Source organism: Balaenoptera acutorostrata, chromosome 2 (genome assembly GCF_949987535.1).
Source record: "Balaenoptera acutorostrata chromosome 2, mBalAcu1.1, whole genome shotgun sequence".
Lineage (NCBI taxonomy): Eukaryota > Metazoa > Chordata > Mammalia > Artiodactyla > Balaenopteridae > Balaenoptera > Balaenoptera acutorostrata.
In genome coordinates, this window is record NC_080065.1 from 37,185,873 (window position 1) to 37,330,051 (window position 144,179).

At 39.9% G+C, this 144,179-nt stretch overlaps 2 protein-coding genes across 2 annotated transcripts in view; both read right to left on the reverse strand.

The window, feature by feature from the left end:
• Nucleotides 1-3,789: 3,789 nt before the first annotated feature.
• Nucleotides 3,790-64,615, reverse strand: MROH2B (maestro heat like repeat family member 2B). Its single transcript, XM_007192267.2, has 42 exons — nt 64,588-64,615; nt 63,374-63,435; nt 61,707-61,817; nt 60,215-60,374; nt 59,477-59,575; nt 56,649-56,803; nt 53,516-53,656; nt 53,037-53,129; nt 52,878-52,947; nt 51,103-51,216; nt 50,041-50,114; nt 48,312-48,434; nt 47,455-47,568; nt 45,148-45,304; nt 44,961-45,001; nt 44,193-44,334; nt 43,584-43,627; nt 39,657-39,764; nt 36,353-36,469; nt 33,637-33,744; nt 32,933-33,085; nt 30,596-30,622; nt 29,752-29,871; nt 29,462-29,541; nt 24,000-24,135; nt 23,809-23,904; nt 23,478-23,567; nt 23,035-23,155; nt 20,883-20,980; nt 17,968-18,120; nt 15,657-15,814; nt 15,002-15,128; nt 14,340-14,527; nt 13,139-13,279; nt 12,623-12,737; nt 11,842-11,988; nt 11,408-11,590; nt 6,892-7,047; nt 6,420-6,554; nt 5,639-5,741; nt 4,536-4,601; nt 3,790-4,076 (listed from the first exon to the last, which is right to left on the reverse strand). The coding sequence occupies exons 1-42, from the start codon at nt 64,613-64,615 to the stop codon at nt 3,970-3,972; spliced, it is 4,761 nt and encodes a 1,586-aa protein (XP_007192329.2). The 3' UTR covers nt 3,790-3,969.
• Nucleotides 64,616-110,012: 45,397 nt separating this feature from the next.
• C6 (complement C6) overlaps nt 110,013-144,179 on the reverse strand; it is a 97,831-nt gene continuing 63,664 nt past the window's right edge. The window contains exons 16-18 of the mRNA XM_057540347.1: nt 136,029-136,119; nt 126,840-127,081; nt 110,013-110,460 (exon numbers count right to left, since the gene is read on the reverse strand). Coding sequence (XP_057396330.1) covers nt 110,285-110,460; nt 126,840-127,081; nt 136,029-136,119 — 509 coding nt within the window. The 3' untranslated portion in view covers nt 110,013-110,284. The remainder of the gene's footprint in view (nt 110,461-126,839; nt 127,082-136,028; nt 136,120-144,179) is intronic.

The window sequence follows — 144,179 nt, forward strand, 5'->3', positions numbered from 1 at the left end:
TCTTGCATCTTCTCAATCTTTGCCTCCATTCTTATTCCGAGGTCCTGGATCATCTTCACTATCATTATTCTGAATTCTTTTTCTGGAAGGTTGCCTATCTCCACTTCATTTAGTTGTTTTTCTGGGGTTTTTTCTTGTTCCTTCATGTGGTACATAGCCCTCTGCCTTTTCATCTTCTCTGTCTTTCTGTAACTGTGGTTTTTTCTTCTTCACGAGTTCTTGAACATAATTTTTCTCTAGAACTCTCCTTCCCTAAAACCCTCAGTAACTCTCTGCCCCAGGTAACATGGCTGTGTTTGAACCATAGAGATGAACCACGGAGGCCAGTGGAGGACTGACGGAAAGAGAGGCATCAAGGGGGGCGGGGGCAACTCTTTGAGAGCGGATGGTAGTGGTTGGGAGGGATTACGAGAAATAATTGTTGGGGAGAGCAAATAGGTCTAAATTTCCCCTGTCACACAGCCTGACTGTGGCTTATTCTGTATGATAAGACAGCAAATAAGAAGGCTGCGATGGGGAATTGCAGTCAGTAAGAGGCTGCCAGAGCAGCTGAGCTGGGATCCTCTGACTAGAGCGGCCGTCTTGTCTACATCCTCTCCAGAAGGGCAGCAACGTTCGCCGAGCCAGGAACGTGGCCACGTGGGGTAGGATAATCAGCTGGCTTTATATGCCAGTTGCTGAGTTTATGTTAAAATTTGTGATTCTAATAATAAATTTGTTACTCTATTAATATTTACATTGTATAGTTAACATTTGCATAAAAATGATTCTGTGTGAGGTTTCTAAGTGCTTTACATGCACATTAATACATTTAATCGTCACAATAGCACCTTGAGGTAGATAATTATGATCCCAGTTTACCGATGTGGAAATTGAAGTACAGAGAGGTAAAATGATTTTCCCAAGTCACACAGCTAGTAAGGGGTGAAGCTGGAATATGATAAAAAGAGTCTTGGAAATTCTTGTCAGGGTGAATCCTTCTAAGATTAGGGTTTAGACAAAGATTTAGCTGTGATGCGCATTTTGTGGGGCCATTCTACCTAATTTCCACCAATCAATGATAAGAAAGGCTCTGCTGGTTGCTAGGATGGGTGGAGAGTAATAGTGGGGATGGATATATAAAGAAGTATCAGACAAGGTCTTGTGTCAGTGAATTTATACTTCTTGAGAACGTCTTATAGTTCTGGGTGGTTCAGCCCAAATTCTGTTATGACTCTTTGCCCCATGTTCTGATATCGTCTTGTGCAATACTATAGCTACTAGCTACATATGGCTACTTAAACTTAAAATTAAAAGCTTAATTCCTCCGATGGACTAGCCACATTTCAAGTGTTCAGTTGCCACACGTGGCTAGTGGCCACCATATTGGCCAGTGCAGATCTAGAACATTTCCGTCATTGCAGAAAGTTCTATTGGAAATGTCATTTGACTTAACCCGCCAAAGAGGTCAACTAAACCCGCGTCTCTTGCCTTCTTTTTCTTGCTCTGTTTCATGTATATTATGCTTGGGAATAGCTTCTGACTCCATTAAGAATTTAATCAAAGCCATTACCCGGAAAATACACCTATGCAATTATGCACAGAAATTTGCATACGACTTTGAGTGGAATCACAGACCTTCTGTGTAATAGTTATCCACTGGTGTGTAGCAAATTACCTTAAAGCTTAGTGCCTTAAGACAACATGGATTTATTATCTCATACAGTTTTGTGGTTCAGGAATTTCAGGAGTGGTTTAGCTTAGTCATTCCGGCTCAGGACTCCCGTTAGATTGCACTGGGGTTGCTTGATTTAGCAAATAAAAATATAAGATGCTCAGTTAAAATTGAATTTTAGAAAAATGATAAATAATTCTTTAGTAGAAGTGTGTCCCATGCAATAATCAGGACATACTGTTACTAAAAAAATTACTCATTGTTCACCTGAAATTCAAATTTAATTGGGCAGTCTGTCTTTTATCCCATAGTCCAGTCAGTGTGTCAACTGAGGCTTCAATCATCTGAAGGCTTTACCCGGGGCTCATGGATCCATTTCCAAGATGGCTCATTAACGAGCCTAGTAAGTTAGCTCTGGTTGTTTGCAGGAAGCATCAATTCTTGGCCACATGGACCTCTTTTTGGGCTGCTTGAGTGTCCTTATGTTGGCAGCTGGCTTCCCCCAGAGTGAGTGATTCAAGAGAGTGCAATACGATTTATGACCTTGGCTTGGAAGTCACACTCTGTTATTTCTGAACTATTGTATTGATTGCACAGGGCATTTCTGTTCACTGTGGGAGGGGGGTGCATAACCATCAGGAGGAAGGAATCAGGGAGCCATCTTGGAGGCTGGCTCCATCCTCTGGAATTTCTACACAGATGTCATAGAGTATAAGCTCCATGAGGGTAGAATTTTTCTAATTTTTTCCTCACGGTTGTAGCCCCAGTGGCTGTAACAGTGCCTTGTAAATTACAGGCAGTCAACAAATATTTGTTAAGTGAATGAATAAATGGGACTCTGACCTAAAATCTCTGACCTAAAAGATTCCTTTGGTTCTTAAAATGTTTTGTAGAAACAAAAGATGCTTTCCCAAAGAGCTTGGGGATGAAGGGGTTAGAATACAGGTGATAGGGATTTATAAAGAGGAACATCAGTTTAATAAGTTGCCACTGTTTGAGTAAAGCATCCTAGAACTTGTTTGGAAAACTGGGGATCTTTGAAGAATGCACTAACCATTCTGTCTCTAGACTGCTGTTCTAATCTACGGATCCTGGACTTGAGCTGCAACATTTCCAGCCTCCAGCCAACCCTGCTTACTTCAGACTGGCCTCCACAATCCCAACTGGCCAGAGCCAATTCCTTAATATCCTGTTACTGTTTGTCCTGAATTCAGTGGTTTTTGTACACTGACAGACTCCTGGTTTTTCTCAAGTCTGAAGTTAAGGGGAGATTCTGTCAGCAGCCAAGGACCTCTCTGTTTGGTCCTGAACAGGTTTTTTCCTCCAATTGCGTGGCTTGTCCCTATACTTGTGCTACTAAATGTATAAAGGTATATAGTTATGCCACCCCTTAGATTTGCTCTAATTATTTAATGTGCAATGTTAAATACATTGCACCCTTAAAGCTGTCTGTCTATTTATCTTTATTTCAAAAATCTGAACAAAGGGCCAGTATATACTTGAGTTCAGTGTTTGAAATTTAAATGTCAATAAGATAAAAATAATAGCAAAAAAATAATGTTGCTCATGAATGATCCTGAGAGCGGTGGTGTTAAATGAGTCCCAGGCTCTGTGTTAGAAACTTCTTTGTCTGTACATGATTTCCTGTATGTAACCTTTCAGGTGTGCATTGTGAAAAAAGAGTGAAGAGTTATTATTCAGATGCTACGAAGGTCAACACATGCGCCCCTGCATACACACAGTTCAAAGGGATCAATGTTCTAGGATAAAAATGGAAAGGAAACTATGAGATTTAGTAGAATGTCAGAAAGGGGCTTTTGTAGAAAAGTACCTGGCACAGTCTCGACACATAAATTACAACTTAAGAACAGACAGGTTAAAGTTTGTCGTAAGACTGTTTTTTAGAGAGGAAAGAGTGTGAGTAGTAAGCCAAAGCTGGCAAAGATATGAGACAAAAGGGCTCCGTGTGGAAAATAGCAGTGGTTCTCTTCTTAATGGTGACAGAACTGTTTCATGTTCTGTCATTTTTTGATATCTGCTGGGATGTAAGCTTCCCAAGATAGAGGGCTGTCCTGTGCAAAGCCATGGGGCTGTCACCACTCAAATCACAAGTTATTCCTCAAGTGAATTGGTGGGCGTGGTTTTTGCTAACAGAAGCCACCAGGGAGAGCCTGGCGGGTAAGGAAGATACCACCACTTCAACATCCCCACACTAGGTGCCATCTCTTTCCTCAAGATGTTGCAAGTTTGTGAGTTATGAGGATGAAGACAGGAGTCAGTTATAGAAAAGGCCTAGTGGTTTATTTCCTGATGGTTTACGGATGGATGCTCATCTCTTTGCACCTTCTCAAGAGGGTCTGCAAGGCAGCTTCGGCTGCTCTCTGGACACTGATGCAGGGGTCTTGTCGAAGTGCTTGGAGCCCTGAAATGGAGAGAATAGCAATGTCCAGTGAATGAAGAAAGCCAAGGCCCAAGCTGTGCAGCACAGGAGGGCTACCGCTGAGGGTCCGTGCTGGGCGGGGCTCAGGCCCCCATGCTCACGTTTTACCCTGAGAGGCAGGATTTGGATCCACAAGTTGAGCATCTATCTTAACACTGAAATAAGGGAAGAGAGGATCCTGACCTTGTGAGCAGTAGGTTTATAAACAATTGGAAAATCGAAGTCTGTTGGGAATGATGCCTGCAGTGGGATGGCGCTGGGGGTCACCTTACACTCTGGAGAAATTCCAGTACCTGGGGAGCATCAGAGACGATTGATAATGGGGTGCACTACGATTTTACACTACGATTTTACGGCTGACGTGGGACTTGGAGCAGCATTAGTTTCTCTTTCTCTAAGAATATAACAGTGCTCTGGGCAGAAACTAGGGTTGGTACTCACGTGTGGTCAGCTGTTCTCTGTCTATTAACTCCATATATTGGTAGGTCAAATTGATAACAATGGCATCTAAAATCAACAGGAGAGAAAGTTAACTGATTTCACTGTAGAGGAACAGGCCACGGAAAGCAGGTCGGGGCACAGTCTGCACCTGGTAAGAAGTTAAGTGATCTAGCTAGTGAATGCACAATCTATAGACTCTCTTTGCACCCCCAGGATGATGTGAGGGTGATGTCTATGAGGTCTTGAGTGCCACGTCTGGAAGTGGTCACTCACCCACCATGTATTTGGGAAAACTCACACCGTGTCCTCCAGGGGGCGCCAGTTTTCAGGGTTTCAAACGTGAGTAAGCTATGGTCCCTGTCTTCCAAAAAGTTACAGTGTAGTTAGGGGGATCCTCTGCATGATCCAATAAGGAATCCTTAGGTTTTAACTCAATCTTAAATGTGGCCAACCAAGTGGGCCTATTTGCTGGGGGCTGGATTAGTTGGAACGGGTTTCGTGATAAGACTTAGAGTTTCCTAATAGAAGGATCCTCAGAGATTCACTTACTTTCCTCTTTTATTTTATAGATCAGGCAAAGAGGCAACACAGAGAAATTAAGTGACTTGTCCAGAATCACACAGCAGAGCCAAGGTCTGCTGGTCCGCATGCCCACACACTTTCCACTAGTATCACATCGCTGCTAAAGCCCTCAGCTCGAACTGAGCTTAGAAGGTTGACTATGGTTTATATTAAGGGATGATGCAAAGGAAAACACTTAGGCAGGGGCAGCAGGCTTGGATCAAAGACTTGGGGAAAAGAAGGAGCAATGACTTGGAACCAGAAGAAGCATGAAGGACCCAGTGGGGAGAATGGTCTGATGGAAAGAAAGTGAGTGTTGGCAATTCAGAAGCTGTTACTGTAAGTCTGCAAAGAGAACAGGTTCTTTTGAGGGAAGATGTTGTAAGACGTAAAATGAATTCTTTCTGGCTTTCTTGTTTTTCTTTTTTTTCTTTTTGGTCTTCCCAGTCTTATCGGCATTCACGCTGGGGTAGCTTCCAGGCAAAGCAAAACTGGCTGGCAAAGAGCAGACCTGTGAGTGGAGAGCGTGGACGTGCCCTCACCTGTGAGTTTGGTGGCCGCACTCCTGATCATCTCCCAGCTGCTGCTGAAGAAGGTGAGTGAGTGTGTGTGGAGGATCCACAGGATTTCTTGGTTTTTCTTTGCCTGGAAGAGATGTGTGTTACACAGATCGCAACTGAAAGGGGGAGGGGGGTAGGGGAGGGAAGGACTGGAAGTTTGGGGTAGCTGATGCAAACTATTATATATAGGATGGATAAACAACAAGGTCCTACTGTATAGCACAGAGAACTATATCCAATATCTTGTGATAAACCATAATAGAAAAGAATATGAAAAGAATATATATGTGTATAATTGAGTCACTTTGCTGTACAGCAGAAATTAACACAATATTGTAAAATATAGTTGTATACTTTAATAAAATTAAAAAAAAAAAAAAAGAGGGCAACTGAGAAGCGACACTTTACGAAATTCAGCATCCTATAGGCCCTAAGAAGGGAAATCTAAAGGAGTGAGCACGCATACAGCCATTAATTGTTCTGTTGGAAGGTGTGTTACGGCTAGTTCATTCTAAATTTAATCAGGGTGGCACTGGGGCTTATAGGGCTAATCAACAGATGAGTTTCAGGAATCGAGAACAGATCCCAGTTGGGACTTGGGGACAGAGCAGACGGTGATGTGACAGGATACCCAGAATCACTGCTGTCCTTCCCAGATGGTTCTGGCTCTGGCTGGGATTCCTTGCTATGCTGTTTGCCTTCTGGGATTTGCCTGGACTCTTGGCCTGCATTTTTTTGGAAGCAGCACCTCCTGCACACTCACCAGCTTCGCACAGAATTGCCTGTAGAAATCCCTGGCCCTTGGGAGATCCTGACCATCAAGGAGATGATCTAATACCCCACAGAGTTCCTGGAGGCCCAGAAAAGGAATGCAGATGATCAGGACATCACGGCAAGCCTGAAAAACAGAGTTTCCTGCATCACAGTCCGTAATGCTGGCTCCCCTTCCAGAAGGGAAGACACACTGACTGGTTGTGTGTGGGGAAGGGAGCAGTAAAAGTCAGTGATGTGAGGGCCTTACAGTCAGTGCTGCCACCTTCCCAGTTTTAAAGATGGAAGCGCAAGCTTGGGAAGCGATGGCAAAAAAGCACCCAGGATGGGAAAATTGGTTTTTAGGTTCATTTGAGAGTGGTGCCTTCAGACCTGGCTTCCGGTCCGGCTAGACCAGGCTTCCCGGCACCCTCTCGGCCGTGGGGAGAGGAGGAGGTGCAGGTGTCTGTGCAAGGGCCACTTACAGTTCTAATCTTGGGATTGGGATCCCAGAGGTGGAGAAGGAATGAAATCATGCTCTTTTTAATTTCTTCAGCAAAAAAAATCTTCCACCTTCTTCCTGTTAGGGATGCCAGATTCTCAAATAAGAGGACGGCCGTCAGCCTCACATCATCCTGCTCCTGTGGTGACAGATGCGTGTTGTGGGTGAGTCCTCCACGCAGGCCATTCCCAGCTGGTATCCCTACCCCACCCGCCCTTTCCCACTTCCGTAAAGGCAGGCTGGAGCCCTGGCGCACCTTTGGCATAGCCCCTGGGTGTCCCAAGGATGCCTTTCGTTTCCCAGCAGCTCTCTACCCACACGGCATGAACTTAGAGCTGGAGACTTGGTTTCTGACCCTGAGGAGCTAATGGGGAAATGTGACCACAGGAATAATAAACAGCGAGTGCTGGCAGCAGAAGGCCAGGGAGGATTCTTGTTTATTCTGTATTTTGTACAAATTAGCCTGATTGCGTCATTAGCCTGGAGTTATGGGGCCTCTGATCTAAATTGCCCAAGGCCTAGGACTCCTCTCCAAGATCCCAAATACTTTGCAGAGGGATTACAGGAAGCTCAGAAATTTGGGCCTTGTGTCTCAGAGAGAGAAGATAAACAAACAAGTGCTTAGCCCTACTCTTGTATGTGAAGTCATGGAACTGCCTTGCTTGTCGTCCAGGAGGGTGGGCAGTGCTTTTTAGTAAAAGATGAAGGATGTATGCGATCTGAAGAGAAACCAGAGTATGGCAGTGCTTTTTAGAGCCAAAGGGTAAGGTGGTGGAGAAAGATGGCCTTCTATTATCTCAGACACTTTATAGGTATGGTTCAGAGTTCTGGTGAATTTTCTGGAAGTGTTCTTTTTTTGGGGGGCGTATCTAGAAAACTCGTTTAAAATACCCATAGAAAGGCAGAGGGATGAGGGGAAAAGCCATTCTGAGTAGCAGAATATTATTTCTTTTATTTATGTATTTAAAAAATTAAAAAAAAAATTTTTGGCTGTGCCTCACGTCATGCAGGATCTTAGTTCTCTGACCAGGGATCGAACCCATGCCCACTGCAGTGGAAGCACAGAGCCCTAACCACTGGACCACCAAGGAATTCCCCAGAATATTATTTAGGTTAGCAACAAACAAGGGCCAATAAAAAAGCACTCCTATGAATATGAGGGGGAGAAGATACAGGAGTTTATTTTGATGGCAAAATAAAATGTGTGAGAAGTGGGCACATACACAAAAATGCCATGAAAAAGGAAGTTAACAAAGATCTTCCATAAAAAAATCAAGATGGCTTGTTAGGAAAAGGCTAGAAAAGTTAATTGAATAACATGAGAGGTGACCTCATAGAAGGGAAATGTAAGTAGAAATGTTCTTTAAACGTACTAGGAGTAAGGTCAAGGTATATTTTTAAAAGATCTCTTTTTCGAAAAAGAAAGCAAACCAGTAACAAAGTATCTAAAAGGTAGAGAGGTATTTACTTAAAAGAGTCCTCTGAATTTTCTAAAATCAAAGACCTAATGATAGGTCAAGCGAGAATCAACCAGTTGGGATGATGAAAAAACAGAAAAGAGAAGGGGTAAAGTGTTTTGGGTGCTGGGAGAGATGTTAAAGTTTTACTCAGGTGCCAGTGTGGGAAATAGCAGTGAGCAGGTCCTGGAGCATGGGACAGCAGCCATATTTTCTGTTCTACCGCTTTTTCAAAGTGTAGCCATATTTTTAGATTTTCAAGAAAGTACTTAGGGCTTCCCTGGTGGCGCAGTGGTTGAGAATCTGCCTGCTAATGCAGGGGACACGGGTTCGAGCCCTGGTCTGGGAAGATCCCACATGCCACGGAGCAGCTGGGCCCGTGAGCCACAATTGCTGAGCCTGCGCGTCTGGAGCCTGTGCCCCGCAACGGGAGGGGCCGCGATAGAGAAAGGCCCGCGCACCGCGATGAAGAGCGGTCCCCGCACCGCGATGAAGAGTGGCCCCCGCTTGCCGCAACTGGAGAAAGCCCTCGCACGAACCGAAGACCCAACACAGCCAAAAATAAATAAATAAATAAATAAATAAATAAATAAATAAAAAGAAAAATCCTTTCATTGCCTTTCCAGGCTTGCAATTTAAAAAAAAAAAAAAAAAAAGAAAGTACTTAAATATTGAAGCGAAGAAAGGGAAAACTTAGAGATTACAGAATTGTATGCTTAATCTACAGAAAAATATAGGGGCAAAGTATCATAGTTGAATATATTTGCAGAAAGAGAGCGTTATAGGACTGTAAATAGCATGTCATGACTAAGACTCAATTTTTGTCAAACTTTGCGTTTATGCAAATGTGATGAAATTGATACCTATTAGGAATGCGAAAGGTCTAACCTAACAACCAGATAGACTTTAGCTTTTTTTTTTTTTCTTATGCATTAAAACTGAGAAATATTCTCTTGACCACAAAACTCGTAGATGGACTTGTGATTATTGGAGGCTCGGATCCAAGAGAGTTACTATCATTGGATCAACAACAGTCCAGGGAAACCTAACAAGTGGGGCTCTGTAGGGCTGACTTTAGCCCTTTGTTGTTAAAGATTGTCATCAGTTATCTGTGTAATGAAAAAAAGAACATCTTCATTAGTTTACAGAAGATACTAAATTGAGTGAGAGCCCAGTAAGTATTTTTGGGGACAAGATGAGAATTAAAAGTAAATATTGGTACACTGGAGAAAATAGTTGGAAACCAGCAGAAAGCTGCTCTCAAAGGCCAGGTTTAGGCTAGTACACAAACAAGAGAAACTGAAAAATACAACACTGGAGGACGATTGACTGAGGGCATGTGTTGCAGGCTGCAGTCTGGAGGTTGGTGTGGTTAATAAATTGCTAAAGAGTCAGGAAGAAAGGGCAAGATTAAAAAAATTTGGAGTGAATAAATAGGAAAAGATTGGATTTGAGAGGCAATTTTTCTTTAGATTCTATTCAGTACTTCTCAGGTCTCATTTAGGGATACAACACAGTCACTGGCTTGTAAAATATTTAAGGAGCTGAAAAATTAGGTTTATGGTAAATAATGAAGGAAATAAGGACTTTTCAGTCTGGAGACTATCAGGTGAAAAGGTAATTTAATAAAGCCTTAATGTTTAAGAAGGATGCATTGGAGGAGGCAGCCAGAAATTTCCATCTCCTCTGACCACATAACAGGAGCAGGCAGGTTTAGATCACAACAAATCGGTTTAAGTTAGACATGAAATAGATTTTTACATTGATGTCAGTGAATAAACCAAAATGAAATAATAAAATCTGGTTTCCCAGAAGGTATAAAGAAAAATGACCTTCCTTTGCCTAGGGCTGTTGTTGACTGATCTTTTTTGAAATGAGGGCTATAAACCATGTCAGGGGTTGACAAAATTTTTCCGTAAAAGGCCAAACAGTGAATAATTTAGACTTTGCGGGCCACACGGTTTCTGTAACAACTAATCAGCTCTGCGGGATGAAGGTGAAAGCTGCCATAGATAATATGTAACCAATGAGCATGGCTGTGTGCCAATAACACTTCATTTACAAAAACATGCTCCGGATCGAATTTGGGATGAGCCATGGGGCAGTTTACTGACTCCTGGATGAAATGAACCGCGCAAGCATTTTGAGTCTTTGAAATCTTGCACGTGGAAAAGGTATTGTTGGAGGCAATAACATCTAGCCCTGTAGGGAGTACTGTCGTAAGCTGTGTGCCCCCAACAGCAGACTTTGTTTTTCTTTTTTTTTGAATTTTTGAACTTTATTTATTTTTTATATAGCAGCTTCTTATTAGTTCTCTATTTTATACATATTAGTGTATATATGTCCATCCCAATCTCCCGGTTCATCCCTCCCACCCCCTGTTTCCCCCCTTGGTGTCCATACGTTTGTTCTCTACATCTGTGTCTCTATTTGTACCCTGCAAACCAGTTCCTCCCAACAGCAGACTTTGAGATGAGGATTTAGGTGTAAGTCACTTATCTGGGAGGTGGGCCCAGGAAGCATGATAGGCAAGAGAGGAAAGCTACGAAAGGGAACATTAGTGAGTGTGGTACCCTTATGGGCAAGTGGAGCACCGTCCTTCTGAGGGGTGAGGAAGCCAGGGAGTTTATCTACAAACTCTCTTTTCTTGTTGTTTGAGGGTCCTTTCCCAACACATTCGGCCCACCTTGCTCAAACCAATCATGATTCCTGGGCCAGAGAATACCCTCAGGCAGACACACAGGAAGCCAACAGGCTGCACAGGAATCGAACAGGTGACTTCTGGGGCAGGTGATCTCCAGGGCAGGTGATCTCTAGGGCAGGTGATCTCTAGGGCAGGTGACCTCTGGGGCAGGTGACCTCTGGGGCAGGTGATCTGTGGGACAGGTGATCCCTGGGACAGGTGACCTCTGGGGCAGGTGCTCTCTAGGGCAGGCCAAGGCATGCAAATGGACACCAAACTGGTCTGCTACAAGCACTACCTGAACCTCTTTCTGTTCACTCACTTCTGGGGAGGGAAGATTCCTGAACAGGCTCACTTACGTCTTCAAAGAAGGTTCTTGTTTGCAGCACTATTTCGTTGAAGTAGAAGCTTACATCTCGGTCTGTGAGCAGCTCCAGGATCTTTTTTAGAGCCTTCAAGCTTTCACAGACGACCTCGGTGCGGGCCAGGTGATAGAGGCCTCTGACGATAGATTCTAACATTATCTGCTTGTGCTTCTTTACCTATTTTGAAATAAGGTCTCTTAATCTCGAAAATTGTTCTATGTGTATCTGGAATAGGGTAGGAGACTCCAGACAAGGGGATCGACATTCTCTTAGGGTCACGTGTCCTTCAACCCAAGAGCCACCACTTCAGCAACTTATTTGGATTTTCACTTAATTTCTATGCAACCACAGGGTGTGGGTTAGTAAATAATTATTTTAAAACTCTACTTAGATGAACTATTTTGTGTCCCCCCCCAAACTCCTTTTACCTTGTGAGGGGCTCCAGAAGCGGTATTGCCGAGCCCTTGGATGGCCATTTGCCTCAGAATGGCGTTGGAGTCCCAGGCACTCTGACCCATCAAGATCAGCACATGCCGTAGATTCCCGTGCTTCCAAAGGAGTGGCTCCTTCATGAGCTGAAAATGAAACACTCCTCCCCTTTAGTTCAGGGAAGGGCCTCCCTTCAGGAGAGTTCCAAAGGCATTACAACCGTGATTAAAGAGTAGGGCCTCAGCTGCTTGTGGGGCAGAGGAGGGAGCCCTCAGGTGAATTCAAATGTCTGGCAGGAACTAAGCTCTAGAAGTGAGCGCCCCACAGGTCAAGGTTATGTGGTGATGAGAACCAAAATACCTAGTTAAGAAGGTATTTCTAATCTAAATGGAAACATGGAGCAGGGAAAACAGGAGTTACTGACAATTTCCTTCTTTGCATTGGCTGGGTCAGCCTTTATCCCAGAGTTTGAAAGGACCATCATATATTTGTTGGTTGCATTTTGTTTTGTCCCTTCCAGGTTGATTCTCTACCCTTCTCTGTCTTGGGAGTTGATGTCTGCAGACCAGAGGGCAGGAAGAGGATGAGGCTGGGTTCTTTTTCCTCTCTCTTTCTCCCTCTCTCTGCTCAGGTACTGTGTCTCTGGCAATAGCTGGATCTCTCCATTTCCAGAGATCCCAGAGAGGGTCCCTCTTCCATGGCTCAAATTCCCACTGAACTCCTGAGAGAAATACCCCACTGGGACCCAACGAGCCTGCTGGGATGGCTGTGTTCCCTTGCCTCAGAGAAGAAAGCTGCGCCCGTTATCCGGTAGTTCTCCGAGGAGGAGGTCAGGGATGGGAAGAGTTGTTCCGTGATGTCCAGTATGACTCTGTGTTGCCACACTGCCATGCTCCTAGAAAACCAAGGCTCCCATTGTAGCAGAGACTTTTTTCTTTCTAAACAGTGGAAGACACTTTAGTCTATTTCTCTATCAGGAAAATAAATTATCCAAAAAGGAATGTTAAAAAGGAAAGAGCACCAAGGCTTAACTTTAGAATAGCCTATCCAAGTGCCCGACTGAAGTGTAGTTTGCCTAAAACTGTTCATTGTATCACTATTTTTTGCGGGGTTGGTGAGTTTGGGGCTGATCCTACTGTCTCTTCCCAACCCCTTTGCTCTTTCTTCCCTGTTTTTTTCTCCTGGACTATAAGTCCTTACTGAATCAGTTGCTGTCAGTGAAGTTGCCTGCATTGCATTTTTACTTTGTTTTCAGTTTTTTCCTTCGTATCCAGTTCTGGAATATCTGCACATTACCTGGCCAGTGCACAGACTCCTATGTGGTGCCTACTGGGACTGCTGAGGAGGGTCCACATGTTGTCCCCCTCGTCAAATTCTTTGGCCAGCCCTTCTTTCATGGCCTGGGCCTGCACACACTTCAGAGTTGTAGTCGAGAGCCTGAAGGAGAGAGTTGGCATCACAAAAGTAAGTCAATGCCATGCAAGGAATTGTGAATCCCCAAGTCCTTAATAAAGATCATCAAGCTGTCTGTATTCTGTATTTTCACTTATTATATCTTGGGGCTCTATATTGATATGTGTGGATCTGGTTACTTGTAACCACTGTATTCTACAGAATAAATATAGCACATTGTGTTTCTTTTTAAAAAAAATGTTCCCTACAATGCTCCCTCACTCCTGGATGAATGGAGGTTGTTTCACTTGTTCTAAAACAAAACAGCACCTTGGAAATCAGGATGCCTCTCGCAGTGGATAGTGCGTTGCAATTGTTGGCCAGACAGTAGTTGCGATGCAGTTGCTATTGCCTGTGTATACAGTGCGTGTACGTGCATGGATTTAGGTATGGTTCTTTGAGCTGTGGGCATTTTAGTAAAGTTACATGTATTATTGGAACTACGTGTGCTGAGCCTAACTGCTACTTCAAATATCTTTAAAAAGGTTGATTTGACATCGGAACAAAAAGTTAATGCAAAAGAACAGGAAAGCAGAGCAGTGTGATAAAGGATAAAAATCTATACCTAATAATCTTCAAAGAGGTTTTTGGATCAATATAACATGCAAATTTAATAGTATAAGAAAGCACTGATTCATGACTTAATTGGGACTCTTTTTTTTTTTTTTCCCTTTCTCAATGTTACGCGAAATAATGTTGCTTCCTTCAACTGGAGAAGTCTTAGATTTGAGGAAATGTGGTATTTATTTTTATTTTATATTCTTTCCTTGGTGGCCTTGAAAGTCACAGAATTCCAACTCTCCTTGAAAGGTCTCAGTGAAAGAAAACAAAGGAAGTGGATTGGGCCCTCTAGGGAAGAGGACATAACTGCTTATTCGTTATATGACCATTCTGGGCAACTATGCCGGGTACCCAGGGAAGAAGAGCTACGAGGCTCAAGGATGGAGGGGCCTTGTCTCTTCACGGGTAGCTGAAGCCATGCCGGCCCCTCCTGGAGTCTGGGGTCAGGACTGCTCTGGAAGTCCCTCTCCGCCTGGCTGTTCACCTGCAGGGGTCTGCGATCTGCTGCCGTTCCCCCTGCTGCATCACCCGCCGGCGGCGGTTTAGGGTCGAAGGGGGCATCTTCTGGCCCAGTGTGCAGCTGACCAGCTTCAGGAAAAGGGCGAACAGCTTTGGGTACAGGCCTGCGACAGGGGTGCCTGTCGACACCACTTCATAAATTGCACAGGCCACCTGAGGGGAGAAAGGACCCTGTGGTCAGGCAGGGCTGATCTTCCAGTTTGTTTTCTCTACAAAGGATTGCTTTCCAGGTTGACCACACTTGTGGTAAAAGCACATAGAAAAGGGAGGGTTTATTTGTCTGGAAACTTCTTAACTCCTGCTGTGTTTCTCTCTCAGGGCTGCCATGTGGGGTGACTCCAAACTCCAGGGGGCACCAGTATTGGGGTCGTTCAATAACAAGTGGATATCTTGAAGACTAATTTGGAAATATAGAGACACAGATTTTTCTTTGGGCTGATGAGAAATTTGCTTCTAAACATGATCAGCTGCAGACAAAATCACTGCCATATTTATCCAATATAAACTGGAATTGATTTAAAACCAGGGTATGAGAGGGGAAGAAGTGTGATTAATGCTACATCACCCAGTGCCAGGTGGGATGGAGTGGGACAGCATCCCGGGCGGGTGGCAGGTTGTCCAACTCACGGAGATCGCCTCTGTCCCCGCGAGGTCATCTTCTAACTCATTCTCCAGTTTGTCTATTAAGGCTCGCAAGAGTTTGCCACTGGAGGCTGGGTTCTCAGCCAGGGCCTTCCACAGTGTCTTTGTGTCCCTAGGGAAGCACGGCAGGAAGCCAATAAGGCTTTACTCCTTGGGATGTGAGCTTTTTCATCTGATCCACTCTAAAACCACATTATGACTAATCACAGTTGCAAGGATGGATGGACATGCCAACATGCCTGGGGATAATAAGGATGTTTTGTTTAACAATCTAGCATTCTGGCCTTGGGTTGCTGAGGTTTGTTAATGTCCATCAAGACAGAAACCTCTCATATAGATTCATTTTAGGCAACCAGAAAGGGGAGAAATACTCACTTTCTAATACTCACTTATTCCTATTAAATAAACACACGCACATACACACACACACACATCTAAAACTCTCATCCTCCAATGAGGACATATATTTGAAAAATACTTGGAAAGCCATTACCTGTGATTCAAACACCATTTTTGAAATTATTCAGGTGAGGTGTTTTCAACTTTTGTTTGCTATCTTTCTCTCAAAGCACAGATTCTTCCCCAATACCTTACAGAGTGGCCTTCCCTAGGAAAAGGGACCAGCTCAGTTAGAATCTACCTGTCAAAGGGCAGAGGCTTCTGTAAAAGGTTGGCAACAACTCCATCCATGTGAAAGCTGGCTATTTGGGAGATGGCTTCCAGCATAAACTGAAAACTTTCCTCCTTTTGTCTGAGGACCGGCATGTGATGGTAAATTATGCCCAAGATCTCCAACAGCTAAAAAGAAAAAGCCAAATCAAACACTGAGTTGCCATTTTTCCTCTACATGGATGACTTAGGTCATGTACGGTCAGCGTATTGTGGGTGGTGGTTGATGAATTAGAAATAATATTAAAAAAGTAATTGATTCTACACATGGCCTATCTCTTGCTCAGGACGATTATTGATAAATTGGGCATTTATTCTTAAATCAGTTTAGCAAACATTTAGCGAAAGGCTGCATTATGCCAGGTGCTGTGTTGGGCACTGTGGGGCATTTACCAGGGATGAATAAGATGTAGCCCTTTCTCAAAAGGAATGGGTGGTCTCATAAAGGACATCAGCCATATACCCAAGGGCTGTGCACAAGGCTATGTATGGCAAATGGTGTACAAGAGGTGTACAGGACTGATAGGGGAATCCAGAAGTAACTGAGGTCACTGTGGAGGGACATCTGGTCTGGGTCTCAAAGGATATATAGCAATTCCAAAAGGCAAGGTGGAGATGGTGGGGAAGGTCATCCTCATCAGAAGGAAGAGCACAGGTAAAGATGTAAAATCAGACACCATGAGAATAGAACACAGAGGGTTTAGAGAGCAGTGAAACTAATCTGTATGATACTACAGTGGTGAACACGTGTCATTATACATTTGTCAACACCAAGACTAAACCCTAATGTAAACTAAGGCTTTTGGGTGATTATATGATATGTCAATGTGCGTTCATCGATTGTAGCAAATGTACCACTGTGATGTGGGATGTGGGTAGCGTGGAGACAGGAGGTATATGGGAACTCTGTACCTTCAGCTCCATTTTGCTGTGAACATGATGGCTGTAAAAACACAAAATCTATATAGAAAAATGGCATGAGAGCATGATAGAGGCAAATGTGGAAAAGGTTTATGGAATAGGAGAATGGTCCAGTTTGGAGCAAAGAAAGAATGAAGGTGATAAAAGGAAGATAACTTGATAGGAAAGATGAAACCAGATGCTAAAGGGCATTGAGGGCCACCTTTCTGAGTTTGGGTGTTAATCTGTGTGCAGTAGGGAATGATATTACACATCTGGCTTTTGACATGGATAAGGGCATGTCTCCATGCTAAAGAACCTTTGCTTCCAGTGGAAATTTTTCCCGCTTACTTTGGATAGACACTTTTAGGTAAATATAATATTTTCTCAGAATTATAATTCCTTAATCATAAATATCCTGCAAACATGGATACCACACAGTCCCATTTCAATGATTCTTGGAGAGGATTTAGGTCCCTATTGTAAGCCTTTACTTAGTGTGTGAACAACTTCCCCTTTTATGCTAAACACACAAATACATGGACATTCCAAATTTATTAACCTTTGATTCTCTCATGACTGGCCCAGGGCCTGCCACATAGTATGTACTCAATGAATGATTTTGAAAAAAGCTGATTGGACAGTAATTAGCACAGAGGTCATTTCTAAAAGTCATGCTTTGGAAAAATCTTAAATTTAGGGTGGTTGATTCTGGGCTATGGGAACCATAACTTCCTCCTCCTGGTCCCCTTGGAAAGCCTTTATTGAGTTAAAGATTCTTTTCCTCCTCAGTCTCTGAATTGCTGGTATTCTGTTTCTGACTTTAAGAGAGAGAGTAGAGTATCTCCATTTGGAGCTCTTAACCAGGCTTCCTGAATTTAAATCCTGTTCTCTCTGCTTAACTTTCCAGTTGGGAGGAAGGACTGAGACTTTTCTTTCAGTCAATTCCCCAATGACAGCCTTCTTTACCAGAAAATACCTGAGGGGTGTTCAAGAGCAGCTCGCAGAGTGGCAGTGGGATTAGAAAACTCTCTTGGCCCTCAGTGGCCGTCTTACAGGCATTCGTTCACAAGGTCACGCTCATCTTGCAGACCTCACAACCCAGTTTTCCATGACCCACATGCCTCTGACCAGAGAGTGGCAGTCTGTAAAGTTCTTATCATCACAGACTAGAGAAGCAATTGAGTCAGGCTAGACAGGCACTCAGTGTGGGCCTGGCTGTCCACACGCAGCTTGGGTCTCTGTTGAGGCCTCTCGAGGCCGTGCGCACTCCCGCCTGTGGCCCATCAGAGGACCAGCTGCGAAGTGGTGACCTACTTCTGGTATTGGCATTTCAGAAGTGTTAGAATTCTGCTCAGTTGTCAGATTGGCTCTTGGTTCACCTGATCTTCTAAAGCAGCTCCCTGCTCCTTCAGGGCAGCGATCATCCAGACGCCACATGCCTTTGTACACGTGGGGTTGAGGCTCTCCAGACCATCCAGGGTTTCCCCCAGGAACATGAGCATTTCTTCACTTGGGATGAGTCTACTGACGATCTGAGAACGAACCCGGAAAGACTCATGTCATCAGCCACCTCACTTCGTATCTGGACACCTATTCTTTGTTTTAGGATATTAGAAACCACTGGGCTTTCCAAAAAGTTAGCATATGACTGGGGCCATAGAAACCAGAGAGAATACTAAAATAGGACATAGACATGACCTGTCAACTTTAAGTAAACTTTCCTTGAAGTTATCTCTTGATCATTTCATTATTTATTAAATTCCAGGCCTGCCAAGGCAATTTCCTCTCCAAACCTGAAGTTACATCATACCCCATAAAGGAAAAATAATGCATACTGTTTATATGCCATTTTATATGTTGTAAAGTACTTTCACATACATTTCATGTGTCATAGAAATAAGTCTTGTGTCTGCCAAAGAATAGCTAGGCTTGAAAATTCAGGAAATCTATCACCGTGTACTAAGTGCTGTGCTAAATACTCGGTGCCTCACAGTATCTATACAGAGGGTGAATTATTATTATTTTTTTAACATCTTTATTGGAGTATAATTGCTTTACAATGCTGTGTTTCTGCTGTATAACAAAGTGAATCAGCAGCTATACATATACATATATCCCCATATCTCCTCCCTCTTGTGTCTCCCTCCCACCCTCCCTATCGCACCCCTCTAGGTGGTCACAAATCACTGAGCTGATCTCCCTGTGCTATGCAGCTGCTTCCCACTAGCTATTTTACATTTGGTAGTGTGTATATGTCCATGCCACTCTCTTACTTCATCCGAGCTTACCGTTCCCCCTCCCCGTGTCCTCAAGTCCGTTCTCTACGTCTGTGTCTTTATTCCTGACCTGCCCCTAGGTTCTTCAGAACCATTTTTTTTTTTTAGATTCCATATATATGTGTTAGCATATGGTATTTATTTTTCTCTTTCTGACTTACTTCACACAGAGGGTAAATTATTATGAACGCTGTCTTTTGCTTTTGCATGTTTCAAGATCAAGAGTAGTCAATAAAAAGTGAAGAAAATAAAAACTTTGCAATTTTGGTCTCTAAACAAGAACTATACACAATGTTTGGTTGTATATGTCTCTCCGTGTGTATGAGTGAAAAGGCAGGCAGGGGAGGTGAAAAGTTAGAAGTCTGAATAAAGTCCAGGAGGATTATCTGGGGCTTTAGCCAAGCAAGATGGTCATGATTATGAGTTTGTGGGTATGAAAACATTCCTATTCACAACCGACTTCCTCCTGGAAATGAGTTCCTTTTCACGAGTAGTTGCATATCCCAGCCGGTTTCTGAGTTACCATGGCTCCAAGATCAAGGCCTAGACTCGTGCCTCTGTTCTGTATAACACAAAATGCCTACCTGGGTCCAAGCTCAACAGTTATGTGTTTTGTTTTGTTTTTTTCATATTGGGATGGATATTGGTTTAGGAAGAAAGGAAGAAAGGGAATTCATGTTTTCGAGCACCTCTCATGCCTCAGACACTTTCTTAGGCATTTGACATATGTTCCCTCCCTGTCCCCCGCGGGCTTGTCTCCTATGTTCTCATCACCTTCTCATCCCCGCTGCTGCCTCCTTAGTCCAGGCCACCTAATCTCATATGTAGGTTCTTACAGTTTCCTTCAAACTAACCTCACTAGTTTCACTCTTGCCAGCCTATAGTCTAGTCTCAACATGGCAGCCCGATGACCCTTCAGAAAATATAAGTCCAATCACGTTCCTCCTCGCAGAACCACCACTAGCCCATAAGGAGCTTTTGCAAATTAGGAAAAGTGCCCTGTTCTCAAGAGAGTTCTCTGTTATTGTCACAGTGACTGAGCTTGTTGGACCCTTTACTGCCCTCTGTGGATAACTGCCATAATACACATATAAACCTATAATGTCCACATTAGGAATGATGCTGCCTCACACAAGGGTGCCCTTGTACATTTCACAACTGCCACATTGTACCTAGTGGTCTTGACTCTTCTGTTCAAAACCCTCTGCTGGCTTTTGATTTCAATTGGAATAAAAGCCAAGATCCTTAACGAGTCCTGGAAGGCACTTCAATCAGCTCTGGGCTATCTCTTAGATCTCATGACCCACTTCTTTCTCCACCTCAGGGCCTTTGCACATGCTGTTTCCACTCTGCCTGGAATGTTCTTTTCTAGATGTCTCCATGGTTCTCCCTTTCAGAGGGGTCTTCCTAGGGGATCACCCCTCCCATACTCTTTATTCCCTTCCTTGATTTTATTTTTCTCAATTGTCACTACCTGACATCATATTTATCTGGCTGCTCCGTCTATAGGATGCAAGCTCAATGAGGGCAGGCGTTTCTATCCTTAGAGCCTAGAAAAAAGTGTGGCATGTGGTAGGTGCACAGGGCATATTAGGCGAATGAATAAATGAATGACTTGATCGACCAGGCCTCACAACAGCTCCGAGAGGGAGGTTATGCATTTTTTTTTTTTTTAAGATGAGGAGACTGATCACCCAGCACACACAGTTCAAGCAGTGCACACAGAGTGCGTCTGATCGACCCCAAAGTCCTGTTCCTTCCATTTCACCCCACTGCCTCCCTCACCCTGGAGAGGGCCACTTGCTTCCCCAGGTTTCCCAGAGTGTGAAATGATGAGTAGCAGGTGTTGCCTGTGCACATGGACCCGGAGTTAATAAGTGAGTGGACAAAGGTCTTTCATTCAGCTAGAATGGCTTGGCTGTTGCCCTCCTGGGTAGCGGGGTGTACACAGCTGACTCATTTGGAAATCAACCCGGAATCATCCTTACATCCCTTGGCCAGTCCTCCATATCTGTTACCTTTGCTATTTTTGAGGAAATCTTGATCTGGACCTGCACATCATCACATTGCAGCCCTTCCTGCAAACCCTGTAGTCTTTCCACTTCCAGGCGAATGCCTACAATCAACAAAGGGCAACATAGGAGTTCAAAGAGCTGATAGGGGTTGAAGAGGCTGTCTGTATTTTGATGTGACACTAATTCAGCTGTTGGATGCCTTTAACAAACCCACTAAAGCCTGTCTGATTAGATGGTGAGCATAAGAGCAAACACTGATTGAGCAGTTTCTGCATGCCAGCAGCATGCTAAATACTCCGCACGTAATGATCTCATTGCTCCTAAAAATGATCTGAGGTTATTTGCAGTTGAGAAAGCTGAGGCAGAGAGGTGTAAAGCCATTTGGCCAGATCACGCAGTTAGTAAAGATAGGAGAGCTGGAACCTGAACCCTGGTCTGACACCAATGCCCAGGCTCTCACTCCTCTGCTATACTGCTGTCTCTGTTGGAGTTCCGTTCTGCACTGAGCCACTTTGGAGGAAATGGTAAGGCAACCATTGTAATAGGAACATCAGCAACTGTGTAAGTGACTGTTGGTATCAATTTGTAAATGCAGACCTAAACGCTAGTGATATTCTGATTGTTGTTTGAATGGAGTATAGTAATTGTGGAAACTCACACCTGAACCACTCTGGAAGGCAGCCTAGCCAATGGGAAGACGACCTGGGCTCAAAGTCCAGCTCCACTGCTTTCAATTGTCCAAGCAACTGGTACATTTCTTAACCTCACATCCCTCATCTGCTTTAACAACTGACTGAACAACATCCATGAGTATTAAATGGGTATTTAATTTAGTATCACACTAGTTACTTGTATCTAGTAAAAAAATAATCATCGTTTTTCTCTCTCTCTACCATATTTATTTGGTCAACCAAGAAAAATAGTTAACGTGAATAATGAAGTATGGGATTTCTTGTTAACAAAGAATATTTAAGGACCTGAACTTTGCATGTTTCAGGAAAATAAAGGACACTAAAGGGAGAATAGGTAGAACAATAATAGAATTCTAATTCCTTTCTTCCTATGAGGTCCCTCTCTGGCACATTTCTTCTCTTATTAAAATGCTCCTTTAGTTCTCACTTCCTTAATTCATTTTTTCCCCCCAGGCTTTGGTAAAAGCATATACCCTTCATGAATTATCTTCCCATATCCCAAGGGACTGTCCTTTGACTGTCCCATATCCCAAGAGACCTATTTGGGCTCTGTTGAATAGTTTGTCCTTTTTGACTGACTCTACCCTCTGCCCCCAACCAAATCCCACCTTTTGGCTCAAAAGCTTTTGCACAGCAAATCTCACATACTTTTCTTATGCGAATCTTAGAATTATAATATCTCTGTGCTTCCAGCATCAGAACAGTGCCTGACACATGAAAAGTCACTCAAGAAATGTTCACCGAGTACCTAAGAGAATGAAGAGCCGAGCGTGGGCATGAGCTGCAGTCAACCTGGCTGAGTGTTCCTGGCTGCACCTGGTCTGCAGAGAACTGTGCATACGATGCAGGGCCCACCTCGGCGAAACACCTGCTGATTTCATCTGGATTTAATCAGGAAGCCCTGAGTGTTGGTTTCAGCCTGAGACTGATGTTTTAAAATTCCTTATATTTCCTGACATTGACAGTTATTCACATGTCCTGGCAGAGCAGACAGAGGTCCTGCTATGCAAGCTGGAAAAACCTCCACAAAGTTATCTCTCTTAGAAAACTCTGAAAGGCACTTTAGCACCATAATAATAGTGCAATTTCGTCTGGAAGAAAGCTGTGTGATAGAGAAAGCTTTGCTAATATGCCCAGTTGCTGTGTGATTTAAATCGGACTCTCTCGAAACATTTCACCTGCTTTAATGACTCTTTATCATGCTCTGGTGTTATTATCTTTATTTAAAAAAACCAGAAGGCAGAGCCACTGAGGAAAAAGGATCTAAAAGAGAGACAAATTGTGTGACATAATTATGGTAACAGAACTCAGAGATGGCTGAACTGGGGGAGGAGAACGAGAAAGAGAGAAAGAGAGAGCGAGAGGAGGAAGGAGAGAGATATAGATGGATGAGGAGAAAAGCTGAGAACAAAAAAAAACCACGTATCTTCTCTGCATCTGTGGGTTTCAGATCCTTCCCTCACCTTTTATGCAGAACAGACCAATAGCCGAGCTTGCAGCCGCCTGGCGGATGGAGGGCAGGGTGTCACAGGAGTGAGGAGCCAGGAGGCCGAGGAGTGAGCCGATTTTAAAGTTCTCTGGTGCCTGCAGGACAAAGGGGGACCCCAAGGTGATGGGGTGGCTAGACGATGTCCCAGGATAGTCCCAACACTGGATATTAAGTCCCTTGTTCCTTCCATGCAGGCCCTTGGAATAAAATGGAATCTCGGACTTTAAGGGCGTTGGTCAAGTAAGCGAGCAAGCGAGCAAAGACGCTCTGGGTTAGGACAGACCTTGCTGGTGGTTCTCCGGAAAGACTCCACCTGGGACTGGAGATCCATCCCGCACGAGTTTTGGATTCCAGCGGCCTCAGGGGTCCCCGCTGTTAGCAAGCAGTGCCATCCATCCATTTTAGGGGCTTCCTTACCTCAATATCATTTGTCAGCACTTTCGCGGTGATCTGGAAGGCTCTTTCCCTTTCCCACTCTTTTTGTGAAACAAGCCACATTCGGAGAAGCTGTTGGTCAAAAAGTAGAAGTCCTTTCCTTAGTATCCTCGTATTCATTCGCTCTCGTTCTCTCGCTCTGCCTCCTCTGGAACAGGGTGCTGGCATCCCCACAAACCCTTTTTAAGTGGGCTGGCCCTACGTGGGTCGGGCTGGAGGAGTCCCTGAGATGAGGATGAGGCAGAGTTTGGAGGGTGCCTTGGAGCACCGATTAGGGACCATGGGAGTCAGTTTGAGCAGCGGCCCTACTCACGTTGAACATTTCTTGACAGTCCTCTGCTTTCGCGTTTTCCCACATCATGGCCCTCAGCAGCTTCCCCAGAGCATCCATGGATCGCTCGTAGAGAAACTGAAATCAGAGTGAGTGCGAGGGTCAGGCCGAGGGGAGCAAGTTCATTCATTCTACTCTACGCTTCACTCCCCTCGGGCCTCGCCCCCTCATACATGAATGTGCTCCTTGTCCTTGTCTGTCTCGCCCTCATTTTTGAGTTTTTCCAGAGGTGGAAGGGGCAGCAGCTTCCGAATGTTCTCCTCGAGAATATTAAGATGGTCATTCAGTGAGAGCTGAGGTTTCAGTTTACTGAAACGAGAACCACGTAGAGGAGTGGATATTAAGTTGACAGACAAAACATAAGCCAGTAGAATTCCCAAGAACTGCCAGTCTGAAGGGGTCAGGTACATTTCTGATGGGTTGGGATGTTGAGGGAGGTGGTGATGGAAGTAGAGAGAGACTGGGGACATAGAACCAGACTGTAGCGATGGGCATAGTCCACAGGCTTCAGGTCTAATTTATTAGAGTGATAAACAAACCATCACTTGCTTTGTATTACTTTACCCTTTATTATATGATCTAACATTAATCTACTTATTTTCTTCAGCACTCGATTGTGTGTGCGTGGGTGTGTGTGTGATAGAGGGAGAGAGAGAGAGAGAGAGAGAGAGAGAGAGAGAGAGAGAGAGAGAGAGAGATTCTAAGTTTGGAGCAGTGAGTTTTATAAATTTCATATGTCCTCTCATGTTATATGTAGTGTCACACATACTATAGGTTCTTATAAATGCACAAGTGAATAAATGATAATGGAATCTTCCTTCTTTTTTTCCTTTCTTTCCTTCCTCTCTCTCTCTCTTTCTTTCTGACGTATACTATAGACATTATGAGGATATAAACAAACCTGGACATAACTTGGAAAAATGCAAATGTTCAATAAACATGAAAAACTCCATTTGTTATTAAATAAGTGTAAATTAAGACAATACAATACCACTTGTCAGCAACCAAATTAACAAAGAAGTTAAAAATGATGACACTGTCAGAGAAAGGTGAAATTGGTTCTCTCACTGGAGAGTAAAAGTCAGTAACAGCTGGGACAGCTCTATTGAAAGTGTTAAATGTGTTGATAGATGCTGAACAATCTTCTCATCCTTACCGTCTGGCTGGCTGTTTAAAAAACTCAACTTATTGAGCTATAATTTACGCACAACCAGCTGCATCCATTAAAGTGTGCAATCAAATGAGTTTCATACTCATGGAACCACCACTATAATCAATATAGAACATTGCTATCATCCCCCAATTTTTCCTCATGCTTCTTTGCAGTTCGTCTCTTCCTCTACCCTGGCCCAAGGCAACCATTGATTTGCTTTCTGCCATTAGAGATTAGTTTGTAAGTTCTACAGGTGTCCTGTCCATGTGAGGATAGCCATTAGCAACATGTGGCTATTGAACACTTGAGTTGTGGCTGGTTTGATTTAAAATATGCTGTAATTGTAAAACACACTGGATTTTGAAGATTTAGTATGAAAATCATGTAAATTATCTTATTACTTCTTTATTTTAAATACTTGAAATAATATACTGAATATATTAGATTAAAATTAATTATTAAAATTAATTTAACTTGTTTCTTTTTACACGTTTAAAAGTGGCTACTAGAAAATTTTAAATGACATATGTAACTTGTATTATACTTTATTTCTACTTGACAATACTGTTCTGGAGGCTGGTTAATTCTTAATTTATTTTCAAGATTTATTTGCACTTTCTTTAAACTTCCCTCATCTTTGTAAACATGGCAACTTGTGCCTTCCCTTATTTTGCTTCTTATCGAGTTTTAGAGAAATTATGTGAATGTGTTTCGCATTTATTTCCCCTAGTTGACTAAAACTCCTTCAGAGCAAGGCCGTATTTTGTTCAACATTGTCCTTTTAAAACCTAGCTCAGTGTCTGATACATGGATGCAGCTCAATAATATTTGTTGAAACAAATTGTCAACTTTTATAATTAGAAGTTCAGAGAACACTTTTTGCACAAGGGTGTTCACCAAAGTATTACTTATAGTTTTTAAAAACAGTAAATAATTAAATGTAGCAATAGGAGGTTGATTAATAATTAAATGTAACAATATGAGGCATATCTATGCACCAAGATATTAGGCAGCCATTAAAAATGATGTTTGTTACCTCAACATAATAAATGCCACATGTGAAAAGCCTACAGCTAACATCATGCACAATGGTGAAAGACTGAAAACTGTTCCTCTAAGATCAGGAACAAGACAAAGACGCCACTTCTATTTAACATAATACTGGAAGTTCCAGCCAGAGCAATTAAATAAGAAAAATAAATAAAAGGCATCCAGATTGGAAAGGTGAAGTAAATTATCTCTGTTTGCAGATGACATGATCTTATACATAGACAATCCTAAAGAATCTACAAAAAATATTAAAACTAATAAGCAAATTCATCAGAGTTGCCGAATACAGGGACTTCCCTGGTGGCTCAGTGGTTAAGAATCCGCCTGCCAATGCAGGGGACACGGGTTCAAGCCCAGGTCCGGGAAGATCCCACATGCCGTGGAGCAACTAAGCCTGTGTGCCACAACTACTGAGCCTGTGCTTTAGGGCCTGAGCGCCATAACTACTGAGCCCACGTGCTGCAACTATTGAAGCCTACGTGCCTAGAGCCCATTCTCCGCAACAAGAGAAGCCACCGCAGTGAGAAACCCATACAATGCAACGAAGAATAGCCGCCGCTTGCTGCAACTAGAGAAAGCCCACGCACAGCAACAAAGACCCAACACAGCCACAAAAAAAAAAAAAAAAAAAAAATTGCAGAATACAAAATCAACACACAAAAATCAGTTGCATTTTTATACACTTAAACAATGAACCATCAAAAAAAGAAATTAACAATTCCATTTACAATAGCATCAGAAAGAATAAAATACTTAGAAATAACCAAGAAGGTGAAAGACTTGTACTCTGAAAACCACAAAATGTTGCTGAAGGAAATTAAAGAAGACACAAATAAAGAGAAAGACATTCCATGTCTTTGGATTTGAGTATTTATTATTGTTAAGATGTCCATACAAAGCAGTCTACAGATTTAATGGAATTCCTATCAGAATCCCAATGACACTTTTTGAAGAAGTAGAAAAATCCATCCTAAAACTCACATGGAATCTCAAGTGACCCCAAGTAGCCAAAACAATCTTGAAAAAGAACAAAGTTGGAGATCTCACACTTCCTGGTTTCAAAACTTATTACACAACCACAGCAATCAAACCAGTATAGTACTGGCATAAATAAACAGACATACAGACCAATGGAATACAATAGAGAGCCCAGAAATAAACTCTAGTGTATATGGTTAGATGATTTCCAACAAGGGTTCCAAGACCATTCAGAGGGGAATGATATTGGATTTGGCAATGATTTCTTGGATATGACATTAAAAGCACAGATGATGAAAGTACAAATAGACAAATGGACCTACATCAAAATTAAAAACTTCTGTGCATCAAGAACACAATTTAGAGTAAAAGACAACCTATGGAATGAGAGAAAATATTTGCAAATCATATATCTAATAAGGGGTTAATAACCTTATAGAGAATAGACAGAATATAAAATATATAAAGAACTTCTACAACTCAACAACAACAAAAAGAACCAAAAAAAAAAAAAAAAGGGAGGGCTTCCCTGGTGGCGCAGTGGTTGAGAGTCTGCCTGCTAATGCAGGGGACACGGGTTTGAGCCCTGGTCTGGGAAGATCCCACATGCCACGGAGCAGCTGGGCCCGTGAGCCACAATTGCTGAGCCTGCGCGTCTGGAGCCTGTGCCCCGCGATGGGAGGGGCCGCGATGGAGAAAGGCCCGCGCACCGCGATGAAGAGCGGTCCCCGCACCGCGATGAAGAGTGGCCCCCGCTTGCCGCAACTGGAGAAAGCCCTCGCACGAACCGAAGACCCAACACAGCCAAAAATAAATAAATAAATAAATAAAATAAATAAATAAATAAGAAAATCCTTTAAAAAAATAAAATAAAATAAAACCTGCACAATTCTTTAAAAAAAAAAAAAAAAAAAAAAAAGGGACAAAGGATTGAACAGACATTTTTCCAAAGAAGATATACAAAGAGGCAATAAGGCTATGAAAAGATGCTCAAAGTCATTAATCATTAGGGAAATGCAACTCAAAGTCACAATGAGATACCACCTCACACCCATTAGGATGGCTACTGTAAAAACAAACAGAAAATAACAAAGTGATGGCAAGGATACAGAAAAATTAGAACCCTTGTGCACTGCTGGTGGGAATGTAAAATAGTGTCACTGCCGGAGAAAACAGTATGGTGGTTCCTCTAAAGATAAAAATAGGCTTGCCATATGATCCAACAGGCCTACTTATGGGTATATACCCAAAATAATTAAAAGCAGGGTCTGGAAGAAATATCTGTGCACCCATGTTCATAGCAGCATTATTTACAATAGCCAAAATGTGAAAAACACCCATCAGATGAATGTCCAACAGATGAATGGATTAACAAAATACGGTATACACATAGAATGGAATATTGTTCAGCCTTAAAAAAGGAATGAAATTCTGATTCATGCTACAACATGGATGGACCTTGAAGACATTGTTCTAAGGGAAATAAGCCAGGTATCAAAAGATAAATACTGTATGATGCCACTTACATGAGTTACCTAAAGTATAAAATTCACAGAGACAGAAAGTAGAATGGTAGTTGCCAGGGCTGGTGGAAGGAGGGAATGAAGAGTTGTTTAACGGGTACAGAGCTTCAGTTTTGCAAGATGAAAAGAGTTCTGGAGATTGCTTTGCACAACAATGTAAAAGTACTTAACACACTGAACTGTACACTTAAAAATGGCTCAGATGATAAACATGTATATTTTACCACAATCAAAAATTAAAAAATTTAATAAAAAATGACTGATGTCTGTGAAGAGTTGGTAATAACATGGGAATATGTAAGATGAAGTGAGAAAAAAAAAACAGGATAAAAAATCATATGCAGAGTAGAATCTCAACTCTGTAACCAACATGGAAGACTAGAAATAAAGACCTGGAAATATACCAAAATGTGGATAATAAGGGGGAGGGGAAGACTGGGATGATTTTTATTATTTTTAAAAACTTTCTATAGTTTCCAAGTTTTAACATTGAACTTCTATTTCTTTTACTGCAGGGTAAAAATATTATTTTAAAAACGTGCTTAAAATTATTATCTTCTTCAGGCTTATTGCTGCTAACCAAACTAGGGTGTGATTAAGGGTTTCATATATTTCTAATGGGAAGATTAAAATTTGCCTACAGGCCAAGATAAATTATTTTTGCACAGAAATTTCAGTCCTCATATATCAATAAGTCTGACTCTTATAAGCAGCTCCGCTAGTCCCTGTGAGTCAACAAATGATCAGGCTGTCAGTCAATTCTGTCACTCTGGAAAGAGAAAAAGCCCCCATTTGAAATAACCTATTGATGAACTGTGTTCATGTTTGATCGGTGCACTAGAGTCTGCACCGATCGATAAGTCAGTTGATCAGAATGAGGAGATGGGGGAGGAAATATTTTTTCAAGGAGAACAAACAAAAAATTCTCTACCTGAGGTATCTGATGGCGATTAAGGCTTTCCACCTAACAGGGCTAGCCAAGGAATCCAGGGGCTCATCCCTGATGAAGTCCTGCAACACAGACAAGGAGGTGAGCTGTCTCAGGAAGGACCAGGGGAGTTTCTAGATGCAAAGAGGTGGAAACCTCATTGGACCGTTGGGCACCCTCAGGCAGAAATATGGCCAAGGTCTGTTCTTCGGGACTGGCGAGTTTTACCCATTACCTACACTCTCGGTAATGAACTTCTCAGGGTCTTGCCCATGTCCTCCCTGCACACTCACCAGCATGTAACCCAGCAGCACCTCCTTGTAGGAAAACTTGAACTTCTCATCCTCAGCATCTTGGACAGCAATGGCAATTTCCGTGATACTTCTTATAAAACTCATCTGCAGATCCATGTCCTAAAGCAAAATGACTCACAGTGCAAGCCAGGGTCTTAGGCACCACACCCGGTTCTACAAATAGGGTTGAAATATGTGCCCAGACAGGAGTGAAACTGCTCCTTTTGCCATCTCCACCTTAGTCTCGGATCCAAGTTGCAGGGAAGTTGAGAAACTAAGGTCAATCTCCAACCCCTCCAGCTCCCACCTAAATTGAGGTTTCTCTAGAGCAGTGGCTTTCAAACATTTTTGATCAGAAATCAAAATAGGGAACAGTTTACAATTCTACCCAGTACTTACATGCGCAATATAGTGAATATATATATATAAAATACATAACTGAAATAAAAGTTTTATGATATTTATTATTGCTATATGCATTATACTCTTCTATTTCTCTTTTATTTCATTACAAACATTTTGCTGTTTTTGATCTATTAGATATATTAAATTGATTTCATGATCTACCGGTGGTTTACAACCTACAGTTCTAAGAACACTGTTCTAGTTTACAGTCTAACTTCCAAACCACCTAGAAGCAAATACAGCTCCTTGTTCTGTCTTAACTTAGACTCAGGGTTCCTGGCTTCAGAACTGGATTAATTAGTTATATTTTGGGATCCTTTCCTGTGGAATCAAATCAAGAGAACATTTATGCTTACTGTACTTCCAGGGAGCATGATTTGTATTCAAATATATTTATACTCAAACACAGGTATTCAAATATATCACATATGCTGCATACCTTGTTCATCACAGCCATGCCCAGAACCTGAAAAAAATCAAAGGCAGAAGCAGACACTAGAGCAGCAGTTAGAGTTCCCTCATCCCAACAAAAAGACCTACCCATCAACCTGAAGGACAACAGTGAAGCAGGATGCCGAGTCTTTCCAGCTGGTGGGAGCTGTTGCCTCCCTCCCCCAGTTTCAAAGGGAGACCTTGTACACTGGTAGATTCTTTGCCCTGGGTGAATCATGACTAAACTACAGAAAGCAGCATAAAGGTGTCAAGCCTTTGGGCTTCAGGCTTCTCATTTTAAAGAGGCTCTATCAGACTTTGGCAAGAAAAAGGGTATTAAGGCTCTTGGCAGAAAGAGCAGTGAAAAGTTATAAAATGAAAGTTAATAGGGCAGCTGACTTTGGAATTGAGATATAGTTAGTTCTGCGACAACACCTTTGTTGAAAATGCAAATTTGTTCCAACGAAACTGATACATGAGGGAATACTTTTAGCATATTCTGAATTTTGAGTTTCCTTATGCACAGTTTTTTCCGTGAGAGCAAAAAGGTGCAACAGTTGAACTGAGCCGCATAGGAAGACTTGTGCACATACCTTGAATATCTGTCAGCTGCCTTTGTTTACTGTGTGTGGTGAGCTGCTGTCATTCAAATCTGGCATTACAGCTGTTTGTCAGATTTCAGATAACCCTCTTTCCCACCACCATTTCATAGCAGCTCATAAATTGCACAGCTGACTCCAGGTGTTTTTCAAGGAAACGTGCCGTCATTTCTTGGTAGTATTTATATATTTCCTAAATGTTTTTAAAATTACTTTTGAAAATTTAATTCTGGTTTTTTTTTAACGTGTCATTGATGGGGTTTTTTGAATGTTGTTCCCCTCACCCCATTTCTGCCATAATCCCTGTGGTTTTTCTGGTACTGTCTTGTGCAAATGTTGCCTTATAGCAGAACTAACCTCAAAGTGTCCAGTGATCTTTATCTGAAACATCTTTGTCTCTTTCCTTTTTTATTTTTATAATAATTTTCCTCCATGATGGACTAAATATTAATGTAACATAAAACGTCTTTGAAAATTGTGTTTTCAGTTCTCATCATTGCTTATCAAATTTTGGGTATGTCAGAATCACTTTTTGAGGAAGGTGTTAAAATTACAGATTCAGTGATCCATCCTTGAAGACTGATTCATTAGGGATCTCTATTTTTAACAGGCTTTCCAGGTAATTCTCATGCAGCTGAGGTGTGGGGATCACTGCCCTACATCCTTCCACTAGCAGGTACCTATATCTACAATACCGTGAGCTCCCTATGAGTCCATTCTTCTCACATACACACATGAATAAATGTCAAGGGCACAGATTTATCAAACAGGTGGTTTGTGGAGGACACAGAAGATAAGATAAAGGAACATAAAATACAGTCCCTAACATCAAGGTGCTGTCAATCTAATGGGAGAAGCAGATGTGCAGGTAATCAGCAAAAACCCCTAAACCTGGCTGTGAATAAGAATCATTCATAAACCTTTAAAAAATACAAATGGCAGACCCCACCCCAGACTTACTGAGGCAACCTCCCTGGATAATGAATCTGGGAAGCCATATTTTAAACTTGATTGCTAGGTGGGTCTTAGGTGGCTAACTTGGTACTAATCCGCAAAATGGCTGAACTGACAACATGTAGAAAGCATTTTATTAAAGACACAAAAAGTGCTATGGGGGACAGAAACGATTGGATGAATTCCAACTCGGTTCTGTGGTTCTGAGGCAGAAGCATCCTTGGCATGTTTGAGGGGCGTCAAGGATGGTCAGCGTGGCTGGGATGAAGGTGGAGGGGGAAATTAGTACAACTTGATGTAGATTGAGTAGATTGACAAGTGATGCATTTTACTCACTTAAAAATACATAAATGGCTCTTACTATTTGTGAGGTACTCTTTTAGATGGCTTATAAGTATTACCCTATAAAAGGTTAAACAGCTACCATTAGCAACACATCAGAGACTATTACAGGGAAGTAATAAGCCAGCTGCCCTAAAGTACTACAGGAGTCATTGCTTTAAGTTTAAACGAGGGTGAGATCATGGTGGGTACAACTGGTCTAGGAAGGCAACACGGGAGTGGTGGGATGTGAACTGCCCAAGGTCTTAAGAAAGAAACAAATTGCTCAACTCTGTTTCATAATAAAATGTTCTCTTTCCATAGGTTCTCATCCTCCAAACATACTATACCATACCCTATCTTTCCTTTGGTCTGTATCCTTTGAGCATGAAGATTTCCAAGAGCTGAGTCCCTCCAAGTTTTGGGAGCCCCAGCCTTGGAAATTGAGGTGGCCCTGTGTTGGTCGTTACCTGAGAGCACTGGCCATAAAGAAACAGGACTTGGGACACAATGTCTTGATCAAGCCTGGGGAGGAGCTGCCTCTTGGGAGCATGAAGGGCCACGGCTCCATAGATTAGCATGATGTCAGTCTTGGTCAGGCTTTTTTTCCCAGAGAAAATACCCTGAAGAGGAGGAAAGAGAGACATAAAAAATATGACTGAAGGAGTTTCTTTTTCTCTCATATTTTTTCCTAATTCTATGGGCCACTATGGGGGTTAAGAAATGGGACTGAGATTATTACAATTAGTCTAAAGCTGATACTCTTGCCGATATAAATTTAAACACACAGGACGGTGTTGTGGATTTATCAGGCGTTAAGAGAGGTACCTGTGAGAAGGCTTTCATTACTTTTTACTCATTAAATCCTTCTCCTTTAGGGGAAGCAGAGTGTACACAATGGAAACTGTCCATGAGGCCTGAGCAGCTGGGACAAACCTAGGCACACACGGAGCTCCTTAGGGCCTCCCAGGTCAGCATTAGTGACAGAAAGTGGAGGAGACTTGGTACCTAGCTGGTCATTCTTCAGGGCTTGGGTTCGGACAGTTCTGACCTGGAATAAAGACCTGGGGATGGGAGCAAGTATAATACAGAGAAAGGATATTCACTGAAGGAGTCAGTGTCATTTGCCTTTGCAATGACCAAGGGCTTTGGAGGAAAAGATTCTTCTTTTTACCTTGCATCGATTCATGAAAAACTTTTCCCGATCTTGGAATGTTTTAAGAACTTTTAAAACAATTTCAAAGTGGTTCTCGGCACAGTATCCTAAGATAGATGTTATTCCCTAAAATCGGAAAAGATAGGACATTTTGAGTTTATTCATCTATTCAACAAATATTTATTGAGCACTTATTATGTGTCAGGAACTGTTCTAGGTGCAGGGGATACAGGACTGAACAAAACACATCAAACTCCCCATCCTTTTGAGTGTACAACCAGGGGAAGTCTTGGGGAAGTGACAGAGAAGTGACATAAAGTGAACACATGAATTTGATAAGCATGTAAATGTAAATGTATAGTATGTCAGAAGGTGATAAGTGCTATGGAGATAAGAAAAGCAAAAAAAAAAAAAAAAAAAAAGGGTAGAAGCTGCACATTGGGGGGAGTTGGCAATATAAATAGGGTGCCCAGAGAAGGCCTCAATACAGGGTGACATGGAGAAGAGTCCTGAAATAAGCAAGAGACTGAGCCATTGGACTACCTGGGAAGCAGAGTTCTAAACAGATGGAGTAAGTGCAAAGGCCCTGAGGTCTATCGAGGAGGGCAGAAGGAACAATCAAGGGGAAGTGCAGGATGAGGTGAGAGAGGAAGTGGGGGTTGGTCTGAGTAGGGCCTTTCAGGCCACAGCCAGTAATTTGGATTTCTAATCTTAGACTAGTGGGAAGCCAGTGGAGGTTTTTTTGAGCTAGAGTTGACTGTCGTTTCTATAGAATCCCTCTCCTGCTGAACCCTTACTGTATCTCAAGTGGCTAAAATGTTGAAAGCTGGTAGCTCCTGTTTCACGCTCTATGGTCATATTTCCCCCCTTGCCTACATTCTTCCCACCTGTCTTGCTTGAGGCTCACTTCACTACTGTACCTTCATGGCAGTTTGTTTATGAGTCCTGTTATATTTCATCTGATTGCACAACCCTGCTAGAACCACCATGACCACTGTCACCAAGGTCTCAACCAGCACTGTTCTTAGTCCTCAGATACTAGGCCACATACTCTCCATTATCAGAAGATGCCTGGAAGAGATCTTTAAAGGCTTGTGGCCTGATGTCTCTGTGTTCCTTGGTCATGGCCTAAGATATAAACCTCTCTGTGTCTTTCAGCCTCTGGGTCCTGTGTCTTTCAGCCTCTGGGTCACCCCACAGTGCTCTGTGTTTCTCCTCTCCCAACCCATCTACCTAACATCTTAACTCCTTCCCCTACTTTTCCACCTATGTCCCACTGTCTTTCTATCATGTAAGTCTGGCAAAACCCAAGCCCTGGATAAATCTGACTCCCCATCTTGACGATCACCTATCCCTACACCTCATCTGCAGGAGGCTACTGGAAAAAAAAAGTGACCCCACTGAGAAAATAGGTGGCAGTAGAAGATGATTTCAACCCCCAGCGGGGCCCTCAAATCTGCACAGATGTCCTACATCTTTCCCTGAGTCCATTTTCTCTCTCCAGTTCCTCACAGTTGCAACCTCAGCTCTTTTCTCCTGAAACTGTTCACTAAGCACTATCCATGAATAAGAACTTTGAGAAGGGTTCTGTTTTCCCTTATTTTACTTGGAAGAACCTGAGGGATGTAGGTAGCATGTTGTAGAGGCAAGATTTGAATCCAGCTAGTCTGACATCAGAATCAGAGCTCAGGTGTCACCTGAGGGAGAGAGTCATGCTCAGGAGATGGGCGGCCAGCAGGCTCAGTGAGACTAAGAAAGTTACGTGCTAACACCTTACTCGTCCAGAGGTCATTCACTAAGTGACTTGAGTGTGTGGGACACACTCAAGAACTTGAAGTAAAGTTAAGTAAAAGAGGAATTTGAGAAGCTCAAATGGATGTCACAAAGTTCATCTTTTAAAGTTTGTGAACCCCTCAGACCTTGAATGACGGCCATATTGTATGCTTATATCTGAAATAAACTGACATTGTTTCCTAGCCCAGAGCAGAACTAAAAGGGCAATTAGGATGGGAAAAATGGTGCTAGGAATAATGCCAATGAGAAATGTGAAGACTGAATATCTGAGAAGGAAAAAAGAACTAAAATAGCAATATAAAAACAGTTTCAAAAGTTCAGTAAGTCTAGTGGTTTCTAGCCATTTACGATGGGGAAAGGACCCTAAACATCTGAGAATTTCTGAGAAGAGTATATAACAAGACAGACTATGAAAATTTATTTTTTACTAGCTGGTCTTTATTAGCCTTGGAGAGTTTTTTTTTTTTTAAACAGACATCCTCTTTTTTCTCCCACATTCACATATGCTCTCCAGCTTAGGCTAGGGTAGGGAAGAGGCAAAAACACTCTGCAAAAGCTCTCCAGGTTATACCTATATTTTCTCTAGGTGGAAAACCAATGGTATATAAGCTTACTTTCAGCTTACAAGTTTAATGATTTTGATACTTACAATCATACTCTTAAGTTATAAAGCCAAGGTCAAAATATATTTAAAATACTCTCGTTAAGTAAGAGTGATTAAAATTCATTTTTCAATATTTTCACAAATCTGGTTAGATAATGAAGCATTGATATTTAAATAAGGAAGTTTCATTTTTCTGAAAAATTCTGTTGGACTCTCTTGAATGTATGCATGGATAATTCTGAATAAGTAAGACATTAACATAAGGACTGTCAGAGGTTTTCCAGAGGGAATTCATTATCGTTGTCATGAGAGGAAATTGAGAGAAAGGGGTCCCACCTGGCGTTGATCTCCCAGGTGGTTGGGAGCAACCAGAGATTCCTTAATCTGTGAGCTTACAAAGTCTGTGTCTTGGCAGGACGCTAAGGTGGTTCCCAAGGCTTTCCAAAGAAATTTCTGGAAAACAAAGGACAAGCAACACAGTTAAAGGTTGGAAAGCAAGACTGATGAAAAATGGAAAGAGTTAAAACAGTCATTTGAAGAAAAGACATTGAGGTAACTTACGACTGCTTACTAACCATGCACTTTCCTATATTATCTCTTCTTCAAAGCGTTCCCCACCCCCCCACCCCCCCCCCCCCGCCAAGGCTCTGTCCTCTACCTGTGTTCTTCTGTCCTCCTCTATGCCATGTGCTCCACCATCATAATACATTTCACTCTCTACTGTAATTTTTAATTTTCTTATTTGTCGCTGTGCTCAGAATTTCAGTTCTTGGCTGCAGAGGGTCTTATTGATTATTTCCAGTGGGCAGTTACTGGTAGCTAATAAGTGCTCGTTGCATTAACACACTCAATAAAATTGGGTTATTTTGAAGATAATGTCATCAGATATTCTCAAACTCCACAGTATATTGACTTAGTTTATAGTTTAGGAGATTTAGCGTACAGTAATTTTGAAAATAATACTTTGTATGCTCTACTATTATCTCTCTCCCAGGAGTAGAGTGAGTTGTCCAGAAGTGCTGCCAGAATGGTATTAGGAGTGAAGAAGAAAACTCACATAAGAACTTTTACATATGCATTGTGTCTTTAGTAAGGAACTCTAAACTGGGGAGGGAAAGCACCCCATGGAGGAACACTGGAGGCGGAGCATGTGGGGAATCATTCTGTGGCTTCCACTTCCCTTACAGGTGGTGAGAATGTTGGATTCATCATGCCAGCCCTACCCTGGTTACTTCTGCAGTGTCGGGATGGAGAAAAGGCAAGTAGGTAAGTCGTGTCTTCCTGTTATCTTCTGTTAGAGGCCACGTATGATGTAGAGCTATGCCTCGAGGTGTGGGGCAGCCCCTCAGTGGCTTGTGTTTGAACAGTATAGCACACGCCTGGATGTAAATAGGTATATGAACATGTGTGTATATACAGCTATATAATACCAGATTGGCATCTCTTTATTTAGACTGTCCATCTTGTTACACACAGGAGAGTAAAGTGGCAAGTTGGAAGTCCACTCTAAGGACCCTGCAGAGTTCCAAGGATTGTAGCTATGGAGTGGTCATTATTGATCAGAAAGGATGTATGGCACAGGAGGAAAGGAAAATCTAGATTAGTAACAAATGAAGTTAAATTAGTACATTCAGGAGAAATTGTACGCATTAGTCTGACTTGGGATGAGAAGGGGACCTAAGGTGATAAAACAGGTGGAAGAACTACCAGAGTAAGAGTAAAATCAGAGTAAGAATCTGACAAGGTAGCAGCCACTTCACTCTTGGTTGTCCAGGCAAAAGACCCCCATGATCATGGAATCATAATGAGGAAAACTGTTTACAGCACTGGAGTAAATATTAATTAGGGTCAAAGCTGCTAGAGTCTATTTAACTCCATCTTGGGAGAAGGATAGGAAAGAGTCTGGAAAAGTCTTGTGCTGAGAAAAAATTGATTTGATCAGGGGGAAATAAGACTTACATGTGAAGGGCTAGCTAGCCTCAGTGGTCCCCAGTACTGCTGATCTGTTGTTTCTCTGCTGAATTTGGTCAGAGTCAATGTATAGTGCATTCTTACTTGGGGACTTGGCTAGGAATCCCAGAAATCAGAAACCCAGAATTGGGGAAAAAAATGTCATTGATTGCAAAAATAGCCATAACCTTTCTATCCCACGTCTATCCACGTCTCCCTGCTATGGGAGTTTGCAGCTCTTATCAAGACGAGTCTATTTCTCCATTCCTTGCATCTGGGCTGGTCTTGTGACTTGTTTTTGTCAATGGAATTGGTAGAAGCAATAGTATGCCCCTTCTGAGCTTAGACCTCAGGAGACATTGCATACTTCATCACCCCCACCATGAGAGCAAGCCTGGGCTAGCCTGCTGGAGGATGAGGGACTGCAAGGGGCAGAAAAAAGCTGTCCTAGTTAAGATCATCCCAGACCAGCCAACCCCCAGTACACTGCAGTAAAGCTAGTTGAGATCAGAAGACTGCCCAGTTGAGCCTGACTCAAACTGTCAACTTGCAAAATTGTAAGCTTACTAGGTGCCTGTTATTTTAAGCCACCAAGGGTAGTTTGTTATGCTTCTAAAGCTAGTTAGTACAGTTACTTTTCTGGTGTTAAGTGTAAAGGTTGAGAGCTATCTAAGCAGCTCATTGCTTGAATTGCTCTGCCTACTCATACAACCATCATCTTGGACTAATCTTGTGGGTTTGGAAGCTGTTGGATGAATGGTACTACATGAGATGCACAAGGCTAGTTCGTGTATAAGAAGATGAGTCATTGCTCACCAAATCTTCCTGATGGGTGTGTCTGCAGGCTGGATAGACCAATTTGGAGAATCAGTATTCTGTACCAAATTAGAGAGTCAATCAGTGAGGGGAGTTTTGAAAATTACATAGAAGAGTTGGAGGTTGCTAATAAAGAATTTGTGGGAAGAGACACTTAATACTGGGAACACTTAATGACTTAGGAAATGTTTTTTCAGGAAAAAAAGAATTTAGGAATAATATAACCACAATGATAACCACCATCTACTTTTTATTGAACACACGCCACATGCCAGGCACTTCACTTGGGACTTTATATACTTTATCTCATTGAACCCTCGTAACACTACAATCCTCAGAGGTAGATAAAATTTCCATTTTGTTGATGAGTATACTGAGGCTCCAAATTTACCTAAAGCTACATAAGCAGTAAGTAGCAGAAGCTGGATTCAAACCCCATTTGGAATGGATGGTTACAATGTGGAGGGTTTGGTAGAGGTCATGTGGAGAGAGAGGAATGAAAGAAGTGGTCTTTGAGCATTCTTTTTTTTCAAGTTTTTAAAAAATTGTAGTAGATTGTTTCTCGTAGCCAGCCTCACAAGACTGGCCCAATGGAAACCAAGGCATAAGCTGCATTAAACTAGTGCTATGGTAGGGGCTGCTATTTGCCTTCCAGTATCCATTTTTCTTCCTTCTCTAGAACAGAACCCCCGAATTTTAGTTAGGCATGTATTTACCTTGAAGACACTATACTCGGCAGTTTTCCTTGCAGATAGATGTGGCCCTGTAACTTTTGGTCAAATGTAAGGTGAAGAGAATGGAGCATTTTTCTAACCATTTCTCCCTCCTTTTGGTCATAAAGTGGAAGCTAAGGTCTCTGAGCTGAAAAACCAACCTTCTCAACAGAGGTGTTGCCATAACTGTCCATTTGCTGGTTGAAATCCCGACTCAGTTGAATGGTCCAGGCTACGTCATTGATCTTCCATAACGACTCTTTGAGCAACTGTTGTTGTAGGAGGTGAAAGTCAGATACTAATGTGACGGTTTAATGTGCTTTCTTGGTGCTTTTTTGTTATAATGTATTCTAAAAGTATAAAGTATATATTACATGGGATTATTCCTCTTCCCATAACAACCTGTTCCGAATTCCCATTAAGAATTAGATGCGCAGGAAGGGCAAGTAACTCCGTGTAAGTGCCTTCCTTTTTCCTTTTAAGTAAAAATTGCCGAAAAACTTAAAATAGAAACTCATCCAATCTGAAACTTAAAATTGAACTTAACATCTTTCAAGGTTTGGGTAGATTTGGAAAAAACTCCATTTGTCAAAGTTAGTTTGCTTTACACCATACTAAGAAAAAGGGACATTTTTGGAATAGTGAATTAAATGCCTTGAAGAACCAATTAAATATACAAGCACAAGTTGCCAACTTCAACTCGAGTAATGAAATATTCCTAATTTCATCAATTATTTTGAGTCAGGGCCACAATCAGTTGTCTGAACCCATGTCCCTCTTCACTGAACAATACATAAAAAGGTGTTTTTGTCTTTTTGGAGGACAAAATCCATTTGCAATTTCTAAAATCTACAATTTCTCCTGTGTTTTCTCTACCTTAAGCTTAGAAAGAACACAATGTCAAAACCAATGAAAAGATTTGTATTCATTTTCTTAATAAGAACTCGTTCAGTGGATCCTTTGAAGAGAAAAAATTGTACAACCTTGGCAGTATAAGGGAAGAAAGCAAATGCAGACAGTTTGGAAAAAGAAGCCAAGAAGTATACTCAAGATTGGAAGAAGGAAAAGAACTGTTCTCAAGGCTTCTCGAGAAAGAACCTTCCTTCCTAGTAAGAACAGTTATTTTAAAATGGTAGCAGGGGGCTTCCCTGGTGGCTCAGTGGTTAAGAATCCGCCTGCCAATGCAGGGGACATGGGTTCAAGCCCTGGTCAGGGAAGATCCCACATGCCACGGAGCAACTAAGCCCGTGTGCCACAACTACTGAGCCTGTGCTCTAGAGCCTGTGGGCCACAACTACTGAGGCCATGTGCCACAATTACTGAAACCCGTGAGCCTAAAGCCAATGCTCCACAACAAGAGAAGCCACTGCAATAAGCCCGTGCACCGCAACAAAGACTAGCCCCTGCTCGCCACAACTAGAGAAAGCCCATGCCCAGCAACAAAGACCCAATGCAGCTAAAAATAAAAAAAAAGAAAAAAGAAAAGAAAAGAAAAAAAAAAGGTAGCAGGGGAAAATAAGATAAAAACTTTGAGAGAGGGAGGGGAAGATAAAAGAAGCCTGAATATAGGAGGAGAGGTGGATCCCAGAGTTAAGGACCAGGAAGCATAGAGCCATTGCTTTCAAACCTCATATGGGATAAGATTCACTGTGGGTATCATTAAGACCTGTGAGCTCGCAGGTACCCCACTTAGAGATTCTGATTCTGGAAGGGGGGTGTTGGGGGTGGGGTGCTGTGGAGAGGTCACTGAAATCTGATATTTTAAAGAAGCCATAGTTCACATGAAAAGATGCTCAACACTGCTAATTATTAGAGAAATACAAATCAACCCTAAATGTCCATCAACAGAGAAATGGATAAAGAAGATGTGGTACATATATACAATGGAATATTACTCAGCCATACAAAAGAATGAAATAATGCCATTGGCAGCAACATGGATGGACCTAGAGATGATCAAACTAAGTGAAGTAAGTCAGACAGAGAAAGACAAATATCATACAATATCACTCATATGTGGAATCTAATTTTAAAAAAAGGTACAAATGAACTTATTTACAAAACAGAAGCAGACTTATAGATATCAAAAACAAACTTATGGTTACCAAAGGATTTGGGGGGGAGGGGGAGGGATAAATCGGGAACTTGGGATGAACACACGCACACTACTATATTTAAGATAGATGACCAACACGGACCTACTGTATAGCACAGGGAACTCTTCCCAATATTCTGTGATAACCTATATGAGAAAAGAATCTAAAAAAAGAATGAATATATGTATACGTATAATTGAATCACTTTGCAGTACACCTGAAACTAGCACAACATTGTAAATTAGCTATAATCCAATAAAATTAAAATATTTTAAAAATCTAGCAAATTTTATAATCAAATTCTTCAAAAACATTTGACAGGTATTTTTTAAAATATAAATTTAAAAACCATTAAAAATACCCTGAGCTTTCTCTAAAAAAAACAGTTACCTATTCTATAATAAATAGTAATAAATACAAAAAAACCCCACAAAAAAACAAAAACAAACTACAATGAGGTACCACCTCACACTGGTCAGAATGGCCATCACTCAAAAGTCTACAAATAACAAATGCCAGAGAGTGTGTGGAGAAAAGGGAACCTTCCTACACTGTTGGTGGGAATGTAAGTTGGTGCAGCCCCTATGGAAAACAGTATGGAGGTTCCTCAGAAAACAAAAAATAGAATTACCGTATGATCCAGCAATCCCACTCCTGGGCATATATCCAGACAAAACTATAATTCAAAAAGATACATGCACCCCTATGTTCATAGCAGCACTATTTACAATAGCCAGGTCATGGAAGCGACCTAAACGTCCATCGACAGAGGAATGGATAAAGAAGATGTGGTACATATATACAATGGAATATTACTCAGCCATAAAAAGGAACAAAATAATGCCATTTGCAGCAACATGGATGCAACTAGAGATGATCATACTAAGTGAAGTAAGTCAGAAAGAGAAAGACAAATATCATATGATATCACTTATGTATGGAATCTAAAATAGGACACAAGTGAACCTATCTATGAAACAGAAACAGAATCATGGACATAGAGGACAGACTGGCTGTTGCCAAGTGGGTGGGGCTTGGGGGAGGGATGGAGTGGGAGGTCGGGGTGGGCAGATGGAAGCTTTTATATACAGAATGGATAAACAACAAGGCCCTACTGTACAGCACAGGGAACTATAGTCAATATCCTATGATAAACCGTAACAGAAAAGAACGTTAAAAAAAAGAGTGTATATATATGTATAACTGAATCACTTTGCTGTGCAGCAGTAATTAACATAACATTGTAAATCAACTATACTTCAATAAAAAAAAAATAAAGAAAGAAACCATAGTTAATTCCTATATAGGTGGCTTAAGAACCAAAACTCTGCTGGATTAAAAGCTCCCTGCCCATGGGTTCCTTGATCTCCTGTGGGCTCCTGAACTCAAAATGCTCTCTGTAAAGCCAATGTCCAACTCCTGTCTGCAATTTACTGTTTTGGGGATTTGGCATTGTCTGTGGCACTGTTTGTTTGTCAAGGTCCAAAAAGTTATGGTTGAGAGAAAGATTCTTTTCTGGAGAAGGGGTACAACATGGCCTTTTGGTGTTTAGACATCAGAAGATAGTGAGAAGCAGGTAGAGGAGGAAATGGAGTTGTATTTAGGAGCAAAGAAGTGGAAATTATGTTAATCTCTGTTTCTTTTTATGAATGGTGAAAGAATACAATTGCAAGGAGAGGAAAAAAACTGAAAATTAGAGAAGATTTAAGAAAGATGGAGAAAAATATTAGTAAGAAAAATATTAGTAAGTGATATCTTCAAAACTGTCTTAAATTCTGAATCAAACTGAAGACTAAAGATTGTTGTCCAAATTGTGGTGATTTAAAGAGCATAAAATTCTTACGTGATCATGTCTAACAGTCTAGTGATTTTCTCAAGAAAAGGAAATGTTGTTTCCTGTCCTTTGGAATCTAATTCTTTTTAGTTAAGATGGGTAACTTTAGGTGATTTCATCACCCCATCATCAACAATTAGCCTAGGAGCCATCTTTACCTGAAGCAGCATGGTCTCCCACAGCATGATACTAGTGTTCTTTCCTAGAAATAGAAATTGATGCAATAAGTGCCCAAAAAAACCCCACCCTAGTATCCAGGCCAGCACCGGCTGCTACTGTTCCATTTCAAGCTTTCTCCCTATGCAGGATGGTTATTTCAGATTAAATTTACTATGCTGGCAATTCTAAATTGCTAGTCAGCTGGACAGAGGGTCTTCAATCCATGATAAAAATCCAGGCTTTTTGCCAATTTCAACAGTAACTACTGAATTACCATGTCTTAATATTCTAGCATGGATGAATAATAACTTTTTAGAACAATACCAAAAGAGAGCTTCTCTAAATACAAAAAGCAAAGACCAGAGCAAAAGTAAAAGTTCCTGCTAAATATGTAACACACCTGGTCCTCTTATAATATCAATATAAGTATTTGGTAGAGAAATAGAACATAAGGAGTCCAGGACAAAATAGAGCTGTCGACCTTGCATGTCAAGTTCATTGTTTTTATTGCCTAATATGAACATTAATGGCTTAAGACATAGAAGTGGTGCCTCATTTCCTTGTGTTCTTGTCTCCTTGGATAAAGACCTGATCCCACTCCCTTGTACCTTCCAGAGGCTGCAGGAGCTCAGGTATGCGTGTTTTCCATAGCTCTACCAAATTTGGGTGAATTATCTCAGGCAATATCTTCAAAAGTCCTATTGCACCGACCCCACGTAATTTCCCTAAGCTGGCGAGCATAGATATTACCTGGAGGAAGGAAGAAAAATTGCTAATCAACTCAGGGATATTTAAAAGGCTCGCCTACCTTTTCCTTTTTATCACTGTTCTGGATTCTCTTGAATCCTTCATTAGATAATCTTTTAACAAACCATCACAGTCTATTCTTACTTATTCTAGAGCAAAGCTAATACTTAGACAATCCATCTGCCCAATTTTCTTCTGAGGATAAAGGTGTAAAAATATATGGAAACCATCAACCAAAAATAAATGAAACATACCAACACTTAGATATATCTATTAATTAAATAAGGGCATGTGGAAATAGTGCTCAAGCACATACATGGCCAAAAAGAGAGAGAGAAATCTAAACAACAGATGTGGAATTTGTTTGAATGGTTCTTATGGATCAAATTCAGTCTATGTTTATTTAAAAAATCATAAATAAAGTTTAACAAACATTTCAGAGTGAGAAGATAATCTTGCAAATAATAAATCTTCATCAGTGTCATTAGTATAGCAGAACATTTATTATGCCATTTTAGTGTTTCTTTTGTTTTGGAATATCTATGTAATTTTTATTATCATTTATTTGGAGCTGAATTGTCTATATTGGTTTAAATTCATACCACATTGGTTTTTCATAACTCACTCACCAGAAGTCTGGCCAGTAGCTGTTGTGGTGAAGGAAGTTTCACTAGAAAGAGAAAGCAATTTTCATTACTGCTATGGGGCCTAGAAAAAATCAGAGGGGGCTTGGGTTTACAAGCAAAGCCCTGTAGCCTTTCTGGAAACTAGTCTCTCATAAGAGAAATGTTTTGCTTTGTTTTTGAATGTACAAACCAGCTCCTGTAGAGAGGACAAGTGCTGTTGACTCCTTGGCATTATTCTTCTTCCTCTCCTCTGCCATAAAGAGAATTCTGATGATATTAAACAGGTATTTCAGCGTTCCCGTATATTCTGCAGGTACCACAAAAGTCAGGATTCTTGGCCATAGCACCTGTGGAAAACATGAGGCAAGATGCAAGGATTGCTTATTCTTTTTCATTATTCCTCTTTGGTCCTCTCTGTGTGTTTCCCTCTAATCTAGAAAACTTTCTCTCACGTGTTATTATTTTGCTCTTCAGGCCAAATCAAAATGAAATCATGAAACACTGTCTCTGCACAGTACATTCACTTTCAGGTGCTACTTGCAGTGAGTGTTGGTCAGTGTTTCTCCGTGAGGTTGCTGCTGGAATTTGGGACAGGACAAGTCGTCACTGTGGGTCACTGCAGGAAGGGCGGGGCTCCACTCACCAAGTGCCGTTAAACCCCTTGTCAATATGACAACCAAAAATGCCCCAAATATTTCTCCAAACTCCAAGACTGGAGCCGAACTGTCCAAAGTGAGAAGGGTGGGGAAGGGATGGCGATTGGGCTGCTGTTGCTGTCTGTGCTCCAGGTGCTGATCATCATCATCATCTTTCTTCTTCTTCTTCTCCTTCTCCTTCTCCTTCTCCTTCTCCTTCTCCTTCTCCTTCTTCCTCTTCCTCTTCCTCTTCTTTCTTCCTTTCTTTAATTAATTAATTAATTTATTTTTGGCCACACCACATGGCTTGCAGGATCTTAGTTCCTCGACCAGGGATTGAACACAGGGCCCCTGCAGTGAAAGCGCCGAGTCCTAACCACTGGATCGCCAGGGAATTCCCCAGGTGCTGATCTTCTTGCTCTGGAAATCTGCAACACCTGATTTCTGTAGTCTGTATGTTTCACGTCCCCTGAAAAACTCCATTATGGTTCACGTCCTAATGGAAACTTAGGTGTCAACTTGGACTCCTCCCTTTGTCTTGGCATCTGTGTTTAATCACCAAGCCTAAGCCTAATCCTTTTCTTTTTTAAAAAAACAATTTTATTTTTTTATTTTATTACTTATTTATTTATTTTTTGGCTGTGTTAGGTCTTTGTTGTGGTGCGCGGGCTTCTCATTGCAATGGCTTCTCTTGTTGCGGAGCATGGGCTCTAGAGCGCAGGCTCAGTAGTTGTGGCGCACGGGCTTAGTTGCTCTGAGGCATGTGGGATCTTCCCGGACCAGAGCTCGAACCCGTGTCCCCTGCATTGGCAGGCGGATTCTCAACCACTGTGCCACCAGGGAAGTCCCAAGCCTAGTCTTTTTTAAACTGTAAGATTTCTCACGCCCTTCCATATTGCCCTTCCTACTATTATGACCCAGTTCCAGCCCCTATGAATCTCATCTCATCTCATCTCATATATAGACTCTTTGTGCTTAGTCTACTCTTAAATCAGTGTCTACTCTTAAATCAGTGTCAATACACTGATTTCCTACAGTTATCATTTAAAATGTTTAGCCTTTGCTTAAAATTTTCATTGGCTCATCAAGGACAAGGAAGGAATTTGGCATTTCAGACCCTTTAGAGTCTGGCCTTAGACTACTCTTTCATCATTTACTACTAGATCAGAATTTCCCAAACTTTAATATGCATCAGAAATGTTGGCATTTATTTGCAGGCAGATTTATGGGCCCCATGCCCAGATATGCTGATTCATTTAGGTCTGGCATATGGCCTGAAAATCTGCATTTTAAATAAATAGCCCCGGTAATCCAAAACCGACACCTTAAAAAACCATCCTAGATAAAGCCTCTGATCTCCTTAAACTGGCCTTTTGATTGTCTCCTGGCTGTGCCATGTATTTCTGGCCATTAAATCCTTTTCCAGGTTGTTTTGCTTAAGCAAAATGCAGATTCTAAGGCTCCTCCCCTTGAGGTTCAGGTTATATTAGGCCTCAAGTGAGGTCTGAGAATGTGTGCTTTTAACACCTTCCCAGATAAATGGGGAAAGTTTAGCATTCACTGCATTAGAATCACCACTTACAATACGTGTCTAAGTATGTCAGGGGAAGAAGAAAAATAATATTTTAAGATGCTTATAAACTGCCATTTACCATCCAGATATAAAAGATTATTTAGCTAATTTTACACCTTTTTGAGGAACTATTATGTGCTGGCACTAAGCATCCCAACATACTTCCTCTAGTCAGAGCATCAAAAAGCTGATGACCCATGGAGTACCAACTCGTATCTTTACTCCTAAATGGACAGAGCTTTAGAAAGGTGATCAAATTACCTATGAGTGGTGACAAAAGACTCCTTACCTGAGGCATTCCAATGATCAGTGGGTCCAGGGTTTTTAAGACCTCCAGGCTTGTTTCTTGGATACATTTCTCTCCCTTTTCGGTCTCCTGGGAGTTAGGTTTCATTGGTTTCTCCTTTAAGAAAGATGAAATAGGTGACTTGTTCATAATCCCTGCTGTTGGTTGCCTCTGACCTTACTTGGAGGTGTTCTTAGCCTCTGGGGTGGAGGATGCAGTCACTCAACTTAAAGGGCTTGTGGAATCCAGCAATCTTGGTCTCCAGTATCTACTCCTGTTTTAAAGTGCTCTTTGGAGGAATGGGTTAGAAAAAAACAACCCTGGCTGAAGCAGAAAAGCAAACATTGTGAGGATCCTTGGACTGCAATTACTCCTTTTCTCCCTCAGGCCTTTCCCCTTTTTCTCTGGGGCAAAAAATTCCAAGGACACTGCTTCCTAGTGGAGTGGACTGTAATTTCAGTTGCAATAAATTTGCTAAGATTACTGAGATCTTAAGCACATGTTTTTCGGGCTCTTCTTCCAAAGGAACCCGTGTAGCAAGTATGGATGTTTCTTGTGTTCTAGAAACAATTCACTTTCTCTGCCTCTCTCCAAACCACCCCCAAGCTTTTGAGGTCAGGTTGCCTCCTTTTTAGGAAAAACTGACTTAACCTACCTTGGGTTTATTATAAGTTAAAAAGGATATCACTGAAAGAAAACCGAGAACACTAGAAGCTGAAAAATTTATTAATGAAAGTGATAAGGCTGAAATATAACCTCTAAGTCAGTTTCTAACTTGGACCACAGATATTTTTTTAAAATCCAGTTGAGTCAACTGAACTTGCTACAGGGCAGCAATCAAAATGGCGCCCTCTTCGTACCAGATTCTTGTTGGACATTGCAAACTGGGAGAAGATGTAGTCAATCAGTGGCCAGCCTTCCTGGGCTTCAATGTAGCATTTTTCACACATGGTTTGGATGAGGAGGAGGGCGGAATTCCTCACCTAGAGTAAGGAAAATGCATTCACAACATTTTACTCTGAATGGAAATTTAGATTCTCCTATTCTGTAACCTTCATGGATCATTCAGTGGAATCTTTCCAAAAAAGAGTATAAATTGAATGATCTTACTGTAATATATGGAGCAGGAAGTAAACTACAGGTTATGATTTAAGTGTCACTGGCAAAGCTCTCTTTAACCAAAATCTTTCTTCCTAGTTCCCAAGACATATTCTCTATTACTATATATTATGAAACATTAGTAACTTTGGGCTAAAACATGGTCTCGCTTTAAAAATCCTCAGTGAAAGATACCACACTGAAATAAAGTTCCACAATTCCTTATCCACAAATTCAAACTCTAAATGACTCTGAAAACTGGGATTTTGTTTCTTAAATTTGGTGCCAACTCATTGGTAGCAAAACCCAAACTGAACTGTTTTAAAGCTATTTGTAGTCTTTACCTCTTTTATGTAGTGTGATATGCATACATTTTCTTGAAAAAATATTAATAGGTTTGATTGTGGGCTACTGTCACAGTAATGTTTTTCTAAAATCTGGAAAGTTGTGAATTCTGAAATATGTCTGGCTCTATGGATTTGAATAACGAGTTATGAACCTGTGTCACAAGCTTTTATTAATTTGGCTTCAATTAATTTATTGGATTGCTTCCCTGGAGGTTAGAAATCTCAGATCTAATTCCTTAGTGAACGGGTCTTTTAATGGAGGGTGGGAAGAAAATAATTTTGCACAGGGAGGAAGGGCCACAAGGTGGCAATTAACAATTAGCATACAGGGACTCAGTAATCTCCCTAATTAAGGAGAAAGAGGTATATTTTCTCTTTATTTTTGCCCGATTAGCTGGCCTTCCTTAAAGTTTCTGTGCTCTTTTATTCTACCCTAAATCTTAGCAATTCTTTGATTGGCTTGGTCATATACTGGGTCAGGTTTTTATATATAATCACTCCATTGTTATTTATTGCATAGCTTTGGTTATTTTAAACATAGTTATTGGTGACCAAAGCTTCTTAGGGGAATTTTTTCCTCTTCATTGGCTTCTGTGTAGGGCTTTGATCCAAACAGAAAATGGTTTTCATACAAATAATACTACAATTGCTAATTTTAAAAATTGTTCCCATTTAAGTTCTATGTCTTTCCAACGTGGAATACTTTAATCAAATACTCAGGAAATAATGACAAATCTATTGTGTGCAAGACTTGCTCTAGGTGCTCCCTGATTGCAAAATAGGATGTCTCTGCTCAGAACAGGGTTCAGGGATTATTATTTTTTGGAGGAAGAAGTGTTATCTTTATAATTAACAATTTTTCAACTAATTAAATTTAAAACTTTTTGAAGAGCATGGCACAGTGATGCTCTGGGCAAAAATCTTTTTTTTTTTTTACTGAGAAGCCCTTGAACTGAATGTGCTTTAGAACTTTACTTCGATAGAGTTTATCTTTGGGGGAAAGATGGAGTTCTTTTAAAAGTAGAATTGATCACTGAATTCTTTATAAAGCAATCTCATAAGCAGATTCTTAAACAGTCAAAACCATTTCATTTACTCCTAAAACTATCATTATCCAAATAAAAGTCCCCATTAATTCTCTTACTTTAATACTGAGGTCACCCATGACGACTTTGACTGTTTTTTCAATTGAAGTGATGTGATCCCTCAAATTGGGCTCTGAAAGATAGAGGGAGAAATTGAGAGACCCGCTTCAGAAGGACTACAGTATGTTCTAGAATTGAGGAAAACCCATTAGAGTTATGGTACATAGTTGCAAAGTCTCTGGTCCTTAACATTTTATGTTATTCAGTTCCCTTCTACCTTCTCCTTTTCCAACTCTTTACGCATGTTGATTGCTTTTTTTGTTCTCTATTACATTTTGTTTCACCTTGTTTAAAATGTTAGATTCTTAAGTGGATTCAATACATCATGCCTAATGGATCGGCTTTAAATTTCATAGACTACTTCATGTTTCTTCTGCCAAGTCTTCAATAAATCCCAGGGCAAACTGAATTTTAAAAAACTATTATAATGATTCACTTTGTTATAAAGCAGAAACTAACACACCATTGTAAAGCAATTATACTCTAATAAAGGTGTTAAAAAACCTATTACAATGCTGTGCAAAAATGAATTGTCATATTTTATTGAATCCAAGATATAATTTTATGAGGCATCATTATCTTATATTGTGTCGAGTGAAAAACTCTAGCGGCTGATGATAATTAAAGATGCTATCAATTATAAGATGCATTCTGATACTGTGAAAATATGTGCTTTTTGGAATTAATGAAATATGAAAATTTATTAAATTCTCCTCTTTTCTAAATGTACTAATTTTTAGAATATTGTACATTCTTCCCACCCACTCCCTGTTTATCAGGATACTTAACCAGTTTACTAGCTCTTTTAAATTCTAGATTCAATTCTCAAATATTCTACTCATTTAGTGGGTGCATCCATAAATATCATGAAAGAAGAGAGGTAACTAGAAACGCCTGTTTAAAAGTAGTAGATTGTAGACAACTAAGAAAACCAAGCTTCACCTGAATATGATGCTCTATAAACTTCCCAAAGACATGGGATAGAATCAGAGACAATGCACAAGTTTCAGTTTGCTTTTTGGTACAAAATAAACCACTCTGCTGTCATCTTTACTGCTTACCTTCAGTACTGATAGCCGATCTTAACAAAGTCAAGATTCCCATTCGAGTGGGTTCATTATTACTTCTCATTTGTTCATCAAAAAATTCTATCAGGTCTGCAGGGCTGGAATGGGCTGTGGGTTTAAGAAATACTGGAGTCATAAGAACTCATTTTCACCTTAGGTAAAATACTTGTGAATGGAAAGAGGATCATTCCATGAGGATTGTCAAAGTCACTCTTTGGTTGGTAACCAGATTTTATTATGTCCATACTTCTTTAGCATCACAGAATTAATTAAACAGTTTGGTCACTAAGAGAGCTAGACCCACTTCTATTCATACCTGTGAATGTAACCTTATTTGGAAATTAGGTTCTTTGTAGATGAAATCAAGTTAAGATGAGGTTGTCTTAAATCAATATGACTGGTGTCTTTATAATAAATGGATAGAAGATACAGACAGAGACACAGAGGGAAGCCTTGTGAACATGGAGGCAGAGATCAAAGTGATGCTTCACCAGCTGTGCTGCTGGAGACTTGCAAGGGTAAGAAGGAAGCAGGGAAGAGTGAAGAAAGACCTGGATGGAGCAGAGAGGTTTGGGTTGGAAATGTTAGAGATAAAGTGAAGAACTTAATTAGGCTGGGGCATAGAGAAGTGGAAACTATAGAAACAGAGGTGGTCAGTTAGGAGAGAACTAGACCATACTAGAAAGGTATGCAATGAAGTAGAGGAAATAACATATTTTGGGAGGGTGCAGGTGTGGGAGGTCTAGGATTGCCCTTGTCTCTTGCCCTGAGGGACTATATTAGAGTATAGTTTTGTATCCTGACCCTGGGAACTTGGTGCTTCCTCGACAACCTGTGTCCAGTATTCTAACCAGGTGATGGGCGGGATTGTGACGTGAAAGCAAGAACAAAAGGTAGAGGGTGAAGGAGGGAGAGAGAGACAAGGGATAGATACTAAGAAATGACAAGGAAGAAAAAGATGACTCGGGTTTGATAGAGTTTCAAATAATCTCAAATGCCAAGAAAAAAGCATTTCCTAGCCTTAGGGTTGCCAACTCTTACAGGTTCACCAGGAAATAAAACCCATGCATATATAGTCAATTAATTTTCAACAAAGGAGCCAAGAATAAACAATGGGGAAAGAATAGTGTCTTCAATAAATGGTGCTGGGAAAACTGGACAGCCGCATGCCAAAGAATGAAATCGAATTCCTACCTTACACCAAACATGCAAATTAAATCAAAATGGATTTAAGACTTGAATATAAGACCTGAAACTGTAAAACTCCTAGAACAAAACATAGGGAGAAGCTCTTTGACATTGGTCTTGGCAATGATTTTTTTGAATTTGATACCCGAAGCAGAGGCAACAAAAGCAAAAATAAACAAGTGGGACTACATCAAACCAAAAGGCTTCTTCTCAGACAAGGAAACCACCAACAAAATGAAATGACAACATATGGAATGGGGAAAAATATTTGCCAACCTTATATCCAGTAAGGAGTTAATATCCAAAATATGTCTGAGACTTTTCTGGTTTTAGAACTGAAAGTTCTATTTTCCTGGAAGTCCTTTAGTCCCAGGCAGATCCGGATGATTGGTCACCCTACCAGCTGCACTTTTCTTGGGAGCAGGGAGGATAGGGAAAGGCACAGAATACTGTGAGTTGAAGAAACATTTTGTGTGTATGTGTGAAAGTAACAAATGTGACAGCTTGCATGCACTTCATCCTTGTCGTCATCATCACTTGGAGACATTTTAATTAAAAACCCTCTGGATGCTGAGTCCTACCTAGAATGAGGAAACAGTCTGAAGCTTCGATTTCATTTTCCCTTACTGGAGGATCTAGAACTCTGCACACCTGAATGAGAAGAAAAAAATCAGGTGGTAGATGTTAAAAAGAGAAAGCTGTTGAAAATGAAACAATCAGATCTGACAACATGGTCTTACCTGGTGGAGTAAATTGATAAAGATGGTCTTCCTCAAGGCCTTTGGAAGGCTAACGTCATAAAGGACTGCCGCGGTCAATATCTGTCTTAGACTCTGGAATAAAAGCTCTGGAAGGTTAGTTGGAGGCTGCCTATGGAGCAGCGGCACAGGATGTGGAAAGCAAATCACTACTCATTACGTTTTGTGAGGAGAACAAAGCCATAACCTTTCTGTGGTTACCAGTTGTCTTTAGTGATTCTGCTCCTCTACCTTGTTTAGTTCCCCAGCAGCTTGAACAGAAATTCCTTTCTGGAGTTTCCACCATCCAGCTATGCCACCGACCACTTCTCTAACTCATATTTCCCAAGAGATATTTAAGTTTGGGCTCTCTTAAGCCCAAACACGTGTTTGAGTTCCTTGACCCCTTTTGGAAATTAACATCCTCCAGGATGATTGCTGGTCAACTACCAGAATCGGTTTCTTCAGGGTGTGGCTCTCACCTGAGTGACGTGGAAATCAATCTCTTTGTCTTTATACTGCTTCAGGAGCCAAGGGACCTGGCCCAGGGCGTATTCACAGAGGTCTTCCCGATGGAGAAGCAAGCTCACTGTGGGGCCATGAGCCTTAATGATGGCCAAAATCTGCAGAGGCAGCAAACAAGTACTGTTTCTCACACTTCATTATGTTTTCTGTACATTTCTCAGCATACCAGAAGCTTTAGATACCCCCCAAAAAACTTTCCTCACTGCTTTCAACCGAGCAAGTTTTCTTCAAAAAATGTTTAGGTTAAGATCATTGTAAGAAGGAGAGTTATATTTGTATCTACATCTATATCTATATTGATGCTCATTTCAATATTTGCCCCGCTCTCCTATTTCTTTAACCTCTCTCTAATGGTCACTTTCTTTTACTATATTAACACATTTAAAATTTCCCTTATATTAAAAAAATTCTTTGATTCCATATCATTTTAGCCCCACTGTTATCCTCATCCAATTCTGTTTCTCTTTCCTTTCTTGCAGAGCAAAGCTTTTGGAAAGAGTGGTCTACCTTTTTTACCTCCACTCCCCACCTCCCCTTTATTTCTCAATCCACTGTCATCTGGCTTCCACATGACATGAAAAATGAACCAGTACAAAATATAAATGCAATATATTGATGATAAAAATGTAGAAATCATGGGCTTCCTCGTAGCACAGTGGTTAAGAATCCGCCTGCCAATGCACGGGACACGTGTTCGATCCCTGGACCGGGAAGATCCCACATGCCGCGGAGCAGCTAAGCCTGTGCACCACAACTACTGAGCCTGCGCTCTAGAGCCCACGAACCACAACTGCTGAGCCCACGTGCCGCAACTAGTGAAGCCCACTTGCCTAGAGCCCTTGCTCTGCAACAAGAGTAGCCCCCACTCGTTGCAACTAGAGAGAGCCCGCGTGCAGCAACGAAGACAATGCAGCCAAAAATAAATAAATTAAATAAATAAATAAATTTATTAAAAAAAATGTAGAAATCACAAAAATTAGTAGGAAGCAGAAAACACAGTACCCACAGTACTCATAGATAAGCACTGTCTGATGTATTTTAAATAAGTTATTTCTTTATTTGACCTATTCTTTCCTATCTTTTTCTCTATGTATTTTAATTTCTTAAAAATTGACACCATTCTTTAATCTATAGTTCTTTTTTTTTAAAATTTTTATTTATTTATGGCTGTGTTGGGTCTTCGTTTCTGTGCGAGGGCTTTCTCTAGTTGTGGCAAGTGGGGGCCACTCTTCATCGCGGTGCGCGGGCCTCTCACTATCGCGGTCTCTCTTGTTGCGGAGCACAGGCTCCAGACGCGCAGGCTCAGTAATTGTGGCTCATGGGCCTAGTTGCTCCGCAGCATGTGGGATCTTCCCAGACCAGGGCTCGAACCTGTGTCCCCTGCATTGGCAGGCAGATTCTCAACCACTGCGCCACCAGGGAAGCCCTATAGTTCTATATTCTGCTTTTTCTACTTAATAAATGATTTTTTTTTCTATTAGCTAAATTTTGCTATACAGCAAACCACGTCAAAACTTAGTGGCTAATAACAATAACCATTTATTTCACTCAACACTGTGTGTCAGCTGGAAGGTTCTTCTACCACATTTCCATGCAGTAGACACGTTTCAAGATTTTTCTTTCTTGAGCACCATAGCAATGTCCTCTGTAGATCTGTCTCTGCTTCTTGAAAATCACTCTTTTCTTAGTTTCTAAGATCTCATTCTTCCTGCTTAAGCCCTTCTGAGCTCTTTTCTTTTGGTTTTTTAAAGATTTTTTTGATGTGGACCATTTTTAAAGTCTTTATGGAATTTGTTACAATATTCTGTTTTATGTTTTGGTTTTTTGGCCACGAGGCATGTGGGATCTTAGCTCCCCGACCAGGGATCGAACTCACACCCCCTGCATTGGAAAGTGAAGTCTTAATCACTGGACCACCAGGGAAGTCCCCCAAGGTTTCTTATTTCTTAAAAAAAAGTCCTGTGTAGCATTCTTTATTATGTGGCCAAGACCACCTTCTGGGTTTCTTTTATTTCTGCCTCTTTATATCCCCTTTCCTCTCCCCACTTCCCCTTCTCCCACTGGACTCACTTAAGTATCACGTTATCCCATCTCTAACGTATGCTTCAGTGGGTTTTATCCCCTCTTTAGGGACTGCATGTCTCCTGTAGTGATGACTTCATGGGTTGCAAGCTCAGTTCCAATGTCATGGTCTTTCCAGCGCTCACCAGGGGTTAAGTGCTTCTCTCCCTGTGCTCCCTTATTACTTTGTGCACCTTCTTGTTACTTGCCTAACTCTTCCTGTGGGAGGCTAGGAAAGTAGTCAGCAAATTTGCATTGAATTTTGTTTTTCAAGTGGCTTGAAGAAAAGACTTCTACAGAATATTTTAAAAATTTCGTATTTGCTAATGATTTAACTATCCCAGCATGTTAAAAAATAAATGCTTTAAAAGCTCAAAATATAGAAAAGAAACTGAACTAGAGAAGGTAGCTAAGTGTTAAATCTTTTATAATATAGCAATAAAGAGATTGAAATAGAATATGTTAGCCTACTTTAAAAAATTATAGCAATTAAGCAAGATAAGGATGGGATTATATATGTGAATGCACTTTGTAATCTATTCTTTATAAATCATTACAGTATTTTGAAGCAGACACGCTTCTTCTTTAGATATCATTTTAATTCATTGTGATATTCACAGACACAGGAAATATCTGTGGACTGGTGTTTTTCCTAATCAGTGACAGCCCAAATATGGGTTATGATATAGCTAAAATTCCAAATATTTTGCTCATTTTAGTTATTTATTGTTCTCTGCACACTTTGGCATGTCCGTTCCATGAGAGTGGGGATTTGGGTCTGTTTAATCTCTGCTGTATCCCCAGTATGGGAATGATGTCTGGCATGTCATGGGGACTCAATAAATATTTGTTGAAATAATGAGTAAATAGTGATTTGAAACAGGAAAAACAAAAGATTTTATAAACCTGATAAGATACAACCCACAGCTTTCTAAGAGAACTAAGATGAATTATCATGTCAAAAAGAGAAGAGGAAGTTCAACCAGCATGCCAGGAGAGCTAGCTGGAGGCATGCTGAACCCCACTCACTTGTGTGGGCGAGGTCGTGGCAGCCCACTTGTCCATGATATACCGGAACAGCATGAAGATTTTGTCAGAGAGGCGATTGGTGTCCAATCTGGGGTAGGGGAAGTCTCTCCAGTGGTTGACATACTTGTAAATGGCTCTGCTGAACTTCTCAAGGGCTGCATTTTAAAAACAACCACAGACTGAGAAAAATATCAAGGTAAGTAGGACCATAATATAATTTGAGAAGAGTGTACTGATGATTAGCAAATGTGTAATAGTTTCCATAAAATCTTTTGACTGCACCAAGTAAATATATAAAAAGTGTTCAAGCCACTTTAGTGAAATGTAAATTAAAACCATAATGAAATACTACAACATACCATCTGGAATTGCTAAAATTTCAGATAGTCAATGTCAAGTGTTGGCAGGACTAAGGGGCAGCTGATATTTTTACATTCTGCTGGTGAGGATGTGAATTGATTACAAACACTTTAGAAAACTGTTTGGCATTATCAACCAAAGTTGAATATGCTTTATCTATGACCCAGAAATTCCACTCCAAGGTATACTTATGGGCACTAGATATGCATACATATGGGCACTAAAAAACTTGTACAAGAATGTTCCTATTCAATTATTTTTGTAATAGCCTCAAACAAAAAAAATGATCCAAATATTTGCCAACAGGTAGAATGGAAAAATTGTAGTATAGACATGTAATAGTATACAGAAATGAAAATGGACTACAGGTACACAAAACATGTATGAGTCTCACGAATAGGCAAAGCTAATCTACGGTGTTAGAATTCAGGATTGTGGTTACCCTTGGAGAGGATGGAGAGGTGATGACTGGGAGAAAAGATGGGGGCTTCTTGGGAGTTAGTTATGTCCAAATTTTTTCCTGAGTTGTGGTCAAATGGATGAGCTACTTTGTGACAATTCATCAACCTGTATATTTCTGATTTTTATGTTTTTCTCCAAGTATGTTTTACTTTAATAAAATTAAAAAATCTTGGGCCTGCAAAAATATCATATATATCACATATATATTTGCATCAAATGCGTTAAATAATACTTTTTCCTTCAGCCCCTCATGCTATCCCTTTCATTAGACAGTAAAAAAACTGTAGTTTACTCTCTCAAGGTTACCTCATCTACAAATAACTCTATGGAAAAAATCCCAAGTATCTTAGCTTTAGAGCTGGTCATTTTTGGTTTATTCCTATCCCCTCCAAACTCTCTCTGATAATCTCATGTTACATTTTGTCAAGTCCATTTTGCGTGTGTGTGTGTGTGTGTGTGTGTGTGTGTGTGTGTGTGTGTGTCTTGCACTGCCCTATAATGAGAAGGGATGGTGCTGGGTTCGTTGATGGTATCTGAAACAACAAGCACAATGTCTGTTTATTTGCTGATTGATTGAACACATAGCTAGATGGACGGCTATTAAATTTTATACCTTTTCTTTACTGGCAGTCAGGCAAAGTTGCTTTAAGACTAAAGCACACTTTTAGATAAATTTATAACACACAGATGAGAATTCCCTTATTCATTGCCACGATGATTTCTGATTTTATTTTCTTTTACCTTCTTGCTTATTAATATCGGAGGTAGAAATGCACTTAGTGGCACCAGCGTTTTTTTGCTGGAACACAATGTTAGCTGTGACAGTAAGTAGGGAAAGTAAAAAATATTGAAAAGTGGGCTAATCTAATATAGTAGTTTGAGTCCTTGAGTCAGACTGTACGTGTCTCTACCACGTACCAGCTGTGTGATTGCAGGCAAGCTGTTTAACCTTTCTAAGCCTCAATTTCTCATCTGTAAAATGAACAGAAAATGTTAGCCACCTAATGGGGTTGCTATGAGGGTTAAATGAAATAATAATCTTAAAATACCCAAGGCAGTGCCCAGGTACATGGTAAATTCTCAATATTTATCAGATACAAATATTACCTTTATTGAGGACAGACAAGAGGAAATGGGTAAAATAGAATAGAAAAGACTTGGTTGGTAGGTAAAGAAGATATTCCTAACAGTATAGGCTTTAAAACATTATAAAATAGTAGTGCTGGGGATGTCAGAGGTGGAAAGGGTCTTAGCAATCACTTCATTTGTTGTTGTTAGAGGTGAAATTGAGGTTGAGAGAAGGGCAGAGTCATCTGATGGCTCAGTGACTGATCGGAGAAAAGAGTCCTGGTCTTCAGACTCATCCAAGAAGTCTCTCACTGTGCTGAAAATGCTTTTTCCAGGAACTCAAGGGCATGCTTTTCTCTGTAGATTGTTGATTACTGTAGATATATTTCAGTTTTGGGGTAGAGGGATTTGTGACCATAGCTTGTTTACCCATTTTCCTTGATTGTATAATTGCTTGTATTTTGATTAGATTGTTTACTTATCACTTTCACAGTATTGCATTACAAAGGGATGCCAAAATTTAGCCTATGGCTAAGAGCTCATAAGCTCTCATAATCACTGTTGAAAAGTGTGATCCAGTTGAAGAAGGAGGCTAGTATAAATGGACCTGGTGTAAGACAGTGGGAAGGATATGGACTGGGTAGTCATGTAGGCCTGGATGCCGCCTCTCCATCTCACTGACCGTCACCACCCTGAGAAAATCGCTTAACCTCCATGACCCTCAGTTTCTCATCTGTAAAATGGGCGAATAGTACTTTGCAGAACTGCTGTGAGGATTGACAGAGATAACTCCTGAAGAAGGCCTTCCATGTGGTAGGCACTCAGTAAATGGTAGCTACTATCACTAGAAAGGACAAGAATGAAGTAAAAGGAAAAACAAGACATTTACTCCATTCATAGTCTGGTCTTAACAAAGAGGAAACCACAGGGATACCCACCGATACAGAAAGCTCCCTTCATCCCTTCCTCCTCGGCCAGCCTGAGCATGGTTTGCATGGTGAGCAAGGTCATCATCATGAAGGGAATGCTCTGGGACACTGCAGTGAGGAATCAATAAGCATTTCAAGGCTTCGTAGGGGAGGCAGATGAGGTGCAGCGGGAAGTTGTTCTCTATCCCTCCCCCACTGTAATGCCAGGCTCTAGTTAGAGAATCAATCTGTAGTTAGAGTCCCTTAAAATAAGGTACTGGCTATACAGCATCTGTACCTGTTGCTTAGTAGCAATTACTTACTGGAATGATGATTTTATTTATGTTCGTCCCTCCCACCAGAACTTGCCTGTATCCCCAGGGCCTAGCACAGGTGATAGGTGCTCAATAAATATCTGTTAAATAAAGTGGTTTAGAAAAAAACATCCTAGGAAACCCTTACTTCATGTTACGAGTTGAGTGGTTTGCAGAATATGGCTTGTGGATAATGTGCTTCTGCAAACACAAAACCAGGTGAAAGGGAAAATGAGGGTGGGAGAGAGTCCAGACAAATTCAGAGCAGTGTGGACCCGTGACTGGCCAGCAGGCTCATCTATGCTCATAAACAACAGCCCAAATGCTGCTATCAATGTTCTTTAGTATAAAAGAAGGGAGGGATCTTCTCCTTTCTGCTGTTTGCTCCCATTTGGGTTTACACAATTAGAATGATTGTTTCCCAGGGAAAATGTGGACACTATTCCCTCCGTACCGTAGCTCATTGCCAGTTCAGCCAGGGCAAGCACAACGAATTCATTTGGTAGCTCCAGGATCCTGAAGTTATTTTGTACTTCATACATCACAGAGTTGAAATCATGTGCAGCGAGAGACACCAGTACCTCCCCAGCTAGCATTCTGATTTCTCTGGAGATCTGAGGAAGAAAAGGAAAATAACAATAACAACTAGGAAGAGCGGAACGAGTCAGCAGGGGGGAAATATTGATAGTTTACATAATATTTATAAGTTCCTTACCTTTTCAATAGAGGGAGAACAGGCTGTTACAAACCCAGCGTGTAAGACTCTAGGGTAGGTGTCAGTAGCTGGGAAAGCAGAGGTAATTCAAAAGCACCTCAAAGCCAGGTTTTAATAGGATTCTTGTAAACTTGGGGCAATACATGTTTTCTTGTTAATTAATCAGGTACCATGAATATAAGATTTACGTTTTATGTTGAAGTGATATGAATTACTGAAGGGAATGGAGAATGAAAAATGGGCTAGGATTTGGGCTAGAAAAACCCAAAGCTAGCTAGAGATTTGGGTTTTAGTACTGTCCTGATCTAATTATCCTTGATGTTGGAGATATTTGGAGGGACTTCTGCTTTTGGTAATAGTGAACGAGGTCAATTTGATCAACTTTCCTGCTCAGGGAAATAAAAAGTGCTGGGCAAGATATTAAAAAATATACTCATAGAAACATCAAAGAGATCACAATATAAGGTGGAATGAATTACTGAATTGAGATCTGGACAAGACTGGAAATCCAGAGAGATAAGCCCTGCTTTTGAGGCTGCTTTGTAGCGTTTTGGGACAATAGTCAGAATTCAGGGCCAACCAATAGTGAGATCCTGGTTATCTCACCTCTTATCTTTTGGGCTAAGACCTCAAAGGGCTGCATTGATATGAAAGGTTAAATAGGCTCTCCACAGACTGTAGTGCAACATTGAGTCACAGAAGTTGCCCAGAAAAATCTCAAGCCCTGAAATTAATCATAGATTGTTTGTGCCCTTGGCAAGTAAACAAGTAAAAATTCTTTCTGGAAGGAAATAACATTATTTTAAGACTCAAATTATTTCTACAAATAATTTTTCAGATACAGTGTCTAGTAGATATAGATAAGTAGGCACGTGAAGAGATAAGAATTCATATGGGAGCCAAGAAACTTCGGTTCTAGTTATTTGTTCTGTCAATAGATAGCTGTATTACTTTGCAAACAATCTCTCTAAGCACCAACTTCCTCATCTACAAGTGGATGGGATATTACTCCTAAAGACTTTCTTAGCTCTACCTCGGTTTCCTCATCTGTGTTGGGGTAAATAATATGTGCTGTAACTGTATCCAGGTTACCATGAAGAACTAATAAAAGTGACCTGTGGTCCTGGCAGTGATGTAGAAAAGTTTATGGATGTCTGCATGGGTGCAGTTGGGTTAGGTAAAGACCTGTTGCTGGTCCTGACACTGACTCATCATCAAGGATCAAACTTACATTGTCATCTCTCATGTCCTTAGAAGCGTAATAAATCAACCTTTGGACAATTGCATCACCCAAGATGTCAGTATTCTGAATAACGGAAGTGAGATGACCATAAATGTCTTCCTGTGAACATACAAGGTTACACACAGAAATTTGAGTTGCAAAACTAAAGGAGTCAGATAAAGTCCAAATGAATAACACCATTAAACTAAGCAACATATCTCTACTACACAATGGATTTTATATATCCTAAGTGGGACTTCCTTAACATAATATTTATCTTTAGGAATCAAAGGCTTATAGGTAAAGCAAAGTTCATTCTAAAACCTATTTTAATTTGACTACATTTCTATGGCAAAATCTAACTGAAGGTAGGGGTGGGCAACCCAACATACTAAAGTCTCTTGAAATTCACTGTTGTTGGGCACTCAGGGCAATGGAAATGCCTATCAACCTAATTGTTGCTCTTACTACCAGAGAGTGACTATGGCATTAAGGAATACAATGCGATTCCCAAAGAGGCTGCTAAGTTATGAAACTTGTTCCTAAAGGGGATTTATAGGCCCTTACTTCATTCATGCCTTTGTGGAGAAGAAGTTGTAAATCCTTTTCCACAGAGCTGCAGCCTCTGGGACTGATATGGCTTGGCAGATGCCGGTGTGTGAGGGCTCTTCTCAATCTCTTAGGTGGCCACATGGCCTTTGGAAGATGAGAGACCGGTGTTCTGAAATCTCCAAGAGCCTCAGGCATGCTACGTTGAGGTACTATGCCTATGTTTAATGTGTGAAATAACTCGTTTTGCATAAGGGATTCTAATATGGAGTCAGGGTTGAGAACCACTGGATTAAGGGATAAAGGTGTAGGCACTGCCCTTCACGGGGAGGCTATGTTGAATAATGATTAGGAGCATTATTTTGGAGTCAGACAGGCTTGTGTTTGGATGTAATCCTGTTGTTTTTAGGTGTGTAACTTCTCTGGGCTTCACTTTTCTTAGTTGTCAAATGGAAATAACAATACCTACATCATAAAGTTGTGAGGAGTGAACATAATACAATGCATTATTGTTTAGAAAGCATCTAGCTCTCTCCAGCCTTAGGTAAGTGTTCAATGAACAGTAACTGTTGTTATTTTACAAAAGGTTGTTGAAGCCAGAAAAGCCTTCAAATCTCAGAGAAATAAATCTCTAATTGTGAAACAGCATTACAGATGAGTAGGGTGGATCTTTGGGGATTTTCATAGGAGCCCTCAAATTCCTTACAGGACATTTGGTCCTGTCCAAAATGTTCATAAGACATTTGGTCCACACCAAAAAGTCCTTGACATGTTTTGGACAGGACCAAATGTCTGCTAACCCTCAAATTCCACAGGAGGAGGCTCTAATCCACATGGTTGTAAGTCTGACATCTCCCTTTTTCCACATCTATCTGTGTAAGGTTACGTAAGGGGGCATTCTTTTGCTAGCTTCTACAGTTGGATACTCTGAATCCTCAAATGCCAAATATCATTGTTTAAACATTACAATGACTTCCATTAAAACTGCATTTTCTGAAAAACTGAATGTCACTTAAGAAGTGGGAGAGAAAAGGGGGAGTTGAAGCAAAGAACGATGTAGATGAAATGTTGCATTAACTGGATTAGAAAAAGTGAATGGGGAAGAGACTTTTCTCTATTTTCCTTACCTTGCTAATATTATCTTCCTTGTTCAGCATGCTGAGAGTGAGGTTAATCTCTCCAAAAATCCCTAAAATGGACAGGAAAAGAAGAATTAAGAACATGTTGAAATGCCCTCCTGTGAATTACTATGCGATGGTTACCTCTCTCTCCTTCTCATTCTCTCCTTCTCTCTCTCTCCTCTCTCTTCTTTCCTTCTCTCTCCTTCTTTCCTCTCTCACCTTCTCCCTTTCTCCTACTCTTCTCTTCCTCTTGACTGCCACCTCTATGATGGCAGGAACTGTGTCTTATTCATATTTCTTATAATTGACATACTTGAAAATAGAAGATGCTTAGTATTTTTCAAAACCTGAATTAAACGTGGAGGGGAAGATAAAAGATGCTAGATCCCTGTTTATCTCTCCAGTCATGTAGGCATCACCCTATATCCTCTTTAGCAAGGCTCAGCTTTCAGATTCCATGAACTGAATCCCTTACACCTGACTTGAGTAGGGGAGGGCAAGAGTGTAATAGAGCTTGTTATTTTCCACCTCCTTCCTCATTGCCCCCACCGCCCACCCCCCAACTTATTTATTCACATACTCTTTCTCTCTGACTTCCCTTCTGGCCCTCTCAGGTCCCTCTTCTGGTATCATGCTCATGCAACCTTGTTCTTTTCTGATAATGATCTAAATACTTTTGACTTGTACCTTCCAGGAATTATTTGAATAAAGCTTGTTTGAAAACTGAAAACACATATTTGAGTCCAGGGAATTGAGCAATTTCACACCACATGGCAAGTTGGTAGAAGGGATATTTCTCGATGTAGTGATTTTCCACAAGCCTCCAAATCAAACAACATAACCCTTTAGAACAGTCTTTTTTGGCAAAGCAGAATATTTCCAAAAGACTCTGCCAGTATTGAAGATTAAGTAAGAAACTGCCTTTCTTTGTGTTGTAGCCCCATTTTCTCCTCAAGTAGACTATACATTTTTAAAGAAGGTAGGACACAATTATCTCTCAGGCTCCTAGTCTATCATTGGTCCTTTACAATCCATGTGATTTTATTATTTTGGAATAAAGGGAGAGTAGAGAGAAACAATCTTACTTTAGCATAGCTTTTCATAAAACCTTTTAAGGTGTACAGATCACCCTCAATGATGTACACCATTCCTCACCTCACATATGCATTTCGTGACACAGACACAAAACACCTAATTCCTCAGGATCCGACGATGCTCACCTGCAGATTCCTTTGTGTCCTTGGCCATGTCTTGGCTGTTTCAGGCTCTCTAAGAGACGGCACCTAAGTATCAGAAATAATAAGGCTAACAAATCGAAGAAGCAGGTTGGCAAGTTTCTCACATAAGGTTCACATAAGGGTCTCTAAATGGAAGTCCCTCCACCACTTGATTGGCACAATGATCTGGAAGCTTCCAGTGATGGGCTGCTGCTGAGAAAGATGATGCTGTATTCTACCACTAGGACATCTTCTTGCTTCTGAGCTCCTGCTGACCAACAAAATGGCTTCATCTCACTGAATAGTGTCCTTTTGGTGGAGACCAGAGTATCTGAGAAGGAAGAAATTAGAGACTGAAACTCAAACAATTTTGGTAGACCAAAGGAGTTCTTCTCCCTAAACCTGGGTCCATTGATCACAGATTTGGGAATGGTTTTCAGTGGTCACTTTACTGGCCTGGTGTTGGTCAAGCCTTTATGGTGATCTTGTTGATTGTTCTACTTGGTGAAAGTCAGTCCACAAACTGGGCATGCTCAGTGGACCGGAATGCCTGTCAGGGGCAGTTGAATGGAACCTCCAACTGACAGCAGCAAAGCAAGACCTTCTCAGCCTCCCTCGCTTTCTCAGTCTCCCTCGCTATGTCCCCTATCACTGACTTGATCTGGATACTGCCCTCACTCCAGGCTCAGGCTTTTTTCTCTGACTCCATTCTCTCTTCTTGTTTTCAAATCATTCTTTACCTAAACCTCTTGGCTATAATGCTTTCAACTTTACTAGTACTTCAATCTGTTCTCAACTCCCCCCCCACCCCAATCCTAAATCTATATACAATTTCTAATGTATGTCCAGATTGTAAGTTAAGGTGGCCGATGTCAGAGAGAGTAGGAACTGGATACCAGCAATCTATAGGTCTGGGTGTGAAAGGCGCTCACGACTGTCCTCAGCTGCTGCTTCTTCTTCAGCTCTCATCTTCCCTTCATTAAGGATATTTCCGATGCAAAGGTTAACTGCTTCCAACTAAACCTTCGGACTCATCTTCCTTTTCATAGATACTTTGCTCTGGATCTATTACAGGGGTCTTCAGTAGGCTGGTGGTTAAAAACATTTTCAGCTTCCCAAGTCAGCATCACTGTTTCTCAGAGTGTGGTCCACAAGTGTCTTGTAACAGTTGTCCTTATTTAATCTGGTGTCCTTATTTAAAATATCCATTCCCAGGGATACCTCACAACTGGTAAATTACAGCGGGGTTTGGAATCTGTATTTTTTTTTAATTAATTAATTAATTTACTTATTTATTTATTCATGGCTGTGTTGGGTCTTCGTTTCTGTGCGAGGGCTTTCTCTAGCCGTGGCAAGCGGGGGCCACCCCTCAACGCGGTGCGCGGGCCTCTCGCCACCGCGGTCCCTCTCGTTGTGGAGCACAGGCTCCAGACGCGCAGGCTCAGCAATTGTGGCTCACGGGCCCAGTTGCTCCGCGGCATGCGGGATACTCCCAGACCAGGGCTCGAACCCGTGTCCCCTGCATTGGCAGGCAGACTCTCAACCACTGCGCCACCAGGGAAGCCCAGGAATCTGTATTTTTTTTTTTTTTTTTTCTTTCGTGTGAGGGCTTTCTCTAGTTGTGGCAAGTGGGGGCCACTCTTCATCGCGGTGCGGGGGCCGCTCTTCATCGCGGTGCACGGGCCTTTCACTATCGCGGCCCCTCCCGTTGCGGGGCACAGGCTCCAGACGCGCAGGCTCAGTAGTTGTGGCTCACGGGCCCAGTTGCTCCGTGGCATGTGGGATCTTCCCAGACCAGGGCTCGAACCCGTGTCCCCTGCATTGGCAGGCAGATTCTCAACCACTGCACCACCAGGGAAGCCCGGAATCTGTATTTTTAATGAGTACCCCTAGCGATCCTTGGGTTCACTAAAGTCTGAGAGGCACTGGCCAAGATCCTTGTGCAATCACCCACTAGTGGATAACTGAAAATTTAGCACTTACTTGAAGGGTGTTCATTGTGTTTGGGCAAGGACAGCAGCTGTTCATCTCCAGAACCGTGACTCACTCACCCACTGGAGAATAGACCACGAATTCGTGGGTCAGAGAGGTAACGAGGTGATGAGAGGCAACCCGAATCTCTTAATGTCTTATAGGGAAATAAAAATGTTGAAAATGATGTACCCTTAGAATCTTAAAGAACAATGTACAGTAGCATCAATACTAAGAAAGCCAGCCATTTAGGTGATTGTTGTAATCAATTTCTTACTCTTTTCGTGAATTGTGACAAATAATTTTTTCGAGTGTCTGTACATAAAGATTTTCTCGATTTCATAGAGATTTGGGAAGCTAGGAGATGATTGATTTATACTGACTTTGTAATTTATTCATCAGGGCAATCAAAACATCTTTTTTGCTAAATATTCTTTCAGATAAAGCAATTTACCCATCAACCTCTCTTTTCATAAGGTAATATTGCAGATAGATTTTTAAAAAGTCATTTTCCCATTATTTCCTACTCTTTATGCTAAGCTAGCACAATATGGATTTGATTTCTCTGAAGCCCTAGAAGCGTGCTAAACCCTAATTCTCAAAGCTAATAAGATGGCAGGTGCTAACTAATGAAGTATTGTTTCTAGATATATGATTGCAGGGGAGTTGATATTCAACTTGCTAAAGAACTGAGGTGTCTCCCTGGGTATAGTGTAACCACTTCCTTTCAGTGTGACTTGTCCAACGATACTACCCAGCCCTAGGAGTACTATGTTCCCAAATGCAGTGTTATCGGGCAAGAATATTAATAAGGCAGTAAAGGAAAAATATAAAGCTTTGGGAGAATAGATATATGAAAATAATATCAAAATATTATAGAAATTTTAATTTTGTGAAAATAAAATTTTAAATTTTTGTGGTTTTAATGGTTTCATCATAGAGTACAGTTCATTTAAACCTTAACATGAATCTTTTTTTTTTTATTAATTAATTTTATTTATTTAATTTAATTTATTTATTTATGGCTGTGTTGGGTCTTCGTTTCTGTGCGAGGGCTTTCTCTAGTTGTGGCAAGTGGGGGCCACTCTTCATCGCGTTGCGTGGGCCTCTCACTGTCGCGGCCTCTCTTGTTGCGGAGCACAGGCTCCAGATGCGCAGGCTCAGTAGTTGTGGCTCACGGGCCTAGTTGCTCCGCGGCATGTGGGATCTTCCCAGACCAGGGCTCGAACCCATGTCCCCTGCATTGGCAGGCGGATTCTCAACCACTGCGCCACCAGGGAAGCCCAACATGAATCTTTTTATTCTTTAAAAGAAGTGTAGGATTTTATAAAAGATATTAAAAATGAAATTAAGCTCTGATATTTTGGGGTTTGTTTCATGATATAAGCCTAATTCCTTGTACTCTAGTACATAAACGGGCAATAAATATGACATGGCAGTTTCATACAGAAGTAGATTAAATATGTCTCTGTTATAAGTGGGCTCCCATTTTCCTCTTTTGATTTTCCCGTCCTCTTTCCTTGCTCCCTCCTCCCTCTCCTCTCTCTCCTGTCTTCTCTTTGTTTCTCTCCTCCCCTCTGGTCTCTCTTCCTCTCTTCCTGTTTCTCTTCCTCTTTCTTTGCTTTTTCTTCTTGTAGTAAACAATAACAACAAAAGAATGACGTCCAGTATAGTTAAGTGTGGTTCAATTCAACACACATTTACTGACTACTTGTTGGGGAAAAAGCCCCGTGATGGAGGTGCATGGAGGTACCATCATGAGAGGTCACGTCCTAACCTCAAGGAATTTGCAATCTATGGGGAGAAGCCAGTCCACTGACACAACTAACTGACAAATGATCCAGAGCAGTGGTAATTATGCTAAGGCATAAACCAAGAGCATAATGAATTGTGAATTCTGTCCACAGAGCACAAGGGTAGTGCTTGAGATGGTCTTTGAAAGTAGAGATGAGCCCTCTGAATAACATACAGAAAAACTCATCTTCTTTCTCTAACTAGAAGACAGCAGACCCTCTAATTAACCTATTTCTTCATCAATATGAATAGTGAACATAAATAATCTCATTTTCTTGATTTTTTTCTATTTATTTACCAAAATTTAGACTGCTATTCAAAGCAAATGTACAGTGTTCAGCCATGATACTATGATAAAACATATATTCAAAATACTTTCTTTTCTTCAGAGCAGAATTCACGTAGGAAACAAAAATAAAATGAAGAAACAGTATGAGATTTGGAGTTCAGAAACTTGGATTGTGTCTAAATTCTGCTACAAACTAGTTGTATTACTCTGGGAAAAATCAGTCTCTCTGGACGGAGTTTGAGTTTTCAGTTGCAAAGATGAAACGATCAGGTTAGTTAACATAAAAGTCATTCCCTGCATGAAGCAACTTTGTTTTCACTTTCTCAGTGATACCAAAACCAGGTATACTGTTATTTTTAATCCCTAAACAACAAACTTATAAATGAATTGTTTGGACTGTGCCCTTTTGTGGATAGGGAATTTCTGATACTCTTCCCCACATAAACCCAGCATGGAGACTTCCTTCGTCCTTGCACTGATAGCAGGGGCCAGTGATGCAGGGAGAGGAATTTGGAGGAGCATCTAGCGATTGAGCCAAGGCAACTGTGGACAGCAAAGGAAGACACATGAATGTACTTTCACAAAGCCTCATAAAATGACTTGAGCCTCAGTTAATGATTCTTGATTAATAATCCTCAAGAGACATGAGCTATGAATTGCTAATCTGAAACATGTATAAACAGCACTTACTCTCCTGTATATTATTAAGCATGCTGCATTTTAAAATTGAGGCTATGGTTTTAAAGTCATCCCTCAGGAATTCAGAAGAAGCTTAAGAATTTAGTCTTGACAAGGGAACTTGCTGATGGATTTATAAAGTGGTTTCACTCTCAAGTGATAAATAATTCAAGCCTCTACAGATGAGTAAGTAATTTTCTAGCAAATTGTTTCCCCAAAGCCTCTCATATTAAGCATTTCTAGCTTCATTACTAACAGGTGTCAGGAGAAGAACACAGCCTGACTTTGTAATTTGGAGTAGTGAGAGAAGCGACAGGAGACCTTTGTACCTCTGAACACCATGCCTGGTGGCCTGACATCATGAGAGTTGGTTTTCTGCTTTCTGAAGCTTATTCAACCCTAGTCAGAGATTTTAGAAGGACTAGGTCTTAACTGTCTCGGTGACCTCTTGGACCCTCAGGTTGCATTAGTGAGAAATGAAACATCATCTTTTTGGCTGAGGAATTCACCTTTAATGGTTTCTAGATAATTCAAAGTAAGATTCTTTCATTACCACAGCGTTTCAGAATGAATTACTTGAGTCCTGTAACTGCATAAGTATACAAATCTTAGAAGAAACAATCATCAGTATATTTTTAAGGAATAGAAAAATAGTTCCAGAAATACAATATTCTTTTCAGCTGTTTCATTCATTGTGCTCTTATATCTCCAACAAATATTTCTAAGTTTTGCTGTATTAAGTTTTGTAATGATTATTTTTTACTTCAGAGAAAATAAATTAAAAATACTATAAAAAAGAGACAATTCCATTGCCTATGGGTGATTATCTTATATTTAGAAAGAAAAATCTTTCACTTTTGTTTTTGAAGAAACAATCACGTTTCTGTTGTTTTTTGTAATAAGTAATCTTATTATTTTTATAAGATTAAAAACACATTTCTAATTCATGATTTTGATGGTTTCAGTGGCTTCTAGATATGCTGTAAAAATGTGGATATCTTTTTTTTAATATCTTTATTGGAGTATAATTGCTTTACAATGTTGTATTAGCTTCTGCTGTACAACAAAGTGAATCAGCTATACGTATACATATATCCCCATTTCCCCTCCCCCTGAGCCTCCCTCCCACCCTCCCTATCCCACCTCTCTAGGCCGTCACAAAGCATCGAGCTGATCTCCCTGTGCTATGCAGCAGCTTCCCACTAGCCATACATTTTACATTTGGTAGCGTATATGTGTCAATGCTACTCTCTCAAAAATGTGGATATCTTCACATTAGACTTAGAAACTTTTAAAATTCTACAGTTATTCAATTAATTTTGTAAAAACAACTTATTAAGTAAAACTGTTCAAAACATTTTAATCAAGTGATAGTAAACTATTAGGTAAAATTTCAAATAATAAAATTTCTGGTTACAAGTCACACTCAAATATGAGTAGGAATTTTTGCTGGAAAGAAGGCAAATCACAAGACCATACTCTGGATCCAGGATTGAGAAACAAACATAACTTTCATGGCTGGTCCTTGCGTTGATGTATGTAATTCTTCCTCTGCTTCTGTAGTGCACAGAGATGAACACGCAAGTTCAAGTAGAGGAAACTGGAGCCCATGACAGCATTTTGTGCTGACTAAAATAGAAAAGTAGATATATTCATTAATAAATATTAGAGATGTTTAACAGTAAAGTTACTTGACCTACCCAAGGTTCACTTTTCTCTTCTATAAAATGGTTAGGTGAGAAGATTAAATGGGTAATGCAAGGGAAAGACATGGCACCAAGTTTTCATTAAGTTATTGTTGTCTGTTATTTTCTTTGTGTTGTTCTTGTTCTTGTTGAATTTATAACATAAACGGAAAACAGACTAATCAGGCCACATCATTCCAGCAGCATTATGCTTATTGAAGTTTTAAGAGTATGGTTTCTGATTTTAAGAGAACGTGTTTTTCCAGGACTTTTTATGAAATAATCATACTCATGATATAATCAATCTAATTGTTACTCAATAGTAGTTACGTCTTAAGCATTTCTCATTTATATATTTTGTCAAATAATATTCCTTAACTCCTCACTGCTTCCTGATAGTATATTAATTCAACAAAAGCAAATATACAGATCATTTTACAAACTAAACTATGTGATTTCTAAGTCTGTTTCTCTTTATTGATTATTTTTATTTCTCTTATTGGTCATATTTTCCTGCTTCTTTGAATGTCATTTTTTTCCCATTAGATGATGGGCATTATTAATTTTTTTCTTGTCAAGTGTTGAATATTTTTGAACTTTGTTCTGTGACACAGCTAAGTTACTTGGAAACAATTTGATCCTTTCCGAGCTTGCTTTTAAGTTTTATAAGGTGTGGGGACCAGGCAACCTTAATATAGGTCTAATTTGGCCCCATTACTGAGGTGATGCCTTTGTCAGTACTGAGTCCCATGAATTATGAAGTTTTCCACTTTGGCTGGATTCTCTGTTCAAGAGTTCAATCCACCTCTAACAATACCTACCCAAAGATAGCATCAGATTCCACAGGTAAAGGGTTCAGTCCCAAAAGACTGACCCACACCCCACTCCCCACTTTACATGCCAGCCACAAGCCCAGGTTATCACCTGTGCTTCTGACCTACCAGCTATAGATTGGAGTTTCCCATGAACCCCTCCTAGGGTTCCACTAATTTACTAGAGTAGCTCACGGAAACTTAGTGAAACATTTTATTACTGGATCACCAGTTTATTATAAAAAGCTATAACTCAGGAACAGCCATATGAAAGAGATGCATAGGGCAAGGTATGGGGAAAGGGCACGGAACTTCCATGCCCTCCCCAAGTGCATCATTCTGCCCACATCTCCCAGTGTTCACCAACCTGGAAACTCACTGAACCCTGTCCTCTTGGGTTTTTATGGAGGCTTTATTGCTTGGGCTTAATTGATTAAATTGTTGACCAATGGTGACTGAATTCAATCTCCAACCCCTCTCCCATCTGCAGAGGTCATGGACTGAAAGTTCCAATCATCTTAAGCTGGCTCCAATGGCAACTAGTCCCATCCTTTGATGCTTTCCAAAAGTCACCTCATTAATATAACAAAAACTTCTTTATCACTCTTAATACTTAGGAAATTCCAAGGGTTTTAGGAGCCCTGAGCCAGGAACGTGGGTGGAAACCAGATATATATGACAAATATGTTTTGGTCATCTGAATGATAAAAAAATATATTTTTATATATAACAATATTGCATATGATTTTAAGGCCAACATGAATCAAAATCTGCTACTGCCTACTGTGACTTAACAACATGTGGGCTATATCAGGATAATTGTTTTTCCCAATTTACAAAACATTAGTGCAGTAGAAAAGACAATACTAAGGAAAAGAAGAGAAAATAAGCTTAAAGACAGCAACACTGTACAATTTAAACTATAAACATTTGCTTTATAAAGATAAACTATACAACATAAGAAGCCATACTTTTAAAAGCATGTGTGTGTGTCTATGTGTTTGTGTCTGTGTCTGTGTGTGTATGTATATATCTTATTTGCATTAAAAATTGGCAAAGTATCTCATTCACAAGTTACAGTATTTAGACAGATTTGTTGCTCTGAAGTTGGAACTTAAATATTTCCCTTGCTTGTCAAGAAATGTCACTTAGAAGATTTATTAAATGAGTACCATATGCACATCTAAATTTAGACAGTTTTATTTAAGTGACTGAACTAGAAATTCTCACAAGGGCCATTTTACCTCAATTTGTGCCGACTGCATTGTTGTTAGATATAGCTTTCTCCACTGCAGGAGGATCATCAGGCTTCTCTGAGTATTTTGCTAATGTCTGGGAATACCTCTGCTTCCTTTGGCATACGGTGGAATAGCATGTGTGTATGAGAGGACCTTAAAATTGGAAAGGATGTTAGGTGGTCGTACAGGCTCACCTATGTCTACTGCAGGACTCCTACTCTCCTCTGCACTCTTTCAGTTCTTAGCGGGTGGCAACTTGGCCTCTGCTGGAAAACGACCAGGAACAGGAACTTTACCGCTTCCACACAGCTAGACTGTACCATTTTGACACAACTCTAAATTATTAGAAAGCCCAGCTGACGAGTCAATTTCTTTGGTTTTGGAAAGCCTATGTTTGCTGCAGATCTGTCCTTTGTAGTAGGAAAATTCTGTTCTTGCTTCCATATGATAGTACTTCAAATATTTGGAAAGGTTTCCAGAACCATTCTACACCTCACAGATTTTCTGTTTTCTAGGAAATTCTCTAAATGATCTCTTAAATAGTTCTTCCAATAACATGGTTTCCACGTCTCTTACCATCCTTCTCATTTTCTTCTGAATACTTTCTAGTGTTTAAAAGCCCCTCTTTACTGTCTGTAACTGATAACAATATTTCATATTGATGTGGACATTGAATTTCTCTTACTTCAGCATAAGATTTAAGGATTTTTTGTTTGGTTTTGTTTTTTGATAGTTGTTAGCAGCTCTATTACATTGGGTTTCTATGCTGTAATTAACTCACAGAAGCTTTTTCACTTGAACTGCCAGCATACCAGATCTTCCCCAACTTACATTTGTGCAAAAGAATTTTAAAAGCCAATCCCCAAATGTATTACTTTGTTAAATATAGTCTTATTTATTTTGGTTTATCATTATAATTTACTTTGATCATTTTGTCTCCTAACTTACTGAATATACCTCCTAGTTTTTAGAAAAAAATTAAATTAAATATATCTACCTTAAATGAGGGCAAGGAATTCTACTTGCTTATTCATTTCTCTGTTTCTAGTTCCTAGAATAGTGCTAGGCATATAATAAGTGCTCAATAAATATTTGTTGAATGAATAAATTAAAAATAAACATTTAAAAATATTTTAGAGCCTATAAATTGGGTATCATCTCCCCCACAAGAATATTTAGGAATTGATATCACTGGCCAGCCAGTAGGGAGAGAATATTAAGGGACCAGAGACATGTTTATTGAGATGAAGGATAAATATTTTTAAAGAACTAAGAAAATAAGCTTACACTTACTCAGGTAGGTGAGCCAACTTCTGGATCCTGGGATTTCAGGTGGCATACAAATATAGAACAAATCATAGCTACACATGACACGAGGAGAGACATACTTGTCAGCAGGAAGGAGAATTGAGTTTGTGAGGACCAGAGACTGTCCCAGAGAGGAGCACAGCAGGAGCCTGGAGGCCTCAACAACCCCAACCCAATGGACAAAACTCAGCTACTAGAAGGAACAGAGCAGAATAATAATTAATGGAAAACAGGATCATATAGGTTTAAAGATGGACTGCATGGGGAAGGGAGTGGGGCTAGCACTGCATTTTGAGGACAGCTACCCTGGTGCCCAAGATTTACTCCTAGTTCTTGAGATCTGGGTCTAATTGGAAGAAGACCTTGAGGGATAAGAGTGTCAGTGTTATGGACTGAATATTGTGTTCCTTCAAAATTCATATGTTGAGGGTGGACCTAGAGATTATCTTACTAAGTGAAGTAAGTCAGAAAGAGAAAGAAAAATACTGTATGATATCACTTATGTGTGGAATCTAGAATATGACACAAATGAACTTATTTACAAAGCAGAAATAGAGAACAGACTTGTGGTTGCCAAGGGGGAGGGGGATGGGAGGAAGATGGATTGGGAGTTTGGGATTAAGATGCAAACTATTATATATAGAATGGATAAACAACAAGGTCTTACTGTATAGCACAGGGAACTATATTCAATATCCTGTGGTAAACCATAATGGAAAAGAATATGAAAAAGAATATCTATATCTCTATCTATCTATATATCTATCTATCTGAATCACTTTGCTGTACAGCAGAAATTAACACAACATTGTAAATCAACTATACTTCAGTAAAATAAATTTAAAAAATTCATATGTTGAAATTCTAAGCCCCAATGTGGTAGTATTAGGTGGTGGAGCCTTTGGGAGGCAATTAGGTCATGAGGGTGGAGCCCTCATGAATGGTATAAGGGCCCTTATAAAGGAGACCCCAGAGAGGTCTCTTTCTGCCATGTGAGGTTACAACAAGAAGCTGGTGTATATTCTGCTGTCAAGATTGGCTTGGGAAAGGGGTCTGGTTCTGGACTGCCTATAGGGAGAATTTGGAGAGTCACTTTCTAGAAATGGGACAGATGGAGAAAGGAAAATCATGCAGGAATTGAAATGTGAGGCTGAACCCTAGATTATTCTGTCTTTATTGACATTGATGAACCATCTATTTGAGGACTGATTCTCAATAATTCTATGAATTTTTCTCCCTGTATGTATCCATCACATAGTTTTCTCTCTTGACTCTATGGTTGTGAGAGTTTTTGTTAATTGCTCAGTTGAAATAAAACTATGCTCTTTAAGGCACTCCTAATGCTTTTGTTTTGTTTTATAAAGATTGTACATTTATTTATGACTGTCCATATCTACCAAAGTGATTCTCTATGAGCCTAGTTCTCACTTTCACTTTTTCTTTTCCCCTTTATGCTCATTCTTCCTTCTGCACCCCTAATCAAAACATCAGACAGTAAAATTTCACAGAGAGTACAAGGGGAGGAAAGTAGGTTTATTGAGCACATACTAGATGCTAGATACAATATCTTGGTGCATTTAATTATTTTAATGTCTAATCCTCCAACAAAACTATAAAGTGGGCATTACTATTCTTATTTCACAAATGAGGAAACCAAGGCTGACAGAGGATATAATGAAAGGGGCTTGGAAAGAAAGATAATTAAATTTCAAAGGCAAACTTGGTCTTTATGATCTAGAATTGAGTCAAGTGGTTAAGTAGAGGAAGTTTCTCTATAGTACTGCCTTCACATTTTCCTTTTGGGACCGATTCTAATGTCTATCTTCCTTGTGTCCTATCCAAGCACATAAGTAGTTCAAGCTTGGATTCAGTCCAAATTTACTTATGTCATATCCCATTCTCTAAGGTATATCATCCACTTGACAAGATCAGAATGGAATAATCCAATAAATTTCTCTCTGCATCTGCCCTCGAGGTTCAGCTGTTACTGATACGTGGTAGATCTGTGTATTTTCAGGGGGACTTCTTGAGACCCCTGAAAATGACAAGTGTGCAAATTTCAGGTATCATGATAAGCTGGATTATTCTGAGATTTGAGGCAGGAGTGAAGTCATGAAGACAGCAAGATTTTCAGAGTCTTTAAAACATCCCACACCCAGTGTGTTCAGGGGATACCTTGATTCTCATGTCTTTGGCTTATATAGTGTACATTGTCATCTTTACAATGCTTACACATACTTCATCTCATCAAAGCCCCACAAGGTAAAGAAGGGCATCTATTTTTAACTACATTTTACTGTTGAGGAGACCAAGGCTTCCACTGACATGGCAACTTGCTCACATCTCCTGACTTCAGGAATAATCCCCTTCCCTAATTTCTTTAGTGAAACCAGCAGGTGCTCAACGTGAGTTGGAAAATGGATTGATTGAGTGTTTAAAAATTTTGTTGACTGGGCGCCTTCAAGATGGCGGAGGAGTAAGACGTGGAGATCACCTTCCTACACACAAATACATCAAAACTACATCTACATGTGGAACAACTCCTACAGAACACCTCTTGAATGTTGGCAGAAGACCTCAGACTTCCCAAAAGGCAAGAAACTCCCCAAGTACCTGGGTAGGGTAAAAGAAAGAAGGAAAAACAGAGACAAAAGAATATGGATGGGACCTGAACCTCTGGGAGGGAGCTGTGAAGGAGGAAGAGTTTCCACAAACTAGGAAGCCCCTTCACTGGCAGAGATGGCAGGTGGGTGGGGGTGAAGCTTCAGAGCCATGGAGGAGAGCGCAGCAACAGGGGTGAGCAGGGCAAAGGGGAGAGATTCCCTCACAGAGGATGGGTGCCAACCAGCACTCACCAGCCTGAGAGGCTTGAATGCTCATCCGCTGGTGCAGGTGGGGGCTGGGAGTTGAGGCTCCAGTTTTGGAGGTCAGGTCCCAGGGAGAGGACTGGTGTTGGCTGTGTGAGCACAGCTTGAAGGGGGCTAGTGCACCACAGCTAGCCGGGAGGGAGTTTGGGGAAAATGTCTAGAACTGCCTAAGAGGCAAGAGACCATTGTTTTGGGGTGCACGAGGAGAGAGGATTCAAAGCACCGTCTAAACGAGCTCCAGAGATGGGCGCAAGCTGCGGCTATCAGTGCGCACCCCAGAGACCGCATGAGATGCTAAGGCTGCTGCTGCAGCCACCAAGAAGCCTGTGTGCAAGCACAGGTCACTATCCACACCTCCCCTCCTGAGAACCTGTGCAGCCTGCCACTGCCAGGGTCCCGGGATCCAGGGACAACTTCCCTGGGAGAACACACGGTGCGCCTCAGGCTGTTGCAACATCACGCTGGCCTCTGCTGCCGGATTGCCCCACGTTTCATACCCCTCCCTTCCCCCGGCCTGAGTGAGCCAGAACCCCCTAATCAGCTGCTACTTTAACCCTGTCCCGTCTAAACAAAGAACAGACACCCTCAGGCGAGCTACACGCAGAGGCAGGGCCAAATCCAAAGCTGAACCCCAGGAGCTGTGCAAACAAAGAAGAGAAAGGGAAATTTCTCCCAGCAGTCTCAGGAGCAGCAGATTAAATCTCCACAATTAACTTGATGTACTCTGCATCTCTGGAATACCTGACTAGACTACAAATCATCCCAAAACTAGGTGGCGGATTTTGGGAGCAACTGTAGAATTGGGGTTTGCTTTCTGCATCTAATTTGTTTCTGGTTTTATGTTTATCTTAGTTTAGTATTTAGAGCTTATTATCATTGGTAGATTTGTTTATTGATTTGGATGCTCTCTTCCTTTTTATATATATATAAGCTCTCCCAGAGATTTCATCCCAATGCTAAGATCCAGCTACACTCAATGACCAGCAAGCTACAGTGCTGGACACCCCATGCCAAACAACTAGCAAGACAGGAATACAATCCCACCCATTAGCAGATAGGCTGCCTAAAATCATAATAATTTCACAGACACCCCAAAACACATCATCAGACATAGTCCTGTGCACGAGAAAGACAAGATCCAGCCTCATCCACCAGAAAACAGGCACCAGTCCCCTCCACCAGGAAGCCTACACAACCCACTGAACCAACCTTACCCATAGGAGCAGACACCAAAAACAATGGGAACTATGAACCTACAGCCTGTGAAAAGGAGACCCCAAACACAGTAAGTGAAGCAAAATGAGAAGACAGAGAAATATACAGCAGATGAAGGAGCAAGGTAAAAACCCACCAGACCAAACAAATGAAGAGGAAATGGGCAGTCTACCTGGAAAAGAATTAAGAGTAATGATAGTAAAGATGATCCAAAATCTTGGATATAGAATAGAGAAAATACAAGAAACATATAACAAAGACCTAGAAGAACTAAAGAGAAAACAAACAATGATGAGCAACACAATAAATGAAATTAAAAATTCTCTAGAAGGAATCAATAGCAGACTAACAGAGACAGAAGAATGGAAAAATGACCTGGAAGATAAAATAGTGGAAATAACTACCACAGAGCAGAATAAAGAAAAGAATGAATAGAACTGAGGAGAATCTCAGAGACCTCTGGGACAACATTAAATGCAACAACATTCGCATTATAGGGGTCCCAAAAGAAGAAGAGGAAAAAAAGCAGACTGAGAAAATATTTGAAGAGATTATAGTTGAAAACTTCCCTAATATGGGTAAGGAAATAGTCAATCAAGTCCAGGAAGCACAGAGAGTTCCATACAGCAAAATCCAAGGAGAAACATGCCAAGACACGTATTAATCAAAGTATCAAAAATTAAGTACAAAGAAAAAATATTAAAAGCAGCAAGGGAAAAACAACAAATAACATACAAGGGAATCCCTATAAGGTTAACAGCTGATCTTTCAGCAGAAACTCTGCAAGCCAGAAGGGAGTGGCAGGACATATTTAGAGTGATGAAAGGGAAAAACCTACAACCAACATTATTCTACCCAGCAAGTATCTCCTTCAGATTCTACAGAGAAATTAAAACAGACAAGCAAAAGCTAAGAAAATTCAGCACCACCAAACCAGCTTTACAACAAATGCTAAAGAAACTTCTCTAGGCAGGAAACACAAGAGAAGGAAAAGACGTACAATAACAAACCCAAAACAATTAAGAAAATGGTCATAGGAACATACATATCGATAATTACCTTAAATGTAAATGGATTAAATGCTCCCACCAAAAGACATAGACTGGCTGAATGGATACAAAAACAAGACCCGTATATATGCTGTCTACAAGAGACCCACTTCAGACCTAGAGACACATACAGACTGAAAGTGAGGGGATGGAAAAAGAGATTACATGCAAATGGAAATCAAAAGAAAGGTGGAGTAGCAATTCTCGTTATTATCAGAAAAAATAGACGAAAATAAAGACTATTACAAGAGACAAAGAAGGACACTACATAATGATCAAGGGATCAATCCAAGAAGAAGATATAACAATTGTAAATATTAATGCACCCAACAGAGGAGCACCTCAATACATAAGGCAAATGCTAACAGCCATAAAAGGGGAAATTGACAGTAACACAATAATAGTAGGGGACTTTAACATACCACTTTCACCAATGGAGAAATCAACCAAAATTAAAATAAAAAGGAAACACAAACTTTAAATGATACATTAAACAAGATGGACTTAATTGATATTTATAGGACATTCCATCCAAAAGCAGCAGATTACATTTTCTTCTCAAGGGCTCATGTAACATTTTCCAGGATAGATCATATCTTGGGTCACAAATCAAGCCTTGGTAAATTTAAGAAAATTGAAATCATATCAAGTATCTTTTCCAAGCACAACGCTATGAGGCTAGATATCAATTATAGGAAAAAATCTATAAAAAATACAAACACATGGAGGCTAAACAGTACACTACTAAATAACCAAGAGATCACTGAAGAAATCAAAGAGGAAATCACAAAATACCTAGAAACAAATGACAATGAAAACACGATGACCCAAAACCAATGGGATGCAGCAAAAACAGTTCTAAGAGGGAAGTTTATAGCAATACAATCCTACCTCAAGAAACAAGAAACATCTCAAATAAACAACGTAACCTTACACCTAAAGCAATTAGAGAAAGAAGAAAAAAACACCTGAGATTTAGCCGAAGGAAAGAAATCATAAAGATCAGATCAGAAATAAATGAAAAAGAAATGCAGGAAACAATAGCAAAGATCAATAAAACTAAAAGCTGGTTCTCTGAGAAGATAAACAAAATTGTGAAACTATTAGCCAGACTCATCAAGGAAAAAGGGAGAGGACTAAAATCAACAGAACTAGAAATGAAAAAGGAGAAGTAACAACAAACACTGCAGAAATAAAACGGATCATGAGAGATTACTACAAGCAACTCTATGCCAATAAAAAGGACAACCTGGAAGAAATGGACAAATTCTTAGAAATGCACAAACTGCCGAGACAGAACCAGGAAGAAATAGAAAATATGAACAGACCAATCACAAGCACTGAAATTGAAACTGTGATTAAAAATCTTCCAAAAAGCAAAAGCCTGGGACCAGATGGCTTCACAGGTGGATTCTATCAAACATTTAGAGAAGAGCTAACACCTATCCTTCTCAAACTCTTCCAAAATATAGCAGAGGGAGGAACACTCCCAAACCCATTCTACAAGGCCACCATCACCCTGATACCAAAACCAGACAAGATGTCACAAAAAAAGAAAACTACAGGCTAATATCACTGATGAACAGAGATGCAAAAATCCTCAACAAAATACTAGCAAACAGAATCCAACAGCACATTAAAAGGATCATACACCATGATCAAGTGAGGTTTATCCCAAGAATGCAAGGATTCTTCAATATACACAACCCAATCAATGTGATAAACCATATTAACAATTGAAGGAGAAAAACCATATGATCATCTCAATAGATGCAGAAAAAGCTAATGACAAAATTCAACACTCATTTATGATAAAAACCCTGCAGAAAGTAGCCATAGAGGGAATTTACCTCAACATAATAAAGGCCATATATGACAAATGCACAGGCAACATCATTCTCAATGGTGAAAAACTGAAACCATTTCCACTAAGATCAGGAACAAGACAAGGTTGCCCACTCTCACCACTATTATTCAACATAGTTTTGGAAGTTTTAGCCACAGCAATCAGAGAAGAAAAAGAAATAAAAGGAATCCAAATCGGAAAGGAAGAAGTAAAACTGTCATTGTTTGCAGATGACATGATACTCTACATAGAGAATCCTAAAGCTGCTACCAGAAAACTACTAGAGCTAATCAATGAATTTAATAAAGTTGCAGGATACAAAATTAAAACAAAGAAATCTCTTGCATTCCTATACACTAATGACGAAAATTCTGAAAGAGAAATTAAGGAAACACTTCCATTTACCATTGCAACAAAAAGAATAAAATACCTAGGAATAAACCTACCTAAGGAGACAGGAGACCTGTATGCAGAAAACTATAAGACACTGATGAAAGAAATGAAAGATGATACAAACAGATGGAGAGACATACCACGTCCTTGGATTGGAAGAATCAACATTGTGAAAATGACTATACTACTCAAAGCAATCTACAGATTCAATGCAGTCCTTCTCGAACTACCACTGGAATTTTTTACAGAACTAGAACAAAAAAGTTCACAATTTGTATGGAAACATAAAAGACCCCAAAAAGCCAAAGCAATCTTGAGAAAGAAAAACGGAGCTGGAGGAATCAGGCTCCTGGACTTCAGACTATACTACAAAGCTACGGTAATCAAGACAGTATGGTACTGGCACAAAAACAGAAATATAGATCAATGGAACAGGATAGAAAGCCCAGAGATAGACCCATGCATATATGGTCACCTTATCTTTGTTAAAGGAGGCAAGAATATACAATGGAGAAAAGACAGCCTCTTCAATAAGTGGTGCTGGGAAAATTGGACAGCGACATATAAAACAATGAAGTTAGAACACTCCCTCACACCATACACAAAAATAAACTCAAAATGGATTAAAGACCTAAATGTAAGACCAGACACTATAAAACTGTTAGAGGAAAACATTGGCAGAACACTCCATGACATAAATCACAGCAAAATCCTTTTTGACCCACCTCCTAGAGAAATGGAAATAAAAACACAAATAAACAAATGGGGCCTAATGAAACTTAAAAGCTTTTGCACAGCAAAGGAATCCATAAACAAGACAAAAAGACAACCATCAGAATGGGAGAAAATATTTGCAGATGAAGCAACAGACAAAGGATTAATCTCCAAAATATGCAAGCAGCTCATGCAGCTCAATATCAAAAAAACAAAAAACCTAATCAAAAAATGGGCAGAAGACCTAAATAGACATTTCTCCAAAGAAGATATACAGATTTTCAACAAACACATGAAAGGCTGCTCAACATCACTAATCATTAGAGAAATTCAAATCAAAACTACAATGAGGTTTCACTTCACTCCGGTCAGAATGGCCATCATCAAAAAATCTACAAAACAATAAATGCTGGAGAGGGCGTGGAGAAAAGGGAACCCTCTTGCACTGTTGGTGGGAATGTAAATTGATACAGCCACTATGGAGAACAGTGTGGAGGTTCCTTAAAAAACTAAACGTAGAACTACCATATGACCCAGCAATCCCAGTACTGGGCATATACCCTGAGAAAACCATAATTCAAAAAGAGTCACGTACCACAATATTCATTGCAACTCTACTTACAATAACCAGGACATGGAAGCAACCTAATTGTCCATTGACAGATGAATGGATAAAGAAGATGTGGCACATATATACAATGGAAGAAAGGAAGTTGAGTTCGTTTTGAGGTGGATGGACCTAGAGACTGTCATACAGAGTGAAGTAAGTCAGAAAAAGAAAAACAAATACCGTATGCTAACACATATATAGGGAATCTAAAAAAAAAAAAAAGGTTCTGAAGAACCTAGGGGCAGGACAGGAGTAAGGACGCAAACATAGAGAAAGGACTTGAGGACATGGGGATGGGGAAGGGTAAGCTGGGACGAAGTGAGAGTGACATGGACATATATACCCTGCCAAATGTAAAATAGATAGCTAGTGGGAAGCAGCCGTATAGCACAGGGAGATCAGCTCGGTGCTTTGTGACCACCTAGAGCGGTGGGATAGGGAGGGTGCGAGGGAGACGCAAGAGGGAGGAGATATGGGGATACATGTATATGTATAGCTGATTCACTTTGTTATACAGCAGAAACTAACACACTTTGTAAAGCAATTATACTCCAATAAAGATGTTAAAAAAATATAAAAATAAAGATTTTGTTATTTTGCTGAACACTGAGGTGCAGAACAGGATGAGGGCACTTCAAGGGGCTTAAAGGCCGAACTGAGAGTTAAGTTAATGTCCTCTTGGTAGCATCTGGGTGTCATGGAGGAGGCAGCAGTGTAGAAAGGGAGCAACTAGCCCAGGAGGCAGGGGACTGAGTGAAGTGTTGTGAGAGCAATAGCCATAAGATATTAATAATAAAATAAGAAAAAAATTAGTGTTCAGAATGGAAACCCTAAAAATAGAAGCCGTAGTTCACTAAAATATCTTGGATCATGTATAATCCAGAAGTGTTACTTTATTTTGGACCTTACTCTCCTTCAGGAGAAACCTGCTCCTTTTAATTTACACCCAGCATCTTGGCACAGCAGTGGTAATTTCCCAGCATCCTCCTGTTCAATTTCTGCTGAGCACTGACTGTTGGGGTGCTCTTAATGAGGTCTATTATCATTTTGGCAGCTCAACAAGACTTCCATGAAAGAAGCAGAGAGTATGGCTTGGGACAAACACAGCCCTGAGCTATTTTCTATTCATATGGACTACACAGCTTTCTTGGTAGAGAGCTAGACTGGTGTAAAAATCAATAGCTATATTAATAGAGCATACCTAAAAGTCATAACTGTGGTGCCAGGAAGCTAATAAGCTACATTTCTGAGTGGCATATTCTTCGGAAATCCCTTCGTTTTTCCCTCAAAACAAAAGATACACAAAGAGAGCTAGGGTTGGTGCTTGAGTGTTAAAGGAGAAGCTTTTTGTGTTCTTTAAATTTATGGCCAAATGTTTTAGTGATATTTCAGGGACAATAACGTTGGGTAAAATACAACCTGGAAATCTCATGGGCATGCAACCACAAGCATCTATGTTTCCTGCTCCTGAGTCTGCAGGTCAGCTGGGGTGGTTCTGCTTTATGTTGCAGGTCAGGGGTTTCTTCCATGTGTCTTTCATTTTAAGATCAGGGGCTACAGTGGCATGTTTACAGCTCTGATTAGACATGGCATACAATTGTCACTAATTGGAGCAAGTCACATAGCCAAGCCCTTCCTCAGTGGGGATAGGAATTACACTACACCACAAGGCAGTGGGTGTGTAATTCAGAACAATAATGAAATCTCTACCACAACATTTAAAGTCAGTGATTTTCACATAAAAGTGGACAAATTTACAGAAAAATCTGGATTCTCAAATCTTAAATTTGATAGATTTTTCTTCTGAGCCTATATTCCCCTATTGGCAAAAATTAGGTGGACCCGAGTATAGCTTCCACCCATCAGAAGAGATGTGCTCTTTCAGTTAGCCAGGACCTCCACCACCCACAATTGCCATTTGTCAACTCTCTTTACTCATCATTACCCTTCTGGTGTTTGGAGGCAATTCAGTTTATGACCTGTTGTATTGCAGATGGGTCAAAATGCACAAAAATACCTCAAAATCCAACTGGAAAGTATCAAAAAACTACTAAAAAAAAGTGCAAATAAATTTCCGGAGGAGAACTCTGGGATAGAGATTATTTTTGGCTAGTTGGCAAGTCATTAGGATAGAAAGAGAGAACAATCTATGGAACTCTTTTTTTTTTTTTTAAACATCTTTATTGGAGTATAATTGCTTTACAATGGTGTGTTAGTTTCTGCTTTATAACAAAGTGAATCAGTTATACATATACATATATCCCCATATCTCTTCCCTCTTGCATCTCCCTCCCTCCCACCCTCCCCATCCCACCCCTCTAGGTGGTCACAAAGCACCGAGCTGATCTCCCTGTGCTATGTGGCTGCTTCCCACTAGCTATCTATTTTACATTTGGTAGTGTATATATGTCCATGACACTCTCTCACCCTGTCACATCTCCCCCCTCCCCCTCCCCATATCCTCAAGTCCATTCTCTAGTAGGTCTGTGTCTTTATTCCTGTCTTCCCACTAGGTTCTTCATGGCCTTTTTTTTTTTTTTTCCTTAGATTCCATATATATGTGTTAGCATACTGTATTTGCTTTTCTCTTTCTGACTTACTTCACTCTGTATGACAGACTCTAACTCCATTCACCTCATTACAAATACCTCCATTTCATTTCATTTTATGGCTGAGTAATATTCCATTGTGTATATGTGCCACATCTTCTTTATCCATTCATCCAATGATGGACACTTAGGATGCTTCCATGTCCTGGCTATTGTAAATAGAGCTGCAATGAACATTTTGGTACATGACTCTTTTTGAACTATGGTTTTCTCAGGGTATATGCCCAGTACTGGGATTGCTGGGTCATATGGTAGTTCTATTTGTAGTTTTTTAAGGAACCTCCATACTGTTCTCCATAGTGGCTGTATCAATTTACATTCCCACCAACAGTGCAAGAGTGTTCCCTTTCCTCCACACCCTCTCCAGCATTTATTGTTTTGTAGATTTTTTGATGATGGCCATTCTGACTGGTGTGAGATGATATCTCATTGTAGTTTTGATTTGCATTTCTCTAATGATTAATGATGTTGAGCATTCTTTCATGTGTCTGTTGGCAATCTGTATATCTTCTTTGGAGAAATGTCTATTTAGGTCTTCTACCCATTTTTGGATTGGGTTGTTCGTTTTTTTATTATTGAGCTGCATGAGCTGCTTGTAAATCTTGGAGATTAATCCTTTGTCAGTTGCTTCATTTGCAAATATTTTCTCCCATTCTGATGGTTGTCTTTTTGTCTTGTTTATGGTTTCCTTTGCTGTGCAAAAGCTTTTAAGTTTCATTAGGTCCCATTTGTTTATTTGTGTTCTTATTTCCATTTCTCTAGGAGCTGGGTCAAAAAGAATCTTGCTGTGATGTATGTCATAGAGTGTTCTGCCTATGTTTTCCTCTAAGAGTTTGATAGAGTCTGGCCTTACACTCAGGTCTTTAATCCATTTTGAGTTTATTTTTGTGCATAGTGTCAGGGAGTGTTCTAATTTCATACTTTTACATGTATCTGTCCAATTTTCCCAGCACCACTTATTGAAGAGGCTGTCTTTTCTCCACTGTATATGCTTGCCTCCTTTATCAAAGATAAGGTGACCATATGTGCGTGGGTTTATCTCTGGGCTTTCTATCCTGTTCCATTGATCTATATTTCTGTTTTTGTGCCAGTACCAAACTGTCTTCATTACTGTAGCTTTGTAATATAGTCTGAAGTCAGGGAGCCTGATTCCCCCAGCTCCATTTTTCGTTCTCAGGATTGCTTTGGCTATTCGGGGTCTTTTGTGTTTCCATACAAATTGTGAAATTTTTTGTTCTAGTTCTGTGAAAAATGCCAGTGGTAATTTGATAGGGATTGCATTGAATCTGTAGATTTCTTTGGGTAGTAGAGTCATTTTCACAATGTTGATTCTTCCAATCCAAGAGCATGGTATATCTCTCCATCTATTTGTATCATCTTTAATTTCTTTCATCAGTGTCTTATAATTTTCTGCATACAGGTCTTTTGTCTCCTTAGGTAGGTTTATTCCTGGATATTTTATTCTTTTTGTTGCAATGGTAAATGGGAGTGTTTTCTTAATTTCACTTTCAGATTTTTCGTCATTAGTGTATAGGAATGCAAGAGATTTCTGTGCAGTAATTTTGTATCCTGCTACTTTACCAAATTCATTGATTAGTTCTAGTAGTTTTCTGGTAGCATCTTTAGGATTCTCTATGTATAGTATCATGTCATCTGCAGACAGTGACAGCTTTACTTCTTCTTTTCCGATTTGGATTCCTTTTATTTCTTTTTCTCCTCTGATTGCTGTGGCTAACACTTCCAAAATTATGTTGAATAATAGTGGTGAGAGTGGGCAACCTTGTTTTGTTCCTGATCTTAGTGGAAATGGTTTCAGTTTTTCACCACTGAGGACAATGTTGGCTGTGGGTTTGTCATATATGGCCTTTATTATGTTGAGGAAAGTTCCCTCTATGCCTACTTTCTGCAGGGCTTTTATCATAAATGGGTGTTGAATTTTGTCGAAAGCTTTCTCTGCATCTATTGAGATGATCATATGGTTTTTCTCCTTCAATTTGTTAATATGTGTATCACGTTGATTGATTTGCGTATATTGAAGAATCCTTGCTTGATCATGGGGTATGATCCTTTTAATGTGCTGTTGGATTCTGTTTGCTAGTATTTTGTTGAGGATTTTTGCATCTATGTTCATCAGTGATATTGGCCTGTAGATTTCTTTCTTTGTGACATCTTTGTCTGGTTTTGGTATCAGGGTGATGGTGGCCTCGTAGAATGAGTTTGGGAGTGTTCCTCCCTCTGCAATATTTTGGAAGAGTTTGAGAAGGAGAGGTGTTAGCTCTTCTCTAAATGTTTGATAGAATTCACCTGTGAAGCCATCTGGTCCCGGGCTTTTGTTTGTTGGAAGGTTTTTAATCACAGTTTCAATTTCAGTGCTTGTGATTGGTCTGTTTATATTTTCTATTTCTTCCTGGTTCAGTCTCGGCAGTTTGTGCATTTCTAAGAATCTGTCCATTTCTTCCAGGTTGTCCATTTTATTGGCGTAGAGTTGCTTGTAGTAATCTCTCATGATCTTTCGTATTTCTGCAGTGTCAGTGGTTACTTCTCCTTTTTCATTTCTAATTCTATTGATTTGAGTCTTCTCCCTTTTTCTCTTGATGAGTCTGGCTAATGGTTGATCAATTTTGTTTATCTTCTCAAAGAACCAGCTTTTAGTTTCATTGATTTTTGCTATTGTTTCCTTCATTTCTTTTTCATTTATTTCTGATCTGATCTTTATGATTTCTTTCCTTCTGCTAGCTTTGGGGTTTTTTTGTTCTTCTTTCTCTAATTGTTTCAGGTGCAAGGTTAGGTTGTTTATTCGAGATGTTTCCTGTTTCTTGAGGTAGGCTTGTATTGCTATAAACTTCCCTTTTAGCACTGCTTTTGCTGCATCCCATAGGTTTTGGGTTGTCGTGTCTCCATTGTCATTTGTTTCTAGGTATTTTTTGATTTCCCCTTTGATTTCTTCAATGATCACTTCGTTATTAAGTAGTGTATTGTGTAGCCTCCATGTGTTTGTATTTTTTACAGATCTTTTCCTGTAATTGATATCTAGTCTCATAGCATTGTGGTCAGAAAAGATACTTGATACGATTTCAATTTTCTTAAATTTACCAAGGCTTGATTTGTGACCCAAGATATGATCTATCCTGGAGAATGTTCCATGAGCACTTGAGAAAAATGTGTATTCTGTTGTTTTTGGATGGAATGTCCTATAAATATCAATTAAGTCCATCTTGTTTAATGTATCATTTAAAGCTTGTGTTTCCTTATTTATTTTCATTTTGGATGATCTGTCCATTGGTGAAAGTGGGGTGTTAAAGTCCCCTACTATGATTGTGTTGCTGTCAATTTCCCCTTTTATGGCTGTTAGTATTTGCCTTATGTATTGAGGTGCTCCTATGTTGGGTGCATAAATATTTACAATTTTTATACCTTCTTCTTGGATCGATCCCTTGATCATTATATAGTGTCCTTCTTTGTCTCTTGTAATAGTCTTTATTTTAAAGTCTATTTTGTGTGATATGAGAATTGCTACTCCAGCTTTCTTTTGATTTCCATTTGCATGGAATATCTTTTTCCATCCCCTCACTTTCAGTCTGTATGTGTCTCTAGGTCTGAAGTGGGTCTCTTGTAGACAGCATATATATGGGTCTTGTTTTTGTATCCATTCAGCCAGTCTATGTCTTTTGGTGGGAGCATTTAATCCGTTTACATTTAAGGTAATTCTCGATATGTATGTTCCTATACCCATTTTCTTAAATGTTTTGGGTTTGTTATTGTAGGTGTTTTCCTTCTCTTGTGTTCCTTGCCTAGAGAAGTTCCTTTAGCATTTGTTGTAAAGCTGGTTTGGTGGTGCTGAACTCTCTCAGCTTTTGCTTGTCTGTAAAGGTTTTAATTTCTCCATCAAATCTGAATGAGATCCTAGCTGGGTAAATTAATCTTGGTTGTAGGTGTTTCTCTTTCATCACTTTAAGTATATCCTGCCACTCCCTTCTGGCTTGCAGAGTTTCTGCTGAAAGATCAGCTGTTAACCTTATGGGGATTCCCTTGTGTGTTATTTTTTGTTTTTCCCTTGCTGCTTTTAATATGTTTTCCTTATATTTAATTTTTGACAGTTTGATTAATATGTGTCTTGACGTGTTTCTCCTTGGATTTATCCTGTATGGGACTCTCTGTGCTTCCAGGACTTGATTAACTATTTCCTTTCCCATATTAGGGAAGTTTTCAACTATAATCTCTTCAAATATTTTCTCAGTCCCTTTCTTTTTCTCTTCTTCTTCTGGGACCCCTATAATTCGAATGTTGGTGCATTTAATGTTGTCGCAGAGGTCTCTGAGACTGTCCTCAATTCTTTTCATTCTTTTTTCTTTATCCTGCTCTGCAGTAGTTATTTCCACCATTTTATCTTCCAGGTCACTTATCCGTTCTTCTGCCTCAGTTATTCTGCTATTGATCCCATCTAGAGTATTTTTAAGTTCATTTATTGTGTTTTTCATCATTGCTTGGTTCCTCTTTAGTTCTTCTACATCCTTGTTAAATGTTTCTTGCATTTTGTCTATTCTATTTCCAAGATTTTGGATCATCCTTACTATCATTATTCTGAATTCTTTTTCAGGTAGACTACCTATTTCCTCCTCATTTGTTAGGTCTGGTGTGTTTTGACCCTGCTCCTTCATCTGCTGTGTGTTTTTCTGTCATCTCATTTTGCTTATCTTACTGTGTTTGGGGTCTCCTTTTCACAGGCTGCAGGTTCGTAGTTCCCGTTGTTTTTGGTATCTGTCCCCAGTGGCTAAGGATGGTTCAGTGGGTTGTGTAGGCTTTCTGGTGGAGGGAACTAGTGCCTGAGTTCTGGTGGATGAGGCTGGATCTTGTCTTTCTGGTGGGCACGTCCACGTCTGGTGGTGTATTTTGGTGTGTCGGTGGCCTTATTATGATTTTAGGCAGCCTCTCTGCTAATGGATGGGGCTGTGTTCCTGTCTTGCTAGTTGTTTGGCATAGGGTGTCCAGCACTGTAGCTTGCTGGTCGTTGAGTGAAGCTGGGTCTTGATGTTGAGATGGAGATCTCTGGGAGATTTTTGCCGTTTGGTATTACGTGGAGCTGGGAGGTCTCTTGTGGACCAGTGTCCTGAAGTTGGCTCTCCCACCTCAGAGGCACAGCCCTGATGCCTGGCTGGAGCACCAAGAGCCTTTCATCCACACGGCTCAGAGTAAAAGGGAGAAAAAATAGAAAGAAAGAAAGAAAGAAAGAAAGAGGATATAATATAGTGAAGTAAAATAAAGCTATTATAAAGCAAGGCTACACAGACAAAATCTCACCCAGAAGCATATACATATACACTCACAAAAAAAGGAAAAGGGGAAAAATTAATATATCCTGCTCCCAAAGTCCACCTCCTGAATTTGGGATGATTCGTTGTCTATTCAGGTATTCAACAGATGCAGGCACATCAAGTTGTTTGTGGGGTTTTAATCCGCTGCTTCTGAGGCTGCTGGGAGAGATTTCCCTTTCTCTTCTTTGTTCGCACAGCTCCCGGGGTTCAGCTTCGGATTTGGACCCGCCTCTGCGTGTAGGTCGCCTGAGGGCGTCTCTTCCCCACCCAGACAGAACGGGGTTAAAGGAGCAGCTGCTTCGGGGGCTCTGGCTCACTCAGGCCAGGGGGAGGGAGGGGTACAGAGGGGCAGGGCGAGCCTGCGGTGGCAGAGGCCAGCGTGACGTTGCGCCGGCGTGACGTTGCACCAGCGTGAGGCGCGCCGTGCGTTCTCCCAGGGAAGTTGTCCCCGGATCACGGGACCCTGGCAGTGGTGTGCTGCACCGGCTCCCGGGAGAGGCGGTGTGGAGAGTGACCTGTGCTCGCACACAGGCTTTTTGGTGGCGGCAGCAGCAGCCTTAGCGTCTCATGCCCGTCTCTGGGGTCCGCGCTGATCGCCGCGGCTCACGCCCATCTCTGGAGTTCATTTAGGCGGTGCTCTGAATCCCCTCTCCTTGCGTGCCACGAAACAAAGAGGCAAGAAAAAGTCTCTTGCCTCTTCGGCAGCTCCAGACCTTTTCCCGGTCTCCCTCCCAGCCAGCTGTGGTGCGCTAACCCCTTCAGGCTGTGTTCACGCTGCCAACTCCAGTCCTCTCCCTGCGATCCGACCGAAGCTGAGCCTCAGCTCCCAGCCCTGCCCGCCCCGGCGGGTGAGCAGACAAGCCTCTCCAGCTGCTGAGTGCTTCTCGGCGCCGAGCCTCTGTGTGGGAATCTCTCCGCTTTGCCCTCTGCGCCCCTGTTGCTGTGGGATCCGCGCTGATAGCTGCGGCTCACGCCCGTCTCTGCAGCTTGTTTAGGCGGCGCTCTGAATCCCCTCTCCTCGCGCACCACGGAACAAAGAGGTAAGAAATAGTCTCTTGCCTGTTCGGCAGCTCCAGACTTTTTCCCGGACTCCCTCCTGGCTAGCTGTGGCGCACTAGTCCCTTCAGGCTGTGATCACGCAGCAAACCCCAGTCCTCTCCCTGGGATCCGACCGAAGCCCGATCCTCAGCTCCCAGCCCCTGCCCGCCCCGGCGGGTGAGCAGACAAGCCTCTCAGGCTGGTGAGTGCTGGTCGGCACCGATCCTCTGTGCGGGAATCTCTCCACTTTGCCCTCCGCACCCCTGTGGCTGTGCTCTCCTCCGTGGCTCCGAAGCTTCCCCCCTCCACCACCCGCAGTCTCCGCCCATGAAGGGGCTTCCTAGTGTGTGGAAACCTTTCCTCCTTCACAGCTCCCTCCCACTGGTGCAGGTCCCATCCCTATTCTTTTGTCTCCGTTATTTCTTTTTTCTTTTGCCCTACCCAGGTACGTGGGGGAGTTTCTTGCCTTTTGGGAGGTCTGACGTTTTCTGCCAGCGTTCAGTGGGTGTTCTGTAGGAGCAGTTCCACGTGTAGATGTATTTCTAATGTATCTGTGGGAAGGAAGGTGATCTCCATGTCTTACTCTTCCGCCATCTTCTCTCTTCCCGGAACTCTTTATTAAAGAGCAAAAATTGGAGTTGAATCTCAAATCATGGGTAAAAAGTCTTATCCTAATAAGTGGCCTTCAGACACTAAAGAATATGCAAAATAAAAGCATGCCCTGGGTGTTAGTATAAGCGGCAATAATAAGCAAAAAGAGAAAATATAACTAATCTGTTTATCTTCACATAGTCATTTTTCTCTTACATAAAGGAGAATTAAGTAAGTTCTTTGGAGGAAGAGAGACTCTATGAAACTGTAGGAATAAAAGATAAAAACTAGTTAAACTTTCCATACAGTTGTTGTATTTAAAGTGTGATTTTCATAGGTTGAAATTTTTACATACCCCCTGCTTTCAGAGTCATAGCTGGCCAGGGTCTCTTAGAAACACATCACCCTTATCCCTGGAATGTTGATTACATTCTGTGAAGTCAAACGACTGCTGATCTTGATACTTATTATTTCATAGTTGCTTAACTGTGTAGTGTGGCTAATATTTTAATATTTTAAGAACTCTTAGGGAATATTTCTAGGAATAATTGTTTGACTGAAGGATTTTCCTTCATTGTGCATAGAAGCAACATTCACTCTTTTGTAGGTTTTGCAACCTGCAGGATTAAAAAGAAAAATACAAGCCAATTCCTGTGCCATGTTGGGACAGGTTTTGGGGGTAGATTAGTCAGCTATTGCCACAAAACTGCTGTGTAACAAATCACCCCAAAGCTCAGTGGTTTAAAACAATGGGATTTATTTTCACAGGTCTATAGGTTGGCTGAGTGTGGCTGAGTTAGGCAGAGTATGACTGGATGGTTCTGCTTGTCTTGGCTACATTTACTCATGTGTTCACCTGATCCAGGCTGGATGGATTTGTTTCATGTTTTTCTCATCCTCCTTCTGGACCAGTGAGTCTTTCTCATGGTTCTAGCAGAGGTACAAGAAGGCAAACCCAATCTTGCAAATGCTTTAAAGTGCCTGCTTGCATTATGTCTAGTAATATCCCATGGGCCAAAGCAAGTCACATGGCTGAGACCAGACTTGAGATGTGGAGTTTACTCTCCATCTATAGTGAGAGGGCCTTATAAAGTTACCTGGCAGAGGGTGTATATGCAGGAAGTAGTAAAAAACTGGGAGCTACATGGCAAAAGGTGGTTGTACAGGAAATGGTGAAAATTTGGGAGCATTAAGGCAATCTATCACTAAGAGATAGATCACACTCTCATTCAACAGGTGCACTACAGTACTCAAGGCTGAAAAAATAAATGGTTTTGGAATTTAAACAGACTTGGATTCACACCTTGGCTCTGCCCTTTATATGCTCAGTTTTGTTAACTTTAAAATGGGGATGTAACAATATCTACTTATGCTGCAGAAAGTGCTTGGAACCTGGTAGGCACTTAATAAGTGCCAGTTCCTCCCTCTTCAAACATGCTTTCTTTCAAATATCTCTTCATCTTGCTTTATGGAGCTGTGGTTTATTTATCAGAGTCATTTTATAATCTCTATCTTTAATGAAACCCTCACCTGATATTGTTTGGTGGCATGAATTAACTATCTAGAAGGACTCTTTTAATCTTACAAGAGGGATGCAGATGAACATATTCTACCATCATCATATCTCCCCAGGAATAATTCCTTCAATTATTTTTCAAAGCCTGCTCACTGAAAACTCTCCTGACACGAACATTTTTTTTGTCAGAACTCAAGTCTAAACTGGGTTAAGATAGATTTGTGATTTCTAATGAAAGCCATATAACTCTAAAAATAAACATGAATTACAGACACACCACAGTGTTCTCTGATCCTGCAGCAGACTGAAATAACAGAGGGATGCTGCATGCTGGGATTGCATGAGGTGGTATGCTTGCAACCAAACTGACATTACAGAACTGGATGGAATCAAATTTGTTGTCATGGCAGAATTGTCACGGGCCATATCAAATTCCCGTCAAAGAAACAAACAAACAAAAAATATATTAGTTTCTAGAAGGTATAATTTCAGTGCTAGGAAAATGGGCTTTGGCTATGAAAGGATGCCAGTTTGTACAGTTGAGGCAGAATGGAAGGATGAGCCCAAATGAAAGTTCTGCTCAAAGTGAAAAAATAACTCTGGGGACATACATCTTCTCTACTAGAATCATTAGATCTGTTATCATATTTTCCTTTCCTGGAGCACTGCAATTTTTATTCCAGTGCTGAGTAGGAGTAATACAATCACTTTTATTATATTAGAGGTGAAAATTATCCATGACATTTTGTCTAAACTCATCAGCACTTGGAAATTATTTATGTGTATGGAAGAAAAGTCATCTGACTTTAAGGCTGGTAAGGCCATTATCTGGTTAAAGTCAGAACTTGTTCTTAGTGGCTTTTTTTTGGTAATATCAAACTTAAGCACAAGTATGAGAGTAAAACTTTGGCAACATTCCTTTAAAAAGGGTTAGTATTGATCCACATATATATACAATATTATATCAAGTTGAAAGCTGTGGAATAAGGAGAGTGCACATGCATTCACAAGGCCTATTTTAATTTCAGCTATATAGATTATTAACTGATAGGTTTGGAACATGTTACCAATGGTAATATCTTCTACAGAATTGTTTTGAGTATGAAATGAAACAATATATAATGAGAAAGTTCTTTTTAAAAGTTAAAGTGCTGTATCTATGTCCTGAAAACCCTCATTCGGGAATCTCACATTTTCAGGATCTTTTAGCCTTTGAGGTTCCTTTGTTATATAGGTTTCTTTTCAAGTCAACCCAGTGCCATATTTAAATAGCATCACCAAGGTTAGAAAGCATATACCAAGGGCTTCAGCATTGTTCATCCTTGTGTGACCTAGTCACAATCTCCCAAAGAAGCAATGAAACAAAGATGCTTATCGCGGTAATATTTACAAAATAAAAATATTAAAAAATTGTTAAAAAATAAGGGAAAAATTGAATAAATTATGGCATGACCACAGCATGGACATTATAAAAATTTTTTAAATTTAAATCTTCTACATGGCGTGGTAGAAGCATAGTATGGCACAAATGTTGCTGGTATGGCACAAGTACTAACATATTTGTGCTGCAGTAGAGTTCTGGAACCTTCTGGCAGTGTCAGACACGTTCCTCTAGTTTCTGAAATGTGAGGGAGTCTGAGTAGGTTCTGGGGTGGAGCCACACCAAGTTCAAGAGGGGCATATGGAAGCCTCGGGGTAGCAACTATTTCCAACCACTATGGAAATATTTCAATATTTTAGTAACTGAAATGGTTGTACTGTGCGTTCCAGCTTAATATCAACTCATATGTGAACTCAAAAGGACAGGACGTAAAACTATGTGTAGTATTATCCCATTAAATTGTATTTATACATAGGAAAAATACTGAAGACAATGTAATTATGTTTTTTCTTTATTTTTGCCCCTATTTTCTAAATTTTTTACAATGAGTTTTTTTTTTTTTTTTTTTTAGCACTCTGGCTATTTCCAGTTTTTTTTTTTTTTTTTTTTTAATTACAACCTAGAAATGATATGAACTTTTTTCATGTCTTTAGGTAAAATGTGCAGGAATTTCTCCTGGTTACAATCCTAGGAGTGGAATTGCCAGATAGTAAGGTATATGGCTGCTCAGCTATCCAATATAATACCAATGTACTTTCCCAAGTGTCACAATTATACCCCATCAGCAGTAGATAAACAGTCCCAATGATATAGCTATTCTCTCACATTCAGTATTGTCAGATTAATTTTTCCTAACAATATGAGGTACATTTGTTTTTCATTGTGCTCTTGATTTGCATTTTCTCATACTTTTTAAAACAAAAATTTATTTATTTTTGGCTGTGTTGGGTCTTCGTTGCTGCATGCAGGCTTTCTCTAGTTGTGGCAAGCGGGGGCTACTCTTCGTTGTGGTGCATGGGCTTCTCATTATGGTGGCTTCTCTTGTTGTGGAGCACGGGCTCTAGGCGCACAGGCTTCAGTAGTTGTGGCACGCGGGCTCAGTAGTTGTGGCTTGCAGGCTCTAGAGAGCAGGCTCAGTAGTTGTGGTGCACGGGCTTAGCTGCCCCACGGCATGTGGGATCTTCCCGGACCAGGGCTCGAACCCGTGTCCCCTGTATTGGCAGGCGGATTCTTAACCACTGCACCACCAGGGAAGTCTCTCTCATACATTTTTGAAATGCCCCTTTCTGTAACCTTATGTAGGCAGGTGTGGATAGAGGAGGATGTCAGACTTAGAACCATGGGGATTAATGCCGCCTCCTGTGTAATTTGAGGGTTCCTATGAAAACCCCCCAAAGGACTTCCCTGCTGGTGCAGTGGTTAAGAATCCGCCTGCCAATGCAGGGGACATGGATTCGAGCCCTGGTCTGGGAAGATACCAGATGCTGCGGAGCAACTAAGCCTGTGCACCACAGCTACTGAGCCTGCGCTCTAGCACCTGTGAGCCACAAACACTGAAGCCCACGCACCTAGAGCCCATTCTCCGCAGCAAGAGAAGCCACCGCAATGAGAAGCCCTTGCACAGCAACGAGGAGTAGCCCCCGCTCGCCACAACTAAAGAAAGCCCGTGTGCAGCAATGAAGACCCAACTCAGTTAAAAATAAATAGATTTATTAAAAAAAAAAAAAAAACCTAAAATCTCCCCTACTCATCTGTAATGCTATTTCATAGTTAGAGACTTTTTCCTCTGGAAATCTGAAGGCTTTTCTGGCTTCACGAACCTTTTGTAAAGTAACAATGCTACCCTTCATTGAACACTTATCTAGGAAGTAGAGAGTTAGATGTTTTTGAAACAATAGCACATCGTATTATATTCACTGCTCACAACTTTATGAAGTAGGTATCGCTATTTATACCTGACAACCAAGAAAGGTGAGGCCCAGAGAAGTTACATGCCTAAGAACAGCAGGATTACATCCAAACACAAGCCTGTCTGACTCCAAAATAATGCTCCTAATCATTATTCAACATAGCCTCCCTGTGAAGGGCAGTGCCTACACCTTTATCCCTTAATACAGTGGTTCTCAACCCTGACTCCATATTAGAATCCCTTATGCAAAGCAAGCTATTTCACACGTTAAACACAGGCATAGTACCTCAAGGTAGCATGCCTGAGGCTCTTGGAGATTTCAGAACACCGGTCTCTCATCTTCCAAAGGCCATGTGGTCACCTAAGAGGTTGAGAAGAGCCCTCACACACCAGCATCTTCTCAAGGCATATAATTCCCAGAGGCTGCAGCTTTGTGGAAAAGGAATGTCCAATGGGCAGTGTTTAAGTTACATTTAAGTTTTGGATCTCCATCCACTATTATATGTCAGGTTTCCCTTCCTCCCTCTCTCCTCCCTCTCTGTCTCTTCCTTCTCCTCTTCTCTTCCTTGGCTTTCTCCTTCTCTCTCATGTTGCCCACTTCCATTATATTTAAGCCTTTCTTCCTGTCTTCTATAAAAAAATCCAAAAATGTTTTCACCTTGAAACTCCATAGGAAAATAAAAAATCTGAAGCTCTCAAATCCCTTTTTGCTGTTTATCTTTTTATGATTGAAAATTTCAAACATACTCACACAAAAAGAAAACATGTAATAAGGACCACACATAAGCCTTCATAAGTCTATCAACCGGCTTCAGAATTATCAACATTTCGGTATTCTAATTTCATCTATCACTTTCCACACACGCATTTTATTTCATTTACTTTTCTATTGAGTGTTTTAAAAAAATTCACAGGTGTCAAACCATTTCAGTTGTAAGTACTTTATTTTGTATCTGATATCTTTTTAAGGTTTTAAAGTGTTATCCCTTAGGGTTTTTGATCTAGTTGTTGGAAGGTAAGACAACACAAGCAAGAATTCAATGTTTTAGGAGCACTTTCTCAAACATGGGATTTAACACCCTGCTAAGGACCCCAGAAAATGGGGCAAGTTAATTGCTGGATTGGTTATTAGAAGCCTGGAGAAAGTAGTAGCTCACGCTGAGTGAAAATGAAATGCTTGAGTTGCTGAGGCAGATTGTAGAGGAAGCAAAAAGGCTGAGGGAGTTATGCATGCTGGAGGAGATGTATTATGAGGTCAGGAGATCCACCAGAAGATTGCATTGCATAGGTGGACCCAGAGGACACTCCATTCATTAAGACCATCTGCCCAAGAGGGACAGCCAGTGAGGGTGCTGCTTCATTCTACTATCAGAAGAAGGCAAGAACAGAGGAGTACGTCTAGCAAAGGAGGGGAAACTTGATCCATGTGGAATATGCTCATGTGATGAATGTAGTCACATGACCATAAAATAATAAATGTATGTTATTTTAAGCCACCAAGTTTATGCTAATTTGTTATAGAGGCAGCACCCAGTGAAAACAAAGGCACAATTGAGACTTTCTTAGTGTTATTGGCCAATCCTGTGGTGCTAAGGGGATAGTTTGCAGTGACTGAGGACCCAGAAGCCACACTCCTGAGTTACTCTCAGTTCAGTTGCCCATAGCTCCACGAAAACATGTCTTATGGTCATTGATTCTGGTGCCCTTGCATTAACAGACAGAAGATACTGGGCTTGGACCTGGTCCTCCTTCTTTGTTCCTGCCCAGCCACTCTCTTTGGGAAGGGAGGCAAGCAGTAAAGTCCTCCAAAGACTAAAGCCATCATTTCGACGGAAGAGCAGAAAGTCACAACAATCTGAAAAATGAGATCTCTGGTCTTGAGTAAAATGGGCATATTGATCGGGTGAAGAAGACAGCCGCCCACAAAGAGAAATTCAACCCCAGAGCTCTGCTGTTTCCCTCTGTCTACTCAGGCCCCATAATGAGAGTCTTGTGAGCAATCAGGGTTGTGATCGCTAATGCTCAGTGTGGAATGATCAGCTGCCATCAGCCCTTAAGTGCAGCCAGGCAAAGAGTACTAACTGATTCTTGTTTATAGTTAAATAGAATCCAGCTTTTTTTGTTGTTTGTTTTTTTAATCTGCTCTCACCTAGGTTTTTGGCTTTATAAGAGCATCCAACTCTCCTTCGGAGAGTGGGAGACCCTACTCAGTTTCTTAGGTGCCTATCATCTTTTAAACACTTATTCAAACAAACATTTTGGAGAGCACACCATAATTGCATGTTGCAGTTTTACAAAGCCATATTTTGGATAGAAAATGGGTACATGTTAAAGTATGTTCTATGTTCCAGATCAGACCACAATGCTGTGTTCTGCTTACGTGGTTGTCTCTTACTCTGAGGTGAAAAAGAAGCTCTGTTTTACTTCTGAATATCTCCCTTCCAAACTGAGATTGATGTGCAGAAATGGAATGAAGTGGTGTGTATCATGTGACAACAAAAAATTAGATATTGCTTTGGGTTTTTACTATGATTTTATAAGGTATGATGTCTCATACATGTAATGGTGGGAAGCCCATGGCTTCTCTCTTTTTAAATTTATTTTTAAACAGTTTCAAACTTACAAAAAAATCTCAGGAATAACACTAAGAACTCAATACACATTTCACCAACCAGATTCACCAATTGTTAACATTTTGCCACTTTTATAATTCTTTAATATATATATGAGAGAATATATATATTCTATATTCATTTATATATTTCGCACCCCCGAACCATTTGAAAGTAAGATGTGGACATTATATCCTTTATTCTTATGTACTTCAATGTATATTTCCTGAGACAGAGACATTCTCTTACATAATTATTCTGGTTATCTACTGCTATATAACAAACCAGTTCCAACTTCATGGTGTAAAACAACAGCTATTTTGTATTGCTTATGGATTCTGTGGGTCAGGAATTTGGAGTGAGAACAGTGGAGATGGCTTGCCTCTGCTTTATGCTGTCTGGAGCCTCAAGTAGGAAGACTCAAACCTCTGGAGATGTCTTAAACACTGGAATCTGGAACTACCTAGAACTTTCTTCATTCACATGTCTGGTGTCTGGACTGGTTATCTCAACATCTGGGTTAAGTTGTGACTGCTGACCAGGACCCCTACATGTGGTCTCTTTGTGTCTTGGTTTCCTCACTGGGTTTCCTTACTTGGGTTGCCTCAATGCTGTTGGGCGTCTGCTATGGCAGGTCAGGGCACTAAGAATGAGTGTTTCTGTGAACAATGTGAAAGCGTCAAGGCCTTTTTTGGACAGCCTCAGAGTCACATAACGTCACTTTTGCTCTACTTCCTTAATGAAAGTAGTCAGAAGTCTGCCAAAATTCAAGGGTAGGGAGATTAGAACCCACATCTTCTTTATTTATGTTTATTTATTAATTTTTTGAGTAAGATATGCAAAACATACAATTTACCATTTTAACTATTTTTAAGTGTATGGTTTAGTGGCATTAAATACATTCACATTTTTGTGCAACCGTCACCACCATCCATCTCCAGAAATTTTCCATCTTCCCAACTCAAACTATGTACCTGTAAAACAAATAACTCCTTATTCCTTCCTCTTCCCAGCCCTTGGAAACCACTATTTTACTTTCTGTCTCAATGAATTTGACTATTTGAAGAAACTCATATAAGCAGAATCATACAATGTTTGTTTTATTTCACTTAGCATAATGTCTTCAAGGTTAATCCATGTTGTAGCATAGAATCAGAATTTCTTTCCTTTTAAAAGCTGAATAATATTCCATTGTATGTAGTATATACTATAGTTTGTTCATCCACTCATCTGCTGATGGACAATTGTAGAATCCATATCTTATTGGAAGAGTGTCAAAGATTTGCAGCAATCTCTATAACCACTACAATAACCACAGTATAATTATAAAATCAATACATTTAGCACTGATACAGTACCATTGGGCCCTGAGTTCTTGAGTTAGACTGGCCAGGTTTGGAGTCTGTCTCTGCTTTTTATGAGGTATAGACTTTTGGCAAGTAGCTCTGGCCTCTGATCTTTAGTCTCCTCATCTCTAAATGAGGCCAATAATACCTATGTGTTAGGGTGGCTGTGAGGCCTAATAAAATACTTACGTGATGATTCTGGCACCCAGTAGTGGCTTAGTAAGCTTTAGGTCTCCCTTTCACCTCAGAGAATTAAACATGTCACTGAGTGCTCAATAGGCCTACAATTAATTACTGGTTGGTTGGGAAGCTTTAGAGGCGACTTTGGTTTTCTAAGAAATAATGAAGAAATTTATTATACACTTAAATTGTTGCCTTATGAGTTCCCATTTCTGAAGGTTCGTCTTCTTTTTGTTAGATGCAGGTTAAGTGTCATCAACCGAGAGAGAGAATTCTCCATTTTTTAAAAACAAGTTATAGTCATTTAAAAGAAAAACGTATTATCAATCTACCAACATCATGAAGGTACAAACCTAATTTCTGAATCAGGATACCTTTGGCTACAAGTAGCAGAACACCCAACTCAAAAATAGTTTAAGCTATAGAGAAATTGTATTATTTTATAGCAGGAAGACCAGAAGCATGGATGCTCCGGAGTTGGGTAATTCAGTGGCTCAGTGATCTCACAAGGGGCCACAAAGGTTTCGGTCTAAGAGACCACAAAGGTCTCTATTGGAGCCTCTTCCATATGTTGGCCTAGACCACAGATGGAAACCTCCTCATGGTGGCAAGATGGCTGCAGTAGTTTCAAGCATCACATTCAGACATGGCAACATTCAGAAGAGACCTCTTCCTGTGAACGCTTGGAGAGTGAGAAACTCCTTCTAAGAAGCCCTCCAGAAGATGCTCCTCACCTCTCATTCGTCAGATTTGCATTACTTGCCCATGTCCAAACCACATGTGGAAGGGAAATGGAACCCCACTAACTGACTTAAACCAATTGTGGTTAACTTCTTGGGTCTGGTGTTGGGACTGGTACCAGCCTCTCCTGAAATACTGGCCATTGGCCGGGAGCTGAAAAAATGTGGGAGGAGGGGCAATAAATACTACCTGCTACAGCAGCGGTCCCCAACCTTTTTGACACCAGGGACTGGTTTCATGGAAGACAATTTTTCCACGGGGTTGAGGGGCGGGGAATGGTTCAGGTGGTAACGTGAGTGATGGTTCAGGCAGTAATGCGAGCACTGGGGAGCCATGGGGAGTGGCAGATGAAGCTTCGCTCCGTTGCCCATTGCTCACCTCCTGCTGTGCGGCCCGGTTCCTAGCAGGCTGCGGACCGGTTGGGGACCCCTGTGCTACAGTATACTAGTTAGATTTTGTTATATCCAAGCATTAGAAATTAGAATGAAAAATCCATTTTTGTATATCTGCATCATTAGCAAATGCCTGAAGTTCTTTAGAATGTAGTTTTGATAAGCAATTGGCATGAAACATAATAGTAATGATTTGGTAATCAAGAAATATGAAGTAGATTTAATTAACTTTGAAATGCTTTTTAAAATAATAAGTGTTTCTAAGAGTCTAAAAAATCTCTCAAGTATAATAAGGAGTTTGTTAAAAGTGTGTTCACCATTTTTGCATTTATGTTTCTTTATAGTCCTAGCAGGTAAACTCTCTATGTAAGGATTTATTTTCTTTTAACTTTAATTTTCCACAAATCAATTTCTCTATAAAATGATGGATGCAATTAAGAATGTATTTAAGAACTAAGTATAATCACTCCCTTTTCCTAATTTTAATTTGTTCTCTATTTTTGTCCCAAGCATACTAGTGATTATAGGTCATGTTCACAGCAGTACAATTCCTATTTACTCAGTAGTGCCCACAGGAAACCGAGTGTCCTGGGATACAATTTGTGCAAGTGAAAGAGATCAGCTTCCAAGGTCATCATGTCATCTGTTACACAGTTAATATCAGACAAATAGGCTAGGTAACAATGTAACAAATATACACACACCCCCCCCCAATATCAGAAATGTTTATATTTTGCTCATGCCATATACCCATAGAAGTTCAATGGAGTATAGAGAACTCTGCTCATGTTACTGACTCAGGGACTCAGGTTGATGGGGGAGCCAGCATTTCAAATGTGCCACAGGGAAAAGGGGGCTTGGGGGAACCTTCACGCCAGCAATTACACATTTTGTCCAGAAGCTACACATGTACTTCTAGTCATTTTATTGGTCAGAACCAATTACATGACACCCTAACCCATGGGGGCCAAGGAGTATGTTCCTGCCAAGTCCCTGGGAGATGGAGAGCCAGCAACACGGGTGGGCAGTATTTTTGACAACTGCAACAATGTACCAGTGTGAATCACTGTCTTTCACCGGAAGGGGATACATGCCCTAAGGAGCAATTAGTCCTCAGTGGTTATAACCAAAATGGAAATGCTTCAGTTAGGGTGGTGCTCTATACCCTGGTGTGACTACAAACACAGCTTCAGCAAGGACAAAAAAATCTCATCTCATGACTTGAACTGTGGTATGGCTTTTCCCTCATGTTAAGGGTCATATTTTAGGTAAAAATGTAGCCTTTTTCAAATCTATTGTGTCACTGCATACTGGCAGGGTGGTATCAAGCAAGTAATCCTTGGAGTGTATTTCCAGCTGCCCAGTCTAATTTCCTCTTCACTTTCTAATCATGGGTCTTCTGTCCACATTGCTTGATATCATAGATTGTTAGGTTTTTGATTGTAAATGTTGGGCCATCTCCATTTATTTGGTATAAAGGGTGATTCATTCTAAAGAGAACTTAAAACCTTTATTGCTGATTTTGATCATTGTGGTCATGCCTGTGCAAGCACAGTGAACAAGTCCATTTAATCAACTTAGTCTGAAAACTTTGTCTGAATATTTAGTCTGACTACTCCAGCCATTTCTCACCCCTGAACAATCTAAGTCAGTCCATGGACTCTTTAATAAATCATGCTTCAATGGCAAGAATGGCAATAGAGGAAGTGTCTCATGTGACAGGAAATAAAGGGAGAAGTCCAGCCACTCTCCTCCATTGGTGTTAAATAATAATAGTAATAATAATAATAGTACTTGAATAGTTGAATGCACATTTCATTCTAGGCTCTTTAGTAGCTGCTGTGTGTATGTATGTGTGTGTGTATATATATATATATATATACAAATATATAGTACACTCTAGCCAATCCTCAGCACAAATACAGTGAGTTGGCTGGTATCGTCCAGTTTTCGTATGAGGAAACAGTCTCAGATGTTTGTCCAAGTTCAAACAGCTACTCAATGTCTCCAACTGTAATAAAACTTTGAGAATTTAGGCTTGATTTTATTTTATTAACTGTCCAGTTTTCTTTTAATTCCCTAAAGATGTTATTTGTACCTGTAATTTTTAAATAGCTTTCTATTTTGTATAATACTGATTTAATTATATCTTTAAAATCTTCCCAGTGTACTGTAAGTACGTCCAAAATCTTTGCACAATTATAGGTCTAACCCTGTGACTTAGCAGGTATTCAGACAATGCTTTGAATGAATGAATGCATCCGTGTGAGGTTCACATGTCTGGCTGAAATCTACTACCTGCTTTACGCACGCAAATCCAGACCAGTTGAGCTGGCTTGAACTCCAAGGCCTATTTGCTATCAGTTTTCTAAACAAGCAGAATTAGCTATGTGTTTTTTCTACCTAAGTAGAAGAGAAGATTTAAGAATGATTTTCATGACTGATTATATTAAAAAATGCATGCTGAATAATATATTTAATAACAAACAACAACAAATAATAACAAATGTGTGAGCATGAGAACAAATCAAAATGAAAATAACTTATTAAAGTATAAATTTTGTACTGTATTTTCTAAAGTTTTTGCAATAAGCTTGTGTTACCTTCATGACTGGAATAAAAACAGAAAAGATTTTTTAAAAAATGCATGCTGATTGTAGAAAATCTAGCAAATGCAGAAAAACATAAATAATTCCAAATTCCAGAGATTTGTTCTCCCAATCATTGTTTTTAAAAGCATGTGTATACACACAATTTACACAACTCTCAGCATACATAGTATTGCAGCCTAGTTTTTCACTTTTATATGTCCTTTAAAATCTTTTTTAAAAGGTGCTTGTCAGTGGTCTCATACTGTTCCATCATATAAAGGGGGCATAATTTATTATTGGACGTTTAGGCTCTGTCATTTTTTGCTATTATAAATAATGTTGTGATGAACATCTTTCTGTATAAATCTTTGTGAGCATGATTTTCAATGTACCGTCCGTCCTTTGGAGTCCCTTGATTGGTGACACGTACCTCTGCTAACTGATATTTGATACATGGGGCTGAAGCTGTGTCGCTAGAACTTGTTAAGAAGACAAATAGTGTAGCAGTGGCCTGTCTCATGCTCATAAAATAAAATGGATACAACTATAATTTTGCAGGCCATTTATTTGGTTAAAAACTGGATGCCTCATTGATTCCACACACAATATATCCCAAAAGAATGAAGGTGACCTTGGAGACAGCCAGCCATTCAGAATCCAATTAATCAAGCCTCAGGATATTTGGTTCCCAACACCAACCACAGCCATCATGATCTGTCAGATTCTTGTTACTCAGAATTTAGGAAGGGATGTGGGTTCGGTTTAGCTTGTGGGTGCTCTTCTGTAAACAACAGAAGATCTCAGTCTTTAACTCTAAGGAATGTTGGTTGTGGGAGTGGCAGGCTTTTGTAGAAAGAGTCTAAAATTTAGTGAGCTCTACTGAAGACCACCAAAAAGAGGAAATCATCATTTAAACTTGAATGTCACCTCACCAGAGGACGGGAAAAAAGCACAGTCTTAGAACTCTGTGCTTCTAGGACATCTGAGATATATAGCGTGTCTATTTATAAAGTTCTTTAAACCGGGGTCTCATTTATTTTGTCAATATCTTGCAGAATCAACAAAAATTAAAATCCATATTAAAAAAAAGGACCTGAATTGGTTTCCAGTTATTTAAGCTACAGGCACCAAAGCTTAGCATTCATCTCTAATAGCCTAAGAGGATGAAGGTTTTACCTTTGATCTAGAATTTGTTTAATCTTCTAGGACAGTGCAGGAGATTCTAGGTCCAAATTCCAGGTATTTAATTTGTTTCAGTTTTGATCTCTGCTTCATGATGACAATTTTATCACTAGCTCTTAACACTTATTGTACTAAATTGCTATATTAATATTAATGTCATATAGCTGATTCACTTTGTTATACAGCAAAAACTAACACAAGGTTGTAAAGCAATTATACTCCAATAAAGATGTTAAAAAAAATATTAATGTCAAAGTGTGAAAAACTCAACTGGTAAATGGTATGCAAATTAGCCTAATGCAAACTTAAATGGATTCCTGCACTCAAAAAATCCTTTGAAACAAAGGTAACTAAAGTGGTAAAAAAGACCAACAAATGACCATTAAAAGGGAAGATTGCTACAAGTTAAAGAATAAAATACTTTAAAGCAAACAAGCAAGCTTGACTGATTTTAATCAAACAATATGAATGCAATAGCTGGTATAAACCTTTGATTATATTATGGGGTGTAAACAGGAAACATTTTTTTCCCAATCACAGTGCTGTGGGTTGAATTGTGTCTGCAGTAAAAGATAAGTTGAAGTCCAAACCCCTGGTACCTGCGATTGTAAACCTATTTAGAAATAGGGTCTTTGCAGATGTAATCCAGTTATGATGAGGTCATTAGAGTGGACCCTAATCCAACAAGGCTGCTCTCCTCGTAAGATAATGCACATTTGGGCAGACAGACATGCACAGAAGGAAGGCAATGAAGGTGGCCATGAGGTGATGGAGGCAAAGACTGGAGTGATGCATCTACAAACCAAGGAATGGCAAGGATTTCTGGCAAACACCAAAAGCCAGAGGAGGCGGGGAAGAATCCTCTCCTAGAATCTTCAGAAGGAACGTGGCCTGGTGGACAGATTGATTTCAGATTTCTGGCCTCCAGAACTGTGAGACAATATGTGTCTGTTATTTTAAGCCACCCAGGTTGTGGTACTTTGTTATGGTAGCCCCAACAAGCTAATAATAGTCATGGTTTTCTCTAGGTTCTGCCAAATCCCTGTCTTCTTTTGCCTCAATTAAGTCTGAGACAGATCACATGGATTTCTGGTCAGTCACTATTTTTAAAAGTCAGTCCAGTTTAAGTCTCTAATCTTATATCCAGTTTACATCTCATCTCTTTCCCCACCTCCAGTGTCAGCCAGGCTTCTGGGTCAGAGGACTTGGGGTAGGGGAGGGATGCGGATTGTTCTCACAAATTTCCTACCCCTCATAGAAGTGATGGAGAGGCATGTCTCATTCTAGGACACCTTGTCCCCTGCATCTGCTGGGTCTGGTGTTGGAAGGAAGTGGACTCAGAGAGATGGCAGGAGTCAGTGACGGGGTGTCCCCTTTGGTCTTGTTCTCAATAAATCTGGTTCTATGTTATTGGTGGCCCCTGTGTTTCCCTGGGGTGGTGTTTGCTTTTCTCCTACCAACACCGTCCCCCAGAACTTCCTGTGAGAGAGGCAGCTAAGTCTCCATTTGGTGCTTTCCATAGGTTCGTGTCCAAGATGCAGGGTGGCCTCAGAGTGCCTGCTTTTCCTCTTCTCTCTGCTTCTTCCTAGGGAGCCATGGGAACCACCAAAGTTCTCCATTCTTTCCTTACACACTGGGACTGAGATGGAGAAAGGGCTGCACCCATCTTTTCCCCAGTCATGCCACAGCACTCCCTTGTCACTATGGAAATGGTGCAGACCACTCTGTCAGCATCCTACCTTCAGCATGCCCTAGGCAGGAAGTGGTCTTGTGCTCCTGTAAGAGAGAACTCTCCCGGTGTGAATCCATGCCTCCCAGAAACTCCTCCAGCAACCTTCTCACCAGTGGCAGCTCTAAGATCCCACAGCCTCCAGCCATCGAGGGCAGCACTGTATATCCTGGATGTAGGTGCCCTGACAAATGATTCTTTCAAGGCTTTGGTTGCCTGGCTTCAGTGGATACTTACAACATCCTGCTCCTCCTCACCAAGGAGAAGAAAAGGACTTGAGGGAGATAACAAGACTCTTACTATGAACACTGCCTTCCTGTGCCTGCAGATCCCTATGGCTCCCCTCCCACCCCTAGTCCTGCTGTACAGTCCGGAAAGGTGTGGAGCTGGTGTGAGAGTCGTCAGTTCTGAGCAAAGTGTCTTGACTCAGTTGGTGGTGGTTCTCCTTTGAATGTGGGAATATTTAATGCCTAAACTTTGCCCTCACTTTGGCATCTTGGGAGTGCTGAGGGCGCGAAGCTTACAAGAGTGGCCTGCACCATATTTGTAGTGAGAAGGGTGTAGGGTGGCATGACTGGGGAAAAGATGCGTCACTGACTCCTGGGCAAAGATCAATTCCCACTCAGTTGCCGTTATACCAGGAAAATGTGTTCTCTCTTTCTTGGTTTTTCCCTTCCTCATACTTAGCCGTTGATATTCCAAGATGTTTTATATTTTTGCCAAGATCTTATGATTAATGAGATGGAGGAGTGAGATTTAATGTATAAGACTTAAAGAAGGTGCTGCCAGATGGCTGTGACTCATAGACCCCTTCCATTAGGTGGGCATCCCAGTGAGTTTTAGAGGAAGGGAATCTGCTTCCACTCACCTGCTTGGAGATTGGCTGGCTAAAGTTTTGAGATCATTATTTTAGTAGTTGTATTAGCTGTTTGATGACTCCATTTCTAGGCTAAGTGTTCTCAAAATGTGACACCCCTGATCATCATGAGCAGTCCCACATGGAAAGTTGTTAGAAATACAGATTCTCAGGCCCCACCCCAGAACTATTGAACCAGAAACTGGGGGCAGGTCGCAGGCATCTGTATTAACAAGTGCTCCAAGTGATTCCAATGCGCACTCATGTTTGAGACCTGCTGTTCCAAAGATGTTTCTCTTCCCCAATTCAAAATGATACTCTAAGAAGTGTGTGTCTACATGGTATGGCCTAATACGAAAGATATGCCTTACCTTAAAAATTATTCCTTTGAAATTCTCTTATGATTTTGCATCCATCACACACTTTAGCTTAAAAGCTTTCTGATGCACTTTAGCTGAGGCAAAGAGAGTCTCCTAAGGAGAAAACTCCAGAAGTTTATTAACTACTTTAAACAAGGCAACTTCCACTTGAGTCCAATCATCCTTACTGTGATGCTTATTAACTATAGAATATCTCCTCGTGTAAGACGAGGATTAAGGATGAGACTCACCTTTCCCTGCATTATCTTCTCCATAGCAATTATCACCATCAAACGTACTATATATTTTATATGCTTATTTTATGTTCTGTGTCTTTCTCCACATGAATGTGAGCTTTATGAAGGCAAGGGCTTTTGTATGTTTTAGTCACTGCTGATTCCCCAGCACCTTAAACAGTACTGGGAACATTGTAGACATTCATAATTATTTGTTGAGTGAATGCATGAAGGTTGGGTTTCAAGAATGTGTTATACAAGTTGTTGTAGATTTCTATGCTTATTGATTCATTGAAGAAAATTACAGTTTTTGTTCTGATTTCTACTTGTCAGGATGCTTAATACCACAGGCTTCATAAGGTCCTCAGAAGTCCCATCATTTTAGTGCAACATGAACAGAAGAATTTATTAGATTGATGTGGAAGTTATGGGGTATGCTACATAGGGGTAGGGGTATGCTACAGAGCATCATGGATGGGAACTGGACAGGGGAGAAGACACGGGAGGCAGGCAGAACAATAATGTGAAACGAACACAAAAGGATTTATGTTGGCAACTCCTAGATATGCCAGTCTGCTGTTGGTTCAAGAGTGTCCCTTTGTAGGGATTATTTTGGGGCAGTAAATCTGTTTATCAGTAACTGTGTTAGGTCTAACACCTCCCAGGATGCAGTATTTCCACTTTCCTGTTGGCACACCTGACAGCTCCTACTTCACAGATGTTCACTGTTCTCCCGCTCATTGATGATCCCATTTTGACGCAGAAGAGCTGGTTTCCACTCTTGAAGCACTGGGAGGGCAATAGGCAGACACACTTGGAGGTGGCAGCTGCAATGAGAGAGACAGTGTGACTCACCATAGTGCTTTAGGGTTTGATTTTACCTAACTTGTCCCCAGAGCAGTGAGCACTTTGGTGGCAATGAGTGAGAATGCTGGAACAAAGGCAATGACCCAACTGTGGCTGAATGGAGTGATCTGGGAATAAGAGAGGAGAGGGCACTGGTAAGTCAGTAAGATGCAAGAGCTGGGCTACCTCTGACACCTCCCTCTCACTCACTGCCCACATCCAATCAATCCATTTCCACAATGTCTTCAGTCTGTCCTTCATGTTCTTTTCTCATTGGCACCACCTGGGAACACTTATATAAGGTATCATTTATTGAGCCTGCACCATGAAACCACACACTATGCCAAGTGCTTTGTGTGCTTTATTTCATTTAATTCTCACAATAAACATAAGAACTATATGGCATTATACTAATTCTACAGATGAAGAAACTCGGCTCAGAGAGGTTAAGTGATTTGCCCATGATCCCACAATTAGTAAGTGGTAGAGGCATATTTTAAATCATGAATGACTCGCAAGCCTGAACTCTTTTAACATAACTCTGTGTCACATTTTTAATTTCTTTCTAGAATATTCCTGGGTTATGACTAGGAATCTGGATTTTTTTTTTTTTTGGCCACGTCTTGCAGCATGCGGGATCTTAGTTCCCTGACTAGGGATCAAACCTGTGCCCGCTGCATTGGGAGGGTGTAGTCTTAACCAAGGAATCTGGATTTTTAATAAGCAGTTAAATTGGGTGATACTTTTATAAGGCCTGGATTCAAAACCACCCTAACACTTCATAATTCATATAAATCTTGTGTTCATGAAAGAGTTTTAAAATGATCATTTAGGGGTAAACTTACCAAAGCCAAGCATATTAAATCAGTTTTAAGTAAATGGATATAGGCTCATTTATATACACTCATGTTTTAGTCAAAGTTCAAGGTCCTCCACAGATGGTCTCAACATCCCTTCGCAACATTATCTTTTCTGCTTTCTCCATCCCAGGTAGAGTGACTCCCTCTCTCTTTCCCAAGCAAGACCCCGAAGGTGTTCCAGGTTTTGTCCTTTGCCCACACTAGCCCCTTCTTTTGCCGGACTGATGTGCTTTTTCCAGTTCCCCACATGTCCGATGTCTACAAGCCTCACCTCTTTCATGAAGCATTTTATAGCCACGTACCCCCACTGATGTTTCCTTTAAATAAACTTTAATGGTGTAAATTTGTCAGCACTACCTCTGATGTTTTTATACTTTCTTGTTAGTTAGCTTTCCATATGTCTTTCTCCCAAGACAGTTATAAGTGCTTTGTTAGAGAGCAGTAACTATGGTTCCTCCATCTGTTTATCCCATTCAGTTGTTAACAAGGTGCTCAATTAATTCTGCTTCATCAATTGATTTCAATTCTGAATTTGAGGGTGCAGGTATAAGTATTCAAAAAGAAATGTATTTGGTGGATCTGTGATAATTTATGTTGCCAAAATATCTGAGTCAGCCTGAGAATCAGGCTGTAGTCTCTTTGAGGCAGGTATCAGTTCTTTCCCATGTGTCTCAACTGATGGGAGAAAATAGGGAAAGGGAATGGGGAGATGATCATTAAGCGTATAAGCTTCCTGTCCTCAGTAGGAAATAGTTCATGAAAAGGCGTGAATTTCCCTTTTATGCCTTTGCCAACCAGCTAGAGAAATTCTAGTTGGGGAGAGTCTTGTTTGTTGTTGGAAACTATAGGGTTTGGTGAAGGACAGGAGACTGTTCTACCTCTAGAGAGGAGGTCAGTTCCCCAGGCTTGTGGAAAGGCCATGGTCACCACTCTTGTAGTATGGTTATAGCTTAAATACTCTTAGCAAGATGATTTTCAGATTATTAGCATGAAAAGGCCCTTCCTGCCACCTCCACTAATTCATGTTTCCATCCTTATGAAACCCTTCCTGGCCAGAAGGTATTTATCTCTCTTACTGCTCTTGTCACATACTGTCTTGTATTAAAGTTATTCATGTAATTATTTGGAAAAACAGTGAAAATTAACTCCCCAAACTGAACAATTTGAGGGTACAAAGCTCCTTTATCATCACACCTCTCACCTTATGGTGTACAGTGACTTTGGCATATTGGATACTAAATGGATGTTTATTGAATACATTTTCCACTCCTGTTGGTTGATGCTGGATATTTTTGAAATTTAGATAAAACATTTCATAGCTATAAAAATAGGCTCCTTGGGAAGGCTTCTGTGTTCTAAGTTTTGCAAAGTGAACTTCATGTTACTTTGAAGTTCCATTTTAAACTTTTTCTCATTTCATTTTTGATGGAGAAGGAAAAGAGCAACAAAGTACCCAATGTAATCAAGAACACAATTTAATCAAGGTAACATTCAATTCAACTCAAGATTAGTAATATCCCAACTTGCCATGAGTGGGTTGGGTATAAAATACATTTTTAGGTTCCTCTCTTTATAAATGCTGTGGTTTGTACATTGACGCTGTTCTGTAGTGCTACAGGAACAGAAATCTCTGTGACACTGACTTTTGCTCACCAACTAAGAAGGCTGGCACAGGCAGATCATATCTTTAGGGGGAAAAATGCTTTCAGTTTACTAACTGTGTGTAGGATCAAAGGATATTTTAAATGACTTAAATCTCTTATTAAGAAACGTTCATGTTTTAGTAGGACTACCCCAAGACATTCTGCTAACTTGATCAGTATTGGTAAGTATTCAAACTTTTTATGTTCTTTTTGTTTTTTCAAGGTAACAGTAGTGTTTTTTGTTTTTTTTTAAATTGCACACGTCTATAAACCTAATAAATAGGTTTTTCTATTTTTTTTTATACAGGAGGTCCTAATTAGTCATCAATTTTATACATATCAGTGTATACATGTCAATCCCAATAGCCCAGTTCATCACACCACCCCCTCCCCCCACCACCGCTTTCCCCCCTTGGTGTCCATACGTTTGTTCTCTACATCTGTGTCTCAATTTCCGCCCTGCAAACCGGTTCATCTGTACCATATTTCTAGGTTCCACATATATGCGTTATTATATGATATTTGTTTTTCTCTTTCTGACTTACTTCACTCTGTATGACAGTCTCTAGATCCATCCACGTCTCAACAAATGATCCAATTTCATTCCTTTTTATGGCTGAGTAATATTCCACTGTATATATGTACCAAATCTTCTTTATCCATTTGTCTGTCGATGGGCATTTAGGTTGCTTCCATGACCTGGCTATTGTAAACAGTGCTGCAATGAATATTGGGGTGCATGTGTCTTTTTGAATTGTGGTTTTCTCTGGGTATATGCCCAGTAGTGGGATTGCTGAATCATATGGTAGTTCTATTTTTAGTTTTTCAAGGAACCTCCATACTGTTCTCCATAATGGCTGTATCAATTTACATTCCCACCAACAGTGCAAGAGGGTTCCCTTTTCTCCACACCCTCTCCAGCATTTGTTGTTTGTAGATTTTCTGATGAAGCCCATTCTAACTGGTGTGAGGTGATACCTCATTGTAGTTTTGATTTTCATTTCTCTAATAATTATTGATGTTGAGCAGCTTTTCATGTGCTTCTTGGCCATCTGTATGTCTTCTTTGGAGAAATGTCTATTTAGGTCTTCTGCCCATTTTTGGATTGGGTTGTCTGTTTTTTTAATATTGAGCTGCATGAGCTATTTATATATTTTGGAGATTAATCCTTTGTCCATTGATTCGTTTACAAATATTTTCTCCTATTCTGAGGGTTGTCTTTTTCTTGTTTATGGTTTCCTTCGCTGTGCAAAAGCTTTGAAGTTTCATTAGGTCCCATTTGTTTATTTTTGTTTTTCTTTCCATTACTCTAGGAGGTGGATCAAAAAAGATCTTGCTGTGATTTATGTCAAAGAGTGTTCTGCCTATGTTTTCCTCTAAGAGTTTTATACTGTCAAGTCTTACATTTAGGTCTCTAATCCATTTTGAGTTTATTTTTGTGTATGGTGTTAGGGACTGTTCTAATTTCATTCTTTTACACGCAGCAGTCCAGTTTTCCCAGCACCACTTATTGAAGAGGCTGTCTTTTCTCCATTGTATATCCTTGCCTCCTTTGTCATAGATTAGTTGACCATAGTTTCATGGGTTTACCTCTGGGCTTTCTATCTTTTTCCATTGATCTATGTTTCTGTTTTTGTGCCAGTACCATATTGTCTTGATTACTGTAGCTTTGTAGTATAGTCTGAAGTCAGGGAGTCTGATTCCCCCAGCTCCGTTTTTTTCCCTGAAAACTGCTTTGGCTATTCGGGGTCTTTTGTGTCTCCATACAAATTTTAAGATTTTTTTTTCTAGTTCTGTAAAAAATGCCATTGGTAATTTGATAGGGATTGCATTGAATCTGTAGATTGCTTTGGATAGTATAGGCATTTTCACAATATTGATTCTTCCAATCCAAGAACATGGTATATCTCTCCATCTGTTGGTATCATCCTTAATTTCTTTCATCAGTGTCTTATAGTTTTCTGCATACAGGTCTCTTGTCTCCCTAGGTAGGTTTATTCCTAGGCACTTTATTCTTTTTGTTGCAATGGTAAATGGGACTGTTTCCTTAAATTCTCTTTCAGATTTTTCATCATTAGTGTATAGGAATGCAAGAGATTTCTGTGCATTAATTTTGTATCCTGCAACATTACCAAATTCATTGATTAGCTCTAGTAGTTTTCTGGTGGCATCCTTAGCATTCTCTATGTATAGTATCATGTCATCTGCAAACAGTGACAGTTTTACTTCTTCTTGTCCAATTTGTATTCCTTTTATATCTTTTTTTTCTCTGACTGCCGAGGCTAGGACTTCCAAACCTATGTTGAATAATAGTGGTGAGAGTGGACAACCTTGTCTTATTCCTGATCTTAGAGGAAATGTTTTCAGTTTTTCACCATTGAGAATGATGTTTGCTGAGGGTTTGTCATATATGGCCTTTATTATGTTGAGGTAGGTTCCCTCTATGCCCACTTTCTGGAGAGTTTTTATCATAAATTGGTGTTGAATTTTGTCAGCTTTTTCTACATCTATTGAGATGATCATGTGGTTTTTATTCTTCAATTTGTTACTATGGTGTATCACATTGATTGATTTGCATATATTGAAGAATCCTTGCATCTCTCGGATAAATCCCACTTGATCATGGTGTATGATCCTTTTAATGTGTTGTTGGATTCTGTTTGCTAGTATTTTGTTGAGTATTTTTGCATCTATATTCATCAGTGATATTGGTCTGTAATTTTCTTTTTTTTTAGTATCTTTGTCTGGTTTTGGTATCAGGGTGATGGTGGCTCATAGAATGAGTTTGGGAGTGTTCCTTCTTCTGCAATTTTTTGGAAGAGTTTGAGAAGGATGGGTGTTAGCTCTTCTCTTAATGTTTGATAGAATCCACCTGTGAAGCCATCTGGTCCTGGACTTTTGTTTGTTGGAAGATTTTTAACCACAGTTTCAATTTCATTACTTGTGATTGGTCTGTTCCTATTTTCTATTTCTTCCTGGTTCAATCTTGGAAGGTTATACCTTTCTAAGAATTTGTCCATTTCTTCCAGGTTGTCCATTTTATTGGCATAGAGTTGCTTGTAGTAGTCCCTTAGGATGCTTTGTATTTCTGCTGTGTCTGTTGTAACTTCTCCTTTTTCGTTTCTAATTTTATTGATTTGAGTCCTCTCCCTCTTCTTCTTAATGAGTCTGGCTAATGGTTTATCAATTTTGTTTATCTTCTCAAAGAACCAGCTTTTAGTTTTATTGATCTTTGCTATTGTTTCTTTTGTTTCTATTTCATTTATTTCTGCTCTGATCTTTATGATTTCTTTCCTTCTGCTAACTTTGGGTTATGTTTGTTCTTCTTTCTCTAGTTCCTTTAGGTGTAAGGTTAGATTATTTATTTGAGATTTCTCTAGTTTCTTGAGGCAGGTTTGTAGAGCTATAAACTTCCCTCTTAGAACTGTTTTTGCTGCATCCCATAGGTTTTGGATCATCGTGTTTTCATTGTCATTTGTCTCTAGGTATTTTTTGATTTCCTCTTTGATTTCTTCAGTGATCTCTTGGTTATTTAGTAACGTATTGTTCAGCCTCCGTGTATTTGTGTTTTTTACGTTTTTTTCCCAGTAATTGATTTCTAATATCATAGCGTTGTGGTCAGAAAAGATGCTTGATATGATTTCAATTTTCTTAAATTTATTGAGGCTTGATTTGTGACTGAAGATGTGATCTATTCTGGAGAATGTTCCATGCACACTTGAGAAGAAAGTGTAATCTGCTGTTTTTGGATGGAATGTCCTATAAATATCAATTAAATCTATCTGGTTTATTGTGTCATTTAAAGCTTGTGTTTCCTTATTTATTTTCATTTAGGATGATCTGTCCATTGGTGTAAGTGAGGTGTTAAAGTCCCCCACTATTATTGTGTTACTGTTGATTTCCTCTTTTACAGCTGTTAGCAGTTGCCTTATGTATTGAGGTGCTCCTGTGTTGGGTGCATATATATTTAAAATTGTTATATCTTCTTCTTGAATTGATCCCTTGATCATTATGTAGTGTCCTTTCTTGTCTCTTGCAACATTCTTTATTTTAAATTCTATTTTATCTGATAGGAGTATTGCTACTCTGGTTTCCTTTTGATTTCCATTTTCATGGAATATCTTTTTCCATCCCCTCACTTTCAGTCTGTATGTGTCCTTAGGTCTGAAGTGGGTCTCTTGTAGACAGCATATATATGGGTCTTGTGTTTGTATCTATTCAGCGAGCCTGTGTCTTTTGGTTGGAGCATTTAATCCATTCACATTTAAGGTAAATATCGATATGTATGTTCCTATGACCATTTTCTTAATTGTTTTGGGTTTGTGTTTGTAGGTCTTTTCTTCTCTTGTGTTTCCCACTTAGACAAGTTCCTTTGGCGTTTGTTGTAGGACTGGTTTGGTGGTGCTGAATTCTCTTAGCTTTTGCTTGTCTGTAAAGCTTTTGATTTCTCAATCAAATCTGAATGAGATCCTTGCCAGGTAGAGTAATGTTGGTTGTAGGTTCTTCCTTTTCATCACTTTAAGTATATCATGCCAGTCCCTTCTGGCTTGTAGAGTTTCTGCTGAGAAATCAGCTGTTAACCTTATGGGAGTTTCCTTGTATGTTATTTGTCGTTTTTCCCTTGCTGCTTTCAATAATTCTTCTTTGTCTTTAATTTTTGTCAGTTTGATTAGTATGTGTCTCAGTGTGTTTCTCCTTGGGTTTATCCTGTATGGGACTCTCTGTGCTTCATGGACTTGGGTGGCTATTTCCTTTCCCATGTTAGGGAAGTTTTCGATTATAATCTCTTCAAATATTTTCTCTGGTCCTTTCTCTCTCTCTTCTCCTTCTGGGACCCATATAATGCGAATGTTGTTGTGTTTAATGTTGTCCCAGAAGTCTCTTAGGCTGTCTTCATTTCTTTTCATTCTTTTTTCTTTATTTTGTTCTGCAGCAGTGAATTCCACCATTCTGTCTTCCAGGTCATTTATCCATTGTTCTGCCTCAGTTATTCCGCTATTGATTCCTTCTAGTGTAGTTTTCATTTTAGTTATTGTATTGTTCATCTGTGTTTGTTTGTTCTTTAATTCTTCTAGGTCTTTGTTAAACATTTCCTGCATCTTCTCGATCTTTGCCTCCATTCTTTTTCCAAGGTCCTGGTTCATCTTCACTATCATTATTCAGAATTCATTTTCTGGAAGGTTGCCTATCTCCACTTCATTTAGTTGTTTTTCTAGGGTTTTATCTTGTTCCTTCTTCTGGTACATAGCCCTCTGCCTTTTCATCTTGTCTATCTTTCTGCAAATGTGGTTTTTGTTCCACAGGCTGCAGGATTCTTGTTCTTCTTGCTTCTGCTGTCTGCCCTCTGGCGGATGAGGCTATCTAAGAGGCTTGTGCAGGTTTCCTGATGGGAGGGACTGGTGGTGGGTAGAGCTGAGTGTTGCTCTCTTTATGTTCTTTTTTAAAGGCAAACAGATTTCTAGGAATTGTGGTATTTAGATATACGTACAGCAAAGGGCTAATAGTAAGGATCGATTTTGACTAAATCATAAGCACATATTGTTAGACAGGTTTGGAAAGAATAATTTGTGGGAAAAGGAAAGGAAAAAAAAAAAGAAACTCTTTGCAATAGAAGAGTTCCATGAAGTTCTTTCTCCATGATAAGTAAGGAAAAGAGATGCTAACACTAAACACATCCCCAAATACCTGCGCTACCTATTGTGGTACAGACAGGAACCACTTATCCTCCCTGCTGTCCAAATCCCTTTTATTTTCTGTATATATTTTTGACAATAATGTTTGTACAGTATAATTTTTAGAGAAAAAGTTATATTTTAAATACATTATTTAAATAAATACATAGTTGCATAGTATTTTCAGCTCTTGTCTACCGCAAATTATTTTCTCTGAGAGAGATGTCAGTTGGGTAATGGTGTTGGTCAGGCAGCAAAAAAATGAAGAGTAATGTTTACCTACATGATGATTTAAAAATGATTAGAGTTGGGCACTGTACGTATCCGGCCCTAGTTTGCAGTCTCTTATGTGAAATTGCATTGTTTCGATACGGCATGAAGGTCAGAAGCCCCAGACACTGACCTGCTGAGTTGGCACCATCAGATGGCCAGCTGACTGTGCCACCCATGGTGACCCTCTGTCATGGATTCAATCCCACCACCTGTCAAGGGAGCTGGGTCTTGATAATCAGTTTTAAGTGGATCGGGAAGAACCTGGATGTGGGTGATAAGGTCTCTCCCCTTTTCAAGGACTGAGTTGAAGAATATTGGGTTGAAAAGTTAAAGAGAAGCTAAGGGTAATAATAAGGTTTTTTTCTTTGTTTTTGAAAAGTAACGTGGTTTTGGCAAAAGTTGGATGTTAGCAATTCAATAAGTTTCCATTGCTTACTTTATGCCACGATTTCAGATGATTTTTTGAAGATGTGTCATAAGGGAAATCTAGCTGCCTATTTGAGTTCTGTTAAATACTAATCTTCAACCCGTATTTATGTATTAGTTGAACCATTTCGGGTTCCAATTTCATCTTAGAGCAAATGTACTGCTGTGAAGTTTCTGCTTCTAAGCAATTCACAAATGAAATGCCAATAGGCAATACACTTACAGAAAGTGGAAAGGTAATGCTACCTCTTAAGTATCAAATAGGCAGAGCTATAAAGGGATAACAGCTCCAAGTTTTGGTGAGGGCGTGGAAGGCAGTCTTTATCACTCATTGTCAATATGAATATAATATGATAAAAACGTTTCTGGAAAGCAAGTTGATACATTGTACCAAGAAAGACTTTATATTTTAAAATAATATTTATCTAGAAATTCCATTTTCTAAGGTATAGTCTAAGGAAATGGTCTTAGAGTATAGATCTATCTGTGATTGATAGACTTGTCTATTATAGCATTGCTTATAATAGCAAAATCTTGGGAAAAATCTGAAGGACTAACAGAAGATTGATTAAATAAATCACAGAATGTCCATATAGGCTTTTGCAGACATTGAACATTATGTGGAAAGACACCAGTCACAGATTTGTTCAAGATGGTGAAGTAGAAGGACGTGCTCTCACTCCCTCTTGTGAGAGCACTGGAATCACAACTGACTGCTGAACAGTCTTCGACAGGAAGACACTGGAACTCACCAAAAAAGATACCCCATATCCAAAGACTAAAGGAGAAGCCACAATGAGATGGTAGGAGGGGCACAATCACAATAAAATCAAATCCCATAACTGCTGGTGGGTGACTCACAAACTGGAGAATACTTATACCACAGAAATCCACCCACTGGATTGAAGGTTCTGAGCCCTACGTCAGTCTTTCCAACCTAGGAAAGGAGGAGGAATTCCTAGAGAATCAGACTTTGAAGGCTAGCAGGATTTGATTTCAGGACTTTGACAGGACTGGGTGAAACAGAGACTCCACTCTTGGAGGACACACACAAAGTAATGTGCACATTGGGACCCAGGAGAAGGAGCAGTGACTCCATAGGAAACTGAAGCAGACCTACCTGCTAGTGTTGGAGGGTCTCCTGCAGAGGCAGAGGGTGGCTGTGTCTCACCGTAAGGACAAGGACACTGGCAGCAGGAATTCTGGGAAGTATTCCTTGGCATGAGCCCTCCCAGAGTCCACCATTAGCACCAACAAAGAGCCCGGGTAGGCTGCAGTGTTGGGTTACCTTAGGCCAAACAACCAACAGGGAGGGAACCCAGCCCAACCCATCAGCATACAAGTGGATTAAAGTTTTACTGAGCTCTGCCAAACAGAGCAACAGCGAGCTCTACCCATCTACAGTCCCTCCCATCAGGACTCTTGCACAAGCCTCTTAGATAGCCTCATCCACCAGAGGGCAGACAGCAGAAGCAAGAAGAACTACAATCCTGAGGCTTGTGGAACAAAAACCACATTCACAGAAAGATAGACAATATGAAAAGGCAGAGGGCTATGTACCAGATGAAAGAATAAGATAAAACCCTAGAAAAACAACTAAATGAAGTGGAGATAGGCAACCTTCCAGAAAAAGAATTCAGAATAATGATAGTGAACATGATCCACGACCTCCAAAAAAGAATGGAGGCAAAGATTGGGAAGATGCAAGAAATGTTTAACAAAGACCTAGAAGAATTAAAGAACAAACAAACAGAGATGAACAATACAATAACTGAAATGAAAACTACACTAGAAGGAATCAATAGCAGAATAACTGAGGCAGAAGAATGGGTAAGTGACCTGGAAGACAGAATGGTGGGATTCACAGCTGCGGAACAGAATAAAAAAAAGAATGAAAAGAAATGAAGACAGCCTAAGAGACTTCTGGGGCAACATTAAACGCAACAGTATTCACATTATAGGGTCCCAGAAGGAGAAGAGAGAGAGAAAGGAACCGAGAAAATATTTGAAGAGATAATAGTTGAAAACTTCCCTAATTTGGGAAAGGAACTAGCCACCCAAGTCCACGAAGTGCAGAGAGTCCATACAGCATAAACCCAAGGAGTAACATGGCGAGACACATAGTAATCAAATTGACAAAAATTAAAGACAAAGAAAAATTATTGAAAGCAGCAAGGGAAAAACGACAAATAACATACAAGGAAACTCCCATAAGGTTAACAGCTGATTTCTCAGCAGAAACTCTGCAAGCCAGAAGGGAGTGGAATGATATACTTAAAGTGATGAAAGGGAAGAACCTACAACCAACATTACTCTACCTGGCAAGGATCTCATTCAGATTTGATTGAGAAATCAAAAGCTTTACAGACAAGCGAAAGCTAAGAGAATTCAGCACCACCAAACCAGCTCTACAACAAATGCTAAAGGAACTTGTCTAAGTGGGAAACACAAGAGAAGAAAAGACCTACAAACACAAACCCAAAACAATTAAGAAAATGGTCATAGGAACATACATATCGATATTTACCTTAAATGTGAATGGATTAAATGCTCCAACCAAAAGACACAGGCTCGCTGAATGGATACAAACACAAGACCCATATATATGCTGTCTACAAGAGACCCACTTCAGACCTAAGGACACATACAGACTGAAAGTGAGGGGATGGAAAAAGATATTCCATGAAAATGGAAATCAAAAGAAAGCTGGAGTAGCAATACTCCTATCAGATAAAATAGACTTTAAAATAAAGAATGTTACAAGAGACAAGGAAGGACACTACATAATGATCAAAGGATCAATTCAAGAAGAAGATATAACAATTTTAAATATATATGCACCCAACATAGGAACACCTCAACACATAAGGCAATTGCTAACAGCTATAAAAGAGGAAATCAACAGTAACACAATAATTGTGGGGGACTTTAACACCTCACTTACACCAATGGACAGATCATCCAAACAGAAAATTAATAAGAAAACACAAGCTTTAAATGACATGATAGACCAGATAGATTTAATTGATATTTATAGGACATTCCACCCAAAAAAAGCCGATTACACTTTCTTCTCAAGTGTGCACGGAACATTCTCCAGGATAGATCACATCTTGGGTCACAAATCAAGCCTCAGTAAATTTAAGAAAATTGAAATCATATCAAGCATCTTTTCTGACCACAATGCTATGAGATTAGAAATCAACTACAGGGAAAAAAACGTAAAAAACACAAACACACGGAGGCTAAACAATACGTTACTAAATAACCAAGAGATCACTGAAGAAATCAAAGAGGAAATCAAAAAATACCTAGAGACAAATGACAATGAGAACACGACGATCCAAAACCTATGGGATGCAGCAAAATCACTTCTAAGAGGGAAGTTTATAGCAATACAAGCCTACCTCAAGAAACAAGAGAAATCTCAAATAAATAATCTAACCTTACACTTAAAGGAACTAGAGAAAGAAGAACAAACATAACCCAAAGTTAGCAGAAGGAAAGAAATCATAAAGATCAGAGCAGAAATAAATGAAATAGAAACAAAAGAAACAATAGCAAAGATCAAAAAACTAAAAGCTGGTTCTTTGAGAAGATAAACAAAATTGATAAGCCATTAGCCAGACCCATCATGAAAAAGATGGAGAGGACTCAAATCAATAAAATTAGAAATGACAAAGGAGAAGTTACAACAGACACAGCAGAAATACAAAGCATCCGAAGAGACTATTACAAGCAACTCTATGCCAATAAAGTGGACAACCTGGAAGAAATGGAGAAATTCTTAGAAAGGTATAACCTTTGAAGACTTAACCAGGAAGAAATAGAAAATATGAACAGACAATCACAAGTAATGAAATTGAAACTATGATTAAAAATCTTCCAACAAACAAAAGTCCAGGACCAGATGGCTTCACAGGTGAATTCTATCAAACATTTAGAGAAGAGCTAACACCCATCCTTCTCAAACTCTTCCAAAAAATTGCGGAAGAAGGAACACTCCCAAACTCATTCTATGAGGCCACCATCACCCTGATACCAAAACCAGACACAGGTAGTACAAAAAAAGAAAATTACAGACCAATATCACTGATGAATATAGATGCAAAAATCCTCAACAAAATACTAGCACACAGGATCCAACAACACATTAAAAGGATCAAACACCATTCAAGTGGGATTTATCCAAGGGATGCAAGGATTCTTCAATATACAGAAATCACCCACTGTGATACACCATAGTAAAAAATTGAAGAATAAAAACCATATGATCATCTCAATAGATGCAGAATAAGCTAATGACAAAATTCAACATCAATTTATGATAAAAACTCTCCAGAAAGTGGGCATAGAGGGAACCTACCTGAACATAATAAAGGCTATATATGACAAACCCACAGGAAATGTCATTCTCAATGGTGAAAAACTGAAAGCATTTCCTCTAAGGTCAGGAACAAGACAAGGATGTCCACTGTTGCCACTATTATTCAAAATAATTTTGGAAGTCCTAGGCATGGCAATCAGAGAAGAAAAAGAAATACAATGAATCCAAATTGTAAAAAAAGAAAACTGTCACTGTTTGCAGATGACATGATATTATACATAGAGAATCCTAAAGATGCCACCAGAAAACTTCTAGAGCTAATCAATGAGTCTGGTAAAGTCACAGGAAACAAAGTTAATGCACAGAACTCTCTTACATTCCTATACACTAATGATGAAAAATCTGAAAGAGAAATTAAGGAAACACTTCCATTTACCATTGCAACAAAAAGAATAAAATACCTAGGAATAAATCTACCTAGCAAGAAAAAACACCTGTATACAGAAAACTATAAGACACTGATGAAAGAAATTAAAGATGATACAAACAGATGGAGAGATATACCATGTTCTTGGATTGGAAGAATCAATATTGTGAAAATGACTATACTACCCAAAGCAATCTACAGATTCAATGCAATCCCTATCAAATTACCAATGGCATTTTTTACAGAACTAGAAAAAAATATCTTAAAATTTGCATGGAGACACAAAAGACCCTGAATAGCCAAAGCAATCTTGAGAGAAAATCTGGAGGAATCAGATTTCCTGAGTTCAGACTATACTACAAAGCTACAGTAATCAAGACAATATGGTGCTGTCACAAAAACAGAAATATAGATCCATGGAGCAGGATAGAAAGTCCAGAAATAAACCCACACACCTATGGTCAACTAATCTACGAAAAAGGAGGCAAGGATATACAATGGAGTAAGGACAGCCTCTTCAATAAATGGTGCTGGGAAAACTGGACTGCTGTGTGTAAAAGAATAAAATTAGAACACTCCCTAACACCATACACAAAAATAAACTCAAAATGGATTAAAACCTAAGCGTAAGGCCAGACACTATAAAATTCTTAGATGAAAACATAAGCAGAACACTCTTTGACATAAATCACCGCAAGATCTTTTTTGATCCACCTCCTAGAGTAATGGAATAAAAAGAAAAATAAATGGGACCTAATGAAACTTAAAAGTTTTGCAAAGGAAACTACAAAGAAGATGAAACACAACCCTCAGAATGGGAGAAAATATTTGCAAATGAATCAACGGACAAAGGATTAATCTGCAAAATATATAAACAGCTCATGCAGCTCAATATTAAAAAAACAAACAACACAATCCAAAAATGGGCAAAAGAGCTAAATAGACATTTCTGCAAAGAAGACCTGCAGATGGCCAAGAAGCACATGAAAAGCTGCTCAGCATCACTAATTATTAGAGAAATGCAAATCAAAACTACAATGAGGTATCACCTCGCACCAGTTAGAATGGGCACCATCAGAAAATCTACAAACAATAAATGCTGGAGAGGGTGTGAAGAAAAGGGAACCCTCTTGCACTGTTGGTGGGAATGTAAATTACAGCCATTATGGAGAACAGTATGGAGGTTCCTTAAAAAACTAAAAACAGAATTACCATATGACCCAGCAATCCCACTACTGGGCATATACCCAGAGAAAACCATAATTCAAAAAGACACATGCACCCCAATGTTCATTGCAGCACTGTTTACAATAGCCAGGTCATGGAAGCAACCTAAATGTCCATCGACAGACAAATGTATAAAGACAAGTGGTACATATATACAATGGAATATTACTGAGCCATAAAAAGGAATGAAATTGGGTTATTTGTAGAGACGTGGATGAATCTAGAGACTGTCATACAGAGTGAAGTAAGTCAGAAAAAGAAAAACAAGTGTTGTATGTTAACGCATATATGTGGAACCTAGAAAAATGGTACAGATGAACGGGTTTGCAGGGCAGAAATTGAGACACAGATGTAGTGACCAAACGTATGGACACCAAGGGGGGAAAGTGGTGGGGGGGGGGTGGTTGTGGTGATGTAATGAATTGGGAGATTGGGATTGACTTATATACACTAATATGTATGAAATGGATCACTAATAAGAACCTGCTGTATAAAAAATAATTAAAATTAAATTAAAAAAAGAAAATTATGTGGCAGAATAACATATGATGACATGGAAATAGTTTCATGATATATTTAGTGAAAAAGAACAATATATAAAATAAGATGTAGTATATGATCCTATTTTTAAAAAAACTTGTAACATAATCAATGCCACCCCTGAGGTGTGTGAGGCCCCAGGGACATTTTTTTAATGGGGTGCCTCTTTATATAAATGATTAAAGTCACTCCAAATTAGTGTCAGCACCATACTAGCTGTCTGATTTCAAGCAATTTGGAGAAAGACTACCTTGCTGGCCAGTGGCTCACCAGGCTGCTCTCTGGGAATGAGGTCTAGCTGTGAGTGAGGGATGACTCTATAGGTGGAGTCCCAGAGCTCCTTGGAGCATCTGGTTGACCCCATGCCTGGTGGGGGAGAGAAGCAGTAGAGGGTAGGAGAATGTCCCACAAGGAAGAAACAGGGCCTGGGCCCATGAGGGACTATGTGTGGGCTCAAGACATCCTGCCTATATAACCCTGCCAGCTTGGGCTGATTCCAGGCACTGCAAGAAGACTTCAAAAAATTTGAGGCAAATGCTTCTGGTAATTGGTATCCACGTCCAGGCTCAGGGCACTCTACCTATGCTGGCCTCAGCTGGTTCCAACTGCCAGAGGAAACTTAGACAATTTTGATAAAGGCCCTCCAAAGCTGGGGATGGGGAAGAAGGGTACCTAAAGCATAGATCAGGATGGGTGTTCTTCTTACTGGGGTCTAAGGGTGGGACTGATTATGTATGTGCAGAAAAAGATTAGAGAGATTTACATCAAAATTGTGGGTGGGTTGAGTTCTATTTTTCCCTTCTATTTCAATCAATTCATAAAATTTTTTTTTACAATGAAAAGAATTATTTTTGATTAAGGAAATGTTATTTTAAAGAAAGAATGTATAAATGCAAGTAAGATATATTAGCTGAGATGAAGGTTAAGTGAGAGCTTTTCTAGTATGGGTCACTGTTGGAGCTTACCTGAACATTTTTCCCAGTCGTAGCAGGTGTCATAGCCACAGGATTCTTTCTTTGTGCTACTGGATGAAAGTTTTGTCCTTTCAAGACCCCATTCTAGCTGTGGACCTTCTTGGCATGAACCAATATGTAGAAAATGGAATTGCTGATTGTTCAAACATTTCTCGGCCAAAAACTTACAAGCGGTTGAAGTAAAGTGATGACTGGAGCTTGTATCAAGCACACAGATATCTTCTGAATAAAAGCTGTCCAAGAGAGGAAAGCAAGCATTTATATATGAAGAATAGAAAAGAAGAGATGGCGTGTAGCCAACTCATATGTTAACTTACCACCCAGCTATTCTTTCCCCCAATTTCTCTCCTTTCAGGCTCTCATTTTATCTGGCATGCTCTGGGATTCCTCTTTCTAAAATTTCATTTTAAACATGGTACTACTCCCAATTGCCTTCAAATTAAAGTCTGAATTATTAAATTCTGATGATCAAAATCTTCCATATTTTGATCCAATCAACTTTTCTTTCTAGAATCATTTTTCCATCCTCCTTAATCCCTCTTTATCATCTGAAAAATTGACAATTTTCTAAACTAATAAGATTATTGTTCCTTTGCTACCATGCCAAGCCCTACTCAATCAATGTTGCATTGTCTCTCCTCTCTGCCTATCTGCATCCAGATCAATTCCTGGCTATATTTTGAAGCTAATCCTGATCGACCTAGCTGATGGTAGCCTGTACGTCCTCTGAACACTTTTTTAACAGTTATTAATTGTAATACAAGAGTCATATATAATTATATAGCTTTGTAAGTGTATTTGTATTGTGGATAAGAGCATGAGCTTTTAAGTCAATTAATCCCTGGGTAACTTGATAAATCTAAGTAAATGGATGGCTCCTGCTAACAAAAGGTTAGCCATAGTCCTTCTCTTGCTGAGAGGACAAGAACGCCTTGATTATTCCAAATATAAGTTTCTTCTCTAATGTCAACTTTAGAGTTAACAATCAGTGCACCAGTGTGTAAAATTGTTTCCAGGAACTGAAGCCCATAGCTGAGAACAAAAGGCCACTTTCTGAAAACTTAAGCTGTAGGGCCAGCTACTCTCACAAACATCTTCAATGCCATATAAAAGAGGACTAAGGAGTATAGAAAGGGGCTAGAGAGGTAGGACTGAGCTGAAATTCAGACAGTTCCAGAGGACAGTCTGCATTCTCATGGTTGGGTATTGCAAGGATAAAGATAGAAGTTTCCTCTGGGTTAAATGGACAATGGGAACATTTTAAGTACTCCCTAGAAGGCCATCTGCTGGGTGAGGGGACCCCAGCTGCAAGAAGCTCATACAAAGTGTACCACTTGTGGTTAATACTGAGGAGGGTAGATAGAGCCATCTTTGGGTTGAATTCTATCAGTGGAATGTTACAGAAAAAGACCCTGTAGTGTTCTCATAAATAAATAAACAAACAAATTAATGTGTCCCTCCAAGTGTTTGTTCACTTGTAGCTCAGAGGAATGTGAGAGCGAATCAGTGTTAAAAGTGAAAAAAAAAAAAAAAGTTGGTGCAAAGAAATAGAAGAAAAATTTAAAAGTAACAATTATGGACACACGGTTTTAAAAATGAAAATTGCCTTAGAACAGTCTGCATTGTTTAAAATATGTATTTCAAAGTAAAAAAAAGCACAGTCTGTTGGCTTCCTACTCCATCATTCATTCTCTCCCTCAGTCATTTAACTCTAATTTTATTCAAAAACACTTTTGCTTCTAGCCAAAGAACTGCATTTCATAGCCTCCCTTGCAGGTCCACGGGGCCATGTGAATAAGAGAAGGGTAATGAGATGGACGCCATGATAAGTTTCCCAGGAACTCTCATTAAAAAGAGAGACTGTTTCCATTTCTGGTCTTCCTTCCTTTGTACTCCAGCAGGGAAGTCTTGGATCATGAAATAAATTTAAGAATGTCAGAAGAGAAAACTTTACTTTGATAAAAATAAATAAATAAGTAAAGTATCAGTTATACTTCCATAAAAAATAAATTATGAATATTAGATTTTAAAAAATGAATGGCAGAACAGAAAGCAGGAAGGAGCACCAGTCCTATCTGAAATGAGAGAATCACCAGACCATCCCTAGACTGCCTTCTCCTGCATTTATTTTGTGAGATAGAGAAACAAAACTTTACCTTAAGCTAATGTTATTTCGGATTAAATTCCCCTGAAAGTAGCTCTTAAATTAATAAGCACCCTCGACATGCCAGGGTTAGTTCATGTAAAAAAAGGCAGTTGTAACAGCAGAGAGTCGTGGCAGCCATATAAGGATATATCATTTTTCTTCAAGCTCTCTGCCACCACATGAAAGAATAATCTCACGAAGGGATGCGTGTGTGTGTGTGTGTGTGTGTGTGTGTGTCTGAAGTCCATGCGCACACCTCTTTCTCTACTCCAAGCTTTTGGAGGCACAAACTAGCCCTATATTTAGGGAGAAGAGAAAGCCTTTGATATACATGAGTCTGATTTTAAACTGGACAGGAATGAGTCTTTATCATCAGAATGAGACTATTCTTTTTAAAAACATCCTTATTGGAGTATAATTGCGTTACAATGTTGTGTTAGTTTCCGCCGTATAACAAAGTGAATCAGCTATACGTATACATATATCCCCATATCCCCTCCCTCTTGCGTCTCCCTCTCACCCTCCCTATCCCACCCTTCTAGATGCTCACAAAGCACCAAGCTGATCTCCCTGGGCTATGCAGCTGCTTCCCACTAGCCATCTATTTTACATTTGGTAGTGTATATATGTCCACGCCACTCTCTCACTTCATCCCAGCTTCCCCTTCACCTTCCCCATGTCCTCAAGTACATTCTCTACGTCTGTGTCTTTATTCCTGTTCTGTCCCTAGGTTCTCCAGAACCTTTTTTTTTCTTTTTTTTAGATTCCATATATATGTGTTAGTATGAGGAATTTTTCTCTTTCTGACTTACTTCACTCTGTATGACAGACTCTAGGTCCATCCACCTCACTACAAATAACTCAATTTCATTTCTTTTTATGGCTGAGCAACATTCCATTGTATATATGTGCCACATCTTCTTTATCCATTCATCTGTTGATGGACACTTAGGTTTCTTCCTTGTCCTGGCTATTGTAAATAGAGCTGCAATGAACATTGTGGTACATGACTCTTTTTGAACTGTGGTTTTCTCAGGGTATATGCTCAGCAGTGGTATTGCTGGGTCATATGGTAGTTCTATCTTTAGCTTTTCTAGGACCCTCTATACTGTTCTCCATAGTGGCTGTATCAATTTACATTCCCACCAAGATTGCAGGATGGTTCCCTTTTCTCCACACCCTCTCCAGCATTTACTGTTTGTAGATTTCTTGATGATGACCATTCTGACCCGTGTGAGGTAATGCCTCATTGCAGTTTTGATTTGCATTTCTCTAATGATTAGTGATGTTGAGCATCCTTCATGTGCTTGTTGGCAATCTGTATATCTTCTTTGGAGAAATGTCTATTTAGGTCTTCTGCCCATTTTTGGATTGGTTTGTTTGCTTTTTTGATATTGAGCTGCATGAGATGCTTGTAAATTCTGGAGATTAATCCTTTGTCAGTTGCTTCATTTGCAAATATTTTCCCCAATTCTGTTGGTTGTCTTTTCATCTTGTTTATGGTTTCCTTTGCTGTGCAAAAGCTTTGAAGTTTCATTAGGTCCCATTTGTTTATTTTTGTTTTTATTTCCATTTCTCTAGGAGGTGGGTCAAAAAGGATCTTGCCGTGATTTATGTCATAGAGTGTTCTGCCTATGTTTTCCTCTAAGAGTTTTATAGTGTCTGGCCTTACATTTAGGTCTTTAATCCATTTTGAGTTTATTTTTGTGTATGGTGTTAGAGAGTGTTCTAATTTCATTCTTTTACATGTAGCTGTCCAGTTTTCCCAGCACCACTTATTGAAGAGGCTCTCTTTTCTCCATTGTATATTCTTGCCTCCTTTACCAAAGATAAGGTGACCATATGTGTGTGGGTTTATCTCTGGGCTTTCTATTCTGTTCCATTGATCTATATTTCTGTTTTTGTGCCAGTACTATACTCTCTTGATTACTGTACCTTTGTAGTATAGTCTGAAGTCAGGGAGTCTGATTCCTCCAACTCCGTTTTTCTTTCTCAAGGTTGCTTTGTCTATTCGAGGTCTTTTGTGTTTCCATACAAATTGTGAAATTTTTTGTTCTAGTTCTGTGAAAAATGCCATTGGTAGTTTGATAGGGATTGCATTGAATCTGTAGATTGCTTTGGGTAGTATAGTCATTTTCACAATGTTGATTCTTCCAAGCCAAGAACATGGTATATTTCTCCATATGTTTGTATCATCTTTAATTTCTTTCATCAGTGTCTTATAGTTTTCTGCATACAGGTGTTTTGTCTCCTTAGGTAGGTTTATTCCTAGGTATTTTATTCTTTTTGTTGCAATGGTAAATGGGAGTGTTTCCATAATTTCTCTTTCAGATTTTTCATCATTAGTGTATAGGAATGCAAGAGATTTCTGTGCATTAATTTTGTATCCTGCTACTTTACCAAATTCATTGATTAGCTCTAGGAGTTTTCTGGTAGCATCTTTAGGATTCTCTATGTATAGTATCATTTCATCTGCAAACAGTGACAGTTTTGCTTCTTCTTTTCTGATTTGGATTCCTTTTATTTCTTTTTCTTCTCTGATTGCTGTGGCTAAAACGTCCAAAACTATGTTGAATAATAGCAGTGAGAGTGAGCAGCCTTGACTTGTTCCTGATCTTAGAGGAAATAGTTTCAGTTTTTCATGACTGAGAATGATATTGGCTATGGATTTGTCATATATGACCTTTTTTATGTTGAGGTAAGTTCCCTCTATGCCTACTTTCTGTAGGGTTTTTTTTTTTTTAATCATAAATGGGTGTTGAATTTTGTCAAAAGCTTTTCTGCATTTATTAAGATTATCGTGTGGTTTTTATCTTTCAATTTGTTAATATGGTGTATCACATTGACTAATTTGCATATATTGAAGAATCCTTGCATTCCTGGGATAAACCCCACTTGATCATGGGGTATGATCCTTTTAATGTGCTGTTGGATTCTGTTTGCTAGTATTTTGTTGAGGACTTTTGATTCTATGTTCATCAGTGATATTGGCCGGTAGTTTTCTTTTTTTGTGACATCTTTGTCTGGTTTTGGTATCAGGGTGATGGTGGCCTTGTAGAATGAATTTGGGAATGTTCCTCCCTCTGCTATATTTTGGACGAGTTTGAGAAGGATAAGTGTTAGCTCTTCTGTAAATGTTTGATAGAATTTACCTGTGAAGCCATCTGGTCCTGGGCTTTTGTTTGTTGGAAGATTTTTAATCATAGTTTCAGTTTCAGTGCTTGTGATTGGTCTGTTTATATTTTCTATTTCTTCCTTGTTCAGTTTTATAACATTGTGCTTTTCTAAGAATTTGTCCATTTCTTCCAGGTTGCCCATTTTATAGGCATAGAGCTGCTTGTTGTAATCTCTCATGATCCATTTTATTTCTGCAGTGTCAGTTGTTACCTCTCCCTTTTCATTTCTAATTCTTTTGACTTGAGTCTCCTCCCTTTTTTTCTTGATGAGTCTGACTAATGGTTTATCACTTTTGTTTATCTTCTCAAATAACCAGCTTTTAGTTTTATTGATCTTTGCTATTGTTTCCTTCATTTCTCTTTCATTTATTTCTGATGTCATCTTTATGATTTCTTTCCTTCTGCTAACTTTGGGTTTTTTTGTTCTTCTTTCTCTAATTGCTTTAGGTGTAAGGTTATGTTGTTTAATTGAGTTGTTTCTTGTTTCTTGAGGTAGGATTGTACTGCTATAAACTTCCCTCTTAGAACTGCTTTCGCTGCATCCCATAGGTTTTGGGTCGTCATGTTTTCAATGTCATTTGTTTCTAAGTATTTTTTGATTTCCTCTTTGATTTCTTCAGTGATCTCTTGGTTATTTAGTAGTGTATTGTTTAGCCTCCATGTGTTTGTATTTTTTGCAGTTTTTTTCCTGTAATTGATATCTAGTCTCATAGCATTGTGGTTCGAAAAGATGCTTGATATGATTTTAATTTTCTTAAATTTACCAAGGCATGATTTGTGACCCAAGGTATGGTCTATCCTGGAGAATGTTCCATAAGCACTTGAGAAGAAAGTGTATTCTATTGTTTTTGGAAGGAATACCCAATAAATATCAATTAAGTCCATTTTGTTTAATGTGTCATTTAAAGCTTGTGTTTCCTTATTTATTTTCATTTTGGATCATCTGTCCATTTGTCAAAGTGGGGTGTTAAAGTCCCCTACTATGATTGTGTTACTGTCGATTTCCCCTTTTATGGCTGTTAGCATTTGCCTTATGTATTGAGGTATTCCTCTGTTGGGTGCATAAATATTTACAATTGTTATATCTTCTTCTTGGAGTGATCCCTTGATCATTATGTAGTGTCCTTCTTTGTCTCTTGTAATAGTCTTTATTTTAAAGTCTATTTTGTCTGATATGAGAATTGCTACTCCAGCTTTCTTTTGATTTCCATTTGCATGGAATATCTTTTTCCATCCTCTCACTTTCAGTCTGTATGTGTCTCTAGGTCTGAAGTGGGTCTCTTGTAGACAGCATATATATGGGTCTTGTTTTTGTATCCATTCAGCCAGTCTATGTCTTTTGGTGGGAGCATTTAATCCATTTACATTTAAGGTAATTATCGATATGTATGTTCCTATGACCATTTTCTTAATTGTTTTGGGTTTGTTATTGTAGGTCTTTTCCTTCTCTTGTGTTTACTGCCCAGAGAAGTTCCTTTAGCATTTGTTGTAAAGCTGGTTTGGTGGTGCTGAATTCTCTTAGCTTTTGCTTGTCTATAAAGGTTTTAATTTCTCCATCGAATCTGAATGAGATCCTTGTGCGGTAGAGTAATCTTGGTTGTAGGTTTTTCCCTTTCATCACTTTAAATATGTCCTGCCACTTCTGGCTTGCAGAGTTTCTGCTGAAAGATCAGCTCTTAATCTTATGGGGATACCCTTGTATGTTATTTGTTGTTTTTCCTTTGCTGCTTTTATTATTTTTTCTTTGTATTTAATTTTCGATAGTTTGTTAATATGTGTCTTGGTGTGTTTCTCCTTGGATTTATCCTGTATGGGACTCTCTGCACTTCCTGGACTTTATTTCCTTTCCCATGTTAGGGAAGTTTTCAACTATAATCTCTTCAAATACTTTCTTAGGCTCTTTCTTTTTCTCTTCTTCTTCTGGGACACCTATAATTCAAATGTTGGTGCATTTATTGTTTTCCCAGAGGTCTCTGAGACTGTCCTCAGTTCTTTTCATTCTTTTTTCTTTATTCTGCTCTGTGGTAGTTATTTCCACTATTTTATCTTCCAGGTCAGTTATCTGTTCGTTAATCTCAGTTATTCTGCTATTGATCCCTTCTAGAGTATTTTTAATTTCATTTATTGTGTTGTTCATCATTGTTTGTTTGCTCTTTAATTTTTCTAGGTCTTTGTTAAATGTTTTGTATCTTCTCCATTATATTTCCAAGATTTTGGATCATCTTTACTATTATTACTCTGAATTCTTTTTCAGGTAGACTGTCTATGTCCTCTTCATTTGTTTGGTCTGGTGGGTTTTTACCTTGCTCCTTCATCTGCTGCATATTTCTCTGTCTTCTTATTTTGTTTAACTTATTGTGTTTGGGGTCTCCTTTTCCCAGGCTGCAGGTTTGTAGTTCCTGTTCTTTTTGGTGTCTGCCACCAGTGGGTGAGGTTGGTTCAGTGGGTTGTGTAGGCTTCCTGGTGGAGGGGACTGGTGCCTGTGTTCTGGTGGATGAGGCTGGATGTTGTCTTTCTGGTGGGCAGGGCTGCTTCCAGCAGTGTGTTTTACTGTGTCTGTGAACTTATTATGATTTTAGGCAGCCTCTCTGCTAATGGGTGGGGTTGTGTTCCTGTCTTGCTAGTTGTTTGGCATGAGGTGTCCAGCACTGGAGCTTGCTGGCCGTTGGGTGGAGCTGGGTCTTAGGATTGAGATGGAGGTCTCTGGGAGAGCTCTCGCCTATTGATATTACATGGTGCCGGGAGGTGTCTGGTGGTCCAATGTCCTGAACTCGACTCTCCCACCTCCGAGGCTCAGGCCTGACCCCCAGCTGGAGCAGCAAGACCCTGTCAGCCACATGGCTCAGAAGAAAAGGGAGAAAAAAAGGAAATAAAGAAAAAAAATAATATAAAAAAGGTTTTTAAATTAAAAAATATTATTAAAATAAAAAAAGTATAAAAAAAAAGCAGGGAGCAACCAAACCGATAAACAAATCCACCAATGATAACAAATACTAAAAATTATCCTAAGATAAACATAAAAATCAGAAACTAGTCAGTCACATACAGCAATCCCCATGTCTACAGTTGGTCCCAAAGTCCACCTCCTCAATTTTGGGATGATTCCTTGTCTATTCAGGTATTCCATAGATGCAGGGTACATCAAGTTGATTGTGGAGATTTAATCCGCTGCTCCTGAGGCTGCTGGAAGAAATTTCCCTTTCTCTTGTTTGTTTGCACAGCTCCTGGGGTTCAGCTTTGGATTTGGCCACGCCTCTTCATGTAGGTTTCCTTCTGGCATCTGTTCTTCACCCAGACAGGAGGGGGTTAAAGAGTGGCTGATTATGGGGCTCTGGCTCACTCAGGCTGGGGTGACGGAGGGGTACAGAATGAGGGGTGAGCCTGTGGTGACAGAGGCTGGCATGATGTTGCACTAGCACAAGGTGCACCTTGTGTTCTCCCGAGAAAGTTGTCCCTTGATCATGGGACCCTGGCCGTGGTGGGCTGCACAGGCTCCCAGGGCCGGAAGTGTGGATGGTGACCTGTGCTTGCACATAGGATTCTTGGTGGCTGCAGTAGCAGCCTTAGCGCTTTATGCCCGTCTCTGGAGTCTGTGCTGATAGCTGCATCTCGCGCCCACAGAATGAGACTGTTTTAGTAACAAAAGCCATGCAAACTTAGTGGACAAGGGTGAGAGACAATTAAGAAAGCTTTCTACCAAGTGGGGAATGAGGAATTCAACAGAGCACAGGGGGTATCGGTTATATGAAGAATTAATATGCTTTGTGTTCATGGTTCAAGAAGCCCAGCTCCTCCATTATGTTGGTTACACTAGACTGGTTTTCCGTTTCTAAACAGAGTCCATAGGGTATCTCTTACCCACAGTCTTCTTCTGGAGACATGCAAACACATTCAGATCCCAACTGTTTTTGTCCTGGTTGACAGTGACCTTTTAAGCGTGCCAAGGTATCTGAAACAAAAGAAAATGAAGATAAGAACAATGCACAGCATGGATTTCAAGTGATAAGTTTGAATTTAGGAGAAAAGGCAGTGGTGAAATGTTCTCATTGATCTTTTGGAGTTAGAGCATTCATTTTGGCTTTTCCAAATATGTTGTCATGAAATAGTCCATCGGAAAGGTCCTTTCTAGCTCTAGGAGCTGTCGTTTTCCAACCTAGAACTGCTACTAAGTTCAGAGAACTAAAGAAAATGGAATTGGTGAAATTTTTGCTCATTTGTTTTTCAAACATTTATTGAGCGACTATGGTTTCCCAGCAGTGCCATAGGTTCTGGGGATAGTGGGTTGAGAAAAATTTGACCCAGATCCCATGCTCTCAGAGCTTCTAGTCTTGTGGAGCAGACAGACATTAATCAAGAAACCACACTGTACACATAGAATTGCTGCTGTTATTAGTGCTATTAAAGAGAAAGCATATAATCAAGAAAATTGATGTAGCCAGGAAGGTTATGAACGGTAAAATGGGAAGAGAAAAGGGAGTGTGTTTGAAGCAAAGGCAATAGCAGGCATAAACGTGCTCAAAAGAGAGATAATGTGTGACTTTCTTGGAACTGTAAGAAAGCCAGGGAAACAAGGGCATGGAAAAGGTACAGCCAGAGAGATGGCTGTGTGGCAGACTGTGTAGGGTCATAAAGGGCTTTCAAAGGATTTTTGTCTTATTTTATAAGGAGTGGCAAGTCTTTGATAGGTTTTAGCAGGGGGTGGTGTGACAAAATCAGGTCTGGATTTGGAAAAGAAATTAATTTTGGCTTATCTGTGGAGAATGAATTTGGAGAGGCATGGTAGTCAAGGGCGTAGACAATTTATGAGGTTATTATAGTAGTTTGGGTGAAAGAGAATGGTAATTTGGACCAAAGTGCTAGAGGTAGAAATGGAGAGAAGTGGATGAACTTGAGACATTTTAAGCACATAAAATGGATGATATTGCATATTGTGGGTACGTTATGAGAACTGTCAAGTATAATTCTTAGGTTTATAGTTTGCATAAGAGAATAGATATTGGTGCCTTAACTGAAATAGAAAATACTAGAAGATGTTAGTTGTAGGGAAGCTATGGTGATGACTCAAGAATTCCTCTCTGCATATGTTGAATTTATAGTCTCTTTAAGACAGCCAAACAAAATAGACACATAGGAATTTGAATATTCAAGTCTAAAACTCAGTGGAGAAGTCTGTGATAAAGATTTAAATTTGTTATTAGCCTATAGGGGAATCATTGATGCTATGGGTATGGGTGAGATTCCCCAGCAGGAGAGTGTAGCATGAGGTGAGGGGACAGATCTGAGCCTTGAGGAACTCCAACATTTAAAGTCCATGCAAAGGGATTAACCAAGATGGCGGAGTAGAAGGACGTGCTCTCACTCCCTCTTGCGAGAGCACCAGAATCACAACTGGCTGCTGGACAATCATTGACAGGAAGACCCTGGACTTCACCAAGGAGGACACCCCACGTCCAAGGACAGAGGAGAAGCCACAGTGAGACGGTAGGAGGGGCGCAATCAGAGTAAAATCAAATCCCATAACTGCTGGGTGGGTGACTCACAGACTGGCGAACACTTATACCACAGAAGTCCACCCACTGGAGTGAAGGTTCTGAGCCCCACCTCAGGCTTCCCAACCTGGGGGTCCGGCAAAGGGAGGAGGAATTCCTAGAGAATCAGACTTTGAAGTCTAGTGGGAATTGATTGCAGGACTGTGACAGGACTGGGGGAAACAGAGACCCCACTCTTGGAGGGCACACACAAAGTAATGTGTGCATCGGGACCCAGGGGAAGGAGCAGTGACCCTGGGGGAGACTGAACCAGACGTACCTGCTGGTGTTGGGGGGTCTCCTGCAGAGGCGAGTGGTGGCTCTGTTTCACCGTGGGGATAAGGACACTGGCAGCAGAGGTCCTGGGAAGTTCTCCTTGGCGTGAGCCCTCCCAGAGTCTGCCATTAACCCCACCAAAGAGCACGGGTAGGCTCCAGTGTTGGGTTGCCTCAGGCAAAACAACCAACAGGGAGGGAACCCAGCCCCACCCATCAACAGTCAAGTGGATTAAGGTTTTACTGGGCTCTGATCGCCACAGCAACAGGGAGGGAACCCAGCCCCACCCATCAACAGTCAAGTGGATTAAGGTTTTACTGAGCTCTGACCGCCACAGCAACAGTCAGCTCTACCCACCACCAGAGCCTCCCATCAAGCCTCTTAGATAGCCTCAACCACCAGAGGGCAGACAACAGAAGCAAGAAAAACTACAATCCTGCAGCCTGTGGACCAAAAACCACAGTTACAGAAAGACAGAGAAGATGAAAAGGCAGAGGGCTATGTACCAGATGAAGGAACAAGAAAAAACCCCAGAAAAACAACTAAATGAAGTGGAGATAGGCAACCTTCCAGAAAAAGAATTCAGAATAATGATAGTGAAGATGATCCAGGACCTCGGAATAAGAATGGAGGCAAAGATTGAGAAGATGCAAGAAATGATTAACAAAGACCTAGAAGAATTAAAGAACAAACAAACAGAGATGACCAATACAATAACTGAAATGAAAACTACACTAGAAGGAATCAATAGCAGAATAACTGAGGCAGAAGAACGGATAAGTGACCTGGAAGACAGAATGGTGGAATTCACTGCTGCGGAACAGACTAAAGAAAAAAGAATAAAAAGAAATGAAGACAGCCTAAGAGACCTCTGGGACAACATTAAACGCAACAACATTCGCATTATAGGGGTCCCAGAAGGAGAAGAGAGAGAGAAAGGACCAGAGAAAATATTTGAAGAGATTATAATCGAAAACTTCCCTAACATGGGAAAGGAAATAGCCACCCAAGTCCAGGAAGCGCAGAGAGTCCCATACAGAATAAACCCAAGGAGAAACACGCCGAGACACATAGTAATCAAAGTGGCAAAAATTAAAGACAAAGAAAAATTATTGAAAGCAGCAAGGGAAAAACGACAAATAACATACAAGGGAACCCCCATAAGGTTAACAGCTGATTTCTCAGCAGAAACTCTGCAAGCCAGAAGGGAGTGGCATGAAATACTTAAAGTGATGAAAGGGAAGAACCTACAACCAAGATTACTCTACCCAGCAAGGATCTCATTTAGATTTGATGGAGAAATCAAAAGCTTTACAGACAAGCAAAAGCTAAGAGAATTCAGCACCACCAAACCAGCTCTACAACAAATGCTAAAGGAACTTCTCTAAGTGGGAAACACAAGAGAAGAAAAGGACCTACAAAAACAAACCCAAAACAATTAAGAAAATGGTCATAGGAACATACATATCGATAATTACCTTAAACGTGAATGGATTAAATGCCCCAACCAAAAGACATAGACTGGCTGAATGGATACAAAAACAAGACCCATATATATGCTGTCTACAAGAGACCCACTTCAGACCTAGGGACACATTCAGACTGAAAGTGAGGGGATGGAAAAAGATATTCCATGCAAATGGAAATCAAAAGAAAGCTGGAGTAGCTATACTCATATCAGATAAAATAGACTTTAAAATAAAGAATGTTACAAGAGACAAGGAAGGACACTACATAATGATCCAGGGATCAATCCAAGAAGAAGATATAACAATTATAAATATATATGCACCCAACATAGGAGCACCTCAATACATAAGGCAACTGCTAACAGCTATAAAAGAGGAAATCGACAGTAACACAATAATAGTGGGGGACTTTAACACCTCACTTACACCAATGGACAGATCATCCAAAATGAAAATAAATAAGGAAACAGAAGCTTTAAATGACACAATAGACCAGATAGATTTAATTGATATATATAGGACATTCCATCCAAAAACGGCAGATTACACGTTCTTCTCAAGTGCACACGGAACATTCTCCAGGATAGATCACATCTTGGGTCACAAATCAAGCCTCAGTAAATTTAAGAAAATTGAAATCATATCAAGCATCTTTTCTGACCACAACGCTATGAGATTAGAAATGAATTACAGGGAAAAAAACGTAAAAAAGACAAACACATGGAGGCTAAACAATACGTTACTAAATAACCAAGAGATCACTGAAGAAATCAAACAGGAAATAAAAAAATACCTAGAGACAAATGACAATGAAAACACGACGACCCAAAACCTATGGGATGCAGCAAAAGCGGTTCTAAGAGGGAAGTTTATAGCTATACAAGCCTACCTAAAGAAACAAGAAAAATCTCAAGTAAACAATCTAACTTTACACCTAAAGAAACTAGAGAAAGAAGAACAAACAAAACCCAAAGTTAGCAGAAGGAAAGAAATCATAAAGATCAGAGCAGAAATAAATGAAATAGAAACAAAGAAAACAATAGCAAAGATCAATAAAACTAAAAGTTGGTTCTTTGAGAAGATAAAAAAATTGATAAGCCATTAGCCAGACTCATCAAGAAAAAGAGGGAGAGGACTCAAATCAGTAAAATCAGAAATGAAAAAGGAGAAGTTACAACAGACACCGCAGAAATACAAAACATCCTAAGAGACTACTACAAGCAACTTTATGCCAATAAAATGGACAACCTGGAAGAAATGGACAAATTCTTAGAAAGGTATAACCTTCCAAGACTGAACCAGGAAGAAACAGAAAATATCAACAGACCAATCACAAGTAATGAAATTGAAACTGTGATTAAAAATCTTCCAACAAACAAAAGTCCAGGACCAGATGGCTTCACAGGTGAATTCTATCAAACATTTAGAGAAGAGCTAACACCCATCCTTCTCAAACTCTTCCAAAAAATTGCAGAGGAAGGAACTCTCCCAAACTCATTCTATGAGGCCACCATCACCCTGATACCAAAACCAGACAAAGACACTACAAAAAAAGAAAATTACAGACCAATATCACTGATGAATATAGATGCAAAAATCCTCAACAAAATACTAGCAAACAGAATCCAACAACACATTAAAAGGATCATACACCACGATCAAGTGGGATTTATCCCAGGGATGCAAGGATTCTTCAATATACGCAAATCAATCAATGTGATACACCATATTAACAAATTGAAGAATAAAAACCATATGATCATCTCAATAGATGCAGAAAAAGCTTTTGACAAAATTCAACACCCATTTATGATAAAAACTCTCCAGAAAGTGGGCATAGAGGGAACCTACCTCAACATAATAAAGGCCATATATGACAAACCCACAGCAAACATCATTCTCAATGGTGAAAAACTGAAAGCATTTCCTCTAAGATCAGGAACGAGACAAGGATGTCCACTCTCACCACTATTATTCAACATAGTTCTGGAAGTCCTAGCCACGGCAATCAGAGAAGAAAAAGAAATAAAAGGAATACAAATTGGAAAAGAAGAAGTAAAACTTTCACTGTTTGCGGATGACATGATACTATACATAGAGAATCCTAAAACTGCCACCAGAAAACTGCTAGAGCTAATTAATGAATATGGTAAAGTTGCAGGTTACAAAATTAATGCACAGAAATCTCTTGCATTCCTATACACTAATGATGAAAAATCTGAAAGAGAAATTATGGAAACACTCCCATTTACCATTGCAACAAAAAAGAATAAAATACCTAGGAATAAACCTACCTAGGGAGACAAAAGACCTGTATGCAGAAAACTATAAGACACTGATGAAAGAAATTAAAGATGATACCAACAGATGGAGAGATATACCATGTTCTTGGATTGGAAGAATCAACATTGTGAAAATGAGTATACTACCCAAAGCAATCTACAGATTCAATGCAATCCCTATCAAATTACCAATGGCATTTTTTACGGAGCTAGAACAAATCATCTTAAAATTTGTATGGAGACACAAAAGACCCCGAATAGCCAAAGCAGTCTTGAGGCAAAAAAATGGAGCTGGAGGAATCAGACTCCCTGACTTCAGACTATACTACAAAGCTACAGTAATCAAGACAATATGGTACTGGCACAAAAACAGAAACATAGATCAATGGAACAAGATAGAAAGCCCAGAGATTAACCCACGCACCTATGGTCAACTAATCTATGACAAAGGAGGCAAAGATATACAATGGAGAAAAGACAGTCTCTTCAATAAGTGGTGCTGGGAAAACTGGACAGCCACATGTAAAAGAATGAAATTAGAATACTCCCTAACACCATACACAAAAATAAACTCAAAATGGATTAGAGACCTAAATATAAGACTGGACACTATAAAACTCTTAGAGGAAAACATAGGAAGAACACTCTTTGACATAAATCACAGCAAGATCTTTTTCGATCCACCTCCTAGAGTAATGGAAATAAAAACAAAAATAAACAAGTGGGACCTAATGAAACTTCAAAGCTTTTGCACAGCAAAGGAAACCATAAACAAGACGAAAAGACAACCCTCAGAATGGGAGAAAATATTTGCAAATGAATCAACGGACAAAGGATTAATCTCCAAAATATATAAACAGCTCATTCAGCTCAATATCAAAGAAACAAACACCCCAATCCAAAAATGGGCAGAAGACCTAAATAGACATTTCTCCAAAGAAGACATACAGACGGCCACGAAGCACATGAAAAGATGCTCAACATCACTAATTATTAGAGAAATGCAAATCAAAACTACAATGAGGTATCACCTCACTCCTGTTAGAATGGGCATCATCAGAAAATCTACAAACAACAAATGCTGGAGAGGGTGTGGAGAAAAGGGAACCCTCTTGCACTGTTGGTGGGAATGTAAATTGATACAGCCACTATGGAGAACAATATGGAGGTTCCTTAAAAAACTAAAAATAGAATTACCATATGACCCAGCAATCCCACTACTGGGCATATACCCAGAGAAAACCGTAATTCAAAAAGACACGTGCACCCGAATGTTCATTGCAGCACTATTTACAATAGCCAGGTCATGGAAGCAACCTAAATGCCCATCAACAGACGAATGGATAAAGAAGTTGTGGTACACATATACGATGGAATATTATTCAGCCATAAAAAGGAACGAAATTGAGTCATTTGTTGAGACGTGGATGGATCTAGAGACTGTCATACAGAGTGAAGTAAGTCAGAAAGAGAAAAACAAATATCGTATGTTAATGCATGTATGTGGAACGTAGAAAAATGGTACAGATGAGCCAGTTTGCAGGGCAGAAGTTGAGACACAGATGTAGAGAATGGACATATGGACACCAAGGGGGGAAAACTGCTATGAGGTGGGGATGGTGATGTGCTGAATTGGGCGATTGGGATTGACATGTATACACTGATGTGTATAAAACTGATGCCTAATAAGAACCTGCAGTATAAAAAAACAAACAAAACAACTAATACTAAACTTTCATTGGGTTATTTGTATGGAAATATGTTAATATAAATGTTTCAGACATTACATGAAATTTCTAAAAATCTTATATTTGTCTTTGTATGGAAATATGTATGGAAATATGTTAATATAAATGTTTCTGACAGTACATGAAATTTCTAAAAATCTTATATTTGTATTTGTATGGAAATATGTATGGAAATATGTTAATATAAATGTTTCAGACATTACATGAAATTTCTAAAAATCTTATATTTGTATTTGTATGGAAATATGTATGGAGATATGTTAATATAAATGTTTCAGACATTACATGAAATTTCTAAAAATCTTATATTTGTATTTGTATGGAAATATGTATGGAGATATGTTAATATAAATGTTTCAGACATTACATGAAAAAAAAAAAAAAAAAAAAAAGTCCATGCAAAGGCAGGAGCCTGCCAAAAATAGAGGGCAGCAGTCAGAGAGGTAGAAGCTAAACCAGACAGCGTTGTGTCTTGGAAGCCAGGGAAAGAACGAATGTGCAGAAGAAGGTCAACACTGTTGAATGCTGCTGAGAGGGCAAGGCAGATGAGGACCAAAATATTACCTATTCTGTTTAGCAATATGGATGTCAGTGACAACAATTGTGTGAATGGATTTGGGGGGATAATGGCTTGAAAGTCAGATTTTTCTTATAAGAATAATCAATGAAGAAATGCAGCTCCCAAATGTAGCTATTTATCCCTGCA

Coding starts and splice junctions, on each gene's coding strand:
- MROH2B (XM_007192267.2), bottom strand. CDS start 64,615: ATGGCCAAGGACACAAAGGAATCTGCAG. Junction 18,121..20,882: donor TTTCCTCAAAAATAGCAAAG/GTAACAGATATG, acceptor GTTCGTTCTCAG/ATCGTCAGTAGACTCATCCC. Junction 4,077..4,535: donor CAGAGAACAGCTGACCACAC/GTGAGTACCAAC, acceptor TCTCCATTTCAG/GGCTCCAAGCACTTCGACAA.